At 39.1% G+C, this 120,478-nt stretch overlaps 2 protein-coding genes and 2 pseudogenes across 2 annotated transcripts; 1 reads left to right on the forward strand and 3 right to left on the reverse strand.

Moving 5' to 3' along the window:
• The first annotated feature begins 3,744 nt into the window (after positions 1-3,744).
• TMOD3 (tropomodulin 3) lies at positions 3,745-87,709 on the forward strand. The gene is made up of 10 exons (XM_036917771.2): positions 3,745-4,129; positions 38,017-38,216; positions 44,015-44,171; positions 58,296-58,418; positions 59,667-59,756; positions 63,150-63,280; positions 64,986-65,093; positions 67,676-67,819; positions 68,800-68,944; positions 82,794-87,709. Exons 2-10 carry the CDS (start codon positions 38,091-38,093, stop codon positions 82,826-82,828), a joined length of 1,059 nt encoding a protein of 352 aa, XP_036773666.1. The 5' UTR covers positions 3,745-4,129; positions 38,017-38,090; the 3' UTR covers positions 82,829-87,709.
• On the reverse strand, positions 50,623-53,156 carry LOC118928493 (poly(rC)-binding protein 2-like; annotated as a pseudogene).
• An 11,991-nt stretch (positions 87,710-99,700) lies between the features above and the next one.
• On the reverse strand, positions 99,701-101,406 carry LOC118928480 (small integral membrane protein 15). The gene has a single exon (XM_036917770.2). It carries the CDS (start codon positions 101,078-101,080, stop codon positions 100,856-100,858), a length of 225 nt encoding a protein of 74 aa, XP_036773665.1. The 5' UTR covers positions 101,081-101,406; the 3' UTR covers positions 99,701-100,855.
• On the reverse strand, positions 101,147-118,735 carry LOC118928495 (RNA polymerase-associated protein LEO1-like; annotated as a pseudogene).
• Between the last annotated feature and the right edge of the window lie 1,743 nt (positions 118,736-120,478).

Below are 120,478 nucleotides of genomic sequence, written 5' to 3' on the forward strand. Positions count from 1 at the left end.
GTGATAAAACATTTATATACATAATTCTAGGTTCCAGCTATCACCCTACCAAGCTGTTACAATATCTTGACTATATTCCTTATGCTATACATTACATCCTGGTTACTTATTTATTTTACCATTAGAAGTCTGTCCTTTTTTTTTTTTTTTTTTTTTGTGAGGGCATCTCCCATATTTATTGATCAAATGGTTGTTAATGACAATAAAATTCTGTATAGGGGAGTCAATGCTCAATGCACAATCATTAATCCACCCCAAGCCTAATTTTCGTCAGTCTCCAATCTTCTGAGGCTTAACAAACAAGTTCTTACATGTAGAACAAATTCTTACATAATGAATAAGTACAAGGGCAGTCATCACAGAAACTTTCGGTTTTGCTCATGCATTATGAACTATAAACAGTCAGTTCAAATATGAATACTCATTTGGTTTTTATACTTGATTTATATGTGGATACCACATTTCTCTCTTTATTATTATTATTTTTAATAAAATGCTGAAGTGGTAGGTAGATACAAGATAAAGGTAGAAAACATAGTTTAGTGTTGTAAGAGAGCACATGTAGATGATCAGGTGTGTGCCTGTAGACTATGTGTTAATCCAAGCTAGACCAGGGCAATAAAACATCCACGTATGCAGAAGATTTCTCTCAGAACGGGGGGGTGAGGTTCTAAGCCTCACCTCTGTTGATCCCCAATTTCTCACCTGATGGCCCCCCTGCGACTGTGCCTGTCTTAGGTTGTTCCTCCCTTGAGGAATCTTACCCGTCTCTGGCTAACCAGTCATCTTCCGGGGCCATACAGGGAAATGTGAAGTTGGTAAGTGAGAGAGAAGCCTTATTGTTTGAAAAGGTTAGCTTTTTACATCTTTGCATATTTATGCCCTGTGGCTTCTATGCCCAGCATTTGTCTTGAGGTATCTTTACCACTTGGAAGAATTATGATACTCGATAAATTTGATATGAGGCTCGAATTCTATTTAAGGGTTGTAATTAGGAAGGAAGAAGAAAAGCTATAGAAGTAGCAGACGGAAGAAAACATGGGAAGATTGATTATTTCTTTGGCATATCTTCTTGTAGAGTAACTTCAGCATGAATAGGTTTTAAGCTACTACTTAAATTGCGCACACACATTAACATAATAGGAGTATAGTTACATAACCAAAGCATATCTGTAATTACCAGCCATCTCCAGTGAAACCAAGAAAACCAGTTAGGCACCTTAGGCATTTGTGAAAACTTATCTATGATATGGTGGATATTGTCCAACTGAACTTGAACAGTCTGAGAGAAATCAGACACATTAAAACAACCCATTCCTGGGGAATGTTCACATCCCTTATGTTCTTTTAACAGTAAATAATCTGTAGTTGTAAGATTTTGGAGCGCTACAATTTGCACTTCTCCTAATTCTTGGTCGAGTTCCAACAGTATAGGTCCAGTCAAATTTGTTGTTTTACTGTATGCACAGGCCAGCTTAGATATCTCCTTCTTCATTCCCATGGCAAGTCCAGGAACTGGTGGGATGAGTGCATCTACAGCTGTAGCAGTGCGTGGATCTTTGTTGGGGTTTTTTGATGATCATCTTCTGGCATGAGTCTTCCAGAGAGTGCTGATGTTGGAAGTTCTTTATCATATCGTATCTTAGTTCATTTTCGGGGTAGCCCAATTAGGCTTTGATCCTCTGTATAAACACAAACAGACCCTTTGCCTACACTTTTATATGCCCTTTATACCCTTGTGTAGAACTCGTTGGAGGTTACCACACAGGAACTGCCCTTTTTTTTTTTTTTTTTGCTTTGCTTTTGGTATCACTAATATACACTTACATGACAACTATTATGTTTACTAGGCTCTCCCCTATACCAGGTCTCCCCTATAAACCCCTTTACAGTCACTGTCCATCAGCATAGCAAAATGTTGTAGAATCACTACTTGCCTTCTCTGTGTTGTATAGACCTCCCTTTTCTCCTACCCCCCCATGCATGTTACTCTTAATACCCCCCTACTTCTCCCCCCCTTATCCCTCCCTACCCACCCATCCTCCCCAGTCCCTTTCCCTTTGGTACCTGTTAGTCCATTCTTGAGTTCTGTGATTCTGCTGCTGTTTTGTTCCTTCAGTTTTTCCTTTGTTCTTATATTCCACAGATAAGTGAAATCATTTGGTATTTCTTTTTCTCCGCTTGGCTTGTTTCACTGAGCATAATACCCTCCAGCTCCATCCATGTTGCTGCAAGTGATAGGATTTGCCCTTTTCTTATGGGTGAGTAGTATTCCATTGTGTATATGTACCACATCTTCTTTATCCATTCATCTATCGATGGACATTTAGGTTGCTTCCAATTCTTGGCTATTGTAAATAGTGCTGCAATAAACATAGGGGTGCATCTGTCTTTCTCAAACTTGATTGCTGCGTTCTTAGGGTAAATTCCTAGGAGTGGAATTCCTGGGTCAAATGGTAAGTCTGTTTTGAGCATTTTGATGTACCTCCATACTGCTTTCCACAATGGTTGAACTAACTTACATTCCCACCAGCAGTGTAGGAGGGTTCCCCTTTCTCCACAGCCTCGCCAACATTTGTTGTTGTTTGTCTTTTGGATGGCAGCCATCCTTACTGGTGTGAGGTGATACCTCATTGTAGTTTTAATTTGCATTTCTCTGATAATTAGCGATGTGGAGCATCTTTTCATGTGTCTGTTGGCCATCTGTATTTCTTTTTTGGAGAACTGTCTGTTCAGTTCCTCTGCCCATTTTTTAATTGGGTTATTTGTTTTTTGTTTGTTGAGGCGTGTAAGCTCCTTATATATTCTGGACGTCAAGCCTTTATCGGATGTGTCATTTTCAAATATATTCTCCCATACTGTAGGGATCCTTCTTGTTTTATTGATGGTGTCTTTTGCTGTACAGAAGCTTTTCAGCTTAATATAGTCCCAGTTACTCATTTTTGCTGTTGTTTTTCTTTTTTTGTTTTTTTAACTCCAAATCATCAGTGATTTCCATTGCTGGTATTAGTGGGTGCCGTTGCATGAAATTCCAGCGTGTTTACTTTACCTAGGGTGTTACCTGCTCAGAAGGGAAGAAGTAAATACCAGAAGAGATTTAACTGTTAGCCATTAGGCTCCCACACTGGGTGTAGCTGGAATGTACCTCAAGTGCGCACTTTAGTCTTCTTCCTGCTGCATTTTTTGAAAGGTATACCAACCCTGAACCTTACTCTTGTGAGTGGTTTACTGCTATAGAGCAGGCCAGGAAAATGATCAGTGGGTGACTAAATGAATGTGTGTTAAGCCATTGCTGTTCCATCTCCTCAGAGCCCTGCACAAAAGGCAGCCATTTCAGAGGCCACCATGGAACTGTCCTGAGGGTGTTCCTGCTCTGTCTTCCCCTCCAGACTACCCATCTGCTCCAGGCTTATACTCTGAGCAGCACTTCTGTTTTTTCTCTCCCATCCACATTAGCCCAGCATCACTGCCTGGTGTAGAGTTCAATACTGGAATAGGAGGGTGGATGGGAATATAGGGACTATTGCTGCGACATCATCCCTAGTTGCATGCGTAAGGAAGTCACTGAGGTCACTACGCCCTTGAGATGACATCTGCCTGATTTATGCCCCTTTTGTACTCTTCGTCTTTGTCTACTTATCAGTTTTCATGACAGCTCTCAAGGACTCGATGTCATGTCCCTGCATTAGCAACGAAGAGTACAACAGGAGCCCAGCTTCATGTGCCTCCTTAGCAAAGTCAAAGAGGAAATCTGTACCAAAGAGGCTCTAGTTGCTGTTTATAGCTCCCAAAGGTCGAGGGGAGATATTTCCAGTAGTAGAAAGGGTTGCCTCAGGCTGGTGGTGTCCGCACTCTCTTCCAATCCAGCAGACTGTGAAGCCCAGGGTCTGCACTGGGCTTCGCCCCCTCACTCGAACTACAACTCCCAGGAGTCCCCGCGACCCGGGGAGTGCGCACGCGCGTCGGCGGCGGAGGGAACCAGCCCCACAGACCGCGCGGTAGAGGTGGGGAAGCCGCTGTCGGTGGAACCGGGCAACTCCCTGGGAGGCAGACACGGCTGGTCACCGAGGGGCAGGCTGTCCCCGTAGGTCTGGGAAGGAGGTCGGTGGCCCCAGCGAATGCCAGTCAGGTAAGGGCAGCCCGGTGCTTTCCAGGAAGTCAGTCTGCGGGCGCGGGCAGAAGGAGTCGCACCAGCCATGGTGGCTGAGGAGGGAAGGGCTGGCGTCTTCCTGCCGCCGGCACGGTCTCCGGCCCTGCCCGTCGCTCTCCGGGAGTTGGGGGACGCCGAGGGCTGCTTCGGGGCGAGCGGGCCCGGGTGGGGGCCACGGGGCGCTGGGCGTCGCCCGCGGGGAGGCGCGCGAGCTCCTGGGCTGATGAATCACTTGAGGGCCGTCCTCCCCGGGCTCGGACCGGCAGTGCGAGCTCGCCCTGCCTGCCCGTCCCTTCCGACCCGCCGAGGCGTCACTCGGCAGACGACTACCTTAAGAGGGCTTTCTCACCAGGACTCTTCAAAGATTTCTGCTGGTTGAAAGTTGGAAAGAAAAAAAAAAAAGAGGGCACACCCATTTTTTTCTGGTTTGAAATCTGGCTTGTCTTGCATTCGCCGTTTTGGTCTATCTTCTCTGTCTTAGAATAAATTCCTGGCTCCTGTGCAGCACAGCTGGATCGGGCTGTGAAGTTTGTCGTTTGAGGACGTGACTGGGTGGTTGTATTTTTTGCTTCCAGATATTGGTGTATTTATTTCCTCTGCAAGCCTGCAATATGATTACAAACAGCCGCAGGCTTTTTTTTTCTTCTCTTTTCTTTTTAAATATTTAGTTAAGAATGGCATTTCCAGCTTGCCCTTGGCTTCTCTTACAAACCAAAAGTCATCTGGTTGTGAACACTGCAATACAACTTATCCCAGGAGGTCACACTTGAACAGGAAATAGGCCTGTGGAGATTTAAATTAGTTATGTGCGGTCTCCCTTGGTTTGTAACATTTTCGTGCAGCTCATGTTTCTTTTTCTGAGAATTCTTCAGATTAACTTTTTGGCAGATTAAGCTGCTTAATTAATTGGCCTGTCAAAGAAATACTAGGCTTAGAAAAATAGTTTTGTCCAGCCTTTGCTGGTTTCTTCTTTCTGGTTCTTGGCAACTTTTTATCCCATCAGCTTCTTTAAGAGCCTACAATCATTTTGTTATAATAGAATCTCCTTACTAACGCATTACTATGAAAGGAATAAAAAGGGAATTAAAATGTGAGATCTGATATATGTTCTTAGTTTGCTTACTTTTGAATATCACAGTTCTAGTTAGCTCATTTTTAAATGAGGTTACTGGACCAGATGACCCCAAGATTATTCCAGCCCTAAATATCTCTGATTTTAGAAGTTCGTTTATTTTATCTATTCAGGAAACCTTGGCCACACTTGTCATTCCAAGTCCTGGTCTTGGCATGAAGGGTCAGATGATTTCTTGAGGATTTTACTGATCTAATGATCAATTTCCTTTAATCATACTTTTATGACTAATTCCAAAGTTTCATGGTGTACCCTCCAGGCCAAATTATTCTAATTAAAGCTTCACCTAAATTTAAATACATACAGGTGAAATCCATTAGAATTATTTGTTTCACGCTAATTGGATTTTTCAAGTCTCAGCTACTGGCCTATTTAAATAAAACTGAGGTTTAGTACAATAGAAAGGACTTGAATGGTGAAGGTGGTGCTTCTCAAATGTTAGCGGGCATAAATCACCCAGGATCTTGTAGGTTTGAAGAGGGGACCTAGAATGTGCATGTCAGAAGGGAATACTGTAGTTACTGTGGGAGATCACACTTCGAATATCAAGGGTTGGGAGATGTTTTAAAGTGTTTGTAATGATAGTTTAAAGACTGGTGCTGATAGCTGTGATGTTAGATGCATATTAATGGCTTTTCCAACTGTCAGTTTTTAAAAATAATCTTGTTCACTCTAACAAAAATAATCGCTTTCACAAGTTTTCTTTTTTCCTCTTTTTCTCCTTCAAGTTTTTTCTTCTTTTTTCCTTTTTCTCCTTTCCTTCTTTCTGTGCTGTATTCTCTCAGCTTTTTCTTCTCTTCCTCTTCCACCCTCAACTCTTCTCATTCATAGTAATTTGGTAACTCACTAATTCAACAAGTATGTGTTTTGCCGCATCCTGTAGAAGGCACTGTCTTAGACTCGAGGTGAATGCAGACATGTAAGACATGTTTTTTATCTGGGAATTTACTCTCTGAGATTAGGCATGTGTGCTTGTTTGTAGTTCAGAGCACTGCAAGAGCCATCTACAGGGAGTAAAACTGTGCAGTAGGAGTTCAACTTTTACAGTTGTGGGGTGGGAAACAATTGGAGTCACCATTTTTCCCCCATTGATTGGCCATCCCTGTCCCACCAGGCTGAACTGTCTATACTGTTTGAGTGTTTGTGACATACCTACAATAGAATACAGTATAATTTTGTAAATTTATTTGTTTGGAACCTGGGGTGAGCTGAATATCTGAATATTAATTAGATCTAAGTGGTGTCATAGGGTAGGTGAGAGGTGATGGGGATAAAAATATACCTGGGATAGAGCAACAGAGGGAGGGGGAAAGATGAAAAGGTAGGAAGACTAGGGAAGACCTAGTAAAACAGGAGAGAAAGGGCTCAGTATGTTTTCAGATGCCAGTCTAATGTGATCTACTCTTATTATTTAGGCTGTTATTATCTTCTAAAGATCAGATTAGCTGGCAAACTATTTTTCATGCTTTTCAGTGGCTCATAAGTCTAATATGTATGGCTTCTCTTTTGATTAAAATAGTTGAGGGCATTATTCTCCAGACTGTAATAGTAGCTAACACACTATCATCCTCCAGACCTCAGCCTTCCTTGCTGACATTTGATTTACATACCTTACTTCTTATTGATCAATTTTACTTCAAAGCCTCTAAAATCACAACTATAAAATCATTGAGAGATAAATAGTATAGGAAACAGAATTCTTCTGGACCTCTAATAGTCCATTAGGTACATAAAAAAATGGAAGAATCAAACTTGATTTGCTATTTGTGAGAAATTGAACATGACACATACGTTTTTGTCTGTCTCTATGTGTCTGTAATCCATTTAGGTTATTTACAAAAATGAAGGACTAGAAATGTGAATAATCCCAAGTAGCATGTGTGGTATTCTGGGATTTCATTTGAAACAAAGTCACTAACCTGTATGCCACTTTGCATTTTTTTTGTTGAGGTGTAATTAGCATTCAGTAAAATGCACATGTCTAAGTATCCAGTTCAAGGAGTTTTGACAATTTTATACACTATAACATCTACCAAAACAATATAGAAAACATTTTATCATGCCTCTTCTGGACATTCCCCTCAGCCACCACCCTCCAAAAGCAAACACTTTCTGACTCCATACTACTGGCGTCATAGATTTTTTTTGCTAAGTCTTGGACTTAGCATAAATGGAGTCATACAGTAATACAGTTTTGTTGTACCTGGCTTCCTTCATGTAACATGATATTTTTGAGATTTATCTGTGTTGTGTGTATCAGTAATTGTTCTTTTTTTATTTTTTATTGATGATTAGTATTCCATTATATGAATATACCCCAATTTATTTATCTGTTTTTCTCATGATGGATAATTTGGGTTATTCCAGGTTTGGGATATTAGGAGTAAAGTTGTTATGAACATTGTTTTATAAGTCTTTTGTGGATATATGTTTCTATTTCTCTTGTTAAATACCTAAGAGTGGAATTACCCAGTCATAGGGTAATGGATGTTTAACTTTATTAAAAAACTGCCAAACAGTTCTCCAAAGTGGTTTGTGTATGAGTTTCAGTTGCTGCACATTTTCAATGTTGACCAATTTTAGTGCTGTCAGCCTTTTTAATTTTAGCCACACTAAATGATGTAAAATGGTACTTCATTATGGTTCTAATGTACATTTTCTTGATGATTAAGGATGTTGCAAGCTTTATGTGTTAATTAGCTATACTATATCTTCTTTTGTGAAGTATCTGCTTAAGTTTTTGACTATTTTTTCATTGGATCGTTCATCTTTTTCTTGTTTGTAGGAGTTCTTTATATATTATGAGTACAAGTCCTTTGCCACATATATGTATTGACAATATTTTTACCCAGTCTGTGACTTTTCTATATATTTTCTTAATGTTGTTATGATCAGAAATTTTTAATTTTATGAAGTCTGTTTTATGAATTCTTAGTTTTATGGTTACCATTTTTTGTGTCTGGCCCACATTTGCAAAGATATTCTGTTTTCTTACAAATCTTTGTTGTTCTAGGCTTTACATTGAGGTCTGTGATCCATCTCAAATCAATTTTTTGTGTTATGATGGGAGGTAGGGGTTTAGGTTCACATTCCCTTCGTACAGATAGATATCTAGTTGTTCCAACAACATAGATTAAAAAAACTTGCCTTTCTTGGTTAGATTGACTTGGTCTCAGTTGAAAGTCAACTGAGCTACTTTGTATTTTAGTTGTGCTTATATTGTTAGTTCTTAAGCACGGAGCCCTGAATCTTTAAAAATACAAGAACACTTTATGTACCTCTTCCAGGCTGCAGCTAAATAGATTGATGCAGGGCTGGTTACCATGTATTTCCTGATGGAGGAATGCTGATAATGAATTTGAAGTTTAAATGGCTTTCCTGTGGGTTGAGTTAATGGAGTCAACCTTGGTACAGTAGCAGTTGCACCCTACCCATAAGCCAGACAGATATTGGGAAGGAGGAAGGTAATTAAAGCCCAGAAAGATCACCTAGGACTCTATTAGAGCAAGCTGTAAATAGCTTAATACTTTTGTTTATTGACTTGGTCAAAATAGATATATATGACCCATGCATTTTAGTTTCCATCTTTCCACTACGCTACTCCAATCCAATCCTTTAATGACACAATTCCTGAATTTGTTTTGGCATAATGTCCAAGGAGACTTGTTGGTATTTTTTCTTCAGATTTTATTGACTAATACAATAAAGTGATAATGTTATTTTTAATAGAATGTTACCCCAACCGTAGTACTCTAATGTAAATACTTAATTTTTCCTCATTTCCTTCCAGGTTTTATTCATCCACATACATATATTTATATGGTTGTAAGCATAGTGTACATGTTCTCTTGTGTTTGGACATTGAGTGGTAACCAGTGAACACTGTCTCCCATGTATGGGTCACCCTTGTTAGTAGACAAATGAGACTGGAGAGGGATGAGTCCACTAGGGGCCTTAGCAGTGGGAGATCTTGAATCCAAAACTCAATTAAAATAGAAGCAGAACAGAGTTAAGATTTTCAAAGACAGGTTACCCTTTTATGGAAATGCAGGACAACTTTGGTTTCCTTATTCTCTTTCTCTTTTTAATACATAACAACTTTATTGAAATATAATGCACATACCATACAGTTGACCCATTGAAAGCATACAAGTCAATGGATTTTAGTATATTCACAGAGTTCTACAACCATCACCACAATCCATTTTAGAACATTTTCATCATACCAAAAAGAAACCCTTTACCCATTAGCAGCCACTACCCACTTCCAGCTCACCAGCCCTTGGCACCCATTAATCTGCCTTCTGTCTATGGATTTGCCTACTCTGGGCATTTCATACCAACAGAGTCCTACAATGTATATAGTCTTTTGTGACTGGCCTCTTTCACCCTTATCCTCTTAATAGTTTTGAGAATCACTGAAATATTATAGGCAAGGTTCCTTCACAAATGTGCATGCTTTTTGACCTGTAAAGACATACCCTCTCTCAGGTACATGTGTTCAGACATGGACACCTCCTCACTCACGAGGGAGCACAAACACAGCAAGATGAACTTATAAAAGGAAGTAACTGAGACGCAAAGATAACCCTTTACAACAAACAGTTTCAGATGTAGGCATATCTAAGCACTAATATCACTACAAATGTGTACAAGTGAGCACAGTTCCTCAAGTGTGTGTGTGAGAAAATGGAAGAAAACATGCTAGGCTGGGAGAAAGTAACGGCTGAGTGGAGATGGGAATGAATGACAGTGTGATAACAAGTTGAATTTGTTTGAAGTGTATTCTGGTGTTTAAAACACTTTCTAGAGTTTTAGTTAAGATTTTTTTAACCAGTAGCAACTGTCTGACATTTATATATTATTTAATGTGCATGTAGACTTGCAGGTAAGATCATTGTCATTCCTTAGCCTGTAGCACAGCAGTCCTTTTGAGCATGATGTTATTAATCATAATTATAAAGTAGGTGATTTCCATATGGATAATTAAAACCAGCAAAATATTTTGGTTCCCTGAGTATTGTGCTAATCCTTTTAATGGGAAGTTGTTAAGAAATATTTCCTTGATAAACATACCAGTGAAAAGAGAAGACCTCTCAAATGTATACATTATTAAGTCCGGCATCAGGCAGCCCTTACCCAGGGGCAAGCATAACAAGATTTGATATAACCCCAAGATTTATTTTTGTTCATGGTGGGTGATTATGAACCCAAGTTAGTAAAGTTAGTGTTCTTAAAGAACTGTTCTTCCTCCCCTTCCCCCTATTTAATCTGGCCACTGGTGAGTAGACCTGTTTGGTGGGAGGGTGGGAGTGGGTGGGGGTGGGATGGGGGTGAGGAAGAAAGCTTTATTTGACTGGGAAATCAGTAAGTATACAGTTTGAAAGCCCAGCTTCCTCCCACCCCATCCCCCGTTTTTTCCACTCTATCCCTAAGATGTGCAGTTTCTTGGAGAAAGTAACAGAACCATACACCATCAGCAGCTGTGGCACCTTTCCAGATTTTCACCTCTGCAAGGCCTTCAGCGCCGCTCAGTGCTTCTGTTAGTCATTAGTATACCCTCTACATTGCCTTTCCTTTGCCATTTTCTTGGCCCCCATCATAACTCCTTGTCAAGCAGTTGCTTCCTGTTCTCTTAAGACAGTGGACAACTTCCCAAGTGAACTCCTGGGTAGAGTTTGCTCTCCCCTAGAGAAGAGAATTGTCATTGCATTCAGCTCTTAGCCTTCCCGTCAGCCATATCTTTTTTCTATCTTTTCCCACTGGGAAAACAGCTCTGCTTTGTGTCTCCTTTGAGTAGGATACTAGGAAAAGCTCTTCAAAGAAATGTTCGAACTGGTGCCTGAAAGATGTGAAAGTATTTGAACTGAGAAAAGGGGAGAAAGGCTATTTCAGGTGTAGTGAACAGTATGATCTGAGGGCTGGAGGCAGAAAAGCATGAAACTGTTTCTTTGGCTGTAATACAGGGTATGTAAAGATCTGTCTTTCCTTTATTTTCCTGCTTTCCTTTCCCTGTCTCCCTTCCCATCTTACCTCCCACCCTTTTGAGCATGTACTTTGATCTTCTAGCTGAGTGTGTACTTCTCCTCCCCAACTCTTTAGCTAAATCTGTCCTTCCCTGACCCCCCACAGTGATCTCTGAACTTTTGTAGCACTAATTGCCAGTACCATTCTTTTGTCAGTTAATTATATATTGCCTTGATTAAAAAAAAAGTTTTATATGTATGTCTCATTTTCCCCAGTTACGTGTATCAAGGTTCTTAGGTCTCAGGGAACCCAGTCCACCGAAGCTAGCTTACCAGAAGGTCTGCTGGGGGCTGGGAGTTGTGGTGGGCTGGTACACTAGGCAAGTGGAGGTACAGCTGGAATCCAGAGCATGCACTCAGAAAGCCCCTGACCTCTTTCTCTGTCTGCAGCTTGCAGGGACTCTTCGGCTTCTTTCTGTGCCTCTGCTTCATTCCAGAACATTAATTTGGATTTTTGAAAATAACCACGTTTATCTATCTTGATAACTGAGATTTTTGGCGCTGTATTAAACCCTGCACCTGAGACAAGTGCCCTCCTCCCTCACCCTAGCCCCAGCCCTGTCTGTTCTATACTTTATGGACTGGCTTTCTCTGCTTTCTCTTGGCTTTTGCTTTCTTAGCTTCAACTAAAGCGACTTTGGCCATCTGTGCTGCTGTCTCCATACTGGATAATATATTTGATCCCTCATCTTAGGTTTCATTTCTCAGCTTTCCAAATTCCTGGAGAAGAATTGGTTTTGATCTATCCTGCTTGGGCTTGGGGTACACCCCCACCCTCACCCCTGCCCCTGCCCTACCAAACTTGTATAAAGTGGGTATCATTTTGGTTGCTCAGTCTGTGTGCTTCACAGGGCCTGGGGTAAGGGTGGTCTCAGACAAGGGGTTTTAGGCCTGGTCATCTCCAAACAAGCTCACTTTGGTACCAGAAGTCAGAGGGAAGTGATCATGCCTTACCTTTTTAAGAGTACTATGGTCTCTTAATTTAGTATCTGTTTGTTGCTATGACTCTCTGACCGTTTGACCATTAGGATTAACTTGTGGGATAACAGGCCAGTTAGAGCAATATTTTTAATATTTAAAATAATATTACTAGAATCTGTTTTATCATGATATGAAAGATTTCTAATTTTAGAGCAAATTAACTTTTTTAAACATTTTTCAAATTTCCTAGTTCAGAAAGAATAGGGGAGTGTAATATTGATAATCAGGTAAACAAATAGGGATAATAGAGCTTTCTGACTCTGACCCCCATCCCAATTAGGATATGGTAAAATCAAGTACTCCTATTGTTGATCTCAAAGCTTACTGATGCCCCTCACCTTATTTTATTATACATTTAGTGTCTACTATGTTGCAGGCACTATATTGGGCTGATAATATAAAAATAAGTGCCTGCCTTCAAACTACTTAGAGCCTATAGTAAAGATAGATATGACACAAGTGAATATAATATGGTGAGATAAATCTCAATAGGAGTGTGGGCAAAGTGACTTAACATGTTCTACTGTTTTCTTTGTGTATATCAATCTCTCACTTTTTTTTATATTCTCTAATTCTCCTTTTTAGTCTTCATCTCTCTCACCCAATCTCTGCAATTAATTATCTGTATTACATGGATCACAGTATAGTAAAATACCTCATTTACCTAGCATGAAGTAATGAAGTCTTCCTTAAAAACAAATTTTGAAGATAATATGACTTTATTAGCTAATACTACGAACACTTGTCCTGTAACAAGATTGGTTCTAAGTGATTTATATTTATTAACCCATTTAATGAGATAGGTACTATTGTTATGCTCGTTTTACAGATGAGAAAACAGGACAAAAAAGATAGTTCACTATCTTGCCCAAGGTCACAAATTGAAATCTTTCAAAAAATATATTTTGAATGTCTTTTTTTTGTAAGGTATATCACAAAGCTTTTTCTGGTCTTATTAATTAAATGGACGCCTCCAAACTCAATCAAGATGATTTGGAGGACATACAATTTATAATTCATTGAGTGTGTCAGTTATTCTGTTATTGAATTGCCTTCTGAGGTTGTTGACAGTTTATAGGTTAATGGTACTTGGATTAAATTGTTACATACTTTTGTTTTACTTGATAGTTTCTCCTCTTTTGCCTCCAGCTGTGGCTTCTTGTTACCAGTTACTGTTACTTCAGTAATTTGCTACTGTTAATGTGTAATGTGTAGTAACATAAAAACATGGTAGAAAGTGTTTCATAGAGGGAGTGTGATATAGTGTAAAAAGCATGGATTTCAGGGTCAGGTTCAAATCTCACATCTTGAGAAAGAAGTTATATATGTCTTTGGGCAGGCTTTTTATTCTTCTGAACCTCAGTTTTTCATGTATGAAATGGGAATAGTAATGTTTTGCAGAGTTATGATGAAGAGATATAAAAGGTGCAGTACCTGGAATACAGCATGTATCCAAATAACAATTGATTCTTTTTCTTTTCATTATATTGGAATATGGAATATGACCTCTTGGTTAATTTGAGAAACTCAGGTTAGAAATGAATGAAATGTGTTTCCAAGATCTAAGTAAAATACACACAGTTTTTTTCTGTCACTTAAAAATTTTAATTTATAATTGGTGTCATAGGTGTTAATTTGAGAAATATTATCCTGAATTCCTGTTTTGGATCCTTATACTAAGCTCTCAGCAGCCCCCTATCCTCTGCATTTAATTAAGTTGCCTTTTACTTCTGTGTGGCTGTCTTGATTTTCCTTGTTTGCTATTAAAGGAAAAAGTGCCCTTAAGCTTTTTAAAAGAACCTATGCAAAGCAGGCCCTATGACCCTGGGGGCAGTAAGCCAACCTTCTTGACCAATAGCAGTGATTTCTAAGACTTCCTTTCTTTCATCAGTTCTGCTTTTTTCAACTGTTACTGATCTGAAATATTAATTTGTTTTTCTTTCTATCCCCATCCATTCCTCCTTCCCCAAAAGCTACCCCTGCCAGCTGTTTGGTTGGTCCTCATTATTCAGTAGTTTTATATGGTCTGCCATTTACTGCATGTGTACATGTATTTTTCAAAGGCTGTATTTCAGTTTTCATTATTTATAGGGAACTCTTCTAACTTAATATCATGAAATTTCAGTTTTTGTACCAGAGGTTTTGTGCCTTCTGTCATCAAATCCAAATAAAAACCTGTGATACCCCTCTTCTTACTAGACACTCCGATGCTTGCAAATACTTCAGCTCAAGTCACCAAATTTTTTAAGCAATTTTATTATGAGGCATAATTCACATACCATATAATTCATCCAATTTAAGCATATAGTTCAATAATACCAAGTAACTTTTCCTGTGAAAACCTTCAGTGCTGTCTTGTCTGTAGAGGGCAGTCATCTTGTCCTCCTTCCTGTTTCCTAAGATCACTTGTGGGGAGTTATGGGGATATAGGCATTGCTCCTTGCTGCCACACAGTACTTCAAGTAGCCCATCTCTTGGTTATTGCTGCCATTCCTCTTCTGGATATTACAGTACCTCAGTAAGAATGAGGTTCTCTACATGTGGGACCACAGGGTCATGGTGGTGGGGCAGTGCCATTTTCTTGAAGAATGGCTCCCTTTTGCCCAACTGTTGACCAAGGAACTCATTTTCTCTACTGAGGTATTACCTGTGTGGTGAGAATTATGCCCTAACTCCAGGGCCTATCAGATCTCTTCGATTGGTTCTATATTCCCCATTTTCTTCTTGAGACATCAAGACATGTAATGCAAATTGTAGGCTTGTGCCTCTTCAAACATTGTAACTGCTGTGTGGTAGTCTGAAAATTAATTTGCTAAAGCAAAGCTTGGTATATACCTAGTCTTCTGAAATTGATGAGAGTAAAACCTGTGGTATCCCTCAAAGTCACAAGTATGCTGTTTCTCTAGAGGTGTGTATGAAATGCCTTCACATGGAGGAGTGAAGCATGGTCCGTTGAGGAGCATGCATTCATACCCATTGGTACCAGACATCTGAATCAATGGCAGGTATTGGGGCTAAGTGGTGTTGTGTACCCTGAGCATTGTTGACCTTCAGAGTAGGGAAGAGACTAAGTAGGGTTGGAGGAACTAGGAAAGGCTTCACAGAGGATGTATGTATGCTGGTCTTTGAAGGGTGTGCAGAGTTGGGATAGGATGGAGAAGTAAAATTTGGGGATGGGTTAGGGAGGATTGTTGAAGAGCAGTGCACACCATTGTGGGAAACAAATGAGGCAGCCATCCTGATTAGAGCAGAGGATTCCTAGTAATTCTTAGTGAAAATAAGAAATTGGAGTTTTACCCAAATCACCTGAGAAAATCAAAATATAAACACCTAACAAAGATTCTAGGCAAATGAATGAAATGTAAAAGCACTGTTTCAGGAAGCACATTCAGGTGACTATAAGCAAGATCATTTGAGCAGGAAAACCAAGAGTTTAGAGTCAGCAAGGAGTTTGGCTGTCCCCAGGGGCGAGGGCTTGGTAAAACATTGTTTTTACTTCCTCTCTTTATTAGACTCCAGAAATTTCACTAGTAACTGGAACCATTCCTGGAAGTGGGGCGGGGGAGAGGGGCTGGGTCCAGAAACAAAGTTTTGAAGACCTGCACCAAACTTCAGAAAAGTTACTTCTTTCTCTTGAAGATTCCTTAGGGAAAAGGAAAAACCACCCCCCAACCAGCTTTAATCCCAGTTTCAGAGTTTCAGTTAAATAGGGCCTTTGGTTCCAAGCTGTGAATTTTGAAGGAATATATAATTATATATCTCTTTAAATGATTTTTGCTATTGGTCTTATAGATGTTAGGGGTTTTTTAAAAATCAGTATTCTGAAATTCTCTTAATAGAACTCTTTGGTGGCTAATGCTTATTGCTGTTTTGCTTTTCTACCAAGCATTTTTTTATATTACCTGGTGTGACATGCATCATTTAGAAGTCAGAGACAATATTTGATACTGTTTTTTTCATACATAGCATCGAAATGCAACAAACAATTGAGTTTTTTAATCTAAAAATAAAATTGCATGATACCAAACTCAAAAGGCACTACTGGTTATATAGTGAATACTCTTTCTATGTCTTTAGCTCTCTGTTTAGTCTCTGGTTCTTGTGTATCTTTCCAGTTATTCCCAAGACACTTCTTTTAAAAGCTGAGTAATCTTAGACTTTTAGATTTGGAAGGACATTAGGGGTCACTTGTTAACCATTACAGTTTCTGTGGTAATGGAGAAAAGTGGGCCAGATTGCAGAATAGACATGCATGAATAATATGGTTGTGTGATCCCTCTAAAATTCCTTAGATTATCAACATCTGAAATGAAAGCCTTTATGAAGTCTGTTTCCCAAAGGCCCTTTTCCTAAATTCTAAATCTGTTTTCCTAACCTGTTTTAACTATTCTAAAGTTTTTTATCTAATTGTTGTTGGGCAGCTGCATCTAGGGAGGTCACTCCCTGTGCATTAGGTGAAACCTCAGCCTGGATGGGAGAGAGTTCTTGATTTTCCTGATTGAGAAAGAATTCTCCAGTGTTAGTGAGGCAGGAACTCATTAAAGCGATAGTAGTAGTGAATGGCAGCAGCCATGCAGGCAGTAGAGAGCAAGGACAAACAGGGAGAAAAGGTTCCAAATTATTGAAGGTTTTCAAGAATGGGGCAAAGGGCAGAGGGGATGGGGGAGTGTGTGGGAGGATGGCTTGACATGTGGTCTCATGATGTCTATCTCCAGTGAGAGACATTGTGTCATCAACCATAGTCTGTCCTTTAGATATTCTGTAAGATAAACTTAGCACAGGGATTTCTTGATCCTGTTTTCTCCAAGATAGTGGTTACCCTTAAGCGGTGGGGATGTATCATTTAGGACTACTGGCCTTGCCTTATCATAGGGTCCATTATTGCCTGATTACCAAAGAATACATTAGTAATCTTACCTCCTAACTCCTTGGTTTTTAAAATGAAATTTGAGCCTTAAGATGTAGTTCCTCTTGTTCTTACTATACTATTTATATTTTTGGCATTTTTCATCACAGGCAGAAAAAATTAATCATGATGGCTGCCCCATGTCCCTGCCCTACCTCATTATATCTTCCAGTACAGTCTTACTCTTGAGTGTCTTGGTTTTAAATTTAATTAAAATAGAGACAATGGTTAGAAACTTACAATTTTTTTTAAAAAAGAGAGAATGAAACAAAGAACAAGGTAGAAATGAATGTGCTACTTTAGTATTTTTACTGGATTAATAAAATTTATATTTAATTTTGTGATTAAAAATTTTTTGACATTTATTCCTATGATTTATGATGTGTTGGGAATGGATGTTTTAATAGAAATGTTTCTTATTTTATTAATGGGAAAGTAGAAAATGGTCTGTAGAAACTTGCTTTATTTAGTGACTTTTCAGAAAAGCATTTATTAAATATGGTCATTCCACTTCTATTATTTTTTAAATTTTTTATTAAGGTATGATTGATATACACTCTTATGAAGGTTTCACATGATAAAACAATGTGGTTACTACACTTACCATATTAACAAGTCCCCACCTGTACCCCAATGCAGTCACTGTTCATCAGTGCAGCAAGATGCCACAGATCCACTATGTGCCTTCTCTGTGCTACACTGTTCTCCCCATGATCCCACACACATGTGTACTAAACATAATACCCCTCAGTCCCCTTCTCCCTCCCTCCCCACCCACCCTCCAACACCCCTCCCCTTTGGTAACCACTGGTTCATTCTTGGAGTCTCTGAGTCTGCTGCTATTTTGTCCCTTCTGTTTTGCTTCATTGTTATACTCCACAAATGAGGGAAATCATTGGCATTTGGCATTCTCCGCCTGGCTTATTTCACTGAGCATAATGTCCTCCAGCTCCATCCATGTTGTTGCAAATGGTAGGATTTGTTTCTTTCTTATGGCCAAATAGTATTCCATTGTGTATATGTACCACCTCTTCTTTATCCATTCATCTACTGATGGACACTAAGGTTGCTTCCATATCTTGACTATTGTAAAAAGTGCTGCGATAAACATAGGGGTGCATATGTCTTTTTGAATCTGAGAAGTTGTATTCTTTGGGTAAATTCCAAGGAGTGGGATTCCCAGGTCAAATGGTATTTCTATTTTTAGTTTTTTGAGGAACCTCCATATTTCTTTCCACAATGGTTGAACTAGCTTACATTCCCACCAGCAGTGTAGGAGGGTTCCCCTTTCTCCGCATCCTCGCCAGCATTTGTTGGTCTTAGTCTTTTGGATGCTGGCCATCCTTACTGGTGTGAGGTGATACCTCATTGTGGTTTTAATTTGCATTTCCCTGATGATTAGTGATGTGGAGCATCTTTTCATGTGTCGGCCATCTGAATTTCTTCTTTGGAGAACTGTCTCTTCATATCCTCTGCCCATTTGTTAATCGGGTTATTTGCTTTTTGGGTGTTGAGGCGTGTAAGTTCTTTATATATTTTGGATGTTAACCTCTTGTCGGATATGTCATTTACAAATATATTCTCCCATACTGTAGGATGCCTTCTTGTTCAGTTGATGGTGTCCTTTGCTGTACAGAAACTTTTTAGTTTGATGTAGTCCCATGAATTCATTTTTGCTTTTGTTTCCCTTGCTTGAGGAGATACGTTCAGGAAGAAGTTGCTTATGCTTATATTCAGGAGATGTTTGCCTGTGTTGTCTTCTAAGAGTTTTATGGTTTCATGACTTACATTCAAGGCTTTAATCCATTTTGAGTTTACTTTTGTGTATGGGGTTAAACAATAATTCAGTTTCATTCTCTTGCATTTAGCTGTCCAGTTTTGCCAACACCAGCTGTTGAAGAGGCTGTCATTTCCCCATTGTATGTCCATGGCTCCTTTATCGTATATTAATTGACCATATATGGTTGGGTTTATATCAGGGCTCTCTAGTCTGTTCCATTAGTGTATGGGTCTGTTCTTAATGCAAGTACCAAATTGTCTTGATTACTGTGGCTTTGTAGTAAAGCTTGAAGTTAGGGAGCATAATCCCCCAGCCTTATTCTTCTCAGAATTGCTTTGGCTATTTGAGGTCTTTTGTGGTTCCATAAGAATTTTAGAGCGATTTTCTCTAGTTTGTTGAAGAATGCTGTTGGTATTTTGATAGGAATCGCATTGAATCATTGAATCTATAGATTGCTTTAGGCAGGATGGCCATTTTGATATTAATTCTTCCTATCCATGAGCACAAGATATGTTTCCATTTATTGGTATCTTCTTTAATTTCTCTCATGAGTGTCTTGTAGTTTTCAGAGTATAGCTCTTTCACTTCCTTAGTTAGGTTTATTCCTAGATATTTTATTCTTTTTGATGCAATTGTGAATGGAATTGTTTTCCTGATTTCTCTCTCTGCTATTTCATTGTTAGTGTATAGGAATGCCACAGATTTCTGTGTATTAATTTTGTATCCTGCAACTTTGCTGAATTCAGATATTAGAGCTGGTAGTTTTGGAGTGGATTCTTTAGGGTTTTTATGTACAATATCATGTCATTTGCAAAGAGGGACAGTTTAACTTCTTCCTTGCCAATCTGGATGCCTTTTATTTCTTTGTGTTGTCTGATTGCCATGGCTAGGACCTCCAGTACTATGTTGAATAGAAGTGGGACAAGTGGGTATCCTTGTCTTGTTCCCGATCTTAAAGGAAAAGCTTTCATCTTCTCGCTGTTAAGTATAATGTTGGCTGTGGGTCTGTCTTATATGACCTTTATTATGTTGAAGTACTTGCCCTGTATATGCATTTTGTTAAGAATTTTTATCATGAATGATGTTGAATTTTGTCGAATGCTTTTTCAGCATCTATGGAGATGATCATGTGGTTTTTGTCCTTCTTTTTGTTGATGTGGTGGGTGATGTTGATGGATTTTAGAACGTTGTACCATCCTTGCATCCCTGGAATAAATTCCACTTGATCATGATGGATGATCTTTTTGATGTAACATTTTGTTGAGTATTTTTGCATCTATGTTTATCAGGGATATTGGCCTGTAATTTTCTTTTTTTGTGGTGTCTTTGCCTGGTTTTGGTATTAGAGTGATGCTCGCCTCATAGAATGAGTTTGGTGGTATTCCCTCTTCTACTCTTTGGAAAACTTTAAGGAGGATGGGTATTAGGTCTTCACTAAATGTTTGATAAAATTCAGCGGTGAAACCATCTTGTCCAGGTATTTTGTTCTTAGGTAGTTTTGTGATTACCAATTCGATTTCGTTGCTGGTAATTGGTCTGTTCAGATTTTCTGTTTCTTCCTTGGTCAGCCTTGGAAGGTTGTATTTTTCTAGAAAGTTGTCCATTTCTTCTAGGTTATCCAGTTTGTTAGCATATAATTTTTCATAGTATTCTCTAATAATTCTTTGTATTTCTGTAGGGTCCGTCATGATTTTTCCTTTCTGATCTCTGATTCTGTTTATGTGTGTAGACTCTCTTTTTTTCTTGATAAATCTGGCTAGGGGTTTATCTGTTTTGTTTATTTTCTCAAAGAACCAGCTCTTGCTTTCATTGATTCTTTCTATTGTTTTATTCTTCTCAATTTTATTTATTTCTGCTCTAATCTTTATTATGTCCTTCCTTCTACTGACTTTGGGCCTCATTTATTCTAGTTTCATTAATTGTGTTTAGACTGCTTATATGGAATTGTTCTTCTTTCCTGAGGTAGGCCTGTACTGCAATATACTTTACTCTTAGCACGGCCTTCACTGCATCCCACAGATTTTGCAGTGTTGAATTATTGTTGTTATTTGTCTCCATGTATTGCTTGATCTCTGTTTTTATTTGGTCATTGATCCATTGGTTATTTAGCAGCATATTGTGAAGCCTCCATGTGTTTGTGGGATTTTTCATTTTCTTTGTGTAATTTATTTCTAGTTTCATACCTTTGTGGTCTGAGAAACTGGTTGGTACAATTTCAATCTTTTTTAATTTACTGAGGATCTTTTTGTGGCCTAGTATGTGATCTATTCTTGAAAATGTTCCATGTGCACTTGAGAAGAATGTGCATCCTGCTGCTTTTGGTTGTAGAGTTCTGTAGATGTCCGTTAGGTTCATCTGTTCTAATTTTAACTTCTGTTTCTCTAGTACATAACAACATTGGCCTAAGTTTGACTTCATTATTTACTTTTTTTGTTGTTTAATATATCTGTTCTGGTTTGTCAAGTCACTTCCCTGAAAGTTTTAACTTTATTGTTTTGTGCTTATCTAGCATGATTCAGCTTTCATATTTTCCTGTCTGTGTACTGTTCATCTTGGCAGTGACAAGGGCAAGTCACTATATTGTTCCTAGCATTTCCTAAGATTGGACTCTGTTAGAGCCAGAAGAGACCTGAGTGGTTTAGCCCAGGGCTGAAGTGAGCAGGCTTTATCCTCTCTCCATTTTGCATCTGGCAGCAGTGGTTGCCTGAAGACTGAGGCAGAATCTGTCTGTGGGAAAAGGCTTGTTGGCAGTGTCCGTTGTGAATGTGGACCCATCCATTGTCATATCAGGAACTGTATTTTGGCTATTCCTCTTTGAATCCAAGAAACTGAGAAGTGAGGTTACTTGCTCAAAGTCACAGAACCCCTAAGTCCATATGTCTTACTGACTAGTTCAATGCTAGGAACTAAGTGCTAGGCTTTTTCACCCTAAGAATTCTGGTGTTCCTTCTGGATTTTTTTTCCTCCTCAAGTAAGAATTGAGTTCTGTTAGGTGCTTAAATGTGTCACATTTTTGTTGTATCTTTGGGAAAGACTCAGTATTCACCAGGCAGTTTAAAGAAAGAGAGGATTTTCCTTATTTTAGCAAAGAAAAGGGGCTTGAGTTACACAGTCTGGCTAAAATTGAGAACTTCCATTTATTATTAAAGTTGAAGGTTTTTCCCATTAAATTTTAAAAACTTGCTGCTATCTTAACACCATTACAGTCCAACCAGACCCACCCTCCCCAAAAGGAACAGGGAGGGAGTAGAATTTTATTAGAAAAGAAATTGTTCTAAACAAAATCTGGTGTGGATGGATTTAAATATTAGTAGAATGAGACAAACAGGGAGACACTTTAAGAATTTTTCATTTGAGACATTTATCCAGTGTACTGCTTGACATGTTGGCCAAGATCATGCATTATTTTGCAATTACAAATACAAAAAACACAATGCAAATAATAGTAGCTGTATACTATGTGTATATTAGTATTTATTTTATAATCATTGATGTGGGCAGTCTTCATATAAAAAATATCCTCTCTGGCATTTTCCCCATCCTGTGAGCTTGTTTTAGTGGTTTAGATTAGTTGTGATAATCCCTTAGAGTGCTTCCTCCCATGTTTTACCAAGACCTTACCTTGTTAAAGTCTATAGAATGCTGAGACAACTTTCATAAAGGATATTTTGATAACTTATTAACTGTTAATCAGGTTTGCAAGTATTGCTAATTACAACCACATACACCTTCACCTAGGCACATTTTGTTGCAAACAGTTGATTTCTCCCAGGATAGTTTCCTCATTTTGAGGCATATTTTTTTTTTCTTTTTTTTTTTTTTTAACTAAGGTATCATTGATATACAATCTTATGAAGTTTCACATGAGCAACATTGTGGTTTCAACATTCACCCATATTATCACATCCTCACCCCCCACCCCGATTTCAGTCACTGTCCTTCAGCATAGTAAGATGCTATAGAGTCATTACTTGTCTTCTCCAAAGTCATTACTGCCTTCCCCGTGACCTACCTGTGTTGGGAGTGCTAATTATAATGCCCCTTAATCTCCTTCCCTTTGGTAACTGCTACTTCCTTCTTGGAGTCTGAGTCTACTGCTATTTTGTTCTGTCAGTTTTGAATTGTTGTTACACTCCACAAATGAGTGCAATCATTTGGTACTTGTCTTTCTCTGCCTGGCTTATTTCACTGAGCATAATACCCTCTAGCTCCCTCCATGTTATTGCAAATGGTAGGATTTGTTTTCTTTTTATGGCTGAATAATATTCCATTGTGTATATGTACCACATCTTTATCCATTCATCTACTGATGGACACTTAGGTTGGAGGCATATTTTTCTATATAAATGCATTTTCAACTGAAGTGATGCACTTCATAATCTTTATTATGGCACAGTTGTTGACATATAGCATTGCTAGAGGATAGGGTTCTACACACTCATGGATATAAAAAGGGAGCAGAGATAGAGAAAAGACACATCCTAGTGATGGATCCTTTTTAGGGTACCATTCAGGCTGTGTTCTAATGATGGAAGGTGGTGAAGAGGGTCTGAGGGAAAATCAGGTTTACTTTTCACTGTATGCCCAACTTGCTGGTCGTCATTTTTGTAAGTTGAGAGACAGCAACAATGTATCAAAAGAAAATTAAAAGTGTTAAGTTGTACTTACATTTAGCATTAAATCTACCATTGACTATTATAGTCTCTGAGCCCTATCTGTGCCATGTCTTTGGTTCTTGTAGTCTTCTAAATTCCAGTTTGAGAAGCATTTATAAAGTGGAGAGAACAAGGATCTGCAAATACTTTTCCTCTCACTCCCATGGTCTTTTTCCTCTCCCAGTGTCCTTCCCTCTAGTCCAATGCTCCCTCCCCCAGGACAGTGCATTAAATATAATAGGCACTTAATAAATGTATACCAATATGTACTGATTTTAAGATTGGGAAATTGGTAAGGTTGAGAAGGAGAGCTTTTCAGAATGAAGGAAAAAAACCTGTTCTGAAGCCCAGGAAGTTCAGAGCTGATGAAACTGAGGAAAGATGTTACCATTTACCTTTTCTTCACTGCATAAAATTCAACTTGCTCTCAGTATGATTTCTTTTAGACTTAGCCTAGTTTATTTTAGGTTTTTTATTCTGTTCAGTGCTTACCATCTTGGTGGATTAAGAAAATTCTTGCAAGAGGAAGAATGAGTCATAGTGATACTTCCCTTTGGAAGAAAAAGAGAAAGAAACCCTCAGATTAGTCTCTCCGTTATATACTTGGCAGGGATTCAGCCCTTTGATTGATGGCTGAGCACTGAGAAGCTTTCCCTGCAGGCCACCACATCTTTGGTCTGTCCACTGTGTGACTCGTGCAAGGCTCTTAGGTTAACCAGTGGAGATCAAGAGCTCTATAATGTTATTACCCTGAGAGATTTGTTCGTATGATGTCATTTCTATTTTAAGATTTTTTTGAGTTTGCAACAACTTTTAGAGAAGCTTTCCTAGTCTACCCAGTCTATTAAACAAACCAAAAAAAAAAAGGACTGAAGAGCAGTTGGTTTTTGAGAAGCTGGGTGTGCTAAGGGTACAGCTGTTGTGGCACTCATTGGTGGTAGGCAGAGTGCGTTCCTCTCTGACCTGGCCTTGGATGTCTGATGCTACAGCCTGACCAAGAAGAATAAAGAGAGAGGAGGTGACCTAGGACTGTGAGCTGATTTGGGCTTTGAGAAAAGGCTGCCAGAAAAGGAAGTGGGGCACTCACATGGGAGGCACAAAGTCTCAGCAGAGTCTTACTGAAAGCTTGGTTTTGGAGTGGTATGAGTAACCTTTGAAGTATTTTCTTCTCACAGTCACAGAAATGATCTGGCTTCTTTGTACTTTAAGGTTGCCCTTAGTAACGTGCTTCCAATTAAATCTCTTCTTTGTCTTGGCCCTATCTTTGTTTTTCTGTCCTGTCCTCACACTTCAGACTTAATTTTCTTACCTTATGTTTTGGGGATGTTTAGATCTCATTTTTTTTAAATTCAAGATGGTGACAGTAGCAATCGCAGGGAAGACAGGGGTGCTTGGGTAATCTCATTCTTGGGTTGGTTCGTTTCCATGGAAATTTTACACAGAATATTCATTTTCTCAAACTTCTGTTTGGAAAACAACTGCCTCATTCAGCTATGCCCTCCCTCATCTGGTCATCCACAACATCCCAAGAACTCTGCAAAATCATTATTTAATGTAATGTCTTTTAGGCTCCTTTGTATGAAGGCAGTGGACAGAAGGACAGATTTAGTATCCAATTTATTTCCCTTAAAAATGTGTTACTGCCCCGGAAGATGACTGATTAGCCAGAGACGGGTAAGATTCCTCAAGGGAGGAACAACCTAAGACAGGCACAGTCGCAGGTGGTGGCCATCAGGTGAGAAATTGGGGATCAACAGAGGTGGGGCTTAGAACCTCACCTCCCCCCTGTTTTGAGAGAAATCTGCATTCGTGGATGTTTTGTTGCCCTTGTCTAGCTTGGATTAATACTTAGTCTATAGGCACACACCTGATCATCTACATTTGCCCTCTTACAGCACTAAACTATGTTTTCTACCTTTATCTTGCATCTACCTACCACTTCAGCATTTTATTAAAAATAATAATAATAATAATAATAATAATAAGGGAGAAATGTGGGATTCACATATAAATCAAGTATAAAAATCAAACGAATAATCATAATTGACCTGATTGTTTATAGTTCATGATGCATGATCAAAACCGAAAGTTTCTGTGATGACTGCCCTTGCACTGTTCACCATGTAAGAACTTATTCACTATGTAAGAACTTGTTCACCATGTAAAAACTTGTTCGTTATGCTTCAGAAGATTGGAGACTGTTGAGAATTAGGCTTGGGGTTGATTAATGATTGTGCATTGAGTCCCCTATACAGAATTTTATTGTTATTAACAACCATATGATCAATAAATATGAGAGATGCCCTCTCAAAAAAAAAATGTGTTACTGTAAGTAATATACACTATATACAACTAAAATAAAATGCTTTTCATTTTTTAGGTGGTAAATACTGTGCATAGTGCTTTGGACATGGTAGACACTAAGTACATTTTTTGGCTAAAATTAGTGTTACCTAGAATCAAGCTCATAAAGAGAATGTTCTTCACACCAGGAGAGATGAAACTCAAGCCTAACATTAAAGAGAGAATTTAGATTCTTTAAATGTTAAAATCTCTAGGCAGAGATAACTTGGTTTAAGATTGTTGCCAGATTAATTCTGAAGCTAGTTCCAAACAAAAGAGAAAAAAGGTTGTTGGTTTGAATTTTTTAACCAAAGCAAATTGAAGCATGTACTTAGTGAAGTTATTGAATGGTGAACCGTATCCAGTTCAAAAGATTACATGGATATTTATCTAGAGGGAATATTTTGATCCTACTATTATGTAATAGTGTCAACATTGAAATACTTTTATAACATGTATATAAGATAAATGTATGTTATTTATTAAATGTATGTATATAAAATAAATATATTTAATCACTGAAACTTCTTTAGCATGAAAGAATCATGAGATTACCAGTCAATAGTCAATACCTAAAATAAAAACACAGAGCTGAATTAAGTACTGTAATAAAGGAGAGCTATGCTGGCTAGGTACAGTCTCTCTGAGCAAGGAGACCAATTTCTTACATAGGGTTTTTGGGATGTGTGCATTTCCGGGACTGGCAAACTTCCCAAGGCTGCAGTGACATCATCTACAGAAGCATGATTGTTTGGGTGACTCTGTTGATTGGTTGGTTGGCACTCAGAATAATGTTTACTGGGTGAGTCTTTTCCTGATTGGCTGACCTTCAGAGGTGAGAGGCAGATGGTGATTAGTTGGCTTACAAAAGCAAATTGTTGATCTTTCTGTTTTTTACTAGTTACCATGGCTACTACAGAAAAATCAGTCTTTTCTGTGTTTGGGGGAACTTTAATTCTCAACTTCTAATACATATAATTATTTGCACATATATTTAATTTTTTTTTGAGGTATAACTTAAAGGGAGAAAATTTTAAGTGGATAGCTTAACAAATTTTCTCTATATATATATATATACTTGTGTAAATACTACCCAGTGACGATAATGGCACATTTTTATCACCCAAGAATGTTCTCTGATGTCCTTAACTAATCAGTGCTCCCCCCGCAGTAGCTATATTTCCAACCCCATGATTATTTTTTACTGTTTTTGAGTTTCATATACATGATAGCTTATAGATATATTATTATATGTCTAGCTTTTTATATTCCTTTCAACATGGTGCATGTGAGAGTCATTCATGTTTTTGCATGTATCAGCAGTTGCCCTTTATTACTATGTAGTATTCTATTTTATGACTATGCCACCATTCATTTGTATATTCTCCTGATAATGGACATTTTTGGGTCATTTCCAGTTTGGGGATGTTATGACTAGAACTGTAATGAACACTTTTATATATCTTATTTTATTAATATAAACGTTTGTTTCTCTTGGATATATAGTTAGGAGTGAAATTGCTGTCATTATTGTACGAGTATGTTTAGTTTTAGTATATTCTGCCAAATAGTTTTTCAAAGTGGTTGAATCAGTTTGCACTCCACCAGCAATTGAGTTTTAGTTGCTCCACTTCCTTATGAGTAGTTGGTGTTATCATTCATTTTCATTTTAGCTTTGTTGATGTGTATGTGTATTTTAAATTTTAAAGAAAACTAGGCCATTTCAGCAGTTTAACATGAGTTTAAAAATATGGAGTTAGGCGTCTTAATCGAGTGTTAACTTTCCTATTAATTCTTAGCTTAAAAAAGAAGTAAGCATCCTTATTTTTTTATTTCTTAAACAGCTTCTTAAAGATCTGATCTAGGAAGAAACATCCTAAACAAAGTTACTGTCATATAAAGTTAAGAAGTTAACATTTCAATAATTTGAATGACTCCAGGTTAACTTAAGTGACTTTCAAAAGTTTACTGTTATCCTTGCAATTAATTACATACATTGGCTATTTTTTAATATTTAGCATGTGCCACAATCAGTTCTCTGTTGAGGATGCAGTACTGAACAAAACAAAGTCCCTGCTTAAATGTAGTTTAGATTTTAGTGACACGAATCAGTAAATATATAACATATCAAATAATGATGTAGAGGGAAATATAGGGTAAGAAAAGAAATTGCCTACTGCAGTGGGGGGATGGGGGCCTGTAGGTGTTGATATTTTTTATATAATAGACAGGGAAGTTCTCTCTAGTCAGTTGACATTTAAGCAGAGACCTTAAGGATGTGATATACTTATCAGATAGCTCTGATACTAGAAGACAGATTGTGAACAGGGTCTCCAGCTGAGAGGCTTTTGGCAATAGTCCAGGTAAAAGATAATGATGACTTGGATCAGAGTGGAAGCAATGGAGGTGTTAAGTATGGTGTAATAAAGGTAGAGCCAACAGAATTTGCTGGGTGGATCAGATGTGGAGTGTGAGCATTAACTCCAAGAGTTTTGGCCCAAGCAACTAAAAGAATGGAGTTGCTGTTTACTAAACGGTGAAAACATGAAAAGAGCAGTTATGGGTAAGCAAATTAGTAGTCTGATTTGTACATTGACATTTAAGATACTTGTTAGCTATCCAAGTTGAGAAATTTTTTAAGTCTGAAGTTGGACAGAGGTCAAGTTGGAGATATAAATCCAAGAGTTGTCAATGTATAAAATCACCTAGGGAGAGAGTATGAAAGAGAAGAGAAGCTGTCCAAAGAACTAAGTACTGGGGACCACTCCAACATTTAAAGATAGGGAAGATGAGTAGCTAATAAAGGAGAATGAGATGGGGCAGCCAGAGAGATAAAGAGGGACCAAGAGAAAATAATGTCCCCAAGGCCACATGAAGAAAGTGATTGGAATGAAAGGAATGATCTGTTGTCGAATGCTGTTTCTGATAGGTCTCATAAAGTGAGGAGTAAGAGTTGATGGCTAGTTTGGCACTGTGCAGGTCATTGCTGACCAGATCAGTTCAGGTGGAATGAAGTGCTGGGGACAAAAGCGAAATTGGAGAAGGTTTGAGGGAGTAAGAGGGGGAGAACTAGGGGTACTGAATTTTTTTCTTTCAAGGAGTGTTGCTGTAAAAAGGAGTCAAGACATAGGGTAACCTCTAGAAGGGGTATTTAGTTAAAGGAAAATTTGTTTTTAATTTTGGAGATATATTACAGCCTGTGTGCTCCTGGGCAAGTGTGGAGAAAGGGCACAATTACTGGGCAGTCTTGCATAAATGAGCAGGGATGGGATCTGGTCACAAGAGGCAGTATTGACCTTAGATGAGAGTCCGGACAGTTTATGAAAGCAAAATTAAAGGTAGAGTATGTGGGTATAGATGCCGGTAGATTGGAAGATGTAATGGTGGGCACTTAGATACCTTTATGATTGCTTCTATGTTCTTGGTAAAATAGATACAGTCTTCATCTAAGAGTGAGTAATAAGAAATATAAGGGGTGGAGGGAAAGAAGGTGAAATAGTCATGTAAGAATGGGAGAGTGACTGGCCTAGGGAAATGCAAGAGGATTACTAGGTAGCAATCTTTGATGTTAGTAGTGATAAATATTGAATATGACCATCTGTTTGTTTTTCCCCCACTTCATCTGTCACCTGTTGCAGGTAAGGAGTAGGAAGGGAGTTTTTGTCAGTGTTGGGGTTTTGCTAGAGTCTTTCCACAGAGAGGGTCAAAGATGTTCCAAAGGGGTACAATTACTGGTAATAATAGAGACTGGATTACAACCATGAGAATGTAGGGCTGAGGTAGGGTGGAGGACTGGACCATCAGAGGAGACAAGGTCAGAGTAGCTAGGCACTAAGTGTTGGAAGGTGGCTGTGTAGATCTTGAAACCTCTGATTGCTGTGTTCCAATTCATGACCATCTCTTTAGCAGTTTGACTATAAGCATTGAAGATACTGGAAAGAAAATAAATTAGAGACAATAATTGTGTAATGTTTCTTTAAAAATCATGACAAGTTATTTGCTTTTTTAACTTTTTAGGCTCAGCTCTTTGGCAAAAGATGATATCAAAAATCGTATTAACAAAGACACAGGTTTTGGGTCAACCTACAAATGTATTAAAGGCCATAGCCGGCAATCGTTTTATTTAGTAGTTTTTAGTTGGTTTATTTATATTGTTCAGTTAAATGGTTATTATTACTATGTTTTTGTTCAAAATTATCATATTAGAACAGTTCACAATGTAGATCTGAAAACGAACCATTATGAAAATATTAAAAAAGACCCAGCAATATAGGTGACAAAGGATCATGTTTGGCCCTTCAGAAAAAACAGATACGGAATAAAAAATAGATATGTATTATTATAAAATCATATTTATAAGATGTTTATACTTATATAGTATACATACTATAAAATATTTGTATCTTATATTTATATTATAAATGTTATACTAACTGAAATTAATGTGGAAGTTATCCCTTAATGTATCTCTTATCCTTGTCCCCTTACATCCAATCTGTGAAAAATGCTTTTGGCCTTGCCTTCAATATGTCACACATTTACGCACTTCTTCCCATCTCCATGGCTACAACTTTAGGCAGAGCTGCCCCTGTTTCTCACCTAGACTGCTGCTGTTAGCCGAGTCCCAGGCTGCAAGAGCTGCTAGGCATCTTTCAGCCCTTGTTCAAAAGTCATCTTTCAGAACAATCTTTCTGAGTCACTCAAAAGTAACCTTCCTGATTCTCACCTCCCCCATACCATTGTCCCCATTTTTTTCCTCATAGTATTGTTATCTGATACTATTCCTCTGTTCATTGTTTTTTGTCCATGTGCCACCTTTAAAATAAATTAGAGCAGGGAATTTGTCTGTCCTGTATACTGTTGATGCCTATTATCTGGAACAAGTCAATTCCAGATATGGGAGATGTTCAAAATATTTGTTGAATGAACAGTAAATATATTGGAAAACATTCATCTGGGAATCTTGAGGCAAAAAATAATCTCTGATCTTGTAGGTCAGATTGGTTCAGTACCCAGGGTCCTAGGAGAAGCCAGTAAGGACAAGGTACACAGTCTTAAGTCTAGCACATAGCACATCTGAAGAATGAGGCTTGGTGAGGGGATAAAGGGGCACAAAAATTCTCAATCATAATAGAAGTTGGTCATGGGGATGGTACTACAGTGTGGAGAAGATAGCCAGTGATTCTGTAACATCTTCCTATGTTGACAGATAGTAGCTGTACTAGTGGGAACAAGGATTTAATAATATGGGTAACTGTTGAACCACTGTGTTGTATACTTGAAACCAATATAAGATTGTTTATCAACAATATTTTGATAAAGGAAAAAAAAACAATGAGGCTTGGTGCCTCCTGAGGAGAATTAACCCAAAAGAAATTCAGTTTTTTTTCTGATCCAGTAATTTCATTTTTTAATTAATTAATTAATTAATTAATTTTGTGGTCATTAATCTACAATTACATGAAGAATATTATGTTTACTAGGGTCCCCCCTTCACCAAATCCCCCCCACAAACCCCATTACAGTACTGCCCATCAGCGTAGTAAGATGCTGTAGAATCACTACTTGTCTTCTCTGTGTTGCACAGCCCTCCCCATGCCCCCCACCACCACGTTATACATGCTAATTGTAATGTCCCTTTTCTTCTCCCCCCCCCCCCTTATCCCTCCCTTCCCTCCCTTTCTCCCCAGTCCCTTTCCCTTTGGTAACTGTTAGTCCATTCTTAGGTTCTATGATTCTGCTGCTGTTTTGTTCCTTCAGTCTTTCTTTGTTCCTAGTCTTTGGGTTTGAGGTGAGTCTCTTGTAAGCAGCATAGAGATGGGTCTTGCTTTTTTATCCATTCTATTATTCTGTGTCTTTTGATTGGTGCATTCAGCCTATTTACAATTAGGGTGATTACTGAAAGATATATACTTATTGCTATTGCAGGCTTTAGATTCGTGGTTGCCAAAGGTTCAAGGTTAGCCTCTTTAGTATCTTACTGTCTAACTTAACTCACTTATTGAGCTAGTTTAAACACTGTCTGGTTATTCTTTATTTTTCTCCCTTCTTATTCCTCCTCCTCTGTTCTTTATATGTTGGTTGTTTTATTCTGTGCTCTTTTGTGCTTCCTTTAACTGCTTTTGTGGGTAGTTGATTTTATTTTTTGCCTTTAGTTAGTATTTGGTTGGTCTGCTTTCTTTGCTGTGATTTTATTTTCTCTGGTGATATCTATTTAGTCTTAGAAGTGCTCCCGTCTAGAGCAGTCCCTCTAAAATACCCTGTAGAGGTGGTTTGTGGGAGGCAAATTCCCTCAACTTTTGCTTGTCTGGGAATTGTTTAATCCCTCCTTCATATTTAAATGATAGTCGTGCTGGATACAGTATCCTTGGTTCAAGGCCCTTCTGTTTCATTGCATTAAATATACCATGCCATTCTCTTCTGGCCTGTAAGGTTTCTGTTGAGAAGTCTGATGATAGCCTGATGGGTTTTCCTTTGTAGGTGACCTTTTTCCTCTCTCTAGCTGCCTTTAAAACTCTGTCCTTGTCCTTGATCTTTGCCATTTTAATTATTATGTGTCTTGGTGTTGTGTTCCTTGGATCCTTTCTGTTGGGAGTTCTGTACACTTCCATGGTCTGATCGATTATTTCCTTCCCCCAGTTTGGGGAAATTTTCAGCAATTATTTCTTCAAATACTCTTTCTATCCCTTTTTCTCTCTCCTTCTTCTGGTATCCCTATAATGCGTATATTGTTCCTTTTGGATTGGTCACACAGTTCTCTTAATATTGTTTCATTCCTGGAGATCCTTTTATCTCTCTCTGTGTCAGCTTCAATGCCTTCCTGTTCTCTGGTTTCTATTCCATCAATGGCCTCTTGCATCTTATCCATTCTGTTTATAAATCCTTCCAGAGATTGTTTCATTTCTGTAATGTCCTTCTGGATATCATCCCTTAGCTCTTGCATATTTCTCTGAAGCTCCATCAGCATGGTTATGAGCTTTATTTTTAATTCTTTTTCAGGAAGACTGGTTAGGTCTATCTCCTTCTCAGGGTTTGCCTCTGTGATCTTGGTCTGTATCAATTTCTTCTGCCTTTTCATGGCAATAGATATATTTGTGGGGAGCTGGCGCGTGTGTTGGGTAAAAGAAAGTCCCTTCTTGCCAGTTTGTGGCCTTCCTCTCCTGGGAGAACAGCGGCCTCTAGCAGCTTGTGCTGGGAAGCTGTGTGCAGACGGGGCTTCTGATCTTGCCCAGCTGCTATGGAGTTTATTTAGCTCTGCAGTTGCTGTGGGCATGGCCTGCCTCAGGCCGCATCTCCAATATGGCGGAGCCACGTCGGAGGGGTAACAGGCGGGAGGCTGTTTATCGCGGTGAGGGGCTTCCGAGCTGCGCTGCGGGGGTTTGGGCGCCCAGAGTTCCCCAGGATTCCCAGCTGCTGGGCTAAGTGTCCCAGGGCACTTCCGTCCAGCTGTGGGGTCCCTGTCCCTTTAAGACTTTCAAAAAACACTCGCTTTTCTTTGTCCTGGGTGCGGCGGCTGTGGGGACCCGCTCACAGGTCTTACTGTCCTGTTTCCCTAGTTTCCAGCACCCCACGCACGCACTGTGTGTCTGTGCTTTGGTGCAGATGGCTAGGGCTGGGTGTTCAGCAGTCCTGGGCTCCCTCTCCCTCCCCGCTCCGACTCCTCTCCTCCTGCCAGGAGTTGGGGTGAGGGGTGCTCAGGTCCCGCCAGCCGCGGCTTGTATCTTTACCCCCTTTGTGAGGTGCTGGGTTCTCGCGGGTGTGGATGTAGTCTGGCTGTTGTCCTGTGTCTTCTGGTCTCTCTTATAGGATTAGTTGTATTTGTTGTATTTTCAAAATATATATGGTTTTGGGAGGAGATTTCCGCTGCTCTACTCACGCTGCCTCTTGGTTCTCTCTTCAGAAATTCAGTTTTTCATCAGGGCTTACATGTAATATTATACATACTCTATATATGTAAATATTATGTAATTTCAGGGGTCTGATGACTGATAATCAGATGTTTTTTGTTTTAACTGGGGAAGATTAAATAGCAGAGAATGATGAATATCAAGCCAAAATGGGTTGACCCTGAGGGAAGAAAAGGTACAGAGGCTGCAAAGGATTAACAGAAATATCAAAGACAAATTAACTGTCTTTTCCATTGTGATAAGGAGAATAAAGTTAAGGAGCAAGAGGGATGCTAGATAACTGGGGAATGATGAGGCAAATACAGAAAAAGGAAGGGGTGGAGGAGAGACTGATATATATGATCCAATTAAACCAAATTTGGCTTACCTGTATGCCACCAGGTACTGTCCCTGGTGATGTCAACTCAGTAAGGAATGAGATCCAGGAGAAACTCTGCTCTTCAGGGTACTTACAGAGTACCCTCTATTACAGTGTCATTGTTGGTTTCTCATGAGATAGGTGTCATTAGGAGTAGCTGGCCAGACAGCCCTAGTATAGGACTTCATGTTGTGAACATCAGTTTCACCTTTGCAGAGACCTAATTTCAATCCACTAATAGGTGCCCTGTCTCTTAAAAAGTGAAACATGCTAACCATACTAATAAAAGATTGTTACATAAGTCAAATGTCAGTGTATTAATGTACAGTGAAAAAGCTATGCAAATAGCCAAGTTTTAGTTAGATTACTTGGCAAGCATGGAAAACAGAAAGGGGAAGCATGGGGTGATGCAAATGTTGAATGGCATCAGGCTTTGGTCCCCTAATGCTTTTCAATACCAGGGAATCAGCCAGTTCCATCTGCTGGTCAGTACACCATGCTTCCCTTGACCATAATGAACAAAGCCAGTCTTGCTTGATGAATGCCACTGTCTTACACCTGCATGCTTACTGCCATCTTTCTTGAGTTATGTTACCACCATTCTATATGTATTCTCTCTGCTTCTTTGGGAAGCATTCTCTTACCATTTTATGTTGATATCATCAGTTACACCCTTAAGTTTTGAAGATACTTACGTACAACCTGTGGTTAAAATGGAGGTGTATACAAGGATATGGCAGCATTGATAAGGATATCATTAATACCAACAGTTACCAAGGAACAACATGAATTGTCACGTACTGAATCTTCAGGAATGTAAATTGATACAACCACTTTGAAAATAGTTTTATATTACCTAGTAAAGTTGAGTAATACCATACCCTTTTCCCAGCAGTTCCATTCCTAGTTTGAACAACTTGGAGAAAACTCTTGCACATGTATACCAGGAAATAAGTAACAAGATTGTTTATAGAAGAAAGCTAGAGAGGGAAAGCTAGAGAGGAATTCCCAAGTAATTCACATGTTCGTGTATACAATGGAATGCTACATAGAAATGAAAATGAAGGAAGTGTAGCTCTCATTATATGAGCATGAACTCAGAACAATATTGAGTGGAAAAAAGCAAGTCACATACTGAAAGATAAAGAGCAGGAAAGATACTTACTGTATGAGTTCATTTATATAAAATGCAAAAACAAAGTTAAAACTATTAGGGGTATGTATAAGGTTAAACCAAAGAGGAAAGAGGAGAATGATCAATTCAGATTTCAGTACAGTGGCTGCTGCTTTCAGGAAGGAAGATACAACTGTGAAGGGGAACATGACAGTACTGGTATTGGTCTCTTTCTGAAGCTTGATGGTGCATTCAAGGGTGTTCATTTTATTATTAAGTAATACTATAACCTGCTTTGTGTGACAGATTTTTTTACTTTGGGATAAAGAGCAATCTATTAGACTAAGATATTAAGTCACTCCAAGAAATGTCTTGTTCCAGATCTCTAGAACCTGGGGGCATATAACATCACCTTTGCCCCCAGTATTCATTGCTACTATATTGTCCATTATTAGTAGGATGAACATTGAATTTATGGCTCATACTGGAACACTTTTGAGAATAAAGAGAGGTGATGCTCAAAGTAATTAAATAATATGTATTTCTTTGAAATGTTTATTGACTAAGTAATTGACTTTATTATATATTATAAACCTCAAAAATAAATTATATTAAACCACATTGAAATCTTTTTATATTGGTTATCCCAACATTAAAAAATAGGATAAGCTAAATAATTACTCTTAGTACATATTCATGTACTTCTTTTACTTTCTTACCATTATCTAAAATACCATGTCATTGGTATTTTCATTTAGGGAGTATTTTTTCAAGATGGTTGTCTTGCCAGTGGGTTTCAGCCCTGGGCAAATTCATTATGGATTCAATGTGACCAAAGCAATGACAGTAAAACGTTCTTGGGGTGAAAGGGTTATACTAACTTTATTTCCACGGTGGCAGGTCAGTCACTAAAATCCCTTTCACTCAGGTCGAGTCTGCATGCAGCAAGCTGGTCTCTGCCTCTGGGCCTCTCTGCCCACACAGCTATCCCCTCTTGGCCCGCATAGCCATAGCCTTCCTCTGGCTCTGTTCTAGGTGCTCCTACCATTCCAGCCTCTGCTCTGCTCTGCTGCAGCCTTGCAGCTGTGCCACCATGTTGCACAGAGCACTGGGCAAGGCTCTTTATATATAGAGTCAATAACCGCATTGCCCACACGTGTGTAGTGAGCTAGCCAACCAGGGCCAGGTGAGAATCCTGGCCACAGGAACCTTCACTTTATCCACAATGGTCTTATTTTTTATTCACCTTTAAAATTGCATTTGATGGTTAATGTATTTGGAAGTGCTGATACTTACCATAAATCTTCTCTGCAGACTGTATTATATTTGAGAAAATACACTCTCAGAATACTTGGTCAGCTTGCCATATTTAAGTTGGAAGTACAAAATGGAGGTTTACCAAACTCAGTAGTGACAGCAATGTTAATAATTTGTTACCCAAAGAAAGAAAAAAAAAACATGATAATTGCTAAACCAGATGAGATACCAGGTGCCAACAGGTGTAAGCCAGCCCTGTCTGGGGCCTGCAGTTTAACATCTGCATAAGTATTCTCTTAATTTGCTTGTTATTTGCAACCCAGGTGGTTGCTAGTCAAATCACTAGCTGACAGACCCTGTGGTGAACCATCCTTTCTTCTTAGAAGATGAAAACACTTAAAAGGATCCATAAAATGTTACTGGTTTGAGGAATGAAATAGATTAGTTAAAATATTAAGTTGGGAAACCTTGGGTGAAGTGGGTGGTAATGGAAATATGTCAAAACTTTGAAGTACTGGATGTTTTGCAGCCAAGAAAAATTGAGCCAAATCACTAAGGATTATTTCTTGTTCACATAGGAACATTTCATGAAACAAATGATCCACATTTATGGCTAGAATTTGTATTTATTTTTACATCACTGTTTGGGTAGGTTCTTGTTTTAAGTATCCTTTCTGATAGAACAGTCCTGCTGTCTCTGGAAAGACGTTGCTTGTTGAGAAACTCGATAGTGTTTGGGTGAGACCCCCATGGTGAGAAAGTGACAAGATCAGACCCTCCTGCCCAGCCTTGCCAATCAGTGGGTGACATATCCCAACATGGTGTAGAGTATTGCACTGAAACATTTTCAGAATGCTGTATTTTCTCCCTTTAAAAATAACTTTTCCAAAAAAATTTTCTGAAGCACCTTTTCAAACTATTTTTTCCAGTTACAATATGCCACTTCTCACACAGGGAGTGTATTAATATCCCCCATGTTAATATTGAGTCAGAAAATATTCTCATAAACTATATGCAGTAAAACAAACATGCCTTAAATATACTGTGCTTGAAAAAAGTACTCTTGCAGCAATAATTTGAAAGTCATTGATGGAAAAGTTTTATTTTGGCACATACTATAAGTTCTTTCCCCCAAAACTCAGTTATCAGAAATTACTAATTTTATCAAGTAGCTGTTTTAATGGATTTGAGTTTTATTTCCTCTTCTTCCTTTTTTTCCTACTTGATTTTTTTTTTTATCAACAGAAGACAATGATAAAGGCATTGAGTGATCCACAAAGATGATGTGTGATATATGGTTAAAGAATATATGACGCATGGAAATTACATTTTATTTAGACTAATAATAGATACAAGTTGATGGAAATGACTTAATATTTTAAATGTGTTTGTTTCTTCTCTCTATAGCTTTAAAAAAAGGTAAAACTCACTTCTGACTATACTGAATAGCAAAAAATAAGTGACTTCGGACACTGCAAATCATGGCACTACCATTCCGGAAGGACTTAGAGAAGTACAAGGACCTAGATGAAGATGAGCTCCTTGGGAATCTGTCAGAAACAGAACTGAAACAACTGGAAACTGTTTTGGATGATCTTGACCCTGAGGTAGGAGCTAATGAAATAACTTCTCAAGCTCTTTGAAACTAAGTAGCTGCCTCTGAGCAGTGAGCTTTTTCTATGACTTTTCCCTAGTACTCCCAACCCCCCTCCTCTTTATCCAAATGAACTTTTTGCCACCTCTCCACATTCCTCGCTTCTGCCTCCTTATCTCTACCTACTGACATGCCTGTTCTATTTTTTTTTCAACATCTTTATTTTGAAACATCTCCTGAAATGTTCTTTCCTTTAAGAAATCTTTTCTCTCCCAGGAGAGAGGAGTGTTTTTGGTAAAATGCAGGAGATGATTAGCTCTTTGATGCATACCAACCTCTGTGCCTCTTAAGAGCTTCTGTACCATAATGGCTTCAGTTTAGTGTCTCTAAAAGGTTCTTCATGCCCTTAAATGTAATTGTTATCTTTCTGAAAGATGCTGACCAAATTGAGTAAGTTTGTAGTCATTGGTCGAGTAGATGTAAGTAGACTCTCAGCAATACTGCAATCTATATGGAGCATACCTGAATATATATATTTATGTTTTAATTTGCAGAGTACATGTTGCTTGTCTTATAAATTGCACAAGGCTAAGATAGAGACCCTTGACCCCTTTGTTATTCCCTGGTATGTATCAGGAGGAGAGGAGAAGCAGTGAAAGGAGAACCCAAACGTTATTGCCTTCTAACCTGAAGATAATGGTCATTTGCTAAGCTTCTTTTCCCTTTTTTTGATACACTTTTAAAAATTGAAGTATATTTGATAGTATAATATTATATTGGTTTCAAGTATACAACATAGTGATTCCATAATTATGTACTTTATTAAATCCCCACCCCAACTAGTCAACATAGAAATCTGTTGATTTCAAATATATTATCTGTCAGCGTAGAAAGATGTTACAGAACTATTGACTATATTCTGTATGCTGTACTTTCGTCCCCATGACTAATTTATATTATGATTGATATTTTTGTGCCTCTTTATCCCTGTTTAACCTACCCACCCCAACCCTTCTCCCATGGTAACTACCAATCACTTCTGAGTGTCTGTGAGTATATTGCTGTTCTGTTCATTTTGTTTTGTTTTGTTTTTAGAGTCTACATATAAGTGAAATCATATGGTATTTGTCTTTCTCTGCCTGGCTTATTTAACAAAGTGTAAAGCCCCCTATGTCCATCCGTATTGTTGAAAATGGCAGGATTTCTTTCTTTTTTTATGGCTGAATACTATTCCTTTGTATTATGTACCATATCTTCTTTATCCATTCATCTGTTGATGGATACTTTGGTTGCTTCCATATCTTGACTGTGGTAAATAATGCAGCAATAAATATAGGGGTGCATATATCTTTTTGAATTAAGGATTTTGTTTTTTGGGGGTAAATTCCTATAAGTGGAATGACTGGGTTGTATGGTATTTCTGTTTTTAGTTTTTTGAGGAACCTGCATACTGCTTCCATAGTTACTGCACCAGTTTATGTTTTATACCAACAGTAAAGGGTTCTCTTTACTCCAACACTTGTCATTTCTTGTCTTTAGAACAGTGGCCATTCTTACTGCTATGAGGTGATATCTCATTGTGGTTTTGATTTGCATTTCCCTGATGATTAGCGATGTGGATTATCTTTTCATGTGCCTGTTGGCCATCTGTATGTCTTGTTTGGAAAAATGTCTGTCCATGTCCTCTGTCCATTTTCCCCCTTGCCCCTCAAGCCCGTGTATACAAGCACCCATGGCAGAGGCCCCCCTAAGCCCTGCTAACCCTTGGTGAAGCTTCTAAGGGTGCTCTGGTCCACATGTAAACCTCTGCCCATTTTTTAATTGTGGTTTTGTTTGTTTTGTTTTTTTGGTTAGGCTTCTTTTCTTTACCATGTTCCTTTATGCTGAGATGCTGATTTTTAGTGCCTTCTAGGTATCAAGGTAGAGTTTATTTTGTGAAATTGTTCTTGTTATTGCCACATGTTTATTTCCTGCTGGTATGTTTTTGAATTTTTATTGAGAATTATACTCCTGTTTTCAGCATGACTTCAGCACTTGGATAACGTGTTTGTACTGTAGATAAAAACTCTTAGTGATAATTGTTACTATAAGGGAAATATGCCTAACATCCAACTCAGGATAACATGTTTTGATCATGTCACAGCAATATTTTCTACAGGCAGTTCAACCTATAGACCTACTTGAATCAAGTGGTTGTAGAACTGGGAGACGCATGAGAGCTTGTCTAATCCAGAGGTTCCCAGCTGTGGCCCCGTTGACACTGGGGCTGGATGCCTCTTTGTTATAAGAGCTGCTAGGTGCATTGTGGACTATTTACAGCATCCCTGGCCTCTGCTTGATCCATGTCAGTAGCACACCTTCTGTTTTAAAATGTACCTGAGATTTTCTTTCAATCAGTTACACTAAAATTTTAGATAGGAACAACTACCTTGAAAGATGAGTTTATTATTGACAGTTCCCAAGAGCAGGAAGCACATGATGACACAAAGGGCCACACGAGGAAGCACCCAAGTTGGTCAGGAGGGAAAAAGAGCAAGGAGAAGCATGGTCCAGAACCTTTACTGTAGTATCTGAGGGAAGGATTGGGTGAGACAGGGTGGGCAAGTTTGAGCAAGTTTAGGGTTGGATAGTTTGAATAATTTCAGTGGGCTCGGGTATAGGAGTAGCCTCTAGTTATCTGGTACTTGGCCTGGATGATTTAGGGCAGGGGAAATGCTGGCTTGGTGTGTGAGAGAGAAAGGAGGGGGTTGGGGAATGGGCTCTGGATTCGTTGGTTTTCCCATGAATGATACTCTAGTGGAGGGAAGGGGGTGTTGTTTGCTACCCTAGGAATGAAGTAGCCCTAGAGGGGCAGTCTTTCCAGGACTAGCAAGGTGTCCAAGATGTCAAAGCATCCTAAAATTACAGAAAATAAATATGATTAATACCCCCTCTCCCCAGCTGTGACAAGCAAATATATTTCCAGTCATTGCCAACTGTCTCCTGGGGGAACATTCCTGGTGAAAAACTTTTCTATAGATGGGAAACAAAAGTTAGGTGATTTGCCCCTGTTACTGCAATTAGGGAAAGAACTAAGACTAGATCTCTCACTGCCTGATTGGTCCCCGGCAGAATAATGGTCTTCCTGTTAAACTACAGTGAGTGTCCTGTTGACAGATGCACTGTGCTATAGGTGTGAAAGCTGATGGTTTGTATCTTCTTGGTTGCAAATCCATGACCTGCTTCTTGTATGAGGAAGCTTGAGTTCTAACTTCCGGATGTATTTTCAGCTCCCCAATCCTGGTTCCAACTCTCCCAACCTCAGGGTACTGTTGAAACTATAAGAACCGTGGTGTTTATTGACAGCATGCCACTAATTGGGTGAAGTTTTTGGAGAGTGCCAGTAAAGTGCCAGGTAAGAAAAGAGGGCATGGATAGTAGCAGCTACTTCAGCCAGAGAAACAGCCTGTAACTGACAGTCTCAGAAGATAGGCAAGAGCAAAGTGGCTGAAGGCTGTATGTGGTGCCTATAATATTTGGGAGGGCTATTGTACTTTCCTTGTGCTGCACTCGGTATATATTATTTGCTAACACACTGCATTTTCTTGGGATATCTATCTCTAAAAGCCAGCCAGCCAGCCTAGGCAATAACTATTTTTTCATTTCCAAACCTGGGACTATACTATTAAAACAAAATTCTGCTGCAGAGAGAAACATGTACTTTTTAGTAGTAATCATTTAATGAGATTTTTGTCTGTTTGTTGAGTAATTATGACCTATTAACTAATCTGATTAAGATTACTTTTTGTAAAGCTTGGTTCATGGGTTTATGGTCTGCAAAGCCAATTAGCTGTCACCTGTTTTGTCAAAGACCATATTTAAAATGCCACAATTCCAGCTAACATACCATTTAACACCTGTATGTTTCACGTGGGCTTGAGCAGGTGGTTGGAGCAATGTGACTTCATCACTCCCACCATGGAACAGCAAGATGTACATACATGCCTTATTGATGGTGAAGAAAAGTAACTTTGATTCATTTGCCTAAATGAGCATTTTTCTTTAAAAGTTTTCTCAAATCTTTATTCAATAAGTAGTTGAAAGTCAGCCTATAGATCCAGGCGCAATGCTAGCTTAGGGAGTCAAGAACACACAAAACAAATGTGGTTCTTGCCCTCATGATACAGGCTGGTAGGAGTGGGGGGAAGTTAGACAATTTAAATCAAATAGTCATGCCATATGAATACAAGACCATATAATGGGAGGTCAGAAAACCTTCCGTGGGGGAATGGAGCTGCAGACTGAACAATGAGTAACAAAGGATGGACAGAGCATTCCAGGGAAGTCCTTCTGGTAGAAGAAAGCATATGGCAAATGCAAGGGAGGAACAAGGATAGAATGGGGAGGGTGTGTGAGATGAGGTGGTGGGAGTGAGGGCTGTAGAGACCCAGGAATATCAGGTGGGAGGCTAATGTAATATTCTATGCCAGCTTGGATCATAGCTTGGACCAAGTAATGACACTGTAAATAGAAGTGAACAGACTAATGAGTCTGTAGCAAGTAAAAATGGATAGGACTTTGTGGTTGGTAGGGAATAGATTTTTCATGTGTAGCTCTTATCTTGATTTCAAAGCCTGTGGGTAGAAATTTTGTGTTTCCTTTTTATATTCCCATGGACAATTTTGTGTGTAAAAAAAAACTCAATTCAGGGTCAGAAATAGACTTACTTTGTGTTTTATTGTTATGGGTGGGCCTTCTGTGTAATGCTTACCATTACGTGGGGAGAACACAAAGGTGAATTTTATGGAAATTATGGGTCTCAACAAATGGCCAGAGTTAGAGTGCTAAATTTTCTAGTTTTAAAATTAATATCTGCTATTGTTATCTCTATAAAATCTCCCTTTATAATGAAAAATTACAGCATCCATGAGATTCAGTGTCATTGCCAATATTGGGAAATGTTGCAAGAGTGGGTTTGCCCCTTTGTGTTACTTCTCTGATTACCTTCCATTTTCAAAGCAGAGGAATACCCAGGAATGTGAGACAAGGCAATATTACCTCTTTGTCTTAGGACAAGCAGAAGGATGGAGCTCATGTTGTCTAATCGTCACTTGTTATTACTGGGCTTAGTGAAAATTGAGAGTAGGTACTATAGGGGATAACTTTAACCCATTGCCTCCCACAATGCCTGCTCTGTCAGTCACTCCATGCATTCAGAAAGACTGTACCCACAGAAACCCAGGGATGTTGTTCTGGCTCCAAGTATATGTCGGGGCTCCTTCCTGTATGAGTAGCAATGACAGTGGTTACTGCACATACATCCTAGTGCTGATGGACACACACACACACACACACAAGTTCAGCCTTTCACATTGTATTTAAACAAAAACAAGTAAACATTAATATCCTGATGTTCTACTATATCGTATGCATGTTTTTATCATGAGAATATCTTTACAATGAAAAGAAGTCATTATGAAGGACAATGATGTATATAGTCATTTAACATACTTTTGTAATAGAATTGTTTTCTGTTTATACATATATGTTGAGCAGTTATTAGGCATTAAGAAAGCTATTTTTTATTACCACCCTGGGACATTTAAAAAGTAAAAGATGTTCCTTCCAGTAGAATACTTTCTGAAGAAAATGTGTAATTTTAATAATGTAAGTGAATTCTATGTAATAAAAAACATTTGGATAACTTTTACATTGTTGCCCTTCCTGTTACAATATTCTAGTCTGTAATTCTTTCTTACATGGGTCATGTGTGGAAGCTTGTGGCATTGGCATTGACTTGGGTCATAATGGCTGATTCATTCTCTTTGGCAGAATGCCCTTCTGCCTGCAGGGTTCCGGCAGAGGAACCAGACGTCAAAGTCCTCCACGGGGCCATTTGATAGAGAACATCTCCTTTCATATCTGGAGAAGGAAGCATTGGAGCATAAGGACAGAGAAGACTATGTGCCCTATACTGGAGAAAAGAAAGGTAAACACAGAAGTTCAAAGTCATTATTTGATAGCACTTGATTTTTCTTTTTATAGGTAGATCTTAAGATACGACACTTAAAAATGTTTTAGGTAATTTGGCACGTCATTTATGTTATTCCATCAAGTTGGCCAATAAGTTCCTTCTTAATGCTTTGTTAGTAAGGTTTGTTATACAGTGACTTTATATAATAGTTCTTAGTTCTCCACTGTAACAAATTTAAAAATGTGCTGGAATAAAATTTTAGATTCACTAGGTCATTATAGAATGTAAAGATGTCAAAACACTTCTAACTCGTGTCTTAGAAGTAAAATGTCATAAAACAATTCAGGCTATATTTTCAAAGACCCTTTTTAAATATAGTTTGTCTTAGTAATCATTTTAATTGCTAATGCTTCATAATCATTACTTTCAGGAATTTTTCTAGTCCAAGTCCCTCCTATTGCAGAGTTTGACCTTGGGTAACCTCCATGGAGACTGAGTATAACTGTTTTTTAAAGTTCTATATGTAATAACACTTAACATGAAGTAGGCTTCATTTTTTGGCTTTCAATACAGGTTGGTCTAAGAACCAGATTCTACTTGCACTCTTATTTAGGACATGGTTTATGGAGCACTAGAATGGTGGCAACAGTAGTAAGGCTGAAAATCAGCTCTTCCAGCACTGTTTTTACATCTGAATCCTTAAACCAGGCAGGCAGAAAGGTTAGTGCATAGTGCTTTTTCTAGTGAGGCTTTAGCTTTTTGTTTGGAGGGAAGCCATTCTCAAGAATTTTGCCACAACTCTGTCACATGGCTACCCCTTAGCTGCAAGGGAAGCTGGAAGATTCATTTTTGCATTCCAGCTTCTGTAATAGAGAGAGGCTAAAGAATGAATTTTGGGGAGGTAATCCATAAGGTCTGCATTAAGTCTTTTGGAAATTATCATCTCCAAACCCACTCTTCTTCCTGTAGATCCCACCTCCTCCTCATCTCTAGTTGAACGTCACTACCTTTGCTTCTTGTATTAGGGTTCTCCAGAGAAACAGATAATAGAGTCCAAAGGGGGTATGTTTGTAGGGAGAGAGAGGAAGGGAGATTTAAAGAATTGACTCATGTGATTGTGGAGGCTTACTAAGTCTAAAATCTGCAGGATAGGCTGGCAGGCTGGAGACCTAGGGAAGAGTTGTAGTTCAAGTCCAAAGGCAGTCTGTTGGCAGAATTCTCTCTTGCTTAGGGTAGATCAGTTTTTCTTCTATTAAGGCCTTCACATTATGGCTTCACTCAAAGTCCACTGGTTTAAATGTTAATCTCATCAAAAAACACCATCACAGAAACATCCAGAATAATACTTGACTAAATAGCTGGGCACCATGTCCAGCCAAACTGGCATATAAAATTAACTGTTAGAGATATGTATGGCATGTCCCCCTGGTGTTCAGGGCCAGAAAAAGAATCGAAACCAATGCATAGTTTTGAAGTGTAGAGAATCACAAAGATATGCAAAAATATCAGTTCCTTTGTATTTCTCATAGAAAAGACTGCTGGTTCTATTTTCTTGTGTACAGTCATACTGAGGACACACAGTTTATAGTGCCAATCCTGTTTATATAGGAACCCATAAATTTGAGAATAAGTATTGGTTCATCACCTTTTACCATTACATAAAATGATTTCTGGGTATAATTAGGAAGAAAAATGGAGATAGATAGGGAGAGAGAGAAGTGGGGAAAAGAGATGGCAGGAAAAAAAAAGAATTTGAGGATAATAAGAGAAAATAAGAGATGTAAAGACTACTAAACTGACCCAGGAAGCTTCCCAGTTGCTTTTGTTTCATAATCTCCAGTTGCCTAGGAAAACGATCTTGGAGGTTTAGAGGAAGTAAGAAAGAAGGTGGAGAAGAATTGTGGAAAATAAGAAAATATCAGAGGGGAGAAATGATAAGAGGTGATGAGGAAGAGATTTAAAGAGCTGCATTTTTCTTGAACTGACCCAGGAAGCTTCCCAGTTGCTTTTGTTTCAGAATCTCTTAAAATTTATTTCTTACTTTGGGTTTTAGATGGGTATGAAATAAATGCAAGTAGTTGAGTAAAAAACCAGTAATTTTGCATTCATAGTCAGTGATTTTCTTTCTATAATAACTCAGTATGTTTACTGTCTCTTAGCTATGTGTGTTAGTTAAATAGTACTTATGAGCAGCTATGAAGTAGTGATTAAGATTGTGGCATTCTTTAAAATAATGAACTTTAAAGTGTAACATGCTCACAGAAAATGCACAAATCAGAAGGATACAACTCAGTGCATTATATAGTGAGCCAATGGACACACCAATGTAATTACTGCCCAGGTAAAGACGTTATCAGCACCTCCGGAAGGTCCCTTCATGCTTCCCCCTGTCACTTTGCCCTTTCTTCTTCCCAAAGGTAACCACCATCATAGCTTGGAATATGAAACATTAGTTTTGCCTGTTTTGAAATTGATATAACAGGAATCATACTGTCTAGCTATCTGCCTTGCCTGTCTACTTCATACGGGTTTGTGGGGATGATATTTTGTTAATGGGTGTAGTGAAATCACTGTAAAAACCCTTTAGAGTGTAATCATTGTAAAGGATCATATGGGTGATGTTATTACCAAACAAGGGATTTCCATTCTCTGTCATGGGGGAGTGGTCCAAAACCACAGAAATGAGTCACTGAGTTTCAGCGGGTCTATCTGATAGAAGCAAATACTACCACCCTAGACTGTGGGGTCAAGCTTAAAAGCCATGTTACAGTGCCTGAGACCTAAAGAAGTGCAAATTCATCTTCAGCAATTGGAGAACTTTGGTTGTCGAGCTCTCCTTTGAAATGTAGCTAAAAGCCAGCTCTAGTCTTCTCAAATCCACCGTAGGCTCCCATCCTTAAACAGTTAGCTCTGGTTTCCTTAGGTGCTACTATGTCTTCCTTTGTTTGGGTCTAATCCCCAAGATCTTGATCATGTCCCAGAAGATCCTGAGACTAATTCATCTGCATCTTACTAACATACCTCCCAATCAAAACTAAATGTGAATCCCCTCCTTAACTCTGAAGCTTATTTTTCAGATGCCGCTCCCATGATTCTTTACCCTGAACACCTGTGTTGAACCCCAAATTTCTTAATAGCTTATTTAACAGGAGATGGACTTTCAGATTGAGGATGCCTTCCCAGTTAGAGGTTCTCCTGGTTCTTCATTAAAAAATTTGAGAACATTAAAAACAAAAACATTTTTTTGGTGTTCTTGGGCTAATTAGAGTCTGTAAACATTCCATTGGTCTCTAAACTAAGCCATTTTTCATCCTAAGATGACTTGTAGCAGCATTCAGTACCCAAGAACAGTGTTATTTCTGTACCAGGGAATGTTATTGTGATGTTACTCAGGTCCTTGAACTCCTTCCGAGTTATATGCCAAAATCATTGTCTCTCTTACATAGTGATCTCTCATTGTAAATTGTTTTTAAAGATCAATCAAGTGACTAGTCACTTTTTTTAAAAAACAAAATTGGAAGCTACTGAAGGATTTCCCAATCATTAAATCCAGTCATTAAAGTACTTTCTCATACTCTGAGATTAATTAAATGACAGTGAATTATAGGCATACCATCTTTCTGGAAATAAAATTACATGAAACTGGCATGACAGAAGGAATCCCCTTAAAACAGAAAATGGAACATTTTGGGATTTTTCCTTTTGACCACAAACAAAAACTAAATACTCATGGCAACTTTTATCTTTCTAAATCATCTAGAAATGTTTTTAAAGACCTGACCAACTAAGAAGGACACTTGAGAGTTGTTATAAATGAGTCATTTCATTTTGTAATTTGTGAAATGATTATTTATAATTGTACATTTCACAGATTTAAAAGTGTATGTCAACATCTGAGATGGAGGAATTAATCCAACTTGAGATTCAAGGCATTATACCTTCAGATGCATTTTGGGAACATTTTGTACTACACTACTAAATTTTCTTTTATTAGTATAGTTCTATTAATAGCAACAAGAAGGTATTAGGAACTAGTAAGGCACAGCTGACAATAGGTGTATTAGAGTTGTTTTTAAGTGCATTATTTATAATAGAATCCACACAATATACATGTTAAGTTCATCTAAATCTAACAAGCTCATGGTAAGAATGGCATGATAACAAGTAATGTTGGTAAAGATTAAAGGAAATGTCTTTCCTATGAGTCTGCAACATTCAAAATGTTGAGAAACTAAATGTTTAAGAAAAATTAAAAAAAAATACTTCTAGTATACATTTCTTTTACTTGAAGATAGATTAAAATGTTGGGAAGCCATTTACCTCTTTCTCCTTGAAATTTTGCAAAATATGTAACTGAGGCAGAGACCAAGAATTGGGTGAAGGAGAGTGTTCATCCAGTTCTTTCTTCTTCCAGAGGATGGTAAAAATGCAGAGTGCTGACTATATAGCTGATTATTACTTCCCATTACATTTTTATATACCCTGAATATTCTGTTTCCAAGATAGATAAGGCTTAGAGCCTTGCCATGAATTTGACAAGAAATAATTTGCAGTCTTTAATAGTTCTTACACGTTTTGCTCCCCTCCCCAATCTGATATCAGACTTTGCCCTTACCTAGCCTAAGTTTTTTTTAAATTAATTAATTAATTTTATTAAGGTATTATTGATATACACTCTTATGAAGGTTTCACATGAAACAATGTGGTTACTACATTCACTCCTGTTATCGTGTTCCCCCATACCCCATTGCAGTCACTGCCCATCAGTGTAGTAAGATGCCACAGAGTCATTATTTGCATTCTCTGTGCTACATTGTCTTCCCCCTGAAACCCCCCACACCATGTGTGCCAATCATAATACCCCTGAATCCTCCTCCCCCACCTCTCCCCTTTAGTAACTGCTAGTCCATTCTTGGAGTCTGTGAGTCTGTTCCTAGCCTAAGTTTTTTATCCCTGAGTGCCCCTGATCTCACAGACAGATCAGAGCCATATTGCACCTTGTATGCTACACTCTGGTGAAGCAGGGAATTCCGTGTAAGCCACTGACTCACTCACGTGGATTTCTCCCTTAACTTGCAGAGCACTCCAGTTCTCCCCGTGACCCTTAGGGTAGAGCCAGCATTTTGTTTTCCCTTCCCCTCCCTGAGAAAGGAATGCTGTTAGGTTTCCTCCCCACAATCCCATTTGCCCCACCCTGTTTAGGAAGGTGAATTTAACCAGATTGCTTTAAATTGAGGACTTCTCATATGCTTTCCAAGTTACTTACTCACAGTTACCTTAGCTTCCCAGAAAACTTACTATAATTACTCTTAGACTAAAAGAAGCGTCTCTCACCTTGATGAATATATGATTTCTTTTAAGAAAAGACAGAACTGATCCTTTAGTAAACCAAAAGGATGGTAGTTACTATGTGCCTAAATCAATAGGAGTGTATAACTGCCAGGGAACATTTGGTTTCCACTAAGTTCAAGATAAATACTGGCTCTTATTTTTATGCTCATATCGTATGAGTTTTAAATATACCTTATATACCTCTAAAAAGGGTCTTCCTACACAGTGAAGCTGATACTTGAAATGGACTGCTTAAATTAGTCATGCATATGGTGACATCTCCTTTTCAGACTGGTTGCTGTATCTTTTGAATGAGTCACTCATTACTCCTTTGGGGCAAGGAGTTAGCTGGACGGATCTTCATCCTGCATGTTAAGATCTTGTTTTAAGGGAAACTTTCTCTGGATAACAATCCCCACTCTGGACTTTCCTTCCCCTCAAACATTTCTGTATGTAATTTACATTCTATAGAATACTGCTTTTAGTGGTCCCCAAATCATATACTTTGAGGCTCTGTGTCTTGTCAATGGGTTTCAGCCCCAGGCAAGTTCACTATGGATTCAGTGTGATCAAAGAAATACAGTAGAACATTCTTGGGGTGAAAGGGTTATACCCAACTTTATTTCCACGGTGGCAGGTCAGTCACTAAAATCCTGTTCACTCAGAGTGAGTCTGCATGCAGCAAGTTGGTCTCTGCCTCTGGGCTCCTCTGCCCACACAGCCGTCCTCTGGGCCCCTCTGCCCACACAGCCATCCTCCAGGGCTCTCTGCCTACACAGCCGTCTTCTGGGCCACTCTGCCTGCACAGCCGTCCCGCACAGCCATCCTCTGGGCCTCTCTGCACAGTCGTCCCACACAGCTATCCTCTGGGCCTCTGTCCTCGGCGCTGCCACCACTCCAGCCTCTGCTCTGCTTTCCTGCAGCCTTGCAGCCATGCAGCCGTGCCACCATGTTGCACCCAGAGCACTGGGTGGAGCTCTTTATATAGAGTCAGCAGCCATGTATTACCCACAGATGTGTAGTGAGCTAGTCAACCAGGGCCAGGTGAGAATCCTGGCCACAGGAACTCTCATTTTATCCACATGAGGAAACCATAGGGAGCCTTTTTATAACAGGAGTTGAATATTCACTGTGGATAAAATGAGAGTTTCTGTGGCCAGGATTCTCACCTGGCTGTGGTTGACTGGCTCACTGCACACCTGTGGGCAATACATGGCTGTTGACTCTATCAAAAGAGCTCCACCCAGTGCTCTGGGCGCAACACGGTGGCAGGGCTGCAAGGCTGCAGGAGAGCAGAGCAGAGGCTGGAGTGGTGGCAGTGCCGAGGACAGAGGCCCAGAGGATGGCTGTGTGGGACAACTGTGCAGACAGAGGGGCCCAGAGGCAGAGACTGGCTTGCTGCATGCAGACTCACTCTGAGTAAACGGGATTTTAGTGACTGGCCTGCCACTGTGAGAATAAAGCTAGTTATAACCCTTTCACCCCAGAAACGTTTTGCTGTTACTTCTTTGGTCACACTGAATCCATAGTGAATTTGCCTGGGGCTGAAACCCATTGACAAGACATTCACTAAGTGGGGTTAGGTTTCAAAGGGAAAAGGTATTTTTGGAGTTGGGGCTTGCCTTCACCCTTATGCCAGGTGGAGGGATTTTTGGCTGTTTGGTTCTCCTCAGAACTGCCATGATGCAGGGAGACATGATTTTACTGTGTTAATGAGTATATATTTTGGGGTGAAGTTTGGGTGAACTTCTCTTCCATGTTGGAACTAGCCAGTATGGGCCAGTCTGTTATCTGTATTCTCAGTCCCCTCATCCCACGAGAACAGCTCACGCAAATGTGTAGAATTTAAGCAAGCATGTAGCCAAATGTAAACACCTGCTGGAGTCCCCCTCCTCCCTGCTCATGTCTGGCTGTGTACCTGCTCTAACAAATTGACCATCTTGTCATTATGAAATGACCTCTTTTATCCCTTGTAATATTCTTTACTCTGAAATGTACATTGTCTGATATTAACACAGCCAATCTTGCTTTCTTTTGATTAGTGCTAGCATGGCATGTCTTTTCTCTTTATCCCACCAATTATTTGTTCTCTCTTTTTTCATATCTTCTGTATCACTACTAAACTTTTGAACCCATGGAATGTAATTATAACAGCTTTGATTATGTCCTTACCTACTAATTTTGTTCCAGTCTTTTAATTTTTTTGAAAATTTTCCAATATTACAGAACTAAACTGAAATGTATTAATATTCCACTTTTATATTTCCATGACAAACAAAAAAAATGATGAGCCAAAAAAAACAAAACAGGTATCAGCATATTAAACTAAATATGGATCTCAGCATTAACAACTGAATAGAGCAAGGAATTAAAATGCTTTAATTTAAAAAATTCACGAGTAGATGATAAAGTGTGTAGAACCTGAAAATTTACAAATTATTTAAAATCTGGAATTGCTAACTGTTCAGCATCTATGCAGATGGATCGTGGTTGGTGGTGAACAGCAGAAAGGGGTTATGGATGAATCTATATTGTCATGGCTGTTCCCCATGCCACCCGTCTCCAAGAGAAGCCTGACATTGATCAGATAATTTAGCCAGGCTAATGCTGGCGGCCGATCCAGTGATGGTAACCTGCCTATCAGTTGATTCTTCATTGGGTTTGCAGTTTTGATCTGTGCTCCAGACATCTGACAGTTGTCACTGATTTTGGCGCCTTGACTCCCAATTATGCAGCCAGTCAGATCATTTGGAATGGTGAGTTCAGGAGTAGTTCTGAGTATGTGGATCCACACCTGCACTGAGCCCAGCATTGTCATGCACCATGGGAAAGTGAGACTGTTATATTGCCAACTGATGCACCTTGGTCAAATCTGGCTGTGGAATGGCATACTGTCCTTGAATGGTATAGGCCTCTAGAGGTGGTCCCTCAGGTCAGGGTTGAGGCATATGGATGGGGTGGCGTGAGGAAAGCCTTGCTGCCACTGCCTCTGTGCTGTATCTGTCCTGACCACCTGCAAAGATGACTAGAGAACTGGATGGCTTGGGCCAGTCCAGGATGGTCACCGCCTTCTGCAGGAATTCCAACATGACCACACAGATCTGTTTCACACACTCAATGATGGATTTTGGAATGCTGGCGATAGTGATGGCCCACTCAGTTGAGTTGGGGAGCATATCTCCTGCCACCTGGACCTGAGCTCCTGTACTCGTATTTCCTTGATCTTGCAACCACGTTTTCCAGTGAGAGAGCTACACTGACTAGCAGGAACCAGCCTCAGGGTGACTGGGAGTCTACTGGCAGCTGTGCTATTGCTCATGGAGCTGCTAATATCTTCTTGCAGTTTGTCAGTGATCATAACAAAGGCTTTGAAGATGGCATTAGTGGCTCCAGCCAGAGTGAAAATCCTCTCAGGACAGTTCCCTTCAGAGATGTTGATACACGCACCATCTTCTTAACTGATTCTCCTTTCTTTCCAGTGATACCGACAATTTCCTTCTTATGCATAAGTAGCTGGATAGTGAGAGTGATGTTTAAACCACCTTTGATCACACTGGTATCCATGTTGAGCAGTAGTCTAGAGAGCTGGACTTTGAGTGGTCAAGTCTTTGGTCTCTGGTGGGGATGAAAGCCAGAAACTGCAAGTGCAAGGTGACTGAAGGCAAGAAGGGAAGAGGGAGCGGGTGGGAGGCTGGGGGAGTAAGAGGAGCATAGGGGTGGGTGGGAAGGCAAGGGGGCCCCCCATGGACATGTGGAGGAGGAAGTGGAGTTGGAGGATAAAGAGCAGGGAGGGGAAAGACACCCCAGGCCAGGTGAGGGTGGCGGAGGCCGGGCAAGCGGAAGAATACACAGGCTGAAGCTGCTCCAGCTGCTGCCTTTGCTGGTCTGGGCCTTACCTGCTAATTTTACATCTGTCATTGCTAAACTAGTTTTGAAAGATTGATTTTTCTTTGCTTATGAATTGAATTTTCCTGTTTCTTTGCATGCTAGTAATTTTTTATTGGATGTAGACATTAGGAATTTTAACTTGTTGGGTGCTGGATATTTTGGTAGCCCTATAAATCTTGCATTTCATTCTGGGATTGAAAACAGTTTGTTCCTTTAGGGTCTTGCTTTGAACATTTGTTAGGTGGGACTGAAAAGGGTTCAGTCTAGGACTAATTATTTCTCTGCTACTGTGGCAAGACCCTTCTGAGGTCCCTGCCCAGTGCCCTGTAAATTACGAGGTTTTTGTCTGGCTTGGGGGAACAGGTCTATTCCCCACCCTGCATGAGCACAGGCACTATCACCTGTAATCTTTCAGATTTTTAGCTTGGCCCAAGGTAGTTCCATCACATACATTGGCTGATTAGTACTCTGCCAAACACTGATAGGCAGCCCTCTGCAGATGACTAGAGCTCAATGTCTGTAACTCTGTCCTTCAGTGCTCTGTCCTGCAGATGCTAAACCCTGGACCTCAGCTGTCTGCTCAATGCAGAATGTTCCCAGGCCCTGCATTCCTGCTCCCTCTGCCACACCCTAGACACTTCCTCCAGGCAGGCAGTAAGCTGGGCAGTCACAGGGCTCACTTTGTTACTCATCTCTCAGGGACCACTGTCCTTGGTTGCCTGATGATTGGTGTCTTGAAAACTTCTTTCATATATTTTGTGTGTTTTGGGTTGTTCAGGCATGTAGGTAAACCCTGTTGCTAATCCTCATCTTGGCCACAAGTAGATGTCTCCAGTATCCTATCTCTGCAAAGTGAAGGAGCTCTTACTGTCCTTATAATGTCTTTCTAGCTCATTATCTAGTGTACACAGGCTCACTAAACAGTTGTTGAATAAATAAGCATGTATTGATGATCATATTGTAGTATTGAGCAGGTTATGTGCATCATTGTGTAAAAACAAAAATGCCTTTCCAGCATCTGCTCCTCATCCATTGGTTTGGTTGGTTTGAGGTTTGTGTTTCCTGTCAAAAGGTATATCCCAAAGCCCTTTGGAGATTGTAGTGGCCTAGTTTCCTTAAATCTTTTCTGCAAAAGGGCATATAAACATATAAACAGTAAAATTAGCTAGGCCTTACCTCTCTGTAGGAATGATATAAATAAGAGCCATCTCTATTTCTTGCTACACTTATTGTGTACTCTGCCAGGATGGGAGCTGTGATGTGACTAACATAATTCTTAACCATTTGCAGTAGCTATAACTTGGTATCAGAGCAGAAGAGATGAGGACTTGTGAAGAAAGGTCCTGGCAATAAAATTGTTAATGTGCTTCACAGGATCTCTTACTGATTTTGTGACAATAGCAAGGATTTTGGCTTGAGATTCCTTCTCCCCACCCCACCACCACTTTTGGCATAAACATGAGTTTGGATAAATGCCATGCATTTAATTTACTGTTACAAGAATTCTTATCTTAATTTCTTCTGTTTCCTTAGCTGCCATTTTGTAGTAGCAGAAACACTACTGAGCTATTTTAACATTCTTGGCTATCAAGAGTCATAGCCCTGTTTTTGTTTGTTTCATTTTTGTGTTTGAGGGTCATGCCATTTTGGTCTTCCCTGAGAGATTTTTTTCTGATCTACTCATTGCTTATTTTCTTAATTTGCTACAATGTAAAGAATTGTAATTTCGGTTTAAAAAAATTCCAGTTTTGGACTTTGCTATGTTAAATAAGGAAATTAAAGTCATTTAGACAGAATGCTGTCTGCTAAAGGATAAAAATAAACGTTTTTTTAAAGATATTGTTAATTCAAATAAATGCAAATATTAAAAATTATAAGTCAGGGCTTTTTGACTATATTTCAAGGAGAGGAAAGTAACTCAATCCTAATCTTTTCAGAACTGTAATTATTCAGATCAGTGCTTCAACCTGAGTAATTAAGAATCAGAGTCACCTAGGGAGCTTTTTCAAAAATGTCGATGTGTAGCCAATCCTCATGGGTTGTTAGTTTTTTTCAGAAGACTGTTTCTATCTCTGTCTCTTACGTGTGTGCATGTGCACGCATGCGTACCCACACATGAAATTCCAGGGGAAATAAGAATAAAGAATTGACACTGAGCTAACCCAATACCACCTACCTGTGGACTTAACTGTGATTATAAAAATACTTTTTGTTTGAACCCTGCTACTTTAAAAGGGGTCTGTGGATCAACAGTTTTGGCATCACTAGGGAGACTGGTTAGAAATGCAGAACCTTGTCCCATGTCAGACCTGCTGCTTCAGAATCTGCACTTTAATGAGATCACCCGGTGAATGAGATACTCCTTAAAGTTTGAGAGGCACCAGTACCAGTGTAAGCCACTTGCAGTTGGGTATTCTGCTATATGCAGTTGAAAACATCCTCACTAATACAAATATATTGTGGATTGACCAAGAGCCATATTTTCAATAAGAAAATACTTAACCAGAAAGATTTCTGACTCAGATGTAGGAGTTGCAAGAGACAATTATTCTCACCATAATAACCTAAGAAAGCAGTGTAAGTGCATACTCTTAGTTTTTTAAAAGCCATCAGAGAACTTGAAGACACAAACCTAAATGACTCCAGAAAGTAACAAGCCATCTGTAGGAGAGTTAATCCACTCCTGCTCTCTTTCCTGACTAAAATACAGGGAAAAGGAGAAAAACACTACAAAAAGAAGTAAGGAGAAACCAGCCTAATATTTAACAAACTTAATGACCATACATGGGCTGGCATGATAGATTAGAATCCAGAAAAGCCCTATACCAGTGCTGTCCACTAGCACTTTCTGCCATGATGGAAATGTTCAATATCTGTGCTACTAGCCAAATAAATGTAGCTATCAAGTACTTAAAATGTGCATAGTGTGACTTGAGGAACTGAAATTTTGACTTTATTTTAAACTTAAATAGTCACATGTGGCTAGTGGCTACCCTGTTGGACAATGCAGCCCTAGGGACAGTGAGACCCCACTGCCTCCCACTTCTTTCCTCCAAGTCTTCATGTAGTGCCGGGAATACTACTCCAAGAACTAAGGTAGGGAAGCAGTGTGAGAGGAAATTCCTGAGGCACATGCTTTCAGCTGGGAGAGACTGAGGGACAAGCAGGGGAGCAAAGAAAAATCCCTTCCAGGCTGTCCCAAACTTCACAGAGTATAGAGCAGACAAGACAACAGTGGGGCTGAAAGATCTGGCAAACCCAAAAATCAGGAGGTGGGACTGGAAAAACGCGAGAGCTCCTCCCTCACCAAGATAGCTGTCAGCCTGAGTTACACATCGGGAGAAATCTCTCACAATTCATACCCCCTAAAAGGAGGTAGCTCGGATCTCCAGAACTTCACTGGGGTTCTAGACCCAGGCCTTGCCGAAGAGAGAGAATCCTGATCCTGTCCTCAAAATGTTTGAAGCCAGTGAGTAACTGAATTAAACTAAAGTTGCAACAAAGCCCAGATTCAGCTCAACTGTGGAATATATTGATTCAGCACTGAATAAATGGATGTGGTCCTTTGTGGGGATAAATATCATTTCCCCCAGTCTCTGCTATACTTTTATACAAAAATGCCCAGCAGACAGTCAGAGACTTGAAGACATCTGTGACCATACTTAGGAAAATAAACAGTCAGTGGGAGACTCAGAGATGCCCCCAATACTGGTGTCATCAGTCAGGGACTTTAAAATAACTGAGACAAAAATGATGAAGAATCTGGTGGACAAGGTGAACAGTATACGGAAACAGGGAATTTCAGCAAAGACACAAACTATTTTTTTAAAAAGAACCAAATGGAAGTGCTAAAAATAAAAAACATAGTATCAGAAATTAAGATCTTTTAGGTAGACTTAAGCAGAAAATACCTCAACAGCCTTGGCAGCAGTCCGTATTGTGAAGGGATTCCCTATGGTTACACTGATACTTCCCTTGAGCAGGAAGTCCCACAGTACTCACTCACTACACTAATTATAAGCCCACAAACATTTCTTTGGACAGTGCACTGGATTCGTCAGGCCGCAGTCTCATATTTTCCTGGGAGTTTCCTGATAGAAAAGAATTGGCACTTCTGTGAATCCATACATAGGCCTTTCCAGATCATTTAGTGAGAATTTTTCCCTGTCTTGGAAGAGAACCCAGAGGCAGTGTTGGTAACTAATCCCTATCAAGTGTGAATACAGCTTGTTGGTCAGCTGTGCTGCAGCTGTATCATCATTGTCCATTCCCTTCATATTTTCAGTCTTGCCTTGAACATATGGTAATGAAATACTGATTTTCAAATAATAAAGATTTTAGGTTTCTACAACAGCTAGTTTGTTAAAAGGTAATTCTTATAGTGTCCATTGAGGTTTAGAGGAACAGTGGTCAAATTTCAGAATACAAGTAACTCAGGACATACAGGAATTTCTTTGCAATTAGAACTTAGATTTCTAGAATCATAATTCCATTGCCATACCCCAAATGACTAACAATTTTTTGCTTAAAAGTAAGTGGATTCTTAGAATAGGGTTTTTTTTTAAATCCTTTTAAAGTTTTACAGATTTTTTTTTGTTTATCCCTTCATTCATTTATCTTTTAATTTAGTGTTTGTAGAGTAACTCATAACTGCTCCAAAAAGAACCTGTTTTTATTTTCACAAATAGGAACAATTTCTGATGTGATTTTTTTTTTTCCATTCTAATTTGTTTGGCCAAGGTATTACTCTGGATACTTATAAATACATATCACAGATGAAACAAAATTATGGTAGATGTTTATCTTGACTTTTTACTTCAGCTTGAATTGTACATACTGTTAATAATTTTTTTTAGAAGATAAAATGGTAATGAGTTCATAGCAGTAGTAGTGAAGTTAACAGATTGCTTTATTTTACAGGGAAAATATTTATTCCTAAACAGAAACCTATACAGACTTTTACAGAAGAAAAAGTATCTCTTGATCCAGAATTAGAAGAAGCTTTGACAAGTGCTTCTGATACAGAACTGTGTGACCTCGCAGGTATCTACTAAAACAAATGAGATTATGAATGAGTGTGGAAGGGAGGGGAACACCAGCACACACCTATATACATTGTGTAAATGCCTCCCTTGTTTAGCAAAGTGCCATTGAATCAGTGACCACATATTTGGTTTTTTACACTAGAAATCTGACATAAAGGATTTCATTTCTTTAAATTCCCTCAGTGGTGAAATTTTTATACTAATGGAATTTATTGTATTAACACCTTTCCCCATCTTGGTGTATTGTTCATCAGCTGGCGATTAGCTAGAAGCTGTCCCATCTGAGCACTAATAAAGAGTCTCCAGGGTCAACTGCTGTCCTATTTTATTAGAAGACCCTAAGATGGATAACAAAAGCAGATGAAACAGTCAATCCTGAGCTGTACTCACCCCATTTCCAAAGTGTATCTGGGACACACCAAACCTCCTTGTTAGTCATTGACAGTTCATTTTCTGGACCAGTCTACCCCACCTACCTTCACACACATATATTTTCCTATATAGAAAAACATGACGGATGGGGAGAGCTAGTACCAAGTAACCCCAAGAACTAATATGTTTGAAATGAGCAATGATGGCTCTTTGGGAAGGGCCCGGCAAAGGGACAGCCAAGGTGTGGTGCCACAGCCTGAGCTGATATCTTGTGTCTTGGAGGGCTAAGGATGATGGATTTGTAAATGGTGCATTCATCAGAGTGGGATGGCCAGGGGCATACTGTAGCTTTTGCCTCATTTGTGTGCAAAAGGGCACCAAAAACCCGAACCACGTATATTTATTTATGAGTCATTTATGAGAGATGTTACTTTAATCTTAAATATGAGAATTCAATACTGCTTTTAGCACTCTCTTTTAGCTAAAATACAAATGTAAATTAATATGAGTGTTAACAAAAGTAAAGTTAGTGAAGGTTAAGTTGAAAATCTGCCTTTATTACATGTTCCTAGAAACCTTGTGAGAGGTATGAACCCCACAAATAAATCATTTCAGTTTTCTCCCTTAGCCACCAGATGGAGCTAAGCACATACTTATATTTAGGGCTAGGCTGGCTCCAGGGATGTGTCTGAATTCAGAAGTGTGGGAGAAAATAACAAAGACATTGTCTCTCATTTTTTTGGCTGCAAAATCTGTATTTAGTTGAGTTGGAAAATGTTAAAATCACTTATATAAGAAATTTTGGTTATAAAATCAATTCTTTATGTTTAAAACTGATGAAATAAAAGGTAATTTTCTTTTTCTATATTTATAGCTATTCTTGGGATGCACAACTTGATAACAAATACACAGTTCTGTAATATAGTGGGAAGTAGTAATGGTGTCGACCAAGAAAATTTTTCAAGTGAGTATAATGCTTTGTGAATTCTATCCTTTGTTAAATACATTTTGTTTTCTCCATGTATCAACCTCAGTATATACATACCAAATGTTATGTATATGTACTTGAAGCCTAAGATTCCAGCTAGATGGTATTGACATAGAAAACTATTGAGAATAGCATATTAATATTTTATGCTTAATGTGTCAGGAAATGTAACAGGAACCACTTTATCCTCACTAAATAATACTAATGATAAACAGAATAAAAGCTAATTAAATTTGGCTTTTGTTGACATTTTATTTTCAGTGTTATTGATTATCAAGAAATCCACAATGTTGACAAACTGCACTGTAAAATCAGATCAGGAGAAACCACAGAACTATTCAGTCCATAAAGCTTTTGGTCTGATATGAAATACTAAATAGCCTAAAGCAAAGCTTTTTAAAAAAATTCATTTATGTTTTAAAATTACCAAAGTAATACATACTTTTGTAGCACATTTGAACAATACCTAAGTGTATAAGGTAAAAAGCAAAAGTCTCTCTGTTTACAGCCATCATGCCTTCTACACCCCCCAGGTCCCTACCCCAACCCAAACTGTTAAAAACTTTGTATATATCCTTCTAAACTTTGTACTATGTTTATTCAAGCTTATACATATATACATGTTATACATTAATAGTCATTTTTTTAAAGAAAAATTGGATCACACTATAGATACTTCTTACAACTTAATTTTTCAATAATACTACTATGGGCTGATTTTTTTGAATGCTGATTATGGGTCCTGTTCTGTGCATAGTTCTTGAATGTGAATTGTTCTCAATCTATGCAGTAGTTCTGTGAATTGGTATTATTATTATGCTTAATTGACATGTGAGGGAACTGAAGTCTTAGAATAATTAAGAAAGTAACTTCAGTGTCACACAGTCAGTGGTAACAACTTTAACCTATGCTGTTACAGTATATCACTTAGCAGTATATCATGTTTCCTAGTTAGTACTTAAAAATTTACCTCATTCAAAAATCTGTATAACATTCCAGTTTATGAATGTCCTATAACTTGGCCATTCCCCTTTAAAAACTTTTTTTATTGTAGAAATGTTCAAGCATATGTAATAGAAAAGAGTATAATATGTCCATCGCCAGCTTCAGCTGTTTTTGTTTTTAACATGTTGGCAACCTTGCTTCATCTATTGTCTGCCTCCCTCCCCAACCCTTCCTCTTTTTCTCCTGGAATATTTTAAAGCAAATCCTGTTCATTTCTATTACTTCACCTCTAATATTTCCATATGTCTCTCTCTGAAGTGAAGGACTTTCTTTTAACATAACTGCCATGTCATTATCAAAGTTAAAAATTAAAATAATTCCTTCATATCATCTAATACCCAGTCCATGTTCAGATGTCCCTCTTCTCTCAAAAACATCATTTCACAGCTGGTTTGCTCAAATCAGGATCAAAATAAGGGTCACACACTGCATTTGTTGTTGTTTGTTTTCAGTTCCTCTTAACTTCTTAACATCTGTCCTCCTCAGACTCTTTCCTCCTTTATGCCGTTTATTTCTTGAAGACTACTTGTCATGTAGAATTTTCCACATTCTGGATTTGGCTGATTGCAACCTTGTAGTATCATTTTACATGTTTCTCTATCTCCTGTGTTTCTGTAAACTGTTATTTTCTAGAGTCCTGATCATGTTCAGGTGCAGCTTTTTGGGTTTTGTATTTTTGGTAAGAATGCTTCCTAGGTGCTGATTAAATCACATTAGGAAACATATTAGGTCTGGTCATTCCTCTTTGGGAAAGGTCCTCAGATTGATGAGTGGGTTCAAATGTTGACAGCCTGATCCATTTAAAGCTCCACATGAACCTTTATTAATGGTTTAAGCATCCCATTGACTGAATCCATTATTTCATTAGGGAGCAAGGCTCTTTAAATACACATGTTCTGTAGGTTAGGGAAAGAAATCTTTTGGTTTTATAAAATTTGCAGTTGAGGAAGAACTTGTTCAATTTTCCATTCAATGTTGGAGCTCTTCTCTGTATCCATGATTACCATCTTGAAGACTGCCTTGCTGAACTTAGCATGAGGGAGAGCCCACCTTGTCCTTTCAGCAGAGCTCTGTTAAGAAGCTCTTTCAGGTATTAAACCAAATTCTGCCTCCTGGCAATCTACACTGGTTCTAACCCAGTCTTCTAGAACATGAAATTTTTCACTCCTTCTATAGATAGATCTGAAAACAATGATTTTCTGTTAATATCAGGCTAAATCTATCCAAATCTTTCAACTGTCCTCAGCAAAATAATTTTAAGACCTTATCTGAATTATCTCCTCAGAATGGTGTGTATGTGTGTGTGAGCGCGCATGCACGTGTGAGAGAAAGAGAGAGTTGAAAAGAAAAGGATACTCTTGGAGGGAATTTACTGGGTAAGTAGACATTATACCTTGTTTTAAGATGCATTTTGCTCCTAAAAGCTAGAGGAGGGAAGAAGAGAAGAACTAAGCCAGAGACCCTATCAGTCTTTCTGTGTCAATTATGGTCAATATTGTGGTGATCATTTGCCTCTTTGAGAATCTGATGCTATCTATGAGTGTTCTTCCCAGAAGATTTATCATAAAAATTTGCCTGTCACATGTGTTCATACTCCTCCACACACGCATCAAAGCACATGTATATCTCATTAGAGGGCCCAGCCTTCCAGGTCCGTTTTCAATTTCACATGGCTTGTATTCTGGCCCTGTGTGTGGATATGGTTTGTATATATGGCAAAGGGCAGGGATCCAAGTGAAGGAGGGCAGTAACTTTTGGAATTTTGTCTCAGTAGCTCTTCTGTGTACCATCACCTCCCTCTGTCTCCCCACTCCCTATTTTTAACTCTTCTCCCTGCTTTTCCCACTTTGTAGTACTACCCCAGAGAGGAGGAGGTAATGTGCTCTTCCATCGCCTTTCTCTTTTCATCGAGATGGTATTCCTCAAGTCTGTGATTCTTACCGCCTTTACAGCAATTAGCAGTCAAATTCAGAAACAGTGACATGAGATACTAGGTTTGATCACATTAGGAGTTTATCTTAAACATTGATAAAAATAAATAGGATCATTAGTGTTGTCAAATATATTTTAGTGATAAAGATATCTTGCAGTATACCAAGAGGCAGTGAAAATACTCATTTTTGAAGGCTAACACATTGCAAACAAATGTTGAATTACGTTTGGCATATATTCAATAAATTATTATTTACATACCTTAAATATGTGTCAATATATAAAGGTTCTTTTAGAAATTATGGGGAGAAAACTTTTAGTTCAACTGAAGGTGTGTATGAGTGTGAGTGTGAATATGATGTGGGCTGACCACATGCATCCACTGTAATAGCATCAGCCAGAGACTCCTGCTCCTTTCATTTGTTACTACAGATGTGGTAAAAGGAGAAAAGATTCTTCCAGTATTTGATGAGCCACCAAATCCAACCAATGTGGAAGAGAGCTTAAAGAGAATTAAAGAAAATGATGTTCGTCTTATTGAAGTTAATTTGAATAATATAAAGGTAGGTGTGCTAATAAGCTGACAAAGTTTTGAATTGCTTTGGGTCAGTTGTATCCTGCATGAGAGCTGAGCAGTTTTGATAGGGTGTAATTTTTTCTACCTGAAGGTAAAGGTTTTGCTCCTAACAGTATGCTAACATAGATTCCTTCACATTTTAGAAGTTAGAAACATTACAGTATTTTTCTGACTTGCTTTTTAAGGAATATACATTAAAATGTAACTCTTACAGACTGTCAGCATAAATCTCTCTGTTTTCCAAAGTACTGCCTACTTTTAAGAGTATTTAGTCTTGTTTTTTTTAGTCAGGTTTCTTGAGGTATAATTTCCATATAGTCAACTTCTCCCCTTGTAGTGTACAATTATATGACTTTGGACAAGTGCATACAGTTGCGTACCACCACTGCAGTCAGATCTAGAACATGTCACACCTCTTTGTCGTCATTCTCTGGCCCCAGCTCTAGCCCCTGACAACCACCGAGCCTTTTTCTTTCCCTGTCATTTTGCCTTCTCCACAATGTCATACAAATAGAATCATACAGTACGTAGCCTTTTGAGTATGGTTTCTTTCATTTAGCATACTGCATTTGAGAGTCATCTGTGTTGTGTGTATCAGTAGCTTATTCGTTTGTATTGTTGAGTAGTATTCTAGTGGACAATATGTGGCAGTATGTTTATCCATTCTGCAATTGATAGACATAAGGGTTGCTTCAGTTTGGGATAATTATGAAAAAAGCCACTGTACACATTCATATAGAATAAATGTTTTATGTGAACATATGTTTTTGTTTCTCCTGAATAGACAAACCTAGAAGTAGACTTTCTGGGATCTTTAAAAAATGCAACTCTTCCTCGGGATAAAGAAAGAAGAAATGAATTAGGAGGGCATAGGAATAATTAATTACCAAAGAGTAAACTCAGATTCTGTCTCTTGGTATTGGCCATTATGTAATAGCTTCATTACAAATTACTCATTTAAATTTTTGATTTATCTGAACTGGGGGCAGAGGGAACATCTGGAAATTACAAGGACCGGGGAATAAGATCTCTGCGCTCCTTTAGTAGTGGTTGTTCCTTCCTGTGAGTGGAGGAAAGAAAACCTTGGAGAAAGCTAATTAGTTGATACTAATCTTAATTTTAAAACAATTCAGGCCTCATGATTTCTGTCTCTAAATCAACAACAGTGATGTGAAAATAACCAGGGTACAGGGAATTAAAGTCTTGGTATTAGAGAGAAATAAGTGACTTCTAGAATCCTGTCTTTCCACATTTCCAGGAGTGTAGGAATCAATCTCTCTTAGTACCTGGTTCAGACTGAGTGACTGAGAACAGCATGTCATCTGCCTTGGGCATCACACTCAGTAGAGGTGGGCTCACACATCTGTCTCTGTAGAGAAGTGGGGGCCCACTTTGAATACTCAAGCGCTTACTTTTTATAAATATGAATAATTTAAAAAATAGTGAGTTTAACCTAAATGCTAGAGAAATCGTGAGAAATACTCTGCTGTAGGTAGTAGTTTATATAAATGTACCATAATAATAGAGAAGTCAAATAGATAATATGGAGGAGACTGAATTGTTTTCATTTGTAGACTGTCGTGTTTATAAAATTTCTGAGTATATCTTAATGAAAAAAGTATAAATGTATTTGATTAACGGACTGAATTTCCTAAAAACTAAAATGTTAATTTCACATTATTGTCTTCAAGAATATCCCAATTCCAACCCTAAAAGATTTTGCGAAGGCTTTGGAAACCAACACACATGTGAAGTATTTCAGTCTTGCAGCCACCCGGAGCAATGACCCTGTTGCTCTTGTAAGTAAGCTTACTATTGATAATGTTGAAATTATTGCTATGTACCAGGGTGTTACAGAGGTGGCTAACCAGATTTTATGAACAGGATTTCACTCCCTTTTTTCCAACTGTTGCTTAGCTAATAGACAATACACTGACTACTTGTTTATGGGTGTTTTTTTTCCCTGCATTTCCTTATAGTTTTTTAAAACAGATGAAGTCATGCTATATGCCATGTTCTGTAGGTTAATTTTTCACTCAACAGCATATCTTAGAGATCTTTTCATATTAGTACGTAAAGTCCCACACCATTCTTTTAACATCTGCAGAGGATTCTGTTTACACATCAGTAATGTTGGATTTTGTCAAATGCTTTTTCTGTGTCTTTTGAGATGGTCATGTGGTTTTTTCCTTTATAATATTTTTTCCTTTATTAACACTGACTAATTTTTGTATATTAAAACAGAACCTCATACCTGACTCACTCTAGTAAACATCACTATTTTCCTAATATATGACTCTCCTTATCTGACCTAGAGTGAATCCCACTTGATCATGGCATGAACCTTTTTCTTCACTTGGCTTTGAGGATATTACCCCCATTTGATTCTCCTCCTGCTTCACTGGACATCCCTTGTCTTGTGCCCGGGCTGGTTCCTCATCTCCCCAACCTCTAAGCATTGGAGGCCCAGGGCTTAATCCTAGGCCCTCTTCTCTGTTTACACCCATATTATTACCTGTTACTACCAATGTTATTATCTCCAGTTTGTACTTCTCTCTTGAACTCCATACTCATGTCCAGCTACCTATTTAACAGCTTTACTTGGATATCTAATAGACTTCTCAGTTCTAAGTTCTAAACCAAACTCCTGACTTCCATCCCATACCTGCTTCTTTCACACTCTGTCCTATCTTACTAAATGGCAACTTCATTCTTTCATTTGCTCAAGACAAAAAAGAAATGGAGTCATCTTTGACTCCCCTTTCTTACAATCTTTAATGTGTATCCAGGCCTGTCTTCAAAATATTTCTAGAATCCAACCATTTCTCACCATTTTCACAATGACTACTCTGGTCTAAGCCACTGTCTTCTCTCATCTGGATTATTTCCATTTGAGCTGCCACTCCAAAGTCAGCTCTTTACACAGCGTCAAAAGTGATTCTTTTAAAATGTAAATATCCCATTCCTATACTCAGAACCTTCTAGCACCTCCTTAATTCATTGAGAATGTAAAATCAGAATCTTTCAATGGCCTTCTAAGGCCTTACATGAGCAGTGCTCATCTCCCTTCCTTGCCCTTTCTTTCTACTGCAGCCATACAGCCTTCATGCTCTTTTTCACATATACCACACGTGCTCCCAACTCAGTGCCTTTACGCTTGTTCCTCTTGCCTAGAACTTTCTCCCTAAAGATATCCCATACAGTTTCACTTTTTTCTTTGAGTCTCTGCTCAGATGTCACCTTGTGAGGCCTTTCATGACCACCCTGTATAAATACAACCCCATCCCCAGCACAACCCATCTACCCTACTTTGTCTTTTTCCTTCCTCTACAGCCCTTTTTACCATCTGACACTACATTTTGCTTACTTATTGATTATCTGGGCCCCCAACTAGAATGTAAGTTCCATCAGGCAGGGACTTGTTTTATTCCTGAATCTACAGAGCAGTACTTACCAAATAATGGGCCATCGGTAATATTGCATAAATATACATACAGATGATTGAGTAAGGGATTTATTTGTTCAGGTCATATAGCTAGTTGTCACTAATGGAAAATACAAGTGCATAGGTATCTGTCCCAAGTTCTCTCTACTATCCCTGCCCCCTATTGCCTTTTCTTTAACTTGACTTTAATTTTATACTTGATCTTACCCATATTTTCTAAAGTTTGACCTTGCTTTTGACCCCTCCAAGGGGCTGTTTTATATGAACCCACACTCTTATTCTAACTTCCCTCTCACTTCATCCCCCTCTTCTCACTTCCAGGTTTCTGTAATTACTACAGTGTTTGTTAAGCACTGGTTCAAATGCCTAGCACTACCACACCCTGTGAGCAATGTAATGGAAGCAGACTGAGGACATACCTTTCCTTCAGGAATTTGATAGTCAACCCTTCTACTCCATGGGCTTTGTGCTCTTGCAGTCCTAGTTCCCCGTGATGTTTTCTGGCCTTCTGCCTTAGGCAGTCCTTTTCATTTCTGCCTTGGAAATTAGTCCATAATTTACTCTCATTTTAGCTTCACAGTGACCCAGCTACATCAGGACCCAAGAAAGAAAAGTTTCAAAGAGAAATGAAAATAGTCCTACACAGAAACTAAGGAAGTGTGAGAGTCACAGGAGAAAGCATAGCATAGGGTCTGAATGAACATATGAGTGTAAACAGAAGTAGAGAATGTTACCAAGAGAAAATTTCATGTGACAAAAAGTCTAAAGATTGTGACAGGGTACATGTGAGGCCTGTGAGGTAGTGTGTCAAGCTAAAACAATCTAATGAGAAATACTAAGGTAGTTGTGTTAATTAGTGGATTTGTTTGCAATGTACAATGTGTAATAGGTGCTCTCAAATTTCAATCTCCAAATTTTTTTTTCTTTAATTTTTAGGCTTTTGCAGATATGCTAAGAGTGAACAAAAATTTGAAGAGCTTAAATATGGAGTCCAACTTTATTACAGGAGTTGGGGTTCTAGCACTGATTGATGCCTTAAGAGATAATGAAACACTGGTAGAGCTCAAGATTGACAACCAGGTTGGTGTTCCCCAGCAGTAACTGGGATGCCACAGCCACAGTGCTGTGCCAGTGGGGGGCTTGGGAGGCTGCGGCGGGGTGGGCTTTCAGGGAGCCCCTGGGGAGATGGTGTCCTGAAAGGAGAGAGCGGACATTTGAGGCATGCAGAACATTAACTTTCTGTATTTGGTCTAAGTTTTTAGCATATTCATAGAATTGTGCTACCATCACCTCTGTCTAGTTCCAGAACATTTCATCACCCCCCAAAGAAACCCATGTGCCTTATCAGTCCCTCCCTATTCACTTCTCCTTCCAGACCTAGGCAACCACTCACCTATTTTTTTGTCTCTGTGTATTTGCCTGTTTTGGACAGTTCATGTAAATGGAATTGTGTAACATGTGGTCTTTGTTTCTGCTTTCTTTGACTTAGTGAAATATTCTGGAGGTTCACCCATATTATAGCCTATATCAGTACTTACTCATTTTTTATGGCTGAATAATATTCTGTTATAGTTAGGTTGTTTTTACTTTTTGAAGAGTAGAAGTAATGCTGCTGTGAACATTCATATGTTAAGCTTTTATGTGAATATAAGATTTTATTTTTCCTGGATAGGTACATAAGACTGGGATTGCTAGGTCATATGGTAGTTCTATGTTTAACTTTTTGAGGAGTGGCTAAATTGTTTTCCACAGCAACTGCTCCTTTTACATAGCTACTAGCATGTCTGAGGGTACATTCTTGCCAATGCTTAATATTGTCTATCTTTTTATTATAGTCATCCTATAATAATGGTATCTCATTTGTAGTAATTTACACTTTTTTGATGTGTGATCATATACTGAACTCTTAAAATTTTGTTTCTCTTATGTGTTTTAAGAATTAGGGAAATTTTAAAAGACCAACAGAATTAGCATGTACCTAAATGTTTTAGTCTTGACTTAACCTTGAAAGTATTTTGATCTACTTTATTAATGCTGTTCTTTAATTCTGATTATTCCAGAGGCAGCAATTGGGGACCGCTGTAGAATTGGAAATGGCCAAGATGCTTGAGGAAAATACAAATATCCTTAAATTTGGGTATCAGTTTACACAGCAGGGACCCCGAACCAGGGCAGCTAATGCGATAACAAAAAACAATGACTTAGGTAAGACTATATGCAACATCAGAATGAATTTCTGGATTGTATCAGTAAACTAATGTGTTGGAGGAACTTTTTTTTTTAACCTTTAAAATAAATTTTAAGAAAGAAAGATTACTTGGCCTATGTTTCTAAATACTGCATGGTTGTTTTTACACTGATTGAACTAGAGATGAGTTGAAGTAAGGTTGTAGTGATTATTGGGTTAGTGGGTAAAATTTGCTTAGTGTAACACATATTTTACAGCTTTAAGTGGACAGTTTTCTACAACAAGCACTATAGTAAATGCTTCCTAAAACAAATATTTCGTTCAGTAGCAAGTCACCCTGTGGAGCTATTAAAACAAAGATTTCAACATTACAGGAAAGTTTTTTGCCCTTTAAATCAAATAGGCTCTGATTAAAAATTTGATTTTATATGATAAAATATAGAATAATAATAGTTTTAGCCCAAGTCTTACAGTCAGTGTGGTATGTTTATGTAAGCCTTCTCCCCAGAGTCCTTGACACAGCCCAGATGGGCTGCTTGCCTACTGCGCAGAGCTAGGTCAGTGGGCTCCCATTCTTATATGACTTGGGTTCGACTGCTGAGGCTTGTGCTTCTGTCTGAAGTAACTTTTCCAGCCAAAGCTGAATTAAAGAATATGGTGGTTATCATTTTGTTTTTACATGTTTCCAAAAGTTGGCTCCTTTTAAGTTTGGTAATTGTCCTTGAAATACTTTAAAAGACAAGAATTAAATAAGACTTAAAGTGATGCAGTTCTTTTAAGCATTTGTCATTTTTGAGTTTGCATTCTTCAAGGTTCCTGGAGCAGAAAAAAATAACAGCTCCATTCCTTTAATCCAGATCACTATGAAAAGTGTTGGTTCGAACCCATTCTGTCCTTTATGACTATAGTTGCCATAGATATTTTGGCCTTTTGCTTTTTAAGAGAGAAAAGTGGTGTGTTTTGGTGAATTGTTGATTGTCAGTATGGTTTGCAAAGTGATCAACATTCTTTTAGTTTTGGTTCACAAATTGGCTCCTATTTTTTTCCTTCAGGTATTTAGTTCTGTCTTTTAGAACAGTATTTCTCAAGTCTGGCCAAACTTCACAAATATTTGGAGAGCTTTAAGAACATATAGATTATTGGCTATAAAGCAGCTACTTTTTAAACTTAGTTATACTTCATTGTAATTGTCTATTTTCAAAGATTCCATGCTTTTGAAGGAAGGAGCTATGTCAAATCCACAACTCTCTTAAAACCATGTCTGACTTAATAAATAAGATACTCAATTAAGATTTATTAGGTGAATAAAGAAAGTGATAGAGTTTGAACTCTGCTCAAAGTTGTAGATTTCTGGTAAGTAAATAGACAAAAAGCCATAAACTGAGTCCAGAAGTATCCTCCATTTTCCTGTCCTCTGAAACTGCCTTAGCTTTCCCAGGATCCCACAGCAACCTTGCAGCCCAGCCACCTCTGTCATCTGTGTCCCTCCCAGCAGGCAGGGACACCAGCAGCTATCCCGAGGGAGCAACACAGTGAGAGCCCACGTGGGCAACAGGGATGCCAGCCGTGCTCTTCTGCCCAGTGTGATGGGTGCTTTGCCCAGATTTCTATAAAAAAAGAAAGCAAATTTGGGCAGAGTGAAGATGAGGGGACAGAAGAAAACGGTAACTGTTTCCTAGGCTGCTATGACACCGAGCAGTTGAGTAGTGTTAATGGCTAAGTCATAGAGGATAAGGAGGCCATGCTGAAGTTGTGAACCGACAAAGCAGAGCTGGAGGAAAGCAAACAGCTTTGTGCTGGCAGCTCTCTAGAACCAGCTGTGTTTCATCTGATCCAAACAAGGTTTTCAGACATGGATCTCAGGCATGAAGTGAGAAGAAGAACATTCCTAGGGTGGGGAATTGCATGGACACAAGCTCAAATTTGAAGTTAGCCAAGATATTTTTTTTTTTTCTGAGAGGGCATCTCTCATATTTATTGATCAAATCGTTGTTAACAACAATAAAATTCTGTATAGGGGAGTCAATGCTCAATGCTCAATCATTAATCAACCCCCAGCCTAATTCTCATCATCTCCAATCTTCAGAAGCATAACGAACAAGTTCTTAAATGGTGGACAAATTCTTACATAGTGAATAAGTTCTTACATGGTGAACAGTACAAGGGCAGTCATCACAGAAACTTTCTGTTTTGATCAGTCATTATGAACTATAGACAATCAGGTCAAATATGAATATTTGTTTGATTTTTATACTTGATTTATATGTGAATCCCACATTTCTCCCTTTATTATTATTATTATTTTTTTAAATAAAATGCTGAAGTGGTAGGTAGATGCAAGATAAAGGTAGAAAACATAGTTTAGTGCTGTAAGAGAGAAATGTAGATGATCAGGTCTGTGCCTGTAGACTAAGTGTTAATCCAAGCTAGACAAGGGCAATAAAACATCCACGTATGCAGAAGATTTCTCTCAAAACGGGGGGTGAGGTTCTAAGCCTTACCTCTGTTGAACCCCAATTTCTCACCTGATGGCCCCCCTGCGACTGTGCCTGTCTTAGGTTGTTCCTCCCTTGAGGAATCTTACCCGTCTCTGGCTAACCAGTCATCTTCCGGGGCCATACAGGGAAATGTAAAGTTGGTAAGTGAGAGAGAGGCAATATTGTTTGAAAAGGTTAGCTTTTTACTTCTTTGCATATTTATGCCCTGTGGCTTCTATGCCCAGCATTTGTCTTGAGGTATCTTTACCACTTGGAAGAATTATGGTACTCGGTAAATTTGATATGAGGCACAAATTCTATTTAAGGGTTGTAATTAGGAAGGAAGAAGAAAAGCTATAGAAGTAGCAGGCGGCAGAAAACCTGGGAAGATTGATTATTTCTTTGACATATCTTCTTGTAGAGTAACTTCAGCATGTATAGGTTTTAAACTACTAATTAAATTGTGTACACATATTAACATAATAGGAATACAGTTACATAACCAAAGCAGACCTATAATTACCAGCCATCTCCTGTGAAACCAAGAAAACCAGTTAGGCATCCTAGGCATTTGTGAAAACTTATCTATGATATGGTGGATATTGTCCAACTGAACTTGAACAGTCTGAGAGAAATCAGACAAATTAAAACAACCCATTCCTGGGAACTGTTCACATCCCATATGTTCTTTTAACAGTAGATAGTCTGTAGTTGTTAGATTTTGGAGCACTACAACTTGCACTTCTAATTCTTGGTTGAGTTCCAACAGTATAGATCCAGTCAAATTTGTTGTTTTACTGTATGCACAGGCCAGCTTACATATCTCCTTCTTCATTCCAATGGCAAGTCCAGGAACCAGTGGGATGAATGCAGCTACAACTGCAGCATCGCCTGGATCTTTGTTGAGGTTTTTTGATGATCGTCTTCTGGTGTGACTCTTCCAGAGAATGCTGATGTTGGAAGTTCTTCTTCATATCGTATCTTAGTTCATTTTCTGGGTAGCCAAATTAGGCTTTCATCCTCTGTATAAACACAAACAGACCCTTTGCCCACACTTTGATATGCCCTTTATACCATTGTATAGATCTCATTGGAGGTCACCACACAGGATCTGCTTTTTTTTTTTTTTTAAGAGAAAGGAATATTATCAGAAAAGTGTACCTCCATAGCCGATCATCTGACACCCTTTAAGTGATCAAAATTAAGGATATTTAAAGCATGCATTAATTGTTGATTTACAGTTTTATCCTATCAGGGAGTAATCCCCCTTCACTTACTTTCCTTTTTTTTTTTTTTTTTTTTTTTTGTTATCTTTAATCTATACGTACAGGAAGAATATTATGTTTACTAGGCTCTCCCCTATACCAGGTCCCCCCTGTAAACCCCTTTACAGTCACTGTCCATCAGCATAGCAAAATGTTGTAGAATCACTACTTGCCTTCTCTGTGTTGTACAGCCCTCCCTTTTCTCCCACCCCCCCATGCATGCTAATCTTAATACCCCTCTTCTTCTCCCCCCACCCTTATCCCTCCCTACCCACCCATCCTCCCCAGTCCCTTTCCCTTTGGTACCTGTTAGTCCGTTCTTGGGTTCTGTGATTCCGCTGCTGTTTTGTTCCTTCAGTTTTTCCTTTGTTCTTATACACCACAGATGAGTGAAATCATTTGGTATTTCTCTTTTTCTGCTTGGCTTATTTCACTGAGCATAATACCCTCCAGGTCCATCCAAGTTGCTGCAAATGGTAGGATTTGCCCTCTTCTTATGGCTGAGTAGTATTCCATTGTGTATATGTACCACACCTTCTTTATCCATTCATCTATAGATGGACATTTAGGTTGCTTCCAATTCCTGGCTATTGTAAATAGTGCTGCGATAAACATAGGGGTGCATCTGTCTTTCTCAAACTTGATTGCTGCGTTCTTAGGGTAAATTCCTAGGAGTGGAATTCCTGGGTTAAATGGTATGTCTGTTTTGAGCATTTTGATGAACCTCCATTCTGCCTTCCACAATGGTTGAACTAATTTACATTCCCACCAGCAGTGTAGGAGGGTTGCCCTTTCTCCACAGCCTTGCCAACATTTGTTGTTGTTTGTCTTTTGGATGGCAGCCATCCTTACTGGTGTGAGATGATAGGTCATTGTAGTTTTAATTTGCATTTCTCTGATAATTAGTGATGTGGAGCATCTTTTCATGTGTCTGTTGGCCATCTGTATTTCTTTTTTGGAGAACTGTCTGTTCAGTTCCTCTGCCCATTTTTTAATTGGATTATTTGATATTTGTTTGTTGAGGCGTGTGAGCTCTTTATATATTTTGGACGTCAAGCCTTTATCGGATGTGTCATTTTCAAATATATTCTCCCATACTGTAGGGTTCCTTTTTGTTCTATTGATGGTGTCTTTTGCTGTACAGAAGCTTTTCAGCTTAATATAGTCCCACGTGTTCATTTTTGCTTTTGTTTTCCTTGCCCGGGGAGATATGTTCAAGAAGAGGTCACTCATGTTTATATCTAAGAGTTTTTTGCCTGTGTATTTTTCCACGAGTTTAATGCTTTCATGACTTACGTTCAGGTCTTTGATCCATTTTGAATTTACTTTTGTATATGGGGTTAGACAATGGTCCAGTTTCATTCTCCTACATGTAGCTGTCCAGTTTTGCCAGCACCATCTGTTGAAGAGACTGTCATTTCGCCATTGTATGTCCATGGCTCCTTTATCGTATATTAATTGACCACATATTTTTGGGTTAATATCTGGGGTCTCTAATCTGTTCCACTGGTCTGTGGCTCTGTTCTTGTGCCAGTACCAAATTGTCTTGATTACTATGGCTTTGTAGTAGAGTTTGAAGTTGGGGAGTGAGATCCCCCCCACTTTATTCTTCGTTCTCAGGATTGCTTTGGCTATTCGGGGTCTTTGGTGTTTCCATATGAATTTTTGAATTATGTGTTCCAGTTCATTGAAGAATGTTGCTGGTAATTGATAGGGATTGCATCAAATCTGTATATTGCTTTCAGCAGGATGGCCATTTTGACGATATTGATTCTTCCTAGCCACGAGCATGGGATGAGTTTCCATTTGTTAGTGTCCACTTTAATTTCTCTTAAGAGTGACTTGTAGTTTTCAGAGTATAGGTCATTCACTTCTTTGGTTAGATTTATTCCTAGGTATTTTATTCTTTTTGATGCAATTGTGAATGGAATTGTTTTCCTGATTTCTCTTTCTATTGGTTCATTGTTAGTGTATAGGAAAGCCACAGATTTCTGTGTGTTAATTTTGTATCCTGCAACTTTGCTGTATTCCGATATCAGTTCTAGTAGTTTTGGGGTGGGGTCTTTAGGGTTTTTTATGTACAATATCATGTCATCTGCAAATAGTGACAGTTTAACTTCTTCTTTACCAATCTGGATTCCTTGTATTTCTTTGTTTTGTCTGATTGCCGTGGCTAGGACCTCCAATACTATGTTAAATAGCAGTGGGGAGAGTGGGCATCCCTGTCTAGTTTCCAATCTCAGAGGAAAAGCTTTCAGCTTCTCACTGTTCATTATAATGTTGGCTGTGGGTTTATGATGTATGGCCTTTTTATGTTGAGGTACTTGCCCTCTATTCCCATTTTGCTGAGAGTTTTTATCATGAATGGATGTTGAATTTTGTCAAATGCTTTTTCAGCATCTATGGAGATGATCATGTGGTTTTTGTGTTTCTTTTTGTTGATGTGGTGGATGATGTTGATGGAGTTTCGAATGTTGTACCATCCTTGCATCCCTGGGATGAATCCCACTTGGTCATGGTGTATGAACCTTTTGATATACTTTTGAATTCGGTTTGCTAATATTTTATTAAGTATTTTTGCATCTACATTCATCAGGGATACTGGTCTGTAATTTTCTTTTTTGGTGGGGTCTTTGCCTGGTTTTAGTATTAGGGTGATGTTGGCTTCATAGAATGAGTTTGGGAGTATTCCCTCCTCTTCTATTTTTTGGAAAACTTTAAGGAGAATGGGTATTATGTCTTCTCTGTGTGTCTGATAAAATTCCGAAGTAAATCCATCTGGCCCGGGTGCTTTGTTCTTGGGTAGTTTTTTTATTACCATTTCAGTTTCTTTGCTCGTAATTGGTTTGTTTAACTTTTGTGTTTCTTCCTTGGTCAGTCTTGAAGGTTGTATTTTTTTAGGAAGTTGTCCATTTCTTCTAGGTTTTCCAGCTTGTTGGCTTATAAGTTTTCATAGTAGTCTTTAATAATTCTTTGTATTTCTGTGGAGTCTGTCGTGATTTTTCTGTACTCATTTCTGATTCTGTTGATTTGTGTTGATTCTCTTTTTCTCTTAATAAGTTTGGCTAGAGGCTTATCTATTTTGTTTATTTTCTCAATGAACCAGCTCTTGGTTTCATTGATTTTTGCTACTGTTTTATTATTATTCTCAATTTTGTTTATTTCTTCTCTGATCTTTATTATGTCCCTCCTTCTGCTGACTTTAGGCCTCATTTGTTCTTCTTTTTCCAGTTTCTATAATTGTGGTGTTGGACTATTCATTTGGGATTGTTCTTCCTTCTTCAAGTGTGCCTGGATCGCTATATACTTTCCTCTTAAGACTGCTTTCGCTGTGTACCGCAGAAGTTGGGGTTTTGTGTTGTTGTTGTCATTTGTTTCCATATATTGCTGGATCTCCATTTTAATTTGGTCATTGATCCATTGATTATTTAGGAGCATGTTGTTAAGCCTCCATGTGTTTGTGAGCCTTTTTGTTTTCTTTGTAGAGTTTATTTCTACTTTTATACCTTTGTGGTCTGAAAAATTGGTTGGTAGAATTTCAGTATTTTGGATTTTGCTGAGGCTCTTTTTGTGGGCTAGTATGTGGTCTATTCTGGAGAATGTTCCATGTGCACTTGAGAAGAATTTATATCCAGTTGCTTTTGGATGTAGAGTTCTATAGATGTCTATTAGGTCCATCTGCTCTACTGTGTTGTTCAGTGCTTCCATGTCCTTACTTATTTTCTGCCCAGTGGATCTATCCTTTGGGGTGAGTGGTGTGTTGAAGTCTCCTAGAATGAATGCATTGCAGTCTATTTCCCCCTTTAGTTCTGTTAGTATTTGTTTCACAGATGCTGGTGCTCCTGTGTTGGGTGCATATATATTTAGAATGGTTATATCCTCTTGTTAGACTGAGCTCTTTATCATTATGTAGTGTCCTTCTTTATCTCTTGTTACTTTCTTTGTTTTGAAGTCTATTTTGTCTGATATTAGTACTGCAACCCCTGCTTTCTTCTCGCTGTTGTTTGCCTGAAATATGTTTTTCCATCCCTTGACTTTTAGTCTGTACATGTCTTCGGGTTTGAGGTGAGTCTCTTGTAAGCAGTATATAGATGGGTCTTGCTTTTTTATCCATTCTATTACTCTGTGTCTTTTGATTGGTGCATTCAGTCCATTAACATTTAGGGTGACTATTGAAAGATATGTACTTATTGCCATTGCAGGCTTTAAATTTGTGGTTACCAAAGGTTCAAGGTTAGCCTCTTTAGTATCTTACTGTCTAACTTAGCTCGCTTATTGAGCTGTTATATACACTGTCTGGAGATTCTTTTCTTCTCTCCCTTCTTATTCCTCCTCCTCCGTTCTTCATATGTTGGGTGTTTTGTTCTGTGGTCTTTCTAGGAGAGCTCCCATCTAGAGCAGTCCCTGTAAGATGCCCTGTAGAGGTGGTTTGTGGGAAGCAAATTCCCTCAGCTTTTGCTTGTCTGGGAATTGTTTATTCGCACCATCATATTTAAATGATAGTCGTGCTGGGTACAGTATCGTTGGTTCAAGGCCCTTCTGTTTCATTGCATTAAATATATCATGCCATTCTCTTCTGGCCTGTAGGGTTTCTGTAGAGAAGTCTGATGTTAGCCTGATGAGTTTTCCTTTATAGGTCACCTTTTTCTCTCTAGCTGCCTTTAAAACTCTTTCCTTGTCCTTGGTCTTTGCCATTTTGATTATTATGTGTCTTGGTGTTGTCCTCCTTGTATCCTTTCTGTTGGGGGTTCTGTGTATTTCCGTTGTCTGTTTGATTATTTCCTCCCCCAGTTTGGGGAAGTTTTCAGCAATTATTTCTTCCAAGATACTTTCCGACCCTTTTCCTCTCTCTTCTTCTGGTACCCTTATAATACGGATATTGTTCCTTTTGGATTGGTCACACAGTTCTCTTAATATTGTTTCATTCGTGGAGATCCTTTTATCTCTCTATGTCAGCTTCTATGCGTTCCTGTTCTCTGGTTTCAGTTGCATCAATGGCCTCTTGCATCTTATCCATTCTGCTTATAAATCCTTCCAGAGTTTGTTTCATTTCTGTCATCTCCTTTCTGGCATCTGTGATCTCCTTCCGGACTTCATCCCATTTCTCTTGCGTATTTCTCTGCATCTCTGTCAGCATGTTTATGATTCTTATTTTGAATTCTTTTTCAGGGAGACTGGTTAGGTCTGTCTCCTTCTCTGGTGTTGTCTCTGTGATCTTTGTCTGCCTGTAGCTTTGCCTTTTCATGGTGATAGGAATAGTCTGCAGAGCTGGGACGAGTGACGGCTGGAAGGACTTCCTTTCTTGTTGGTTTGTGGCCCTCCTCTCCTGGGAGAACAGCGACCTTTAGGGGGTTGTGCTGCGCAGCTGCATGCAGACAGGGTTTCTGCTTCCTGCCCGGCTGCTATGGAGTTAATCTCCGCTGTTGCTGTGGGCGTGGCCTAGCTCGGGCAGCTACTCCAAAATGGTGGAGTCGCGTTGGAGCGGGAGCGGCTGGGAGGCTATTTATCTCCGTAAGGGGCCTCCCTGCTCCCTGCAGCCCAGGGGTTAGGGTACCCAGAGATCCCCGGATTCCCTACCTCTGGACTAAGTGTCCCGCCCTGCCCCTTTAAGACTTCCAAAAAGCACCTGCCAAAACAAAACAACAACAACAACAACAAAAAAAAAAAAGGTGGCCACTCGCTTTTCTTTTTTTCTCTGGCGCCATTCTCCGATACCCGCTCGCCCGTCTTGCTGCCCTGTTTCCCTAGTATTGGGGTCCCTGTCCCTTTAAGACTTCCAAAAAGCACTCACCACAACAAAACAACGACGACGACAACAACAACAACAACAAAAAGATGGCCGCTTGCTTTACTTTTGTCCTCCTGCACCAGCCTCCGGTACCTGCTCACCGTTCTTGCTGCCCTGTTTCCCTAGTAACCAGGGCCCTGCGCATGCACTGTGTCTGCGTTCTGGTCCGGATGGCAGGGGCTGGGAGTTCAGCAGTCCTGGGCTCCTTCTTCCTCCCACTCTGCCTCCTCTCCTCCCGCTGGGAGCTGGGGGGAGGGGCGCTTGGGACCCGCTGGGCCGGGGTTTGTATCTTACCCCCTTTGCGAGGCGCTGGGTTCTCACAGGTGTGGATGTGGTCTGGATATTGTCCTGTGTCCTCTGGTCTTTATTCTAGGAAGAGTTGTCTTTGTTACATTTTCATAGATATATGTGGTTTTGGGAGGAGATTTCTGCTGCTCTACTCACGCCGCCATCTTGGCTCTGCCTCAAAGCCAAGATATTTATATGCTGAGAGCAGCCTGCAGGTTTTGAGCACTAACCCTTGTAGCAGGGTCCTGCCTCCTGAGTAACCTTCCAACAAGTACTTGCTGCTTAAAGCTGACAGAATAAAAATGTGATGTCAGCAGACAGGGAATGCTGGTAGAAGGCACTAAAATTACATGGTTGAAGGACTGATTTCTTTGGATTTTTTATGGGAGGTCTTTAAGAGACATTATAGGCCACTGAATGCATGATTAAAATTATACTTTAAAAAAACCCCTTTATTCTTACTACTCCTGTAGAGATAGGAAATGAGGTTAGTTAGGACTTATTCATAATTGACTAATCATGAAGTATTGCAAACATATTGTTGGAGTGGGTTTTGGAAAGAAATTGCGAAAGAATTGTTACTGGGCCCAATTTATAAGCCTTTCATCTAAAGGATGAACTGAGGAATTGCTATGTGGCCACCGTGAGAAAGAGGAATTGGAAATGGTTCCTTGCCCCACCTTCTGTGGTGGTGTGCTCACATCACCCTTGGCTCGATTTTCTTTTCACTCTACACTTTGCCCTATTCTGCCCAGAGATTAAGGTGGCAAGTGTAAAGAATATGTTTTTCTTACATGCAGTCTACTATGTAGACACCAGAAAGAGGTATCAAGGAACAAGACTTGAAACTTGTACAGAATCTCCTGGGCAAGTATGTTGTCTTCACCTTGCTAATAGTGCTATATCTCATCTTTGGTATTCTGATTTTGATAATGTCTTTCCCTCTCTCATTGTTTTCTTAGTCTCAGCTGTTCATTGAAATAGTCCTACCTACTCACCATCTCTCCAGCTAAGAAGTACTGCAGCTATAACAGCAAAAAGCTTATATGGTATACATGCAATATTCAATTGAACTTCGAGTCCCATATTACTATCTTACACTAGCTAACTACATAATCAGTTTTTTGTTTGCTCTACTCTGTCCTATAGATCCTGCTTACAACATATTTTTCAATAACGTGTTTTGCCAATAACATCCAAACCCTGCTTCAATTCAAAATTTTCTTGGAAATGCTCTACCTAAACAATGATCTGGTTTGATACATGAATTAGGTTTGTGTTTGAGGACTCAAGTCTCCATTTGTTTTTTTCCTCAATATCTCAGCAAACACATGGAACTTGTTTTTCATTAATGTGGACTAAAATTAGAGCCAGTCGTCCTTAATTAGATAAGTATGAAGATATTCATGATAACTTGAATCTTTAGTCCTACTGGTTTTATTTTCTAGCCAGCACCCAGCCAGTGGCTAGACAGGCTTTTATGCACATCACTTGAATGTCAGGTCTCATTACTGAAGGCCAGCAAACAGAAAAACCAGCAGTCAGAGAATATCATGAGCAGAGTATCTGTAGCTTGGCCAGAGGCCAGGTGCACCTATTGGCTCTTTATTTCTCTGTTACACAGCCAGTTCAGGCTGAATGAAGGCAGTCACATTCCTACCTGCTTCCATAAACAGAAGAGCGTAAGATTAATAGACCAACAATCTAACTTAAACAGGAACTTACTGATAATATTAAAACCAGTAACACACTAAAGTCTTCTAACTATAAAAGGTTAATTGGCTTCCTTCCCCTAAAACGATGGCTGCCCAGGGCCGCAGGACCAACCCATGGTGGGTGATGAAGCTGAGTAGTCTTTATTATATACTTACTGCATTCTCAGTACTACACTAAGCAGCATGTTGTACCTTTACTTGCATGGCCATGAGGTACTGATATCATTATTCTCCCATTACAGAGGTTGAGTTGAGGCTCAGAGAGGTTAACTTACTTACCAAAGAGCACAAGACAAAAAAAGTGCCAGAGCCATGAGTCACAGTCTGTCACTGACTCCAAACCTGTGCTTTCTGTCCTCTGCATAGGAGTTGGCCACAGTGCTGAGGAGCCCGACCTGGTGGCTCTCAGCACACGCTCTCTAGTGGCTGATGGGTGAGAGTAAAGGTAGTAAGATCCTGAAGTTGAAGACCTTGCCCTGCTATGAGCACAGCCTAGTGGTTTCAGGTCACCAGTCCATGAAGAGGCCAGCATGTCCTCAGATATATGTACCTTTCTCTACTCATCAGCTGAACTAGACTGACCACTTTGGCAGCCAAAGTTCATGGGAGCCAGCTATGACCTCATCACATTACTTTGCATTTGTTGTTTTGTTAGCGTCCTAAACCAGTTCATTTTGTAGGAGATGAAAATGAAAATTTGAAGAGCAGTAGCAAGGCACTTACCTTTAAAAATGACAAAAATGTGTTTCATCTGTTCTTTCACAAACTAAGATACACTGTAGTGCCTAATCAGAAGAGCATGCAGATACTTACCTTTAGTCCTTTCTGTTCCAGCTACCTGAATGTCACTTCACAATTTAACACAATAATACATTAATCTTTTTTTTTAATGGAGGTATACATTATTTTCATAAACATATGAGACAGGCACAGTGACTTGAAGGCGCTTGGTGACCATTCTGTTTTAGATTTCTGATATTGCTGCTGTGTGAGCACAGGTGAGCTGATTAGGGCAGAGTTCTCACTTGGAAGCCCCTCAGTTCTTTGCTGCTGCTGTTAATCGAGGTATATGCAAATGCACGGATCTTGGTGTATAGCTCAGTGAATTTTGACATGTGTTGTACACTCATATAACCATCACCCAGATCAAAATAACAAACATTCTGATTTTTCCCCCTTCACCTGTTTCACCCATTCCCTACTACCCCACCCCCAACCCCAGCAACCACCAGTCTGGGTCTCTGTGGTCTACTTCTGTTTGATTTGTTCTTTCATCTTCCACATGTATATGCGATCACATATTTGTTTTTCTCTCTTTATTTCATTTAGCATAATATCCTCTAGGTCCATCACGTTGTTGCAAATGGCAAGATTTCATTTTTGTACTACATCTTTTTTATCCATTCATATGTTGGTGGACACTTAGGTTGCTTACATATTTTGGCTACTCTAAATAATGCTACAATAAACAGAATGCTGCAGTAAGCATATATCTTTTCAAATTAGTGATTTTGTTTCCTTTGGGTATATTCCCAGGAATGGAATTGCTGGATCATATAGCATTTCTATTTTTAGTGTTTTGAGAAACCTCCATACTGTTTTCCATAGTGACTGCACCAGGTTACATTCCCACCAACTGTGTATGAGGGTTCCCTTTCCTTCCTATCCCGGCCAGCACTTACTTCTTCTTGCCTTGGCATTAGCCACTCTGGCCTGCATGAGGTGATATCTCAATGTGGTTTTGATCTGCATTTCCCTAATGACTAGTGATGTAGAACATCTTTTCATATATCTGTTGGCCATCTGTAAGTCTTCTTTGGAAAATGTCTATTTGGGTCTTTTGCCCATTTTTTAATCAGATTATTTGGGGGTTTTTTAGTGTTGAGTTGTATGAATTCTTTATGTATTTTGGATATTAGTCCCTTATTGGATACATCATTTGCAAATATATTCTCCCATTCAGTAAACTGTCTTTTTGTTTTGTTGATGGTTTCCTTAGCTGTACAGAAGCTTTTTAGTTTGATGTAGCCCCACTTGTTTATTTTCGCTTTTGATTCCCTTGCCTGGAGAGATGTATCCAGAAAAAAATTACTCATGCTGATGTTAAAGAGTTTACTACCTATGATTTTTGAAGTCCCTCACTTCTCAACAGGTATATGACAAAGATGAAGAATGTGAATTTTTTATTTTAATGGCCATGTGAACTGGAGATGGACACTTCATTTCTGTTACAGCTGTAACTGGATTATGTGGAAAACTTGTTTATTACAAACAAATTAACATTGTACAGTTAACATAGATTTTTAACATACTTTCTTTTATTTTTCTCATAGTTCGTAAGAGACGAGTTGAAGGAGACCACCAGTAAGTTAACCAAGATATTATCTTTGGAAGACTTAAGAAGGTCACCAAGGGTTATGATGGTGATATCAAATGTAACATTTTCCTGGGTAGAAGGGAAAAGACTGGAAAAATTTTTTTTTTTAACTACATATATCTTTTTTCTAGTTTAAGTTGTTAACCAGCTTCAAATTGTAAAATCAGTAGGTGTTACTTTGTATTTTAAAGCATTATTTCTGCTTTCTGCTAAAATTAGTTTTAATTTAGCTTAATTGAATTGCTTATGATGAGACTTGGATAGAAAAATACAATCGTAAAAAAGTTTAGGAAGTCATTTTTACAGAACAATGTAAACACTTTAAGGACCAGTCTTTTTTAAATCAAAAAGGGATATTGCTGTATCAGAATTACTGTTGCACTCTTAGGTACCAAGGCACTTCAAAGCTTTCCTTATTCCATGACATGGAGACTTTTCCATGTTTCAGAATACGTGAACTTGGCAAAGAGTGTGCTTTTTGCTTCTATCAAGAAAGCAAAATGCTAGAATTTTTAAACAGACAACTCAAACTCTGATAATCTGTTTAGAAGAAAAGTAGACCTCTAGGGGAGGGAAGATGGTCACTGAGCACCCCTGGCCACTGCACTTGTCTTACGTGTTTCAGCAACGCCTAGACCTTTTTAAATGAAGTCATCAGCTCGGCTGGGCTGCATACTTTTCTTAAAGTATAGTTATGTTTATGTCTAAATTCATTACAGTTTTTCATTTTAATAATGGGGTGTTATTTTTGTGAAAACTCATAGTAGAGGCATCTGAATAAGAAAGCTATTTCTTTCCCTATAAAAGGTTTACAGCCAATTCTTGGTTATTTAGGGTCAAAGAAAATAAACTGTCATTAAACACATGAAATCAAAGATAACTAACATGGAGTTAGAGGAGTATGCAAAGTGGTCATTTAAACTGATGGTTGCTGTAAATTAGGAACTAGCATGCATACAAATTGTGTTGCACAGTATAGTGAAACATTACTACGTGCCAAGCAGTATTTAATCACCATTTGTTAGAAATTTTTTAACCAATAAGGAAAACTGCTGTTCTTCGTAAGTCTTAATTTTGATTGTTTCCTTTCATCATGTACTTCTTTGTCCATATTGTGTAAAAGTTATTTGTCATAACAAAAGATGTCTTCCTCTCTCTCTGAGTATTAACGTGAACAACTGAGCAGTGTTCTGTGGTGGGAAGGCTGCCTCCAGAACCAGCAGCAGTAGAGGGCTTGGACTTGTATCCCTGCCATCCCTGGGCAGCCCCTGCAGCAGAAGATGGCAGAGGCATTCCAGCTACAGAAGATGGGCGTGGGCGGGAGGAATCTAAGTGATCCTGGCTCAGAAATTCAGGCCTGCCTGTATTCATTTACAGGGAGATTTTTCTAAATGGAGCAATCTCATTTCAGAGTATGGGGAGAGGTCTGTTAGTTTATTGTTAACTTTTTAAAGTTGGATTACAAAATATCTGCTCCTTCAGCTTGGGCTGGACGGTTGGTCTAATAAACTAGGCAGCCTCTTGTATACTTTGGCAATAAGCTTTCTTAACAGGCAAAGCTTCCCTTATAAGAACTGGAAGCATTTGCTTTTTTTCAGTTAGTATCCAGTGTTTTAAAGGAGCCAAAGATTGACTTTTCACTGTATTTTTCCATTGTAGTTAATGGGCCACTGATTCCCCCACACCCAAGTTATCAAGCCTCTCTCCTTCCCTCCCTCTCTCTGTTTCTCTCTCCTTTTCATATACACCTTTGGAAGTGTACTTGATTTGAGAGACTGCACTGTTTGCGCAGGGTGGGGGAGTCAGCGTGGAGCAGGTGTGTAAGGCTAGCGATACACTTTCAGCAGGGTCCCCTCACTCGCACTCTCCTGTAAGTCGGTAAATTGTTATATTACCCCTTCCTCCCATAAGTTTTTTTTAATATGGATAGATGGGACCCTACTAAAATTCTGTATCATACTTATGGTAATATCTTTTTCATATACTTATCAAAGTGTGAAGTTGTTTTGCTTGTACCATTCCAGTTTTGAGCTGCAATAGTTCATTGTTGTAATTGAAGAAAAGATTTCTTCATAAATAACTTTAAAGATGAACACATCCAACTGAATATAGAAAATCTTTCAATAATTGTCATTATAAGGGAGAAACTGGTGTTTACTTTGATCTTTAAAATTGTGGCACCTCTTAACCTTTTAGTAATTTTAAGTATGTCTATATTGCTTTGATATTTTATGAAATTACCTTTGAGAAGTAGTCTTTATTTTTAAACCAAAGATTTTCTAAAACCTTAAGGTCTGTAGTCTAAATCAGTTTAAACTTAACCTGGTTATCTAATCAAAGATAATTTTTTCCATTTTTAAATTGCTATTTTTTAAAAGCTTTTAATTTTATAAACTTTATATTCATATTTGTCTGAAGTTCTAATTTTTCCAGTATGTCTACATGCAATTTTATGTATTAAAATAATATTAATAACTAATATTGATATCATTAAAATGGATTTTGGTGCTGTACACTTGTAGCTAAAGCCTAGTAGAAATCTCAAGTGTAGGTGAAATACATTTTCTAAGGGTGCCTGTCATTTGAAAGACCAAATAAACATTTTGTGTTTTAACAAATTAGCCATTTATAAGAGATTTTAAGGAGAATTATCTTTTTCATTAAATTGCAAATTCTTGTTATTTGAATGAAATAACCTATATACCTGCTTTGTGTGATAAATGCACTCTGGAAGAGTTACATGTAAATAGAATTCTGTAAATTATTTTCCCTTTGACAGCATATGATGTGTTTTCATTTAAAAAGAGAAGTCTAAAAATTATGAAAGAAAAATGTTTTGATAAAATGTTAGCCATATTCTATTGCACATTATATTTAACCCTTGCTGCTGTTAAAGTAAGCTTCAAAAGATTCCTGAGGTTTCATAAAGTCTTATACTTTTGGTTCTGTGTTTCCAGAGCTGCCTTACTTTTTCCTTATAAAACCAGGAACCACTGTTACCTTTCAGCAGATCTGAAGATCATGCTGTTCCTGCCAACTAAGATTTTCTGCAGTTCAGCTGTCTTACAATGCCACTTCACTTTTAAAGAAATTTTTTTCAAGTTTGATTGATATAATTGAATTATACATTGTATTAGTAACTGTATTAGTTTAAGGTGTAAACATAATGATGAGATGTATGCATATATCATGAAATGATCAATACAATAAGTATATTTATTATCTGTCACCTCCCATAGTTAAAAAATTATTTTTCCTTGTGATAAGAATTTTTAAGGTCTACTCTTTTAGCAACCTTCAAATGTACAATACAGTATTACTATAGTCACTATGCTATACTACATCGCCAGGACTTATTTATCTTATAACTGGAAGTTTACCTTTTGATGACCTTCACCCATTTCACCCACCCTTCACTCCTGCCTCTGACAACTGCCAATTTGGTCTTGTTTCTGTGAGTTCAGTTTTTATAGATTCTCATATAAATGAGATCATATAGTATTTGTCTTTCTCGGTCTGATTTATTTCACTTGCATGATGCCCACAAGCCACTTCGCTTTTGAATAGTAATAACTGAAGATATGGCACTCAGAAGAACCAAACACACGGGTGTGCCCAAGCAACTCCTGTCGCTGCTTCAGAGGAGGGCTGCAAGTCCTTGGTTCTAAACACCTTTAGAACTGTCCATCAGCTCTCACTGAGCATTCTTGTTTCTAGAAATTTCTCACCAAAAGACTTGCTTTCCCAAAAAAAACACTATTTTTAAATTGAGAAAATATATTTATAAATAGATCTTTATACACATAATGTCATTTTAATATGGGCCTTTCTTACATTGATTTTTCTGCATTATAATTGAACTCCATAAGTTCTTCCCTTTAAAAAGTGAAACTGGCAAATTTTTATAATAAAACATTTATAACATTTTATTAATGTTAAACTCTTAATTGCAGTCTGATCATTCAGAGGAGCCTATCTTAGGGATTACCTAGGGAAAAAAGAAATTAACTAAGTAAACTACTTGTAAGTCCTTACCAACTATTTTAAAAAGTCTTTACTGACACATAAAGAATGCTGCTTAGGGCACCTGCTCAAGTGGATAGTTAAGAATAGATAATAAGAGTATTAAACACAACCAGCTGTTTTTTTAACATTGTGGTACAAATTCATAAGTTTTTAAGATAATCAGACACCCTTTAAATAATGTATATGTCAAGTTTAACCCCTTTAACTCCTTAACTCCCTTTCTACACAGTCAATGTTTTAATTGCTGCAAAGTAATTGACCTAAAATTTTTCTGTCAGATATCATGGTCCATATTTATACATTCAGAAAGTAAGGTTTAAGAACAAGTGCTGGGTGCTTCTTAGTGGGTATATATGACAATTTGTAGAAGTTTAAATTTTACCTCCACTCAAAAAAAAAAAGTTTTTGATTTAGTTTCAACTTTTTAGATCTGCCTGCTTAAGAATTATTTTAAAAGGATCACATTTATACATGTGCAAATACATACACAGCATAAAAACCTATGTAATTTCAATAAATGCCTACTATTTTTTTTCAGTCTTGGATGAATTATATCAGTTTTAATTATACTTAAGAGATTGAAAATGATCTTTGTAACAGTGCATTGTTCTATTATGAAATCAGTTATTTAAACATTTTTTAATACTAAAATATCCAAAATGCTATAAATGTTTATTTTTTCAGTTTCTATAAATATAAAAGCAGTGAATTTTATAATACTGGTATTTAAATTTTAACCTAGTTCATAATAGCACAGTGAAGTTTCTTTTGAAGACTATGTACTATAAGCATTTATAATTTACCACTAAGTGGAGTAATTAATTTCAATAAAGTTTATCAAATATCCTGTAGACTGGGACTTCTTGAAAAATCCATTTAGTTCCTTTGTTCTAAAGTTCATTCCTTACATATCTCTTTAAGAACAAGTTTATTAATTTCCCTGAGTTATTCTATCCCACCCTATTAAGTTAAACTATAATATTGTCAATACTTGACCATTTTTACCCAAAGGAATAGTAATTTCATATGGTTGAGTCTAATATTGTCAGTACTCAGTCTGGTCTGTCCATAATATTGAACTGAATTTTTTACCCAAAGGAATAGTAATTTCATATGGTTGAGTCTAATATTGTCAGTACTCAGTCTGGTCTGTCCATAATATTGAACTGAATTGACAAATGTGAAGAAACAGGTACTATGATACAGTGCATTCTGGACCCGATGGGACCAAATCCTGCTAATAAACTGGATGTTATTTTTACAGTAAAGCAAAACATCTCATCACTCACCTATTTCCACGAAGAGAGAAAATCAGTGAGAGGTATGATAGGTTTGAAGAAACTTCTAGCAATAAGTGTCAAATCATGTAAAATTATCAGAGTTCTGAAACTCAGGGAATGAAAGCTCTCCCTTGAACATTAATATTGGCTAGCCTCCCAAGGATGGATGTCAGGAGGCCTTGATGCTTATCCCTTTGGTGAGTTGGAAGGTCAGGCACTTGAGTTATCAAGTAACTCCAGCTCCTGCAAGTTTGTGTGGACATGGTGCTGGGAACTGTGTTCATGAGGAGACAGTGCCCTCATGCTCAGTCCAGTGGTATCCTCCTCTTTTAGGTACCAATTAATGGGGGTGGCTGACCACATGTGGGTCCAAAATTGCCAAATATATTCTGTCCTTCAAATGTTAAGCTTTCCTACATGTCTGCAATGATTGAAGCCTTAGAAATCACAGCCCAATTCCCCCACCCATTCATATTTGCAAACATAGGCAGAGCCTTATGGCTAGCCCCTATAAAGAACAGCCAACCTTATGATTAAATTGTGCTAGCACTTCTTGTATTCTGGATGAGTCTCTACAATTGCCTTTCAGGAGCTAGTGCTAATTATGAATGTGTTTGCTACATGACCATGAAATTATGCTTTAAAAGTGTCAAAGGGAGGAGTAGGGATCCAAGATTGAAGCATAGGAGGAAGAGACTGAACTCACCTCCTCCCACATACACACCAAATCTACACCTACTGCACAGCAGTTCCTCCTGAAGAAGTGAGGGCTGACTAAAACAGCGTCTGCACAACAAAGACCACATAGAGAACTGCAGGAGAAATGGAAACACGGTAATAACAGTAACCCCACCCCCAATGCTAGGAACTGCACTAGGGAGAGAGATCACTGAGGAACTCATGCACAGATTCACTCTCTCAGGCACAGGGGGAAAAAACAGTATAAAGGGCAACTGGAATATAAGTGAAGGAAAACCCATTTACTAACCCAAGAATTGCCAGATGGTGGGGGAACTGCTGGAACTCTCTCCAGTGTTGGAGGTGCTGGCGAGCACCACTATTCACACCTCCACCTCCATAGTGCAGACAGGAGCAAGAGTCCAGACATTAGCCAGCCTGCCACCTTAGGGTGCCCTGACCCTCTAGCCATATCAGTTGCAGATGTACTCCCACATGCAGTCCACACAGAGGATGTTCCTACACAAGACAACTACTTCAAGACAGAGAGGTACCTGTTTCACCTAATTCATAGAAACAAAAAATGAGACAAGAATATACTCCAAATGAAAAGGCAAAACTTTAAAAAGTATTAAGTGAAATGGGGTTAAGCAATCTACCTGACAAGGAGTTCAAAATAATAAAGATGCTCTCCAGACTTGAGAGAATGGATAAACTCAGAACCTCAAGAAAGAGAAAATTTTTAAAAACCTACTGAAGTATACAGTAACAAATAAAAATACACTAGAGGGAATCAGTGGATAGAGGATGCAGAATGGACCAGTGATCTGGAAGGCATGGTAATAGAAAGCACTAAAGCTGAACAGCAAAAAGAGAAAAAAAAAAACTTTTAATGGGAATAGTTTAAGAGACCTTTAGAACAACATCAAGCATACTAACATTCACATCATAAAGCTCCCATGAGAAAAATAGAAAGGGGTAGAAAACTTACTTGAAGAAATAATAGCTGAAAAGTTCCCTAACCTGTTGAAGGAAACAGACATCCAGTTCCAGGAAGCACAGAGAGTCCCAAACAAGGTCAACCCAAGGACGTCCACACCAAGCTATATATAATTAAAATGACAAAGATTAAAGATAGAATCTTAAAACAGAAAGAGAAAAGTTCTAGTTACATACAAGGGAAACCCCATAAGGCTATCAGCTGATTTTTCAACAGAAACTACAGGCCAGAAGAGAGTTGACAACACATTCAAAGTGATGAAAGGAAAAATATACAACCAAAAATACTCTACCTGGCAAGGTTATCATTTAGAATTAAAGGAGAGATGAAGAGTTTCCCAGATAAACAAAAGATCAAGGAGCTTACCACCACTAAGCCTGCCCTATTAAAAATGTTTAAAGGGACTACTGTAAGTGAAAAACCAAAAGCTGTAACTAGAAGTGAGAAAATTATGAAAGGAAAATGATTCCCCTGGTAAAACCAGACAGTAGGTCACCACTTTATAAAGCTGGTATGAAGTTCAAAAGACAAAAGTAGTAAAATCAATTGTATACAGAAAAATTAGTCAAGGGATACACAAAATACAAAGATGTAAATTATGACATATATATAAAACATGAGAAGGATATAATTTTAAAATCTTTTAGAATGTGTTTGAACTTAAGAAACCATTGACCTAATACAGATTGCTGTGTACATAGGATGTTATGTATGAGCCTCATGGTAACCAAAAACCTCTAATAGGTACACAAAAAATAAAGAGAAAGGAATCCAATCATAACACTGAAGAAAGTCATCACACACAAGGGAAGAAAGCAAGAGAAAAATAACAGAAAAGAACTACAAAACAACCAGAAAACAACAAAATGACAATATATACCTATCAACTACTTTAAATGTAAATGGACTAAATGCTCCAATCAAAAGACAGGATAGCTGAATGGATAAAAAACAAGACCCATCTAACTATATGCTGCATACAAGAGACCCTATTCAGATCTAAAGACACATTCAGACTGAAAGTGAAGGGATGGAAAAAGATATTCCATGCAAATGTAAGTGAAGGAAAAAAACTGGGTAGTAATACTTATATCAGACAAAGTAGACTTCAAAACAAAGTAACAAAACACAAAGGCATTACATAATGATAAAAGGATCAATCTAACAAGATACAATAATTGTAAATATCTATGCACCTAAAAGAAGAACACCTAATATATAAAGCAAATACTAACAGACATAAAGGCAGAAATTGACAGTAATACAGTAATAGTAAGTGACTTTACATCTACTTACACAACTGGACAGATCATCTACACAGAAAATCAACAAAGAAATACCATGGTTTGAATGACACAGAACAGATGGACTTAGCAGACAGATACACAAAATATTCCATCCAAAATCAGAATATCCATCTTTTCAAAAACATGGAACATTCTCCAGGGTAGATCATGTTAGGCCACAAACGTCTCAATTAAAGAAGCTCGAAATTGTATAAAGTACCTTTTCTGATCACAAAAGTATGAAACTAGAAATCAATCAAAAGAAAAAAAGAACAAACATGGAGGCTAATCAACACACTACTAAACAGTCAAAGGGTCAACAAAGAAAGGAATGAGGAAATTAAATACAGAGACAAATGAAAAATAGTTCAAAATCTGTAGAATGCAGCATAAGCAGTTCTAAGATGAAAGTTTATAGCAATACAAGCCAACATTAAGAAAAATCACAACCTAATCTCACACCCCAAAAAACTAGAAAAAAGAATAAAGCCCAAAGTTAATAGAAGGAAGAAAATAAAGATCAGAGTAGAAACAAATGAAACAGACTTCAAACACAATGGAAGGGATCAATGAAACTAAGAGCTGGTTCTTTGAAAAGATAAACAAAATTGATAAATCTTTAGCCAGAGTCATCAAGAAACGGCTAAAATAATATCAAAAAATAAAGAGGAAAAGTCACAACCAACACCACAGAAATACAAAATATAAGAGGAGTCTGAAAATTATATGCTTGCAAGTTGGACAACCTAGAAGAAACAGATAAATTCCTACAAATATACTATCTTCCAAGACTGAACAGGAATAAACAAAATCTGAGCAAACCAATTATTAGTATCAAAATTGAACCAGTAATCAAAATCTCCCAACAAACATGATTAGGTGGCTTCAAAGGTGAATTCTACCAAACATTAAGAGTTAATATCCTTCTGAAACTATATCAAAAAATAGAAGCAGAAGTAATGCTTCCAAATTTTCTATAAGACCAGCATAACTGATACCAAAACCAGACAGACACCACAAAAAATGAAAATTATAGACCAATATTTCTGCTGAACATAGGTGCAGAAGCTCAAGAAGATATTAGCAAATCAGATTTCAAAAACATGAAAAATATTCACCATGATCAGGTGGCATTTATATCATGCAAGGATGCAAGGGTAGTTAAACATTTGTAAATTAGTCAACATAATATACCATATCAAGAAAAGGAAGGATAAAAATCATGATGATCTCAACAGATGCTGAAAAAGCCTTTGATAAAATTCAACATCCATTCATAAGAACTCTCAACAAAAATGGGTATAGAGAGAACATATCTCAACATAATAAAGGCCATATGTAACAAACCACAGCTAACATCATGCTCAATAGTGAAAAGCTTTCAGCTTTTCCTCCTAAGATCAGGAATAAGGATGTCTACTCTCACCACTCTTACTCAACATAGTGCTGGCAGTCCTAGCCACAGCAATCAGACAAGAAAAAGAAATTTAAAAACAAATCAGTAAAGTAAAAGTAAAACTTGCACTATTTGCAGATGACATGATAGTATGAATAGAAAACCTGAAGGATTCCACTAAAAAACTATTAGATTAAGTGAATTCACTAAAGTTGTAGGATACAAAAATGAATATACAGAAATATGTTGTATTTCTATATACTAAAAATGCCCTAGCAGAAAAAGAAATTAAAAATCAATCCCATTTACAATTGCAGCAAAAATAGTAAAATACCTAGGAGGTGAAAGACCTGTACACTGAAAGCTATAAAACACTGATGAAAGAAATTAAAGATGACACAAATAAATGAAAAGGTACATCATGCTCATGGGTTAGAAGAAGTAATACTGTTAAAGTGTCCATTCTACCCAAAGTAATCTAGAGATTCAATGCAATGCCTATCAAAATACCAAAGGCATTTTTTACAAAACTAGAACAAATAATCCTAAAATTTTCATGGAGCCACAAAAGACCTTGAATAGCCAAAGTAGTCTTGAGAAAGAAGAACAAAGTTGGATGTATCATGCTCCCTGATTTCAAACTATAGCACAAAGCTACAATAACTAAAACAGCATAGTACTGGCACAAAAGTAGACTCATAGGTCAACGAAACAGAATAGAGAACCCAGAAATAAAACCATGCTTTAATTCAATATACAACAAAGCAGAGAAGAATATACAGTGGGGAAAAAGAGAGTCTCTTCAATAAATGCTATTGGGGAAACTGGACACTACAGAAAGAATGAAAGTGGACCACTTTTTTATTCCATATACAAAAATAAAAATGAAATAGATTAAAACCTATAAGACATGAAAACATAAACCTCCTAAAGAAAACACAGGCAGTAACTCTTGGACATTAACCTTAGCAACTTTTTTCTGGATATGTCTCCACAGGCAAGGGGAACAAAAGCAAAAATAAACAAGTGGTACTATGTCAAACTACAAAGCTTCTGCACAGCAAAGGAAACCATCAACAAAACAAAAGGACAACCTACCAAATGGGAGAATATACTGCAAATAATATATCCAGCAAGGGATTAATATCCAAAGTATATAAAGAACTCATACAACTTAACACCAAAAACCCCACAAATAATCCAATTAAAAAGTGGGTAGGGGACTGAATAGATATTTTTCCAAAGAAGACTTACAGATGGCCAATACATGACAAGATGCTCCACATTACTAATAAGGGAAATGCAAATTAAAATCACAATGAGGTATTGCCTCAAACCAGTCAGAATGGCTACTATCAAAAAGGCAAGAATAGCAAACGTTGGTGAGGATGTGAAGAAAAAGGAACCCTCCTACACTGTTGATGAGAATGTTCATCTGAAAAATAATGTGGAGTTTCCACAAAAAATTAAAAACAACTGCCATTTGACCCATTAATTCCACTTCTGGGTAAAACAAAAACATGAATTCAAACAGATTATGTATCCCAATGTTACTATAGCATTATTTATAATAGCCAAGATTTGGAAGCAACCTAAGTGTCCATCAATAGATGAACAGATAAAGAAGATATGGTACATATACCAACAGAATATTAGCCATAAAAAAATGAAATCTTGCCATTTGCAACAATATGGATGGACCTAAAGGGTATTATGCTAAGTGAAATAAGTCAGAAAAAGACAAATACCATATGATTTCCGTTATGTGTAGAATCTAAAAAACAAAACCAACAAACAAAAATAACCAGAAATAGACTCATACATACAGAGAACTGATGGTTGCCAGAGAGGCAGGGTTGGACAAAACAGGTAAAGGGGATTGGGAGGTACAAACTTCCAGTTATAAATAAGTCATTGGGATGAAAAGTACAGCATAGGAACAATGGTCAATAACATTATAATAACCTTGTACAGTGACTAATGCTAACTACATTTATCATGGTGAGCATTTCATAATGTGTGTGTCAAATCACTATACAGTGTCAACTACGGCAATTAAAAAGAATTTGTAGGTCCTGTACAGCACTTAGCAGAGCCCTCCTGGGCTAACTGGCTCTGACAAGGTCACAGGGCGATGTGGTCGATGGAAAGCACCGTGCCAACAGAGATGTCCTGCCTAGAACCCACCGAGGCAGGATAGGGAGGACGTCCTGGAGGAGGAAATACCTGAGCTGAACCTAAGCCCACCTCAGGGCCAGGCCAAGAGCATGGAGTGGAGCAGAGCAGCAGGAATCACAAAAACCTGAGACCGGAGCAGTTACCAAAATAAACTTGTCTTTGGGGGGAAAACCTAATTTTCTAAAGTCACAGACTTGCTTCACATTTTTTATTCACAACTAGGAAAGGAACTTAATTCATCATTTCAACCAAAAGAAGTCATTCCTTCATCGTTTTAAAACAAACTGTTGAGACTGTATGTAACAAGTCCACACTGTATGCTTCAATCTTCCTCTTCCTCTTCACCCCCTGCTTTTCTCTTTCTGGAGGGTTCACCTCCTGAACAGATACGAGAGACAAGATGTAACATTCAATATGGAACATTTCTTGAAATTTTGTCAAAAGTAGTTGTGAGCTGACGGGGAAGCCGGCGCTGCCCATCAGAACCTGAGCCCAGCAGGGGTGACCTGTGTCCGCACAGACCATCGCTAGCAGGCTGGGCAGCCGGAGCCCAGGGGCAGTGGGCGGTGGGAGGGACAGAGGCACGTTTCCCTCTCGCCCCATGCTGGCGGGGATTCCTGCCATGTTACTTGAAATACATTCCTCTGCTTCCTCAGTACTTCACTTTCTCTATCTAAAACTTAGCATTTGAAAACTAGTTGATTTTTAAGGAAGACTGCTTGTCTTTTTTTTTTGATAAGGATATCGTGTATATATATTTTTAATTTATTATTTATTATTTATTTTTATTTTTTATTTTGGTATCATTAATCTACAATTACATGAAGGACATTATGTTTACTAGGCTCCCCCCTTCACCAAGTCCCCCCAACATACCCGTTCACAGTCACTGTCCATCAACATAGTAAGATGCTGTAAAATCACTACTTGTCTTCTCTGTGTTGCACAGCCTTCCCCGTGCCCCCACACACACTATACATGCTAATTGTAATACCCCCCTTTCTTTTCTTCCTGCCCTTATCCCTCCCTTCCCACCCGTCCTCCCCAGTCCCTTTCCCTTTGGTAACTGTTAGTCCATTCTTGGGTTCTGTGCTGCTGCTGCTGTTTTGTTCCTTCCGTTTTCTTTTGTTCTTATACTCCACAGATGAGTGAAATTATTTGGTACTTGTCTTTCTCCGCCTGGCTTATTTCACTGAGCATAATACCCTCTAGCTCCATCCATGTTGTTGTGAATGGTAGGATTTGTTTTTTTCTTATGGCTGAGTAATATTCCATTGTGTATATGTACCACCTCTTCTGTATCCATTCATCTACTGATGGACATTTAGGTTGCTTCCATATCTTGGCTATTGTAAATAGTGCAGCGATAAACATAGGGGTGCATATGTCTTTTTCAAACTGGAATGCTGCATTCTTAGGGTAAATTCCTAGAAGTGGAATTCCTGGGTCAAATGGTATTTCTATTTTGAGCATTTTGAGGAACCTCCATACTGCTTTCCACGATGGTTGAACTAATTTACATTCCCACGAGCAGTGTAGGAGGGTTCCCCTTTCTCCACAACCTCGCCAACATTTGTTGTTGTTTGTCTTTTGGATGGTAGCCATCCTTACTGGTGTGAGATGATATCTCATTGTGGTTTTAATTTGCATTTCTCTGATGACAAGCGATGTGGAGCATCTTTTCATGTGTCTGTTGGCCATCTGAATTTCTTCTTTAGAGAACTGTCTATTCAGCTCCTCTGCCCATTTTTTAATTGGATTATTTGCTTTTTGTTTGTTGAGGTGCGTGAGCTCTTTATATATTTTGGATGTCAACCCTTTATCGGATCTGTCATTTATGAATATATTCTCCCATACTGTAGGATACCTTTTCGTTCTATTGATGGTGTCCTTTGCTGTACAGAAGCTTTTCAGCTTGATATAGTCCCACTTGTTCATTTTTGCTGTTGTTTTCCTTGCCCGGGGAGATATGTTCATGAAGAAGTCACTCATGTTTATGTCTAAGTGATTTTTGCCTATGTTTTTAAGAGTTTTATGGTTTCATGACTTACGTTCAAGTCTTTGATCCATTTCGAATTTACTTTTGTGTATGGGGTTAGACAATGGTCCTGATTCATTCTCCTACATGTAGCTGTCCAGTTTTGCCAGCACCATCTGTTGAAGAGACTGTCATTTCCCCATTGTATGTCCATGGCCCCTTTATCAAATATTAGTTGACCATATATGTTTGGGTTAATGTTTGGAGTCTCTATTCTGTTCCATTGGTCTGTAGCTCTGTTCTTGTGCCAGTACCAAATTGTCTTGATTACTGTGGCTTTGTAGTAGAGCTTGAAGTTGGGGACTGAGAACCCCCCCCCCACTTTATTCTTCCTTCTAAGGATTGCTTTAGCTATTCAGGGTCTTTGGTGTTTCCATATGAATTTTTGAACTATTTGTTCCAGTTCATTGAAGAAAGCTGTTGGTAATTTGATAGGGATTGCATCGAATCTGTATATTGCTTTGGGCAGGATGGCCATTTTGATGATATTAATTCTTCCTAGCCAAAAGCATGGGAATAGTTTCCATTTATTAGTGACCTCTTTAATTTCTCTTGAGTGTCTTATAGTTTTCAGGGTATAGGTCTTTCACTTCCTTCGTTAGGTTTATTCCTAGGTATTTTATTCTTTTTGATGCTATTGTGAATGGAATTGTCTTCCTGATTTCTCTTTCTATTAGTTTATTGTTAGTGTATAGGAAAGCCACAGATTTCTGTGTGTTAATTTTGTATCCTGCAACTTTGCTGAATTCCGATATTAGGTCTAGTAGTTTCGGAGTGGAGTCTTTGGGGTTTTTTATGTACAATATCATGTCATCTGCAAATAGTGACAGTTTAACTTCTTCTTTACCAATCTGGATTCCTTGTATTTCTTTGTTTTGTCTAATTGCCATGGCTAGGACCTCCAGTACTATGTTGAATAACAGTGGGGATAGTGGGCAATCCTGTCTTGTTCCCGATCGCAGAGGAAAAGCTTTCAGCTTCTCGCTGTTCAGTATAATGTTGGCTGTGGGTTTATGATATATGGCCTTTATTATGTTGAGGTACTTGCCCTCTGTACCCATTTTGTTGAGAGTTTTTATCATGAATGGATGTTGAATTTTGTCAAATGCTTTTTCAGCATCTATGGAGATGATCATGTGGTTTTTGTGTTTCTTTTTGTTGATGTGGTGGATGATGTTGATGGATTTTCGAATGTTATACCATCCTTGCATCCCTGGGATGAATCCCACTTGGTCATGGTGTATGATCCTTTTGATGTATTTTTGAATTCGGTTTGCTAATATTTTGTGGAGTATTTTTGCATCTACGTTCATCAGGGATATTGGTCTGTAGTTTTCTTTTTTGGTGGGGTCTTTGCCTGGTTTTGGTATTAGGGTGATGTTAGCTTCATAGAATGAGTTTGGGAGTATTCCCTCCTCTTCTATTTTTTGGAAAACTTTAAGGAGAATGGGTATTATGTCTTCTCTGTATGTCTGATAAAATTCCGAGGTAAATCCATCTGGCCCGGGGGTTTTGTTCTTTGGTAGTTTTGTGATTACTGCTTTGATTTCGTTGCTGGTAATTGGTCTGTTTAGATTTTGTGTTTCTTTTTGGGTCAGTCTTGGAAGGTTGTATTTTTCTAGGAAGTTGTCCATTTCTCCTAGGTTTCCCAGCTTGTTAGCATATAGGTTTTCATAGTATTCTCCAATAATTCTTTGCATTTCCGTGGGGTCCGTCGTGATTTTTCCTTTCTCGTTTCTGATTCTGTTGATGTGTGTTGACTCTCTTTTCCTCTTAATAAGTCTGGCTAGAGGCTTATCTATTTTGTTTATTTTCTCAAAGAACCAGCTCTTGGTTTCATTGATTTTTGCTATTGTTTTATTCTTCTCAATTTTATTTATTTCTTCTCTGATCTTTATTATGTCCCTCCTTCTGCTGACCTTAGGCCTCATTTGTTCTTCTTTTTCCAATTTCGATAATTGTGACATTAGACCATTCATTTGGGATTGTTCTTTCTTCTTTAAATATGCCTGGATTGCTATATACTTTCCTCTTAAGACTGCTTTTGCTGCAACCCACAGTAGTTGGGGCTTTGTGTTGTTGTTGTCATTTATTTCCATATATTGCTGAATCTCCATTTTGATTTGGTCATTGATCCATTGATTATTTAGGAGCGTGTTGTTAAGCCTCTATGTGTTTGTGAGCCTTTTTGCTTTCTTTGTACAGTTTATTTCTAGTTTTATGCCTTTGTGGTCTGAAAAGTTGGTTGGTAGGATTTCAGTCTTTTGGAATTTACTGAGGCTCTTTTTGTGGCCTAGTATGTGGTCTATTCTGGAGAATGTTCCATGTGCACTTGAGAAGAATGTGTATCCTGTTGCTTTTGGATGTAGAGTTCTATAGATGTCTATTAGGTCCATCTGTTCTAGTGTGTTGTTCAGTGCCTCTGTGTCCTTACTTATTTTCTGTCTGGTGGATCTTTCCTTTGGAGTGAGTGGTGTGTTGAAGTCTCCCAGAATGAATGCATTGCATTCTATATCCTCTTAATTCTGTTAGTATTTGTTTCACATATGTTGGTGCTCCTGTATTGGGTGCATATGTATTTATAATGGTTATATCCTCTTGTTGGACTGAGCCCTTTATCATTATGTAATGTCCTTCTTTATCTTTTGTTACTTTCTTTATTTTGAAGTCTGTTTTGTCTGATACTAGTATTGCAACACCTGATTTTTTCTCTCTGTTGTTTGCATGAAATATCTTTTTCCATCCCTTGACTTTAAGTCTGTGCATGTCTTTGGGTTTGAGATGAGTCTCTTGTAAGCAGCATATGGATGGCTCTTACTTTTTTTTTTTTTTTATAAAAAAAGTATCAAATTTATTTCAGTATCTAGTTTCATTTTTAAATTAATGCTATTGGACAACTTTTTGTAATTTAAAATTATGAGAGGAGAGGAAAGCTTAATAAGCTATTAAATACTGACAGTGAATAAAATTATCGGACCATGCATTTATAAAAGCCATGTTTAATAGTAAAAAGTTAGTTATACTACTTAACTGAAGGAAATATCCTTTAGCTCTTTATTCCTAATTATGACACATTCTCACTGACATTTACATTTTTCACCCACTTACTATGCTGAAAAAAATTTTTCCAAATGTTGTCTTTCTTTACCACTTATAAAATGTGACTTGGCTGTTACTCTTTAGGAGTTCCATAAGAGAAATTTGAAATTTTAATTTTTACTGTGAACCTGTTTAATCAGAAAGTACAGGAAATCACTACTGTATTAGTTAAAACAAAGAATCGAATAAAAAACAAAAATGTATGTAATCAGCAAATTTTCTGATAAACCATTTCAACTGCTTCACATTTCTACTTAGCACAAATAAGAAGAAACTGGTTCCAAGGTCCTACAAGACTTGGCATTTTTACTGCAAGCTTTAAATCATAGTGCTACTCTACTCAGCAAGCCATCTCTAAGAAAACGGCACCGTTTATAAGTACAAAAACGGTTACATCCACTGGGTGGTATTCTACATAGTCAAGATAATTAGAGAATTCTTTATAAAGTTAGATCTGTTAAAAAATTGCAGAATGTCTGATGATTAAAGGCTAAATGAGAAAAATGCAGAAAATAGAAGTACTCATTAATATTCTTGAACTCTGAGAAAGCCAGAAATGATTCTATTCCAAGAAATAAGCAATAATGATAAAAGATATAATATATATATATCTCTTTCAAGCCAAAGCACACTTTTAACCTCAGGACAATTCTGATTTTTACATTCTTAATTGCTTTTTGTCCAGAACAGGACCTTATTTAAACCATTATTGGAATAGACTTTATCATCTAAAGCCATTTTTCTCCACAGGATGTTTTCACCTCAGTACTTAAGCTGCAAAATGCCAAATGACTTAGTTATAAAGAATTTATAGCACAATAAATGCCAATTTACAATAATTGTCAACAGACTTCTACATTGAGGCCTAAAAGTTGCTAGCTATAGTAGAGGTCAGAACTAACATGATTCTTTCATATACTCAGACTTCATTTACTAAATAATACTGCCATAAAATCCAGAAAAGAAACCTTGGTGAGTCCCTCCAAATTTGCATAATTTTCCAAATTTTCCTTTGGTGGCAGAGCCTGTTCATTCCTTCAATCCTTTTTTAGTCGTTTAGCTTTTGCAATATTTTCTTGACGTTTTTGTTTCTTCTTTTGCTCCTTTTCCCTGGCTTCAATCATCTTGGCCAATTTCCAGGACAATACAGCACTTGCTAGAAATAGTGGAGTAAGGGCCAAAATAACTGTTGTAAGGAAGCCATATGGGTCCTTTGCAGCCCATTCCACAACATACTCAGCCCAAGCCTTTATGTCAAACATCTTTGTAGTGGTCTTATGCCTGAACAGTGATCTTGTCCTGGGATTATCAGAGAGCCAGTTACAGTTTTAGGCCACCCTTGGTCGGTTGTCTTTTTCAGCTCTACCATACACTTCTGGGCGAAGGGCGCCAGCGGCCTCTGGTCCCGGGTCTGCCCTGGCAAGCGCGGGCCTGGCGAGGCTCCGAGACGGGCGGCCCCAGGAACCCAGGCACGGCCACGCCACACCTCCCGCCGGCGACGCCGCGTCGCCTCCGCCCGGCACTGAGGCACAACCACAAGGTGGCTGCACCAGGGGCTCCTACCTCGCAGCCGGGACAGCAGACCCAGACCCCCCGGGTCTTACTTTTTTATCCATTCTATTACTCTGTGTCTTTTGATTGGTGCATTCAGTCCATTTACATTTAGGGTGATTATTGAAAGGTATGTACTTATTGCCATTGCAGGCTTTAAGTTTGTGGTTACCAAAGGTTCAGGGTTAGCTTCTTCACTATCTTACTGTCTAACTTAACTCGCTTGTTGAGCTATTATAAATGCGGTCTGATGATTCTTTATTTCTCTCCCTTCTTATTCCTCCTCCTCCCTTCTTCATATGTTGGGTGTTTTGTTCTGTGCTCTTTTTAGGAGTGCTCCCATCTAGAGCAGTCCCTGTAGGATGCCCTGTAGAGGTGGTTTGTGGGAGGCAAATTCCCTCAACTTTTGCTTGTCTGGGAATTGTTTAATCCCTCCTTCATATTTAAATGATAGTCGTGCTGGATACAGTAGTCTTGGTTCGAGGCCCTTCTGTTTCATTGCATTAATTATATCATGCCATTCTCTTCTGGCCTGTAGGGTTTCTGTTGAGAAGTCTGATGATAGCCTGATGGGTTTTCCTTTGTAGGTGACCTTTTTTTTCTCTCTGGCTGCCTTTAATACTTTGTCCTTGTCTTTAATCTTTGCCATTTTGATTATTATGTGTCTTGGTGTTGCCCTCCTTGGATCCCTTGTCATGGGAGTTCTGTGTACCTCTGTGGTCTGAGAGGCCATTTCCTCCCCTAGTTTGGGGAAGTTTTCAGCAATTATTTCTGCAAAGATACTTTCTATCCCTTTTTCTTTCTTCTTCTTCTTCTGGAACCCCTATAATGCGGTATTGTTCTGTTTCGATTGGTCACTCAGTTCTCTTAAAATTCTTTCATTCCTGGAGATCCTTTTATCTCTCTGTGCATCAGCTTCTCTGCATTCCTGTTCTCTGTTTTCTAGTCCATTAATGGTCTCTTGCATCTCGTCCATTCCGTTTTGAAGTCCTTCCAGAGCTTGTTTTATTTCTGTATTCTCCTTCCTTAGTTCTTGCATATTTCTCTGCAAGTCCATCAGCATGGTTATGACTTTTATTTTGAATTCTTTTTCAGGAAGACTGGTTAAATCTATCTCCCTGGGTTCCTTTTCTGGGGAAGATGTAGCAGATGTCGAAGCTGTCTGGGTTAGTCTTGTCTGGATCAAATTTTTTTGCATTTTCATGTTGACAGGTGCAATGGTGAGTTATTTACTTTCTGTCAGCTGGGAGAGCCAAGACTTTCCAGTTGCTCCTGGCCTTTCTTTACTGGGACAACGGCGACCCCTATTGGCTTGTCTTGGGCAACTGCGTGTAGACTGGGTCTCTGTATCTTGCCCGGCTAGTATGTAGGAAGCTCTGTCGCTGTGGGTGTGGCCAGCCTCAGGCTGCTGCTCTGCTATGGTGGGGGCCCCGGAGGGGTAATGGACGGGGGGCTGTTTGGCTGTTTACCTCCATGAGGGGTCTCAGAGCTGTTGTGCAGGGGGTTAGTGTGCCTGGGGTTCCCTGGAATTTCCAGCTGCTAGACTTTTACCCAGGAAGCTTCCATCTAGCTGTGGCATCCCTGTCGCTTTAAGACTTTCAAAAAACACTCGCTTTTCTTTGTCCCAGGGGCGCTGGCTGTGGGACCTGCTCACAGGTCTTACTGTCCTGCTTCCCTAGTTTCCAGCACCCCACACATACACTGTGTCTGTGCTCTGGTGCGGATGGCTAGGGCTGGGTGTTCAGCAGTCCTGGGCTCCCTCTCCCTCCTTGCTCCGACTCCTCTCTTCCCGCTGGGAGCTTGGGTGAGGGGTGCTTGGGTCCCACCGGTCCGGGGCTTGTATCTTACCCCTTTCACCCGGCGCTGGGTTCTCGTAGGTGTGGATGTGGTCTGGCTGTTGTCCTGTGTCTTCTGGTCTCTCTTTTAGAATTAGTTGTATTTGTTGTATATTAAAAAATATATATGTTTTTGGGAGGAGATTACCACTGTCCTACTCACGCACCATCTTGGCTCCACCCTGGGGAGACTGCTTGTCTTTTATGTACTTTTCCAGCATGCCTTTAAATTTTTAGATGTATATATTTTTATATGAGAAATGAATGCCTCCCTTACACAAGTGAACGATGTTCATTCACACAGGTGAGCATTTTGGTGACCCCAGCGTGTAACCCCAAAGCCTACAGTGAGGCATGTCAGGTGCTAAGAAAACATTGAGTGAATTAATATGGCATATGGGCAATAACATAATGATTCACTTGTACAAGAAGACTTAAAGTTTCTTTGCACTTTTGATCTTATATATATGGAAAAGGAAATACTTAAAGGAAAAATATTTTAATAACTGAAATGAAATAATTCTCAACTACTGTGATATGCAAACAAGACCTCCCAGTTACACGGTGAATGTGACAGGCCCCCGGCCTGCCACACTGAACTACCCGTGGCTCTCCAGTCGAGACTTGGTGTCTCAGGGCCCAGTGCCTTTTCTCACAGGCCTTTCCCCCCGCCTGGTGTGCCACTCTGGCTGCCATGCCCTGCAAGATGACACACTCCAGCACCCAGTGAGAGGTCTCCTGCTCTGAGCGGCCTTCCAACACCAACCAAAACAGGTGTCAGATTCTCCCCTGGGCAACTCTGGTCCTATTACTGCATTTATCTCACTGATTTCAGGGACGTGTGTAGACATCTGTCTGTGCTCCTGGGCTGTGAGCTCCTCTTTGGTCCGGGAGTTTGCCTCTGGGAACAGGGCGAACCCCTAAAAGTGGAATACTTTTGGTTCTACCTCACCGCTGGTGAGTTTCTTTGCTATCAGTGCTCTTGTCTTGGAGCCTCCGCTCCTTGGTCCCTCGTCACTACCTGGAGAACAGATTCTGGCTTTTTCCTCTGAAAAGCACAGGTCATGGGAGGGACCTGCAAAGGCTAAGTCCCATTTATTCCTGAATTTTTCTTCTGCTGAACATTACTTCCCACTGTACATTTTTCCCTTGTGGAACCAACAATTTTTTTAAAGTTTTGATGAGAAGGTATCTATAACTTCCAGACATGCTGAAATGACTTAGATTTGAGAGGTTTTAGTTCTCAGAGAGATTGTCTGATAACTTTTAAATACCTAAGAGGCTTTATACACACATTTTAAGAAACTACAATGTTTAAATATTGGGTCCTTAATTATATAAGCAGGCAAAGTGCCTATTACACATTGCTCTCCATAAGGATATAAATAATTTAATTTGGTCAGGGGGTTTCTTATTTTCCCAGCTAAACTTTCATGTGGGAAGGTGGACCTAATAAAAACAAAATAAAAATAAGAGAAAGCCCTTTGTACTGCTGTCCTAGGTAATAACAGCAGGACAGGGAGTATGAGGCCAGAGTAGCAGCGGCCCTGCGGCCCTGAGATGATGAGACGGGGCCTCCACAACCGACGCGGCCTGAGGCCCCCGGGGGAGGGTTACCGGCTGTTTGGGAGTCCACTGCCTCCTCGCTCCACGGGTCCCCCGCTGGCTCCGCTTCTCCCACAGACGGGCTGTCTCCCGGGGGGGCAGAAGACCCTGAACATTCTTCCTCCTCCTGTAAAGAAGCAAGCTGTTTAGAGTCCCCACTTAAACCTGCTCTTACTGTGTGTCCGGGGTCCTCAGGGCCCAGTTCTCCCCATTTCACGCGCCGTCGCCGTCCGCAGGGATCAGCTTGTTCGTCCCTGAGGACTGAGGGCACCGTGCCAGGGCCGAGGCCGGGGGAGCCTTCCCACCCCCCCCCCCGACCAGAATGGGCGTCTGTCCGGCATTCCGCACATGGGGGTTCACAGGGCAAGACCAGCGTCGCAAGACTCAGGAATGTCCTTCTGACCTTCCTATATCACTTCCGATGATAGCTGCCAAGGGTTTCGTTTTTTAAATTACGAGTTTCCCTCTGAAATCTCACAGATTGAAGAGAGAGCACCTGAGCGCCTCACCACCTGGATGCCTCACTGACATTCCTTGGTTAATGACACTCACAGGGCAGCTGGCTCCCTGACAGCTTTAACAGGTAAAATGGCCGTGGCAATAAGAAATCGAGAATTCATAGTGTGGAGAGTCACTGCTTGTCCTCTCTGTGGAAAGCACAGTTCTTAATGCCCCAAAAATCCCAGGATAAAGCTCAGCTGACATACCTTGATCATTCCTGTGCGTTCACGTTCAGGATCACGGCAGAGCATTGGTAAGATCCTCATCTTGTGTGTCCTTGAGCACCTGTCAGCACGCGGCAGCGTCACCTTCCTGTGGGTGGCACTGTCCTCAGAATGAGGTCTGCGAGGACATGGACAGAAATGGGTTTGCTAAGAACATTTGGAGGCCATCCTACCAACAAGCAAAAGCAGCTGTGGGAAATGACCACTGCCCTCAGCAGAGCAGGGAGGCAGGGCCACAGGTCCTGGCCCTCTGGACCTTCCTCCTTCTCTGACTCTCGGAGCAGATCCCTCCTCTGCCCCACCTGCCGGGAGAGCTGATGGGGTGAAGAGGATGGGGAACAGGGGACCAGGAGGTAGGGTCCAGGGCTTTTACAGAGAAAACCCCCAACTACAGTCAGAGGAGAAAAGATATAAAGACCAGGTTCCATGAGGGTGGCAGAGCCCAGGAGGCACAAATTTATAACTAAAGATGAGCCCCTCTGCTTGAATAAAATTGGAAGGAAGGTCAAAGCAAGGAGGCAAATCACAATAGCAGGCCCTTCAAGACAGCCCAGGGGGACAGTAACAGCTGAAACAGAAGCAGCCTGTGGTCCTTGGGGAGCTGCATTTCAAAAGCATGTCAGTCAGGGCTGAGCTGGGCTTTCCACACAATGTCTCCGCCTTGCTGCTCTTTAGCTGCGAATAACAATACAGCAATACGAGTAGTTACCAAAAGGTGAGCTTGGTTTTAAAGATGGCTTGTCCTTGGAGACCAGTGGCTTCCCTAACAAATAGGTGGTTGAGATTGCCCTGCAGCAGGGTTTTGTAGACATCAAACACTTCATTGCCTAAATGCAAGGACAGGCTGGAAATGAGAAATACTTCAGGTTATTACGGTGAATATTTCATGAATCCTATGACTTCCATTCTGCCTTGTCAGCTTTACTTAAAATGCTGGGGAATGGCAAGACCCTGTCCTCATACTGAATTCGTAAGAAAAATGAAGAAAAGATACATTGAATAACTAACCTATCTCCTTTTAAAGTAATAGGTAGTGAAACCCATCCTTCTTTCAACTTGAAATATAATCGTCATTTTCCCAATCTCTACCACTTCATTGGTGAAACAGAAACAATTTTTCAAGAATATAAATTTATAATGATCTGGGAGTTAACGTTGGGCTTTCATCTCAGTAAGGCAGATATGAATGAGGTCACAAACTGGGTCCCTTCTAAAGCCTCCCACCAGTGCAGCAGTGTGATTTCAACCCTCTTTATTTCTCTCAGGTTTCCGAGACAAAACCACATGCCTGGATTTTGTTAATTCTTTAATGAGAGAACCCTGCTGTAACGTCAGACATAGTGTCACTCATCCCAGGCCTCCCTCTGGGTATTTCCATATTCTTCAGATATTATATGCTCACCTGTCATTTGACCACTTCACAATCTGAGCGTTGCTTTCTTTAATTTTATTTCCTTCCTCATCCCGGCGTATCCTCCACCGTATAGTATTTTCTACCTGGCTCATAGCACAAAGGCTTTAGAGAACCAGCGCAACTGGGGGCATGGGTTTTTTGTGTGCTCAAGTGACTTAAGTCACGTGCCAAGGACTCATAGATAGTGACAGAATAAGCTGACAGGAAAACAGCTGATTAGGCCACACTGAGCCATAATACTGGTTAAACTAACCAGACCCTTTGTTTAAATCTTTTCTGAGCTCCAAGTCACAGCAGTGGAGGAAGCTAAATACGACGCAGGGTGGGGGTTGTATCAGACACCTTAAGAGCTCCAGAGGGGAGGGGAGGGACTTTGGGCCCACGTTTGGTAGGCAGTTAAAACTGAGCCATCTGCCTATTGTAGGGCCAGTGGAAGGGCTATGAGGCCAGTGAAGGAAGTGGCCATTAGTCTACAGGGAAGCTCCAGGTAAAGTGTTTAAAAAAAATTTTTTTTAACAATATACTATTGATTAACAACAAACTCAAACCTGAGACTTGTGCTTTGCCCTGTTTTTTTGTTCAGATTCACTGCACCTCCCCATATGGCAGAGAACTCCAAACCACACAAGTAGCACAAAAACTGATCCTGCCCACTGCCACCATCGGGATCCATGGCAGAAGCTCACGCAAAATCCCACTAAAGAAGAAGACAACCCTGTGGAAGCCGTGGTAGCGTTTTGCCATCCCAGGCCTTCTTAAGAGGCACAGCCTAATGGCAAGATTCCTCTTTGTGCATATTCTGAATTTCCACATGGAGCCTGAGAGATTTCTGTTGTGGAAAATTGCTAGGATCTATCCACTATAAAATGTGGAGGCAATCCCAAATACCTAGCTCTATTATTACTTATCCTGAAGGAAATAGCTAACAATTTTCAAGAATTTTTATCTTTAATTCTGTTGAAAATTAAAAATGCCAAAAAAAAAGTAACAATTGTTCGGTGTTTAAAAGAAGGTATGTACCGGGAAGGGGCTCAAGATGGCAGCATGAGTAGGGTGGCAGAAATCTTCTTCAAAAACCATATATAGTTTTGAAAATGCTACAAATACAACTATTCCTAAAAGAGAGACCAGAAGATACAGTACAGCAGCCGGGCTACATCTACATCTGCGAGAACTCAGCATCTCAAGGAAAAGGGTAAGATACAAAGCCGTGACCCAGCGGGACCCAAGTACACCCCCCACATCCCAGCTCACTGGCAGGAAGAAAAGAATCAGACAGGGGAGGGAGTGGAAGCACAGGACTACTAACTCTGCACCAGGATAATCTAGTAATCTGCACCAAGAGGACAGACAGACATTGCATGGTGTACTGGATATTAGAGAAATGGAAAAGTAAACTCCAAGATGGAGACCATGAGAGGGTCCCCACAGCCACCTCCCCTGGGGCAAAAGAAAAGCGGGTGCTTTTTAAAAGTCTTAAAGGCACAAGGGCTTAACAGCTGGAAAAAATCATCCTGGAACACTCAGCACAGCAGGCTGGGAATCTTAAGGAACTTCAGGTGCCTTAACCCCCTGGGGGGTAAAACAGCCCCGAAGCCTCTCAAGGCAATAAGCAGCCTGACATTCATTCCCCATGGCCGGCGCTGAAAGCAAACTGGCTGACCCGCCACAGCTGCAGAGCAGCCAGAGAACATCCCCAACCACAGAAAACACAGAGTCTCCTCCCAATGCACAGATAACGAGGACAGAACCAGACACTGCCATCAAGACACACTACCCAGTACATACAGAGATAGCCAGAGCAAGGTCTGGAAGGCACGGAGAGCGCCATTCTCACAGAAGAACACACCCAGCGTGTCTGCAACTAACCGCAGGGCCCTCAGCTCTCCCTAGGGCCACCTCGACCACGACAGCTCAGGAGACTATCCCAGAGTTTGCTCCCAGTGTGTGGGAAAATGGCACAGGCAGCGGAAGCTGGAGCAAGTTCCAGAAGGCATAAAGGGGTGCAACTCTGGCAGGAGAACACACCCAGCTTGTGTGCAATCACCTGCAGTGCCCCAGATTATCCCGAGGGCCGCCCCGTCCATGGCAGCTCAGGACATTATCCCAGAGACTGCTCTCTGTGTGCAGGTAATCAACACAGGCAGTGGAGAAGGACAAGGTGACCAGCAAGCATGGAAGGACTTTGTTTTCCCCGCTGACACATGCGCAACCTGCCTAGAACCACTTCTATTGCCATGAAAGGGCAGAAGAATCTGGACCCGTCAAAAATCACTCAGACAACTCCAGAGAGAGGGCCTGGTGAGATAGATATAACCAATCTTCCTGAAAAAGAATTTAAAGTAAAAGTCATAACCATGCTGATGGACCTGCAGAGAAATATGCTACAGGTAAGGGATGAAGTCAGGAGGGAGATTACAGAAATGAAACAATCAATAGAAGGTCTTAAGAGGAGACTGGACAAGATGCAAGAGACTGTTAATGGAATAGAAATCAGAGAACAGGAATACAGAGAGGCTGAGGCAGAGAGAGATAAAAGGATCTCTAGGAATGAAAGAATAAGAGAACTGTGTGACCAATCCAAATGAAACAATATATGCATTATAGTGGTACCAGAAGAAGAAGACAGAGAAAAAGGGATACAAAGTGTCTTTGAAGAAATAACAGCTGAAAACTTCCCCAAGCTGGGGAAGGAAACAGTTTCTCAGACCATGGAAGCCCACATATCTCCCAACACAAAGGACTCAAGGAGGACAACACCAAGACATGTAATAATTAAAATGGCAATGATCAAACAGAAGGACAGAGTATTAAAGGCAGCCAGAGAGAGTGAAAAGATTACCTACAAAGGAAAACCTATCAGGCTATCATCAGACTTCTCAACAGAAACCCTACAGGCCAGAAAAGAATGGCATGATATATTTAATGCAATGAAACAGAAGGGCCCTGAATGAAGAATACTGTATCCAGCACGATTATCATTTAGATTTGAAGTAGGGATTAAACAAAAGTTGAAGGAATTTGCCTCCCACAAATGACCGCTGCAGGATATTTTAAAGGGACTGCTCTAGACGGAAGCACGCCAAAGGCTAAATAGATGTCACTAGAGAAAATAAAATCACAGCAAAGAAAACAGACAAACCAAATACTAAGTAAAGGCAAAAAATAAAATCAACTATCCACAAAACCAGTCAAAGGAAACACAAAAGAGTACAGAATAAAACACCTAACATATATAGAATGGAGGAGGAAGAATAAGAAGGGAAAGAAATACAGAATCATCAGATTATGTTTATAATAGCTTGATAAGAGAGTTAAGTTAGTTAGATAGTAAAGAAGCTACCCTTGAACCTTTAGTAACCACGAATACAAAGCCTGCAATGGCAATAAGTAAATATCTATCGATAATCACCCTAAATGTAAATGCATTGAATGCACCAATCAAAAGACACAGAGTAATAGAATGGATGAAAAAGCAAGACCCATCTATGTGGTGTTTACAAGAGACTCACCTCAAACCCAGACATACACAGCCCAAAAGTGAAGGAATGGAAAAAGATATGTCATGGAAACAATAGGGAGAAAAAAGCAGGTGTTGCAGTACTTGTATCAGACAAAATAGAATTGAAAACAAAGTAATGAGAGAGATAAAGAAGGACATTACATAATGATAAAGGTGACAGTCCAACAAGAGGATGTAACCATTATAAATATCTATGCACCCAACATAGGAGCACTGACATATGTGAAGCAAATACTAACAGAATTAAAAGAGGAAATAGAATGCAATGCATTCATTTTAGGAGACTTCAACACTCCACTCACTCCAAAGGACAGATCAACCAGACAGAAAATAAGTAAGGACACACAGGCACTGAAAGACATCCTAGAACACACGGACCTAACAGACATCCACAGAACTCTACACCCAAGAGCAGCAGGATACACATTCTTCTCAAGTGGACATGGAACGTTTTCCAGAATAGACCACATACTAGGTAGGCCACAAAAAGAGCCTCAGTAAATTCAAAAAGATTGAAATTCTACCAACTAACTTCTCAGATCACAAAGGTATAAAACTAGAAATGAATTGTACAAGAAAACAAAAAGGCTCACAAACACATGGAGGCATAACAACATGCTCCTAAATAACCAATGGCTCTATGACCAAATTAAAATAGAGATCAAGCAATACATGGAGACAAAAGACAACAACAGCACAAACCCCCAGCTTCTGTGAGATGAAGCAAAGGCAGTTCTAAGAGGAAAGTATACATAAATCCAGGCCTATTTAAAGAAGGAATAACAATCCCAAATCAATAGTGTAAAGTCACAATTATTGAAACTGGAAATAGAAGGACAAATGAGGCCCTAAGTCAGAAGAAGGAAGAACATAATAAATGAATAAAATTGAGAAGAATTAAACAATAGAAAAAATCAACTAAACCAAGAGCTGGTTCTTTGAGAAAATGAACAAAATAGATAAACCCTGAGCCAGACTTACTAACAGAAAAAGGGAATCTACACACATCAACAGAATCAGAAATGAGAAAGGAAAAAGCACGACGGAACCCACAGAACTACAAAGAATTATTAGAGAATACTATGAAAATCTCTGTGCTAACAAGCAGGATAACCTAGAAGAAATGGAAAACTTCCTAGAAAAACACAACCTTCCAAGACTGACCAAGAAAGAAACAGAAAATCTAAACAGACAAATTACCACCAATGAAATTTAATCAGTAATAAAAAAACTACCCCAAAACAAAACCCCTGGGCCAGATGGATTCAACACTGAATTTCATCAGACATATAGAGGAGACATAATACCCATTCTCCTTAAAGTTTTTCAAAAAATACAAGAGGAGGGAATACTGCCAAACTCATCCTATGAAGCCAGCATCACTTTAATACAAAAACCAGGCAAAGACACTACAAATAAAAAAAAAAGAAAATTGGAGACCAATATCCCTGATAAACATAGATGCAAAAATATTCAACAAAATATTAGCAAAACAAATTTAAAAATACATCAAGAGGATCATACACCATGATCAAGTGGGATTGATCTCAGGGATGCAAGGATGGTACAACATTCGAAGATCCATCAACATCATCCACCACATCAACAAAAAGAAGGACAAAAACCACAAGATCATCTCCATAGATGCTGAAAAATCATTCAACAAAATTCAACATCCACTCATGATAAAATTCTCAACAAAATGGGTATAGAATAGCATCAAAAAGAATAAAATACCTAGGAATAAACCTAACCAAGGAAGTGAAAGACCTATACCCTGAAAACTATAAGACACTCTTAAGAGAAATTAAAGAGGTCACTAACAAATGGAAACTCATCCCATGCTCCTGGCTAGGAAGAACTAATATTGTCAAAATGGCCATCCTGCCCAAAACAATATACAAATTCGATGCAATCCCTATCAAATTAACATCAGCATTCTTCAATGAACTGGAACAAATAGTTCAAAAACTCATATGGAAACACCAAAGACCCCAAATAGCGAAAGCAATCCTGAGAAGGAAGAATGAAGTGGGGGGGTCTCGCTCCCCAACTTCAAGCTCTACGACAAAGCCACAGTAATCAAGACAATTTGGTACTGGCACAAGAACAGAGCCACAGACCAATGGAACAGAATAGAGACTCCAAACATTAACCCAAACATATATGGTCAACTAATATTCGATAAAGGAGCCATGGACATACAATGGGGAAATGACAGTCTCTTCAACAGATGGTGCTGGCAAAACTGGACAGCTACATGTAGGAGAATGAAACTGGATCACTGTCTAACCCCATACACAAAAGTAAATTTGAAATGGATCAAAGACTTGAACGTAAGTCATGAAACCATAAAACTCTTAGATAAAAACATAGGCAAAAATCTCTTAGACATAAACATGAGTGACCTCTTCTTGAACATATCTCCCCGGGCAAGGGAAACAAAAGCAAAATGAACAAGTGGGACTATATCAAGCTGAAAAGCTTCTGTACTGCAAAGGACACCATCAATAGAACAAAAAGACATCCTACAGTATGGGAGAATATATTCATAAATGACAGATCCAATAAAGGGTTGACATCCAAAATATATAAAGAGCTCACGCACCTCAACAAACAAAAAGCAAATAATCCAATTAAAAAATGGGCAGAGGAGCTGAATAGACAGTTCTCTAAAGAAGAAATTCAGATGGCCAACAGACACATGAAAAGATGCTCCACATCGCTTGTCATCAGAGAAATGCAAATTAAAACCACAATGAGATATCACCTCACACCGGTTAGAATGGCCAACATCCAAAAGACAAACAACAACAAATGTTGGCGAGGCTGTGGAGAAAGGGAAACCCTCCTAAACTGCTGTTGGGAATGTAAATTAGTTCAACCATTGTGGAAAGCAGTATGGAGGTTCCTCAAAATGCTCAAAATAGAAATACCATTTGACCCAGGAATTCCACTTCTAGGAATTTACCCTAAGAATGCAGCACTCCAGTTTGAAAAAGACAGATGCACCCCTATGTTTATCGCTGCACTATTTACAATAGCCAAGATATGGAAGCAACCTAAGTGTCCATCAGTAGATGAATGGATACAGAAGAGGTGGTACATATACACAATGGAATATTACTCAGCTATAAGAAAAAAACAGATCCTACTGTTTGCAGCAACATGGATGGAGCTAGAGGGTATTATGCTCAGTGAAATAAGCCAAGCAGAGAAAGACAAGTACCAAATGATTTCACTCATATATGGAGTATAAGAAAAAAGGAAAACTGAAGGAACAAACAGCAGCAGAATCACAGAACCCAAGAATGGACTAACAGTTACCAAAGGGAAAGGGACTGGGGAGGATGGGTGGGAAGGGAGGGATAAGGGCAGGGAAAAAGAAAGGGGGCATTACCATTAGCATGTATAGTGTGGGGGGCATGGAGAGGGCGGTGCAGCTCAGAGAAGACAAGTAGTGATTTTACAGCATCTTACCACACAGACGGACAGTGACTGTGAAGGGGTTTGTTCAGGGGACTTGGTGAAGGGGGGAGCCTAGTAAACATAATGTCTTTCATGTAATTGTAGATTAATGATACCAAAAAAAAATGGGTATAGAGGGCAAGTACCTCAACATAATAAAGGCCAAATATGACAAAGCCACAGCCAATGTTATACTTAACAGTGAGGAGCTGAAAGCTTTTCATCTAAGATCAGAAACAAGACAGGGGTGCCCACTCCCCCGACTGCTACTCAACATAGTACTGGACTTCTGAGCCACGGCAATCAGACAAAATAAAGAAATACAAGGCATCCAGATTGGTAAAGAAGAAGTCAAACTGTCATGATTTGCAGATGACATTATATTATACATAAAAACTCCTAAAGACTCCACTCCAAAACTACTAGAACTAATATCTGAATTCACCAAAGTTGCAGGATACAAAATTAATACACAGAAATCTCTTTCTTTCCAATTACTGAGAATGAACTAGCAGAAAGAGAAATCAGGAAAACAATTCCATTCACAATTGCATCAAAAATAATACAATACCTAGGAATAAACCTAACCAAAGAAGTGAAAGACCTATACCCTGAAAACTATAAGGCACTGTTAAGAGAAATTAAAGAGGACACTAACAAATGGAAATTCATCCCATGCACTTGGCTAGGAAGAATTAATATTGTCAAAATGGCCATGCTGCCTAAAGCACTCTACAGATTCTATGCAATCCCTATCAAAATACCAACAGCATTCTTCAACAAACTGGAACAAATAGTTTTATAATTCATAGGGAACCACAAGTCCCTGTATTGCAAAAGCAATCCTGAGAAAGAAGACCAAAACAAGGGGGATCTCGCTTCCCAACATCAAGCTCTACTACAAAGCCAAAGTAATCAAGGCAATTTGGAACTGGCACAAGAACAGACCCACAGACCAGTGGAACAGAATAGAGAGTCCAGATAATAACCCAAGCATATATGGTCAATTAACATATGATAAAGGAGCCATGGATATACAATGGGGAAAAGACAGTCTCTTCAACAGCTGGTGTTGGCAAAACTGGACAGCTACATGTAAGAGAATGAAACTGGATCATTGCCTAACTCGATACACAAAAGTAAATTTGAAATGGATCAAAGACCTGAATGTAAGTCATGAAACCATAAAACTCTTAGAAGAAAACATAGGCAAAAATCTCTTGGACATAAACATGAGCAACTTCTTCATGAACATATTTCCCCGGGCAAGGAAAACAAAAGCAAAAATCAACAAGTGGGACTATATCAAGCTGAAAAGCTTCTGTACAACAAAGGACACCATGAATAGAACAAAGAGACATCCTACATTAAGGGAGAATATATTCATAAATGACATATCTGATAAAGGGTTGACATCCAAAATATATGAAGAGCTCATGCACCTCAACAAACAAAAAGCAAATAATCCGATTATAAAATGGGCAGAGGATCTGAACAGACACTTCTCCAAAGGAGAAATACAGATGGCCAACAGGCACATGAAAAGATGCTCCACATCGCTCAAAATCAGAGAAATGCAAATTAAAACTACAATGAGATATATCACCTCACACCAGTAAGGATGGCCACCATCCAAATGACAAACAACAAATGTTGGCGAGGATGTGGAGAAAGGGGAACCCTCTTACACTGCTGGTGGGAATGTAAATTTGTTCAACTATGGTGGAAAGCAGTATAGAGATTCCTCAAAAAACTAAAAATAGAAATACCATTTGACCCAGGAATTCCACTCCTAGGAATTTACTCTAAGAATGCAGCAGCCCAGTTCGAAAAAGACATATGCACCCCTATGTTTATTGGAGCACTATTTAAAATAGCCAAGATATGGAAGCAACCTAAGTGTCCATCAATAGATGAATGGATAAAGAAGATGTGGCATGTATACAGAATGGAATATTGTTCAGCCATAAGAAGAAAAGAAATCCTACCACTTGCATCAACATGGATGGAGCTAGAGGGTTTTATGCTCTGTGAAATAAGCCAAGCAGAAAAAGAGACGTTATCAAATGATTTCACTCAATTGTGCAGTATAAGAACAAAGAAAAAAACTGAAGGAACAAAACAGCAGGAGACTTACAGAACCCAGGAATGGACTAACAGTTAACCAAAGGGAAAGGGACTGTGGAGGTTGGGTAGGAAGGGAGGGATAAGGGGGAAAAAGGGGCACTACGATTAGCTGGCATAATGTAGGGTGGTGGGCACAGGGAGGGCTATATAACTCAGATAAGACAAGTAGTGACTCTATAGCATCTTACTATGCTGATGGACGGTGACTGTAATGGGGTATGTGAGGGGGATTTGGTGATGGAGGGAGTCTAGTAACAATAATGTTGCTCATGTAATTGTACATTAATGGAACCAAGAAAAAAACTATTATAATATTAAAGAAAGAAAGAAAAGAAGGTATGTACCTTCTCCTCTAAAAATATTCTGAAAAAAATGGATGGAGTTGGAGGGAATTACACTCAGTGAAATAAGCCCGGCAGAAAAAGACAAGTACCAAGTGATTTCACTCATCTGTGTAGTATAACAACAAAGCCAAAACTGAAGGAACAAAACAGCAGCAGACTCACAGAACCCCAGAATGGACTGACACTTACCAAAGGGAAAGGAACTGGGGAAGATGGGTGGCAAGGGAGGGATAAGGGGAATAAGGGCATTACAATTAGCACACATAACTTAGGGGGTTGGCACGGGGAAGGCATTACAGCACAGAGAAGACAAGTAGTGACTATAGCATCTCACTACGCTGATGGACAGTGACTGTAACGGGGTATGGTGGTGGGGACTTGAAAATGGGGAAATCTAGTAACCACAGTGTTGCTCATGTGATTGTATTTTAATGATTTCAAAATTAAAAAAGAAGGAAAAAATTTCTGAAAAGACTTTGAATTCCTTGCTCTAAACAGTTATTTCTTAACAGTGAACACAGAAGATCATTTCATAAGCTCAAGTCTCAAGATGTTATCCCAGTGTTTTACTTTATAAAACAACTGTAAAAAAAAGAATGAAGTATGAAACGGTACCTTTAATTTTAACCTGGTTTTATCTTCCTCATCAAGCACTTTATCTTCAAATTCATCTTCATAATACTGAGGCTCAAAAGTCCTACAGATTGTTTTTTAATGTCATATTAGCCATATTTAAATAAGTAATGAAAATGATTAATACTACATAAAATAATCATCTTTACAACCAATATGTTAAAAAAAATCACAGTAGACAAATAACTTCAAATACAACCTCAAGGAAGTATGCAAACTAATATACCTGTTGGAAACTTGATTTGAAAACCTACTACCAGAAATAAAATCCAACTGTGACTAATAATAATTCAGTCTTCTTCATTTGATGAAATTTCCCTTCTGACACACAGGTGACACATCTAAATTTCCATACGTTTTAAGAAAAGTGTCACATTAAATCACACAAAAGCTTGCACTCCTGCACATTACATGAGTAACAGCCATCACAGTATTCTATTGTCTGAAATAATTATCTTTTCTACATTCACAATCGCATTTCCATTGAACATTTGTCATTGCTCTACCAAACTTTCTTGTTCTTCTTATGATTTTTCAGCTTAATACTTATGAACAATACCATCACCACTGTGATGTATTTTTTTATAAGAAAGTGCCAAAATGCTACAATTATTAGCTTTAAAACTCTCTTGCACTAGGAAGTAATTCATCATTTTCCTACCACAGCAAATTCTAAATCTATTTTTTTAAGTTAAATAAAGTATCTCCTATCTTTGCGATTAACCAACTCATGATAAGAAGAACACTTACATTCCACATATTTTTATTCAACATCATGAAAGAAAAGAGTCTTTAACCAGTCCTCTTACTTGGGTTCTACGCTGAGAAATCTGGGCAGTTTAACCAAGTACATTTCACTTCCTAAATCAGAGTTGACACTGGGAATTTCTATTTCTATTCTACTTTCAGAAATCAGCTCTTCCCCACGCTGGTCCTGAGGTAATCCACTTTCAGCCTAAAAGAGGAATCAGAATGTGAGACCTTGAAGTGACATTAAAAATGCTCTAGCTCTTCTCCAACAGGAAGATCAGGTTTGACAGGAAGTAAATTTAAACACCACGATAGGGATAAGACATTCAGCAACCACTCCAGGCCCTTCCCCCAAATTTAACCGTTTCTCCCATTAAAAGGCATCATGGGAAACAAGATCCGTTAGCCTGCATTACCAGAACAAATATCTATTTGTTGCTGACACACCTCCTTTGCATAAGACACTCATCAGCACAAGAGTGAAAGCTCGCAGTCCTTCAGCACTGCCTATCACAATCAGAGAAGAACGGCAAACAGCACACACACCCCGGCAGAGGTGTTAATGAGAAAAACTTTTAAATCAATGGTTTTCAAATGATGAGTCCTCAAAGACCAGCCTCCAAAATTTGGCCTCAGTGTCATCTTGAGCAGTTCCTTCTATGTCCTCTAGTAACCAGAAATTCCCAACATAGCTAAGACAGTCACCCATGTATCACGTTTCAGACGCCTTACTTAGTTATCCATGTCCTTTCTCCACATAAGACTCAGATCCGTCAGCCATTGGGACTTCTTGCTCAGCTTTGAACATTGGGACCAGTTGAGATTAGTGATCGTACTTACAACAGGCTGCCCTGGAATAGGTGGTTGATCGTCCCCGTCACTCTCTGAGGAAATGTCGTCTATGTCTCCAAACAGATCCATGGCCCCACTAAAATCTTCCATGTTGAGAGAAAATGCACAGTATTAATTTCCCTGACCAAAGTTCTTCACACAATCCTTAGCCCATCACTTCAACATAATGCCAAGATTCATAAAGCGCATCTCCACTTAACCAACCTCAAACTGACCCCTTGAGCCCAGCCCTCCAGAGCCTGACATAATGTGGACGGAGGAGAAAAGTGGCAGACTTGGTGGGTGGGAGGCAGCGATGCCGTAATAGCCAGCTTTCAAACAGCTTCCACTGATTCCTGCTTCTGACGCCCTCGCCCTCACACAGTCCCCTCCAACATTGTGTCATGGCTGTTCTATGTGACCAGCAGATAAGAACCTCACTTCCAAGGGTCGGCCAGCACACGGGGGCTCTTCTGCCTTCCACCTTCTCTCCTGGGTCACTTCCTCTGGAGGAAGCCAGTGGCCATGATGTGAAGAAACAGAACTGCTTGGAGCAGCCCCTGTGGTGACAAACTGAGGCCTCCTGCCAAGAGCCGAGTGAGTGAGCCACCTTGGAAACACTTCCCTCAGCCCCAGGCAAGCCTTCAGCTCAGGGGCTCAGCTGCGCACTTGACTGCAGCCTCGTGGGAGACCGAGTCAGAACCACTCTGCTCAGCCATTCCCGACCCTTGAGACACAGTAAATGTTTGTTGCTTCAAGCGGGCCCTTGCAGGGGATGGACTCGGAAAAGCTGTGTGGCAGCATGCTGGTCACACAAGATGTATCTGTTCCAACACTCCCTTCTCCTTAAGGTTTTGGATTTCCTCCGCATAAACCGAGGGAATCTTTGGCATCTCAGCTTCATTAAATGCAGGCCACCACTGAGTTTTTTAATTAAATAACTAGGTACCAGAATATGGAATACACCAAATCACAGTATATGAAAAGTGTACCCACATCGGTACATTTGGCCCCAAAGAGCCTGGCCTTCATTTCACATTCATATAGAATGCACTTCCACACCTGCTCTCCAAGCTTCTGCCTCTATTCATTAGCAAAATCTTGTAATTCTTTTGGTGTATAAGCTGTTTCTCCTCCAGTCAGTTTGCACCTTCTTGGCCAGAGAATGAGGAGCCCCTAGTGATGGGTCTCCTGGCAGAAAGTGGGTTGAACAGCACTTGGTGGCATGAGCCCTGAGGACGATGGGGACCGTCCCCACATGAAGTTCATTTCCTCACACACACAGGGAAGCAAGCTGCTGCTTACAGGCCAGGGAGCCTCAGAGGGACAAGAAAATTTGAGTTCTTCAGCTTCATTGCACTCCAAGCAGACACCCCCATCCTTAGCGTCTTTCTCAGTCAATGCCCTTTCACATGAAAGACCTGAAGGGGCTGTGAATTCATGTGACGCTGTATTTCTGCAACCACACAATTAAATGTGTTTGATTTACAGCTACCTCAGTCCTTTTGACTACGAGGTATGAGAGATACTTCTGGGACTGCTAGGAAAGCGCACTGGTTCTGAGTTGAGCTAAATGTTTAAAAACCTTAGCTTGTGATTGTCTCTCTGTCAGTGCTCAGGGCTCTCAGAGGATACACCCCACAACGCAGTCCTGAGAGTCCTCAGCCCTGCCTGACAAGAGCAGCCGCGTGAGCCCTCAACCGAAGGGGCCCCTGAGCCATCACAGCACCTCCATCCTATTTCCCACTGGCGAGGAGCTCAGACCTGTGTCCCAGCCCAGACCAATCTACAGATTCCATCTCTGAGAATTTACCTCTTGGAGAACCCACTCAGGACCCAGTTGGGCAACAGAAA

Source organism: Manis pentadactyla, chromosome 11 (assembly GCF_030020395.1).
Source record: "Manis pentadactyla isolate mManPen7 chromosome 11, mManPen7.hap1, whole genome shotgun sequence".
NCBI classification, from domain to species: domain Eukaryota; kingdom Metazoa; phylum Chordata; class Mammalia; order Pholidota; family Manidae; genus Manis; species Manis pentadactyla.

Excerpts from the sequence above, each read along its gene's own strand:
- LOC118928480 (XM_036917770.2), bottom strand. The coding sequence starts at position 101,080 with ATGTTTGACATAAAGGCTTGGGCTGAGTATGTTGTGGAATGGGCTGCA.
- TMOD3 (XM_036917771.2), top strand. The coding sequence starts at position 38,091 with ATGGCACTACCATTCCGGAAGGACTTAGAGAAGTACAAGGACCTAGAT. Across the intron at positions 58,419-59,666 it reads AGAACTGTGTGACCTCGCAG|CTATTCTTGGGATGCACAAC; the intron begins GTATCTACTAAA and ends CTATATTTATAG. Across the intron at positions 68,945-82,793 it reads AACAAAAAACAATGACTTAG|TTCGTAAGAGACGAGTTGAA; the intron begins GTAAGACTATAT and ends TTTTTCTCATAG.